Here is a 106,554-nt window from a genome sequence, read left to right on the forward strand (position 1 = left end):
CCCCCCTCTCCCTGGCCTCCGCAGCCCTGACACAGACACACCCCCCCTCTCTCCCTCCCTCCGCCAGCCCAGCCCCCCAGACACCCGGACGCAGACCTCACCGGGCAGATGGCCGACGCGCCGGAGACCCGGGGGGCCGGGCGGACCCACCCAGTCGGGTCCCCGGAGCGGCGCGGCGGTGGCCGTGGGAGGCTGCGGCCGGGTGGCGGTGGCGGCGGCGGTCGTGGCTGCTGGGAGCCGGAGCCGGAGCGGGAGGGACTGGCACACTCGCTCTGCTCTCGCTCACTCGCTCACTGGGATGCGATTAACATTCAGTGCCCGTCCGCCCTGCGGGGAGACCCACAGCCCCCCTCCCGGCCTCCTCAGGGACCCCTCCTCCTGCCGGACTGGGGGAGGGGGCCGGGGGCCGCCCCACCCCTCCCCGCCCCTGCCTCCTTCCTGGGACAGGGGAGCGAGGGGCTCCCAATAAAAAAGGAGAGAGGAAAGGTTGGGGGTGGGGGGGCACAGGGGCAACCTGGGACTCAGAGCTCCCCAAGAGCTATCAGCTTGGGACAGACTCTTGGGGCTCCCTGGTAATTATCCTCCGCCCCTTCCCCACTCGGAGCCCCAAGAGATTGATTCCCATTGCATGTCGCCATCCCAGGGCCCCGCCTGGATTTTCTGTTGCCCCAGAAGGCTAGGCCTGTATCCTAGGTCTCCAGCTGGAGTACAGACCCTCTGTCTCCTCCTCCCTGCTGGCCCCAGGAGGGTGGGCCCCTCCTCTCACACATCCAAAGTCCAGGCGCCCAGACCCCTTTTCTCTCAGGCCCAGGAGTCCAGGTCCCTAGGTTCCTCCTCCCTCAGACCCAGGGGCCCAAGTCCCAGGTCCCTCCTGTTGTCGACCAGGAGTCCAGAGTCCCCATGTCCTCCTCCAGGACCCAGGAATCCAGCCCCCCACCCCCAACAACATGACCCATCGAATCTGCTTTAGAAAGCACCAGCTCAAACCACTCTCGGACCCAGATTTTAAGAGTCCCGGGTGACCGTGCTCAGGACCCAAGTCCACTCAGCCCCAATGTCTCTGCACCTCTTCTTTTTCCTAGGGCTGGCCCCCATCACCCATGGTGTTCAGAAAACCAGGAGGCCTGTAGTGTCTTCCGGCACAGACACAGACACTGCCTGTCAGGCTAGACAACGCCAGCCCCTTCTGCCTTAACCGTGGGGACCAGCCCTTCTCCAGACCCTCCACATATTGAGGTGAAGTGCGACCTTGAGCCCTGGACTCCCCTGAGGGTGGAGAGAGAGAAGAGGGTGCATGTGTGTGTGTGTGTGTGTGTGTGTGTGTGTATAAGGAAAATTCTGGAGTCTGGGATGTGGGGCGCAGGAGTCTGGAATGTGGGGGCTTCTTGGGGTAGCTTGGGTCTGAGTTTACCCTTGGGTCGGCTGGGTGGGACCCAGTTTCCTTCAACCCCAAGATTTAGGTGGACAAGGGTGAAGCTTCATATTTCTGAGGAAGAAGAGTTGGGTGCTGACTATGTGGGTCCTAGTGAGGAAGGGCCTGTAGACCGTTGGTTGAGGCTGGGAGCCACTGGTCCTGAGAAAAGGGGATGGGGATAAAGGGGGCCAGAAGCCCAAGGCCTGGGATTTGGGAGAGGAGGGGGCTGAAGGCCTGAATTCTTGGGCCTGAGGGAGGCAAGACTGGGAGCTTGGACTGCTCAGTTTGGGGTCCCAATTTCTTGGGGGTGCAGGGTAAATTGGAACAGGCAGCCCAGGGTCCCTGTCCAGGATCTTAAGGCTCTGAGGCCAGCCGGGGGTCCCAGTCCCAGGCCGAGGCAGACCACCTCGCCTTACAGAAGCACAGACTTATAAAAGCCAGAGCTTCCTGTCCCAGGGACCCCGTGGGGGTGAACTCCGGATCCACTCTGCGCCCATAGGCAATGGTTAAACACCCGGCCCTCCGCGATCCGCTCCCTTCCAGATGACAGCCCAGGAAAATCCCTCTGGGGCAGTTCCTCCTCCGTCCGCTAGGAGTCGGAGTCGCCTTGAACGGCACCCGACATCGCCGACAGGGGGCGCCCGAGAGCCGGCCCGCCCTGGGGGCGGAGCCTCCGCGCCGGGGCCCCTCCCCGCCCCCCGCCTCCCTCTTCCCAGCTCCGGCTCGGCCACCAGCTCCGGCCTCGGCTCCCCCTTCCCGGGTCCCCCTCCCCGGTGCCGAGCCCACCGAGGGCCCCTGTCCCGCCCGGGCCCAGCCGCCGGCCAGCACCGCAGCCCGGGGGGCCGCCCCCCGCCTGCCTGCCTCCTTCCAGCGCCGCCCTGCCCGAGCGCCCCCGACCATGAACCTCTTCCGATTCTTGGGGGACCTCTCCCACCTCCTGGCCATCATCCTGCTCCTGCTCAAAATCTGGAAGTCCCGCTCCTGTGCCGGTGAGACCCCCCGGGCCCCGGGCCCCCGAAAGAGGGGAAGGAAGAGTTGGAAGGAGGCGTCCCGCCGCTCGGAGAGGGGAACTGACCCTCCCCCCACCGCTTCCAAGTCAGGGGGGCCGGGCGGGGAGACCGTTCCGGGAGCGCCCCGGGGCCCCGATGCCCCCCCCGGGTCCCGTCCGGGGTTCCGGAACAGGGAGCCGGCCGCGGCGTGGCGGGCGGGCGGGGAGGCGACGGGGAACTGATGACGTGGACGCTGGCGGCCCGACGGGCGCGGGAGGGAGGCGGCCGGTTCCGGGGGGCGGGGGGCCCCGAGGGCAGGCGGGGGGGTCCTCCGTGCGCCCCGCCCCGGCTCCGGACGGGGGGGACTTCTGAAGCGGGTCCCGGCGGCCGTGAGGCCTAGTCCGGGCCAGAGCCTCGGGCTGGAGTAGCTGCGGGGCCCGGGCCGCCCCCTGGCTGTGAGCCGCGGGGAGCGGGCCCTTCTGGGGGGCGGGCGGGGCGGCCTCCGGGGACAGCTGCACCCCAGGGCCGGCCCGGGCGGCACCCTGCATGGATTCCTCGTGCAGCCCACCCCGTCCTCCCCTCTGGACCACAGGGATTTCGGGGAAGAGCCAGGTCCTGTTTGCGGTGGTGTTCACTGCCCGCTACTTGGACCTCTTCACCAACTACATCTCCCTCTACAACACGTGCATGAAGGTACGGCCCTGCCCACCTCCTGGGAAAAGCTGGGGCGTCAAGACTCCTGGGGCTGAGGGAGGAGGGGGCGAAAAATTCCAACTCCTGGGTCCCAAGAAAGTAGGGGGCCCTGACTACTGGATCTGAAGGAGGAGGGCCTGGGGACCCCACTCCTGTGTTAGAGGGAGGAGGGACAGGGGACCCCGACTCCTGAGTCTGAGGGAGGAGGGCAGGGGACCCCGACTCCTGTGTTAGAGGGAGGAGGGCAGGGGACCCCGACTCCTGTGTTAGAGGGAGGAGGGCAGGGGATCCGGACTCCTGAGTCTGAGGGAGGAGGGCAGGGGACCCCGACTCCTGTGTTAGAGGGAGGAGGGCAGGGGATCCAGACTCCTGAGTCTGAGAGAGGAGGGCAGGGGACCCCGACTCCTGAGTCTGAGGGAGGAGGGCAGGGGATCCAGACTCCTGAGTCTGAGGGAGGAGGGACAGGGGACCCAGACTCCTGTGTTAGAGGGAGGCGGGCAGGGGACCCCGACTCCTGAGTCTGAGGGAGGAGGGCAGGGGACCCCGACTCCTGAGTCTGAGGGAGGAGGGCAGGGGATCCCGACTCCTGAGTCTGAGGGAGGAGGGCAGAGGACCCCGACTCCTGAGTCTGAGGGAGGAGGAACTAAGGGGGCCCCATCTTGCTTAGACTCCTGGGCCAAGCCTTTAGGGGGCTGAGGCGTCTGTCCCCTCCACCCCCGGACAGGTGGTCTATATCGCCTGCTCCTTCACCACGGTCTGGATGATCTACAGCAAGTTCAAAGCCACGTACGACGGGAACCACGACACATTCCGGGTGGAGTTTCTCATTGTCCCCACGGCCATCCTGGCGTTCCTGGTCAACCACGACTTCACCCCTCTGGAGGTAGGCTGCCCGCACACTCCCCGTGCTGGTGGGTGGCATGGCTGCTGAAGCGGACTCGCTGCCCAGCTCCCAAAGGTCCCCATTGCGGGGGACATCGACATTCAGTGCCTGGAGTGAGCTGACAGGAACCCAGCCGTAGCACTTGCTGGGGCCAGACGGGTCCTGCAAGCCTTTCACCCATGCCCATTCACTTCGATGGCAGCCCCATGGTCCGGTTGAACCAATTGGGGCTTCCGGAGTCCAGAGGAGTCGTCCAGGGCCACTAGCCCAGTGAGTGCCAGGCCGTTTGCTCAAGGGCGGGGAGCTGCAGCCCTGGGACCAGAGTGCTTGAATCGGAGCCCCAGCTCTGACCTTTCCTCGTGTGCCTTGACAGCCCGGTGCCTCAGTTGTCTGTTGGTCAAGTGAGCCTCAGGCTACCGTGAGACTTTATGTCCCGTGGGCTCCAAAACCAGAGAATGGGGACCTGAAACACACCTCGGCTACCTAGCAAGGAGCCGTAGTGGTGCTGTGAGGGAAGCTAGCATTGGACGGCTGGCTGCCAGGTTGGTGGTTTGAACCCGCCAGCCGCTCCTTGGGAGAAAGATGAGGCTGGCTGTTCCAACCCAGACCTGCAGCCCCAGAACCCGTCTGTAGGACCTCTGGGACTCAGAACGGCCTTGGTAGCAGTAGGTGGTCTTCCACTTAGCAGTTGTGGGGCCTTAGGCCAGTCCTCTCACTTTGCAGCCCCTCAGTCTCCTCATCCATAACATGGGTTTCATCTATGCCTTGGGGGGCTCGCCGCAAGGTCAGCGGTTCAAACCCACTGGCCACTTCATGGGGGAAAGCTAAGGCTGTCTCCTCCTGTACAGCATTACAGCCTCGGAAACCCACAGGGGCAGTTCTACTCTGTCCTGCAAGGTCGCTGCGAGTGAGTTGGGATCAACTCGATGGCCATGGGCGAGTCTATCTAGGGTCACAAGTACAGGATCAGATGTGTGTCCTTGGGCTGAAGTGCGTACCGCAGTGCCCGGTACTTCCTCACTACCATGAGGGTGGCTGCCGTCACGTGGTGCCTCTTCTGTGATGTTTTGGCGGGACCTGTACGGCTTGCCCGTGAAGTGTCTGCTGCCCACTGAGAGGCTGGCGGTTCAAGGGTCCAGCCAGCGGGGCCTGGGAGGAAAGGCTTGGCAGCCGACATCCTCAAAGCCAGCCCCTGCGAACACTGGAGCCCAGTTCTACTCTGACCCACGGGGGACCACCAGCAGTTGGCAGTCCACCGGGCAGGACCGGGCTGTTGTGGCTTGGCGTGAAAGTGTGAGCTGCTCATGCCTCTTCGGTCAGTTACCAGGGGGTAGGGTGGGTGGGGGGTCACTCCTGGCTCACTCTGGCCCACAGCAACCCCGTGCTGGCAAGGAGGGCCGAGTGCCAGGGTTTGTAAGACTGTGCACTTTTGAGAGCAGTCCACCAGGCCTGTGCCCAGGTGCCTCTGAGTGGGTTTGAACCCATGCCCAACTGGACCACCCATCAGGCTTGTAGTTGTTGTTGATCCCGACTCATGGCACCCATGCTAGGGGACAGAGTTGAGCTGCCCCAGAGACAAGACTGTGGTGGGGTCTTCATGGGGGCAGATCGCCAGGCCCTTTCTCCCACAGTCGCGTGTGTCGCCACTGAGCCCCCACCTCCAACTCTCCACGCCCAGCGCCATCGAGTGGAGGCCGGCGCACCGCGACCCTGCAGCCCAGGGCAGAACTGCCCCTGTGGGTTTCCGAGACCGGAACTCTTCACAGGAGTAGAAAGCCCCATCTTGCTCCCTTGGAGCAGCTGGTCAGCAGTCCCCCAGCTCATTTACATACCTCCTGGTGGCCTAGCTGGTGCACATGGGGCTGCTAACCACAAGGTCAGCGGATGGAAACCATCAGCTGCTCGGAGGGGGGACGTCAACGCCTCTCTGCTCCCTTAAAGAGCTGCCGTCTCCAAAACCCACAGGGGCAGTTCTACCCTGCCCTGCAGGGGCACGGGGAGTCGGCCTCCCCTCCACGGCAGCGAGTTTTGGTTTTCTTCTCTGGGGGCCCTTCAGAGAAAGGATGTCCCCATGCCAAATATTGGCCCCGGCTGGGTGCTCCTCGGAGGCCCCCTGGGAGGCTCAGAGGGGACCGTTGCCAGGATCGGGACCCAGGCCCACTTACTTCCCACCCTGCAGGTCTTGCCCCGGTGGAGCGGCTGGTGGTTTCAAACCACTGACTTAGCAGTGCTTAGGCATCTCTCCACCAGGCCTCCTCTCCCCGAAACCTCTGCTGTGCACTGTCACACCCTGAAGGTGGCATTTGTTTCCCCCAAAGAAGGTAAATACACTTCCTGAAGAAGTCAGGTGTCACAGAAATTGTGAAGTAAAACATGACAGGCCCTTCCCTCGTCCACTTCCTTCAGGGCCACCTTTGGGTGTGTGGCATTTCTCAAATGGGTGTGTTTCTACAGCCACTGAGGATTCTGGGTGATCTTGGGAGCCAGCCCTGGACGCCAGCTGCCTGGGTGGGAACCCGGGTCCTTAAGTTGCTCGAACCTGTGATGCTGTCCTCCTGGGCCTCAGTCTCCCCATCTGTACAACGGGGATAACAATAGAACTTAACCTCAGAGGGTTCGGGGAGGCCCGTGAACACCTGAAACACAAACTAGAAGGGAGTAAAGGGAAAAAAAAGGGCCACCCCCACTCCCACCACCCAGAACCTCCCTGCTGGAACCACGCCCATCACCTGTTCTGTGCCCAGATTTGGGGGTGAGGAGGTGCTCTGAAGGTCAAGGCCAGGTTAGGTGGTGACTTTCTGGGAGCCCGAGACCAAGAAGGGGCTATCCGGCACCTGCGTCCCTTCTCCCCACTTGTAGGGTACCCTCACTGTTCCCCTAGACCCAGCGGCTGTCTCAGTCAGCTAAGGCTCAACCCGAAAGACAGATTCTCCCGCAGTGGAGGCTGCAGGTCCCCGCTCCGGGAAGGTCCGGTTCTTTGAGATGCTGCTCCCGGGCTTCCCCAAGGAGACCTCGCATTGCTCTTACTCCATCCCTGCCCTCGCGGGGATCTAGCACCTGCCTTCCACACGGAAGGAGCCCCTGCTGGCTTCGTGGTTTTGAGTTGGGCTACTAACCACCAGGCCAGCGGTTTGACACCACCGGCCGCACCTTGTGAGATGGGCGAGGCTTTTTACTCCCATAAAGAATTATGGCCCTGAGATTCGGTCAGACGGAGCCTTGATGGGGTGACTGTTAGTCTTTTGTCACCCCTCTTTTCCCATCGCTGCATATGCTGAATGAGATTTTTATTTCTCCTCAACGTGAAAGCGTTAAGCCTCAGAAACCCACAGGGGCAGTTTACCCTGTCCCACAGGGACTCGGCGGCAGGCAGCTCGGCTTGGGTTTTCCCTGTGAGCACAGGAGCCCTGCTAGCGCTGCGGGTGAGGTGTTAGATAACTAACTGCAAGGCGGCCAGTTCAAACCCACCAGCCCCTTTGAAGGAGACGGATGAGGCTGTCTGCTCCCGTAAAGTCTCACGAAGCTCGGGGTCCCTGCAAGCCAGCACCACTCCATGGGGGTGCTTGGGGCTTTAGCCCCATGAATGAAGAGCATTGCATTGCCTTATTAACGCAACCGGAAACCTACTCCCAGCTGGGAACCGAAGCACAGGCCCCATACACCTGCCAGCCAGCTCCATTGGTTGGTTAGAACTGGGTGCTGGTAAGGCCAAGGTCGAGGGTTCAGTCTCCGTTAAGGGCCATACACACGATTTTTTAAGGGGGCCCTGGTGGTGCGGGTTTAGCCTGCTAACTGCAGGGTCAAGGGTTCAAACCCACCAGCCGCTCTTCAGGAGTGAGAGGAGACCGCCTGCTCCCGGAAAGAGTTGTAATCTTTGAAACTCAGAGGGGCGGTTCAGTTCCTCCTAGAGGCCCCCTGTGACTTGGCATCGACTCAGGGGCAGTGCGTTCCAGTTTTCTGGGTCACCTCGGCACCCCCAGAGGGCCGCAGCACTCGCTGTGGGGAAGACAGCCCTATGCGTCACTGAGCTGAGCGCGAGAAAGGACTTGGTGGGCATGGGGGTCAGGGCACACACAAGGAGTGACCGTGTGGTGTTGCCAGCTGACCACAGAAGTGGGCGACCTGCTTGGTTGTGGCATTCACCACAACCCACATCTGTTAAATTGGGGCCCCTTTTTCTGATGGTAAATATATATATATGTACACGCACATATATATATGTATATTTGTATATGTGCACGTGTATGTCTTTGTATACCATACATGCTCGAGTGTAAGCCAACCCAAATATCAACCGAGGTACCTAGTTTTACTAGAAAAACTGCCTTTAAAATGTGCTGGAAAACTAGGCTTCTGCACGAGTCTGTACGGGATATGCTTTTTAAATTTCTATTTTTCAACTTTTTTGTTGTGATTGTTGAAACTCTGGGAGGGAAATAAATCAATAAACCCACTGCCACCAAGTCCCTTCGACCTCTGGGTTTCCGAGGTTGTAAAGGTTTGGTTTTTAAATCATTTTACAGCTTTTTTTTTAAATCATTTTATTAGGGGCGCATACAACTCTTATCACAATCCATCCATCCATCCATGTGTCAAGCACATTTGTACATTCGCTGCCCTCATCATTCTCAAAACATTTGCTCTCCACATAAGTCCTTGGCATCAGCTCCTCATTCCCCCCTCCCTCACTACTCCCCCCTCTTTCATGAGCCCTTGATAATTTATAAATTATTATTTTGTCATATCTTGCCCTGTCCAACGTCTCCCTTCACCTACTTTTCTGTTGTCCGTCCCCCAGGGAGGAGGTCACATCCTTGTAATCGGTTCCCTCTTTCCAACCCACCCTCCCTCCGCCTCTCACAGCTCTTTTCACCACCCACCCATCCATCCATCCATCCACTGCATCAAGCACACTGGTACACATGTGGCCGTCATCCTTTTCAAAACATTTTCTTTCTACGTGAGCCCTTGGTAGCAGCTTCTTTTATTTTTCCTTCCCCCCCCCCCCCCGTGAACCCTTGATCAATTATAAATTATTTTTTCTCATCCTACGCCATCTCCCTTCACCCAGGTTTCTGTTGTCACCCTGAGTGTGGGGGGTGGCGGTAAATCTTTACGGGAACATCCAGCCTCATCATTCTCCTGTGGAGCACCTGGGGGGTTGAACCACCGGCCTTGTGGTAAGCAGCTCAGTGCTTAGCTGACCGAGCTACCAAGTGGGGTTGGAAAGGTTCTCCAGGAAAACTCAATTACTATCTTCTCAGGACGCTTTCCCACCAGTGTTTATACAGTATCCACCACAGGTTACACACCTAATCAGCCGGGTCGGGGGACCGCGGGCGCTGGGCTGGCCCCCCTGAGTCCGTCCCGGCCTCCCCACAGATCCTCTGGACCTTCTCCATCTACCTGGAGTCGGTGGCCATCCTGCCGCAGCTGTTCATGGTGAGCAAGACGGGCGAGGCGGAGACCATCACCAGCCACTACCTGTTCGCCCTCGGCGTCTACCGCACGCTCTATCTCTTCAACTGGATCTGGCGCTACCACTTTGAGGGCTTCTTCGACCTCATCGCCATCGTGGCCGGCCTGGTTCAGACGGTCCTTTACTGCGATTTCTTCTACCTCTACATCACCAAAGGTAGCGGAGCGGAAGTGGGGTGGCGGGAAGGCCGGCAAGGGCTCCCCAGCTCTCTGACCCCTAGTAGAGCAGCAGGGTATCTGCTCTCCAGCAGGGCTTCGGAGCTCGGGCTCCTACAAAGATCTCCCCGTGGACCCTGGGCCTCTTGAGGTGCCATCAGGGAGGGAAGGTCACGGTGTCCTAGGCACCAACGTCTGAACAGTCCATGCCATTTCCTACCTAGAAGCCCAGGGCAGTGATTAAGGACTCAGCTGCCAACCACAGGGTCGGTGGTTCGAACCCACCAGCCGCTCCTGGGGAGAAAGACGAGGCTTTCTACTCCCATAAAGATTCACAGCCTCGGAAACCCACAGGGGCAGTTCTGACCTGTCCTGTCGGGATCCAGTGAGTTGAATCAACTCGGCGGCAATGAGTGTGGTGTTCTTGGTTTGGGAGAAAGGGAAGGAGCCCTAGTGTCGCGGTGGCGGAGGCGACTGCTCGGCTGCTAACTGCAGGCTCGGCGGTTTAAACCCAGCAGCGGCTATGCTGGAGAAAGATGAGGCAGGCAGAAGGCATCCATACAGGTGCAGCCGGGGAACCCTTGGGCAGTTGGACTCTAGCTATGGGGTCACTGGGCATCGGAATCAATGACTCATCTGCCAGCTGAAAGGAGGTGACATGAGAGACAAAGACCTGGCCATCGCATCCCAGAGCTGGCAACCAGGAACACCCCATGGTTCCACGCTACCACCTTGGGGCTACCCCGGCGGGAGGGGGAGCTACTGGATGGCCAGCAGCAGCTCTGTTTTTGCCACCTGGGGCGATGGGGCCCTCTCCCCCAAGCTCATCCCGTGTCTGGCCCCAGCTTTCCTCTGCCAAGTCCTTCCTAAGCCCCTGGCATCCTGCCCGTGGGTGTCCACGCCCACAGCCCTCCCTCTCACACCTTTAATACTGCTCCGCCCCTTCCGGCCTCACTCATTCCCTCCTCCATTCAACAAGGTCCTTTTCTCTTTCAACTTGTTCTCCTGAAGTGGGCGAAGGTGGAAGTTCACAGCGCCCATCAGGTTTCCACCCAGCGACTCAAACAAGGTCTGTTTCAGGTCCTGGGTGGCCAACCCCCACCATACACACGCACTAACCTCGCCTCCTCCCTGGGCTGCCCGTGCCTTGGACTCCCCTCTCCCAACCCTTCCGGCTCCTGGACTTTGTCCCAGGCAAGCTGCTGCCCTTTTGAACTTGGAAGGCCGATGGTTCTAGAAATGTCGAACTCTCTGGAGCCCTGCTGCTCCAAGGGAGAAAGACGAGGCTTTGAGTTCCCATAAAGACGAAGCCACAGGGGCAGTGAAAGGAAAGGACGGAGTGGGAGTTGACTCCTTGGCCGTGAGGTTTGTCTTTTTGGTGGATCCCGCCCCTGCCTTCCCCCAGGGAGTGAGCAGACACCTAGCAGGGGATGTCTTTGTGAACCTGGCACCTTGGCTGGTGACGGCACGGAGCAGTGGGTCTTTTTTGCAAGGTCAGGGAGGAGCGGGTGACTATGTCAGAGGACACCAGCCTCCAACATCCGAAGGGCCAGTCGGCCCAATTATACGGCGATGATACATAAAGAGGCTGGAAAGATAGGAGGGAGGGTGAAATAAAGGAGGCAGACACGTGACATGGTAGCATGCTCACCTCGGCTCCTCTTGAGGGACCATGCGGAACTGGGAGAAGTGAGGGAGAACCTTTACTGTCTTGGGACATTTGTAGGTACCCGTCAGACACGCATCTTCAGTGGTTACATGCGTCACAGGGTGGGTGGCATCTACAGTAAGGTCCCTGAGCTCACAGGTGAGGAAACCTCACACCTTCATTGGGGCATGGGGGTGGGGGTGGGGGTAACATGGTGGGAGGAGATAGCAAAAGGATGTCTGCTTCTGTAGGGAGATAGGATCAACCATGTGCTCCCTTTAAGGCAGCATGGCTGTTCAGGGGAGAATCTGTGGGAAGGATATTTAAAGCAGGATCATGTACTTGGACTTGACCTCTATCTTACCAAAGTGGAGGCTTTCCTACCGTGGAAGACCAGCTTTCCAGATTCCCTCTGGGATAGGTTAGGGAATAGAGTCCCCATCCTGTTTCCCTCCGTGTTGGTTTCCCACAGGTGACGCGTCTTCCCGTCCAGGGTAGAGATAAAGGGAGGCCATGCCGCTTTCTGCCCCTTGTGCTAGAGTCACGGTGGGCCACGCCAAAGGGAGCAGAGACATCGTTTGCATATTTACACAGACACCTTGGTGGCACTGTGGATCAAGCCCTGGGCTGCTAACCAGAAGGCAGGTGGTTCAAACCCACCAGCCGCCCGGTGGGAGAGAGACGAGGCTGTCTGCTCCCATCCAGATTGATTGACAGTGTCAGTTCTCCCGTCCAGTAGGGTCACCAGGAGGCAGGGTGGACTCGTTGGCCATGGGGTTGGTTCTGTTTCTCCATCTCCTCTTGGAAATGGCCTCACTCACTTTCCTGCGTGTGATGTGTCAGCTTTCTGGTGAATTACGGCTCCTGTTCCGGAGCCTCGCGGAAGTTCATGCATTTCTATTTCTAAATGCGTACTACCAACAGAAAAAAAGGGACGGGGGGCGGGGAGGCAAAAACCCACTGCCATTGAGTTGGTTCTGACTCAGATGCCACCCTTACAGGGTGTCCGAGTCTGTGAGTCTGTCTGAGAGCACCCACGGGTTGTAAATGCTGACCTTGACCTTGTGGAAAGCCTGAGCCGATGGTCTTCAGCTACCCTGCAGCTGCACTCACCCCAGGACTCCGCTCTCAGACCCCAGTGAGGCGTGCCCTCCATGGACGAGGCCCTTGTTCCCAGCCAAAGGACCGCCTTGACCCCAGGACACAGTTCACAGGCTTAGGAAAGTGGGGGGGGGGGCGACAGGAGACGCAGGGTGGAGGTGGGCTAGCAAAGGCTCATGGAGAGGGTTTGCCAGGAACCAGAGGAAACCAAATGTGCATGGATTGTGGCATCGGAAGCCTGTAAAGCTTCACTCAACGCAGGATAAAAAGTTAAAAAAAGAAAAAGCTTAAAAGAGGCACCTGACTCGTGAAGCCCGTTGTTCTGTTTTTTAGAAGGCTTGGGGAGAGATTTCTTTGGTTTATGTTTTTAAAGATTATATCAGACCCTTGTCTCCAGAATGCCTGGAGCCCATGAGAATTTGGCTTTCTGTTCCACCCCCCTCCGCCCCTTTCTGATCAAGTCAATTATGGCATTGTGGATCAGAATATTCTGTGGTGGCCGTGCACGGCCTGGTTTGGTTTTGTGTAATCTTGGGTCGCCGCTTTTCCGTTTTGAAGGTCCCAGGCACGGCAGGTGAACTAGGAAGTGAAAGAAAAGAGCCGTGGTCTTCCCGGGAGCAGAAGGCTGACCTTTCTCAACCTTTCCCTTAGCGGCCGAGGATCGGCCCTCCTGCCACCAGGGATCCTTGTTAAGTCGATTCCAGCGCCTAGCGAACCATGTGACCCAGCCAAACTGCCCTAAAGGGTTTCCAAGCTGGTCATCTTTCCAGGAGCAGCCAGCCACGTCCGGTCAGCAGCCTGACACTTAACAGGCTGCTAGGAAAGATGACCGCTAGGGGTTGGGGGTGAAGGGCTTCGATTTATGTTGACTTTCCCTGGAACTTACAATTCTCAGCGTCCAGGCCCTGCCCAGTGCCCCAGCGGGGCGTGGTTGGGATGTGGGGGGCTGCAGGGCAGGACATCTCGGTGACCCCCCTTCCTTTCTCTCCGCAGTCCTGAAGGGGAAGAAGCTGAGCTTGCCCGCATAGCCATGGCCACCGCCCCTCTCCCGGACCGGACAGCGGCCTTGGCCTGGAGAAGGCGAGGGCAGCCGCCCGCTCGCCCACCCACCCACCCACCGAGGTGACTTTTTAAAGAACCAGCCTTTCCCCGCTCCCCACCCCCTCCTGCCGGGCTTCCCGGGACAGGGCAGGTGAAGGACCCGCCTCTTAGAGCCGCCGTTTGTAGTTCTTTGCCTTTTGAGAAGAAAACGACAAGAACCACCACACAATCTTTTCGCGATTTAGGTTTTTATTTTTATTCCGACGACTCCTCTGGCGACTGCCTGGGCTCCGGATTTTTTAATAAACGTTTCCCGCAGGATTCCATGAGCCGGCGCCCGGGCCACAGGGCATCTTTTTTCCTTGGCTGTCTTCCAGACTCCTTCCCTCCCCCCGCCCCCAATGGGTGCCAAACACTAAATCCACCCGCGGCAACGTGGCCTCGCTGGCCCTGTGAGCACAGCCCTGGCCCAGGCCGCCCTCCTGGGCTGGGGACCTGGAAGGGGCCCCTGGCTTTTTTCATAGTGATTTCTTTCAGAGTGTGGGCGTGTGGGCCTCATCCTGATTTTTTTTCCTTTGGCATCTTGGTGGGAGGGGAAGGCGCCAGCCCAAGATCACCACCACTCTGACACCAGGTTTTTGTACAAAGTTGACAATTGATTCTTTGTTCTCTTGAAATAAAATGAGGAAAACAACCCTCTCTCTTTCACTACACCTAGTCTGATCTGCTGGTGTTTTGAGGGTGGTGGTGCTGGTGTGTGTGTGTTAAGGATTGATCTGTGTGTCCCGTTCTCCCCCCCCCCTTCTCAAGTCGCCCTGCCATTGAGTTGGTTCTGACTCGTAGTGAGTGTACAGGACAGTGCTGTGGGTTTCTGAGGCTGCACGTCTTTCCCGGGGCAGACAGCCTCATCTGTCTCCGTCAGAGCAGCTGGTGGGTTCAGACTGCCGACCTTGGGACTAGCAGCCCAACACGCAAACCACTACGTCACCAGGGTCCCTTGTCCCCTGCAAAAATCAGGCGCCGTAAGTCCTCACCTTTGGGCCTATGGTTCCGGCCGCATTAGGAATGTGGGTTAGGAATGTGTTAGGCTGGGTTGTCTAGAGGAACAAACCGGTGTCAGGGTGTCCCGGTCCAGTCCAACTCAAGTCCAGGGCTGGCTGAGCCTCTTAGACTCCAGTAGCTGTAGACCGATGATGCAGAAAGCAAGGGGACCACAGGCCGCTGGGTGCAGAGTCCCGTGGGCCTTAGGTCATCGTGTGGGCAGTGTCGGGCGCTGACAGTGCCGTCAACTCCCAGGTTGGCACCCAGGATCTGGGGCCCCTGTGGGGCCACCCCTGGAAGCAGACAGAATCCCAGCAAGGAGGGATGGCAGTGCCAGAGCTGGAGAAGTTCCTAGAGTCTCATAAGCCCCCCACCCCCAAACATCACCAGGTGATCACCTGCCTGCCCGATAGATTGAACCCCCGCCCCCAATCCACCTCCACACAGTTGTCATCAAGTAGCGTACAGTCTAAGCACCACAGTTGTCTGTGTCGTGTTAATGGGGCAGGGTTTGGAAGGGGGTGTCCAAAGCCAGTCTCTGACCTGCTATCCCAGCAGCAGGGGCCCTGATAGCAGAGTGGGGCTGCTAACCACAAGGTCATCAGTTCAAAGTCGCCATCCCTTCCTCAGGAGAGAGATGAGGCTCTTCCCTGTAAAGAGTTACCTAGTCTGGGGAAACCCACGGGGGCAGTTCTACCCTGTTCCATACAGGTGGCTGCCAGTGGGCATCAGGTCGATGGCAGTGAGTTTGGTTTGGTTTGAAAAGGAGCTGAGATGGGGGACGAGACACCAGGCCCCGTGGAGATCCTCAGGGAAACCAGGAACCGGAGCTTAAGAGATACAGAGCCAACAAAGAGAGAGAAAGCCTTCACCCAGCACAGGGGACTTGAATTCACACTTCCAGCCTCCTTAACAAGGAGCCTGGTCGCGTAGTGGGTTGTGCCTCAGGCTGCCAGTCTCAGGGCCAGCAGTTTGAAGCCACTAGCAGTTTCTTGGGACGAAGATGAGGCTTTCTACTCTGGATGTTGCCAGCCTTGGAGAAACGCACAGGGGCAGTTCAACTCTGCCCTCTAGGGTCACCATGAGTCCACTGGATGGCAGTGGGTTTTTTTGAGAGCCTTCTCAACCGTGAGAGATGAGTTTGTTATCAGCTTGCGGTGGTTCTATTAGAGCAGGACTGAGGAGCCAGGGGTTCTCCCCCAGCCCCTCTTCTTTGCTTCCACTTTCTCCCCATCAATCATCCTCGGGCAATTGGAATTAGGGGAGACACAGGGATATGAGAGATTTGAGTCCTCTTAAGATGCTCAGCTGCTCCCTGGGGAGGAGAGTTTGCAGAGACCCTCACAGAACTTTCCAGATTCTCGGGTGGCGGAGGTCCTTGAAGAGCAGTGCTCTTGCTCTTGTGTGCGTGCCAGGGCTTGCTAACTGGCAGGCCCGCCCGCCCTCCCTCCCTTCCCTTGGCTGGTGGGGCATTTTATGGAGCCCCCATGCTGCTTTCCTGACAGAAAGGACCCTGGGCTGCCAGCCTTTAAAAGCCAGCTTTCCCCATCAGAAGCTGGGCTGCTGGCTGCCCCCGAGAATCAGTCAGCCTGGCCCTGCTGGGTCCTCATTTCTGAGCGGCAACAGATGGCTGGCGCTGAATAGATGGGACGTGAGATTGTCACTAGAGTCCCTGGGACTTGGCTCGGTGGCCGATTCCGTTTGTTGTGGGCTGGCGCCGGTGTTTCCTGGGGCAGGGGGGTGGTTTGGGAAGAAAGGCCAAGGAACTGAAATGTTCCCAGTCTCCTCCGCGGTCCCTACACGCCAAGCTCATGTCCTTCACGTGTGTTAAAAAGTGCCTGGCTCTTGGCACGTCTTTGGAAATTGTGACCTTTGATCGAGTCAAGGAGCTCTCGTGGCTTAATGGGCAACGTGCTGGGCTGCTGACCACAAGGTCGGCAGTTTGAAACCATCATCAAGCTGCTTGGGGGAAAGATGGGGCTGTCTGCTCCTGTAAAGAGTTACAGGGGTGGGGGGGTGATGAGGAGCTGATATCAAGGGCTCAGGTAGAAAGAAAATGTTCTGGGGAGGGAGGAGGGAAAAAATGAGTAGCCGATGCCAGGGGCTTAATTGGAGAGCCAATGTTTTGAGAACGATGAGGGCAATGAATGTACAAATGTGCTTGACACAATCGATGTGTGTATGGATGGTGATAAGAGTTGTATGAGCCCCTAATAAAAGGATTAAACAAGAAAAGAAACCAATCGGTTGTCATCCATTAAAAAAAAAAGAGAAAGAAAATGTTTTGAGAATGATGATGGCAACATATGGACAAATGTACTTGATACAACGGATGGTTGGACGGGTTGGGATGAGAGTGGTAGGAGCCCCCGATAAAATGATTTTAAAAAGAAAAAAAAAGAGTCAGCGTCTGGGAAACCTATAGGGGCAGTTCTACCCTGTGCTATAGGGTCGCTATGACTCGGAATGAACCTGATGACAGCGGATGTGGGTTGGGTTTGATACTTGTCAGTATGACCCTGTTTGGAGGTAGGGAGGTTTTGGGTTTTCCCCCCTATGCTCCTGAGGGTAGACCAGAGTTGGGTGGGACCTAACCCTAATCACTTCCAAGTTATGAGAAAGAACAGGATGGACACAGAGGTTTGGCGTAGGGGGTGATGCCAAGACATCAGTGTGAACCCACAGTCCACGGGGCAGAAAGATGAAGCTGTCAGCTCCGGTTAAGAGTTCTAGTCTTGCAAACCCACAGGAGCTGTTCTACTGTCCTGTAGGGTCGCTGTGAGTCAGAATCAACTCCATGGCAGTGAGTTTGGTTTGGAGAAGAGTCAAGCTCCTAAGAGGTCCCTGCTCCCTGCTGCTGTGGCTTCGTCCCCTACGTCTCTGGAGGGCAACTCTGCTCCTGAGCCGGGTGCAGTTGCCACCAGGAGACTCCTGACTCACGTGGGAGACCCCTGTGTGCCCAGGTGGAGTGGCACCCCACTGGGTTTTCTTCTGAATGGACAGACACATTTTCCACAAGGACACCCCAGGCTTTTCGTCTGATTCTCTCTGGGAGGGGCTCGAACCCCTAGTTTTCAATTTTGGGGTGACAGCAGAGCGTTTGCACCACCCAGAGGCCTCACTCGGGAGGCAGGTAGCTGAGCATTTAACATGTGCCCATGGGGCCTGGGTGGTGGTGGGGGTGGTGTGTGTGTGTGTGTGTGTGTGTTTCCATGTTGGCTAATGGCAACTGTGATTTTGTGCTGGGTGCTGAGCTCACCTGGCTGGGCGGCCTCTGCGCACCTGGTTCCCTAGAGAGGGACTTTTCTCAGAAGAGGAAATTGAGGGTTAGCAGAGAGAGTGGGATTTGCAGGGCATGGGGGTGAGATGGGGGCTCCTTCACTTCAGTCTCTATTTTAGCAGAGGCTGTGTGATTCCTGAGCCCTGCGGGGCGGGGGGTAGTGGGTTTCCCACTGAGCCCTTGAACACAAGGTCACGAGTTAGAACCCGCCGCTCCGAGGGAGAGAGATGAGGCTTGCTTCCTTCTCAAGCAGTCTCGGTCAGGGAAACCCGCAGGGGTAGTTATATGCTGTCCTAGAGGGCCGCTACGAGTTGGACTGGACTCGCTGGCAGGGAGCATGGCATGGTTTCTTGCACACTTTGCTGGCTGGCTGGCTTTCGACCCAAGGTCCCCTGTGTTCACAGGATTTTGCCCCACCAGCTGAGGCAGGAAGGAGGGCACTTGGACTGGGGGGAGGGTGGGGGCGCTCTGTCCTTTGGCCCCGTCCCGGTGTGCACCCATCTGAAAACCAGCCATGGACACACAGCGTGGCCGGAGCTACGCTGTCACAGCCGGAGGAAAAAGGGACATGTGGGGTGGAACCGCATCCCTTGCCAACAACCCCCAGCCCACCCTACTCCACTCCCCACCAGCGAGTAAGTGGATGGGACCCGGGCTGGAAACAGGAGGTTTTGCCCGGTTCTTGAGGCCATCTTGGGGCAGGGTGCACCTTACAACTCTCCCAAGATGTAACCAGAGCAGAGGGGACAGAGAGGAGCTAACGAGAGGGGGTGCAGTAGGTACCCCCTGGACATCGGTATGGAAGACCTACTTCTGGAACGGACGGAGAAATCCCCTTTCTGGTCCTCAGTCGAAACCCTGACATCCGAGGTCTAGCTTCCTGAACTGCAAGAAAACAAATGTCTGTTTGTCAGACCCACCCTTTGTGGTCGGCAGCTCCTGTCTGAGTGGCACCAGCGAGCGGAGAAGACCCAGGGGCGGTGCCAATGATAAGGTTGGTGGTTCGAACCCACCCAGTCCGGTATGTGGAGCGGAAGAAAGGCCTGGGGAGGGACATCTCAACCAAGAAAATCCTTGAGTGCAAGGTTCTACTCCATAGCCTGCAGGGGTCACAGCAGTGGACTTTCAAGTAGCAAATGAAGGCACGTGTCTGAAGTCATCCCGCTAGAAAGAGGACAAGAACATGAACTCGGGACCTCCACGTCCCCATCTTTGTTCATTAGACACCTCAAAGGCTGGGCACAGGGGCGCCAATGCGGGGGCAGTGGGGGGTGGGGAGCAGGGGAAACGGCTGCCTCCCATGACTTCATCCGCTTGTAAGCCAGGGGTCTGCAGACCCCAGTGGCGCCTGTGAAGACATGGTGTGCTTGGCCTGTGCACTGAAGATGTATTCCTTGCCAATTGATTTCATGTCTCCAAGGGCTCACACACACACACACACGCACACAGAGCCTAGAAGTTTCCAACAAGCTAGTCATCTGGATGTGCGGGGAGTCCGCACCAACGGTGCCTCAGCCTCCGGGTAAAATGTACAACGGATTTCAAAAACTCACTCCCATTGGGTCGATTCCAACTCCTAGTGACTCGTGTGGGTTTCTGAGACTCTAACTCTTCAGGAGAACAGAGAGCCTCGTCTTTCTCCCGCAGAACGGGCTGGTGGTTTTGAACTGCCGACCTTGTGGTTAGCTGCCCAGCACATAAACACCACCGCCCCCGGGGCTCCTATTTCTAAAGCTTAGGTTGGGACAAAGAGCTGAAGGGATCACGTCAATAGTGTTTACATTGGTCATAGGTGGAAACGGTAGTGTTGGATTAAGTAAAAAAAAAATCCGAAAATTGATTTTGGTTGTTCTGAGTTTATGTCCTGTTTTTTTGAAATGTGGCTCCTAAAAACAAAAACCAAACCCACTGTCATCGCTTGGGCTTACTCTGAGCCCGTGGACGACTGTAAGGGATTTCCAAGTCTGGCAATCTTTACAGGAGTCGACTGCCTCATCTTCCCTCCTCAGAGCAGCTAGGGGCTTTGAACCACCAACTTGGTGGTTAATAGCCCAAGGCTTACTCTACTGCACTAGACAGTTCTCAACCACCCTGCCCCCCAACCAGGGAGTCCTTGAGGGATGGGAAGTTAGTGGAGTCCATTGCAAAGAGGTTGGTGGTTCAAAGCCACTCAGTGGCTCCTCGGAGGAAAGAGCTGGCCAGCTGTTCAGAAACCCACCTAGGGCTCAAATAGAAAGAAAATGTTTTGAAAATGATGGCAACCTTTGTACAAATGTGCTTGACACGATGGATGGTGATAAGAGCTGTAGGAGGCCCCAATAAAATGATTAAACAACAAAAAATAAACCCACCGTCGGACCCCTGTGGAGCCTGATTGTACTTGGACAGAGGGGATCACGAGTGGGCACTGACTCACCGGCGACCACTTGGGTCTTGTTTTCTCTTCTTGGTGGTTGCCGGCGCTGCAGTGGTTCAAACCCTCCCCTCGCCTGTTAAGCAAAAGGTCAGCGGTTCCAACCCACCGACCGACCCCTCAGAGGTCGACTGTGGCAGTCTGAGCCCGTGAAGGGGCCAGCCTTGGAAACCCCTCAGGGCTGCCCTGCCCAGCGACAGGGCCGCTGTGAGTGGGAATGGACTCGCCGACACTGAGGCTGTTTAGGAGTTTTATTGTAGGATGGTGGTCTTGGTGGGTGGCACTGCAGAGTGCCCACGGAACCCTGGTGGCGCAGCAGTTAAGCACCGAGCTGCTCACAGAGAGGTGGGCACCGAAGAAGAGAGACGCTACAGTGGGCTTCTGTAAGACCCTGCTGCGGCCTTCTTGTTGGTCCTACAGGTCGCTGTGAGTCGGGACCAGGTTTGCTTTGGGTGGGTGTCGAGGCGCAAGGTGACCATGGAGGGACAGAGCGTAACACAGAGCATGACAGGGCTGCATCAGACCCCCTGTCGGGAGCTGTCTCTTTACTGAGGGACTCAGTTGTCGGGCATCATGGCGAGGCGGGGGGCCTTGGGCGTGCTCAGGTACGGGGACAGGGCGGAGCTGGTGTAGGTCAGGCTGCTGGAGATGCCGATGCCGGTGGAGGAGTTGGCGATGTTGGTGGGGCTGCCAGCTGAGGGCGGGGACAGGGTGGTCAGCACCACGGCCCCCTCATCCAGGGAGCGCTTGTAGGGGACCGGGACATCCTCTCGGAGCTCCTGGAAGGCCACACAGGCCTGGAATAACTGTGGGCAGAGAGGACAGGGACGGGGCTGGGCAGGGGCCTGGGAAGGGGGCTCTGCCTCCGTTGCCCTCCAGAAGGCACCTGGCAGTGGAGGGGTTCAAAGCAAAGCTGCTGTTCTAGAGAGAGGCTGCAGGTTCGAACCCATCAGCTTCTCCTTCGATGTAGGGCTGGGGGTGGGGTGAGGGTGCAGAGATGCCAGGTGGGAGCTCCTCATGCAGGACAAAGGGGCACTTTCTTGCTGAGATGCCCAATGTCCCCAGAAGGACTGCATAGAGCTGGGGACCCCACCCTGGGGTGCCAAGAGGGGTCCTGGGTCAGGTCAGGGGGGTGTGTGTGTGTTGGGGAAATGGTCCTCACCCAGATGAAGGCGGAGAAGAAAGAGAAGGCGATGGCTGCCTTGGCGCTGCCGCTCCCCAGCAGGAGGTCTGGGCGCTGCGAGTGCTGCCACTGATTGGCCAGGAAGCAGAAGCCCACAGACCAGACGCCGACCCAGAGGGCTGTGGGGTGGGCGGAGGGCAAGGAGAGAAGACAGGTTAGGGAGGGCCGCTGAGGGGACTGGCTGGGAGTCTAGCCCCCAGGCCTCCCAGGATGACCGGCAGACACTGTCCAGTAGAGTTCCCCGTCACCTGGGCGGCCCCCATCTGTCGGCCTGTGGTAGCCTGCATGGGAGTACGATGTGGGACGCCATGGCCACCAGTTCAGGTACCAGCAGGGTCATTCATGGGGCCGGGTTTCAGCAGGGCTTCCAGGCTGACATTTGCCCATGATGGGGACCCAGTGTGTGGAATCTGGCAGGTGGGTGTGGCTATGACTCGGGAGAGGGGGCGGAATGAGGTGGCATTCGGGGAAGTGAATCATGGAAAGAAACCCTGAGCACATTTTCGTGTCGGATGCTATGGGCCAGTGGTGGCCTGTTGGACAAAGGACTTGCTGCTGTGGTCCATCTCCGCCCAGAAACATCCCCTGCGGGTCCAAGGGAGGCAGGGAGGAGAAGCCGCCTGTTGATCCACCATGGAGCGGCCTTGGTGGCGCAGTGATTAAGTGCTGGGCCGCTAACCAGAAGGCCCGAGATTGGAACTTTTGTCCGCTCTCTCCCCAAACTAAACGAACAAGTAAACAAATGCACTGCCATCCTGGCTCATAGCGACCCTGCCGGATATCACGGAACTGCCCCCATGAGTTACCCAGGCCACGGTCATTAAGGGAGCAGCCCCCAGGCCTTTCCCAGGCCGTTGGTTGGTTTCGACCACCAGGGCTCCCTCCCTTCCTGGTACCAGGGACAGTTCCAGAGCTGCTCTGAGAAGCAGAGAAGCAATGGTGTGAAGGCCTAGCTGGGCCAGCAAACACTCTGCGGTTCCGACTCACAGCGACCCTGTAGGACAGGGTAGAACTGCCCCTGCAGGCTGTCTGAGACAAACTCTTTATGGGAGCGGGCGGCTCTGTGCTCCTCCTGAGGAGCAGCTAGCTGGGGGTTTGGAACTGGGTCATCAGCCTGACACTTAACCCCACCTCCACCCCACCCCCACCTGGGCTCCTAAGACCTGAGCAAACCAAGGGGGGGGGGGAACTTCCCTGCCACAGAGCTGATTGTGGCTCAGAGTGTGCCTACTGATAGGACAGAAGTGCCCCTGTGGATTTCTGAGATGAACTCATATGGGAACAGAAAGCCTCATCTTTCACCTGAGGAGTGGCTGGTGGGTTGGAACTGCTGACCTTGGAACTGTAACCTGTTTGGGCCAAGTCCAGACTAGACCGTCCCCATCTCCTCTCTGGCTCCTCAGGAAGATGAAACCTCAAAGCCCCCCTTGCCTCTCGGGAGGATGGATGACCTATTGAACTATGCAACTACTCCTGCCCCAACACTCCAAAGAGCTTATCTCTCCAGGTTGGGTTTGTGTGGCCCCTTCCCCAGCACCCCAGAGAGCAGGTTTGCAAACAACACTGCAGCTGCAAGTAATAAAAAATCCCCCTTCCTGCTGTCAACAGCGCACTTCCTTAGCTTGAGTCCCCTATATATCTCCCACCGCCTCACCAACAAGCTGTGCCTTCCCTGGCCTAACTGGTTGGGTCTCAGAACCTGCCCAGGAGCTCAAGATGCTCCTGTCCCTTTCTCTGCTCTCCCTTCCCTCCTGGGAGCCCCTTCCCTACCCTAATAAAGCTGCTCTTAACCTCACATTCTTTGTCTCAATCCTATTTCTGTTCAGTGGTTCATTGTCTGTGTTGACCTCTCATAACCTCCTCTGCCTGAGTCAGCTCTGGCTCCTGGCTACACGTGCAGCCTCCACCTGTCCCACAGGGCTTTCCAGGCTGGGGCTTTTGAGAAGCCCACAGCCAGGTCTCTGGGTGGGTTCAAGATACCAACCTTTCAGGCAGGACTCGGCACGGAACCATTAGAACCACCCGGGGACCCGGGGCTGGGAAGCAGAGGCTTCTAGAAATAGCCCTTCTAGAAATAGCCTGAGTCCCTGGCGCAGAAGGTGACCCTTCCATTGAGTCTGATGGGTGAGTGAGAATCTTCAGGGGGAAGGAAGCAGCAGTAAGAAGAGAGGTGGGGGTGAGGGGGCGCCCTGAGGAGTCGCCTCAAGCCTAGAGGCCTGGCGCCTGGCCCGGGGTGGGGGTGGGGGATTCTCACCAGCCAGGATGAAGTCCAGGAGCTGGAAGGCCGTCTTGAAGCGGGAGCTGGCGATGCGGTCCTCATGGGCGTCCAGGAGCAGGAAGCCCAGGCAGCTGAGGAAGGCCAGCAGGCCGGCGCCCACAGCGAAGTTGCAGGCCACGGGGTTGTGGTTGAAGACGCAGTGCAGCTGCGAGGAGTTTGTCTTGTTCTGGAAGCCGTCGGTCAGCAGGGAGGAGAAAACCACCAGGGAGAAGATCTGGGGGTGGGGGTGTTCCCAGGACTCAGGGTGTTGCAGGTTCCCCACCATGTCACCCCTCGGAGCCCTATCATACCCTGATGTCTTCTCTTCCCCCAGCTTCCTGTCTGCCCTGAGGTTCATACCCCACTGCCCCCCGTGTCCCCAGAGTGGTCCTTCTTAGCCAAAGCAAGAAAGCCAGAAAAAGGGAATAAATCAGAGGCACGGGTGGCAGGGCATTGAACAGAACTGCCTCTCCAGACCAAGGAATGGAAAGTACCCATTCCTGGTGGCGCTGTGGGCTAACCGTTGGGCTGCTCACAGCAAAGTGTCAGCAGTTCAAACCCACCAGCTGCTCTGAGGGAGAAAGCTGAGGCTGTTTGCTCTCTAAATTATTTACAGCCTCCGCTGCCCTAGACAGCATCATCTCTTACTTTAGGGCACTAAAGGGATTTGAAAAGGGAAGGGCTTGGGGCAGACTTGCAGGGGAGGGAGAAATTCTTGGGTGGAGGGGGTGTCACATGGCTGGGGGCTCAGCGAGAGGCCAGGTCAGGCAGGAGTCGCTAAGAGGACTTAGGCAGGGAAGGCTGATACCTCTGCCTGTGAGGAGCCCAGGGGAAGGAAGACAAGATGGAACATCAGGCGTGGTGATTGATTGGACGCGCAAGGTTGGGATGAAGGTCAAGGAATGCTGAAAACTTGACCTTCACTAGGATCTTTACTCCTTGGGACAAAGCTCAGAGGGGCTGCTTCTCTTGGGCCAGCACCTGACTGTCAGACAATGACCGGCTTTGACCCCTTTCCCCTTGCTCTTGTCCTACCCGTCAGAGTGGGGACAGAGGAGGGAAGGGACTCTAAACGCTCAGTGTCCTCAAGTTCCTCTGTCAACATTAATGTCAAATATGTCAACACCAATCAAAGGGAGGAGTCCTCCGGGGTCGGGGAAACAAGTGGTTAGGCACTGGACTACTAGTGGGAAGGCTGGTGGTTCCAACCCACCCAGAAGCACTGTGGAGGAAAGGCCTGGCAATCCAGTTCCAACTATCACATACATTTGGTTTTGAGAACCCTAAAGTATAGGGGGGTCACCATGAGGTAAAATTAACTCCATAGCAACCAACATGGAATTGCTATGTTGTTTGGGGTTCAACACACACACACACACACGCACACACACACACACACCTTTTCGAACTACTCAGAAGAAATCTTAATGAAAATATTAGTGTTGTAGCAGAGTGGAACTGCCCTGAGGGGTTTTTCAGCCTGTCACCGACGCTGAAAGGGTACTGCTGGCCCAGTGATTAAGTGGCCGGCCTCTTACTAACCAAAAGGCTAGAAGCAGGGGTCCTCAAACTTTTTAAACAGGGGGCCAGTTCACTGTCCCTCAGACGTGTTGGAGGGCCGGGCTAGTTAAAAACAAACAAAAAACTGAACAAATTCCTATGCACACTGCACACAACTTATTTTCAAGTCAAAAAACAAATGGGGCAAAAACACCCGGCAGGCCGGATAAATGTCCTCAGTGGGCCGCATGTGGCCTGCAGGCCATAGTTTGAGGACGCCTGGCTAGAGGTTCAAACTCATTTACCACAGAGCTGTAACAGCTGTAGCCACGGGCTCCAGTAAGCACGATAGCCTTAGAACCCCAAAGGAGCTGTTCTACTATGTCCTATGGGGTCCCTCTGAGTCAGGATGGACCTTCTGGCATCGACTTGCCAGCAATGGGTTCAATTTGGGTTTCTTCATCATCGTGGGAGCAGGTGGCCAGGAAGCAGATGCCACTGGGCCGGTGTGACTCACCACGCTATGGGTTAGCCACTGAGCACTCAACCGCTGAGCTACTATGGCTTCCTGATTAAAAACAAAAAAAGTCAAAAGAATGAAAGAAAAAATCCATCCTGAAGAGAGCGTTTTCAAATGGGTGGGGCTTGCCTTAGCCAAAGGAGCAGTCATCTGAGATCTCTCTGGATCCGGGGTGGGTGGCGGGACTGAGAACCCATTCCGTGGAAGGGCTGAAAGCTTGCCAACTTTTGGAAGTGGCACCGAGTGAAGGGATAGCAAGCCCATCTATCTCCTGCGACCTCACATCCATTTTACCAGCACCGCCTCACTGGCACCTGGCGCCAGCCCCACATGGCGGCTGGCTGATGCTAATTCCTCTCTGCTTCACGGGTGATAAATCGAAGCCATTATTGGGCAGGGGACGGAGCCAGGTGCGCCTGGCTGACGTAGGCCACACTCTGGTTATGTGGCCTCAGGCCAAGCCTGTGCTCCCTGCTGCCTCAGTTTCCCAGACTGTCCCTGTGCTCTGGGGAGAGGTGGCACATGACCTTTGGGGGCTCAGCACTAGTAGGTGCTGATGAAAATGGCACCTAGGAACCCTAGTAGTGCATTGTTTAAGCTCTTAGCTGCTACTCAAAAGGTCAGTGGTTGGATCCTGCCAGCAGTCGGTGCTGGTAGAACATTTGTAGGCTCATGATGAAAATCGGAAGACATTTGGAAACAATTGGTCCCATGAACGAGTCAAAAACCAAACTTACTTCCATCAGGTCGATCCAGACTCAGAGAGTGACCCTGTAGGACAAAGTAGACCTGCCCCTGTGGGTTTCCAAGGCTGCCAACTTCCCTGAGAGCAGAAAAGAAATGCCCAAGCTCATCTTTCTCATGTGGGGTAGCTGGTGGCTTCGAACTGCCAATCTTGTGGTTAGCGGCCCAGTGGGTAAACCACTACATCCCCAGACTGTGTAGACCGTGCAAACGTCTACAGGACAGTCTCCACAATCCTGAGACCAGAAGAACTAGATGCTTCCTGACCACCTCCATCAACTGCTCTGGAAAGGATCCCATGAGATCCTGGAGAGAGTGGGAGAAACATGTGGAACTGATCTCAAAATCATAAGAGAGCAGGCTGCCTCGTCTGACACAGACTGGGAGGACCTCTGATACGATGGCCCTTAGTCATCCTTCAGGTCTAGAACTGAACTCACCTCCACGTTAGAATCATCATGCATTTGAGATCAAAAGGGCAGCATTCCGCGCAAGGACAAAGTTCAGAGGGTTAGGGAGGGAGGGATGGAGAGACAGGACACGCTGGCAGTGGGATACGTGAGGGTCCACTGAGAGAACCTAAATGGACAAGCTGAAGCAGAACCTGGATGAACTACTGAATGCAAAACTGATGCTCTGTTCTGTAAACCTTCCCCTAGTTCACAACCACGGGGCTGACCTACTCCACCTGAGAGTCCCTGTGACAGGGCCTTGCCTAGAGAGGCAACGTGTCCTCTCAAGGTCAGTGGTGCCAGAGGGGGGACCCTCCTGACTGCCAGGTCATGGACAGTTCTGCCCATCTGCCCCAGAGACCTTGGGCTGCCAAACTGGGCACCTGGCATACAGACAGAGGGCTCAGCTGGGCCACAGGGACCTGGCAATGCTTCCCCCCAACCCCCACCCCACCAGCCTCCATTCTCCCTCCCTCCCTCCTCCTCCAGGACAGCCTCCTTTCACGCCCTCCATGGCCCATCCCCAGGGAGGGAGCAAAGATTCATCAGTTATGGTACCAGCTGGCGGGCGGCAAGGAGGAGGACAAGAGCGCCAGCTGCCCAGAGGCTCCCTGGCGAGGGCCGGGCCAGGGGGGAGGCGGTGGGGGTGGGGGAGGGGAGGACGGAGGTGACGGGCAGAGTCCGTGACCAAAACGTCTGGCACAATCCCTTGGCCCTGCCCCTGCCCCCACCCCTGCAAAAACAAACCAACCCCAAACACACAGTCCACACCAGCTGGGCTTCATTCTTCCTTTCCATCCTAGGAGGCTGCGACACAGCAGTGCGGATCCAAGTTAGACCTGCTTGCGAGCCCGGTGATGTCCTTGGACAAGTCACTCTACCTCTGTCCCCTCTCTACCCCGCACCATCAACTCCATTCCGACTCCAAAGGACCCTATAGCACAGAGTGGAGCTGCCCTGTTGGGTTCCATCTTTTGGGGAGCCGATCACCTTAACTTTCTCCCTGGGCGTGGCTGGTCGTTTCCAAAGCCTGTTGACCTTCAGGTTAGCAGCCCAACTTCGAACCCCTTTCACAGGCTTCAGTTTCCCCCTCCAGTCAAAACTCAGACCAAATCTGCTGCCACCGGGTCAATTCTGAATCAGAGGCAGCCTCTGTGGGTTTCCGAGGCTGTACCTCTTGACAGGAGCAGCCAGCCTTGTCTTTCCGGTGAGCGGCTGGTGGCTTAGGCCGGCTGGCCTTTCCTTTAGTCGTCCAGCACGTAACCACTTCACGATCAGGAAGTCTTCCTTGGGTTAAACCCAGGAGTGGAGATGAAGTCAGGAAGGAGCCCGGAACGGGAAGATGGTATTCAGGCCCTCTTCTTCCTTTGGGTGGGGATGGCACTGGCTGCAAGTCCCCATCACCCTGTGTCATTTTTTTTTTTGGTGTGGCAGAGTTTGACTCATATCGTCTCCGTGTGTGACAGGGTAGAACTGCCCCACAGGGTTTTCCAAGCTATCGTGGTTAGGAAGAGATCACCAGGTCATTCTTCCATAGAAGCACCTCTGGGTGGGTAGGAACTGCTGACCTGTAGGTGCTTGCTCCTTGTACCACCAGGGCTCCTCAGGAGTGCGATACTCATTTATAAGTTAAGGAATGACAAGCTCTTGGGTCCGGGCCTGGACACGATGACCCAAGTGTTATGTCAGGTGTTCCTGTCAATTGCACTTCTCTGGGAAACTGGGCTTTTTCCATGTGATTCATTGAAATCTATATGTCTGAAGGGAAGTCCCGAAAAATGTTGCTCCAAAGTTACAGGAACTTTTGTTACGCAGAAATATTCAAATGGGTTCTAGTTTGATTATTTTGTTATGTTTTCCATTGCAGCTTTCCCCTTTTATTTGGTTATAGCTGTTGGATTTGTTTGTTTGTTTTTGTAAGTTTTCCTTCATATGAAATCCAGGATAGGTAAATCTATAGAGACAGTAACTGGATTAATAGTTTGTGGGGGTTATGGCAGGGGAGGTTGGGGGGAAATGGGGAGCTGAGTACAAGAAAAAATATTTCTAAAATTGATTGTGGTGATGAATGCACAACTCTTTTAAATGTTTAAACTATAAAACTGTAAGAACAAAAAAATCATACCAATGTGTGCTCACTTTCCTGATATGATCACTGAAGACAAATGGGTGCATAAACCAATGTGGTGAAGAAAGCTGATGGTTCCTGGCTATCAAAAGATATAGCATCTGTGGTCTTAAAGGCTTGAAGGTAAACAAGCAGTCATCTAGCTCGGAAGCAACAAAGCCCACATAGAAGAAGCACACCAGCCTGTGTGATCATGAGGTGTCAAAGGGATGAGGTATCAGGTATTATCAGAACAAAAAAAAACAGCATTGTGAATGAGGGGGTGTAGATTGGGGACCCAAGCCCATCTGTAGGCAACTGGACATCCCTTACAGAAGGGTCACGGGGAGGAGAGGAGCCAGGAAGGGTGCAGTGTATCAATGATGAAACATACAACTTTCCTCTAGTTCCCAAATGCTTTCTCCTCACCCCAAACCCACTATCATGATCCCAATTCTACCTTACAAATCTGGCTAGACCAGAGGATGTACACTGGTACAGATAGGAACTGGAAACACAGGGAATCCAGGACAGATGATCCATCCCTTCAGGACCAGAGGTGAGTGGGTTTACTAGGGAGGGTGGAGGGAGGGTGGGGTAGAGAGGGGGAACCGATTACAAGGATCTATATATAACCTTCTCCCTGGGGGATGGACAACAGAAAAGTGGGTGAAGGGAGACATCGGCCAGTGTTAAGATATGACAGAATAATAATTTATAAATTACCAAGGGTTCATGAGGGAGGGGGGAGCCGGGAGGTTGGGGGATAAAAATGAGGAGCTGATGCCAGGGGCTTAAGTGAAGAGCAAATGCTTTGAAAATGATGAGGGTAATGAATGTACAAATGTGCTTTATACAATTGATCTATGTATGGATTGTGATAAGAGTTGTATGAGCTCCCAATAAAATGATTTTTTAAAAGTATCAAATTGTGTGATATGTGAATTATGTCAATAACCACAGTTCAAATTTGTAAAAAACAAAAACCAAAAAAAATTAAAGAAATGGGGCTCCTAACACTGAATTGGAGGGTTCTTTGGGAGGATTCGAGTTCATGACAAGAGCTTGGAATATCGAAGAATCCTTAGGTGACTCAAGTGATTAAGTACCCCTCTACTTGCTGAAAGTTTGACAGTCCAAATCCACCCAAGGGACCCTGGAAGACAGGTCTGGCAATCTATTTCCAAAAGACCACATTATTGAAAACTCCCAGGCATTCTACTCAACAGAATCCACAGGGTGACTGTGAATCGGTGTCAACTCCAGGGCAACGGACAACAGCCAGGGTCGCTCAGGGCCCAGGGAGGTAACAGTGAAAAGTAGCTCTCTTATTACATTTCCCTGTCTGATCCATCCCTTTCTCTCACTCTTCCCTGTACTGTATCTGACACTGGAGAACTCTGGTTTCCCGACCCAGTGGGCAGCCAGACCCCAGGAGGCCCTCACCCCTGCGCAGATCCTCCCCATGATCTTTGGCCTCTTCAGAAACTGCACTGCCTCACTGTCAGCCAGGTCCTGGAGGCTCTCGGGGACATGCATGCTGGCTGCTCTCCTCTTGGAACCCCGGGAAGCAGGGGCAGGGGGGCAGGGGGCTGCCTGTGAGGCCAGGCCGTCCAGATGTTCCAGGAACCCTGGCCCACAATACCTGCAAGACAGAGAGAATGATGGGATGTTAGAGCCAGGGGCAGAGGTTGCTAGAGTCCCCAGAAATGGAAGATATGGGAAGGTGGCTGCTAGAGCCCCGAGGAGGGGGAAACCTGGGAGATGGGGCTGCTGGGGGCCCAGAAGTGGGGGTTACAGGGTGCTGCTATGGTTCTTAGTGGGGGTATAGGGAGGGGGCTTCTGGAGCCCCTGTGAATAAGCTTTGGGAGCGAAGGGCTGCCAGAAGTTTGGGGTTTGGTGTGGGGCAAGGAAGCTGTTGTGGGGGTCTCATGAGTGGGGTAAGAGTTACCGAGGCTTCCAGAGATGAGCGTGCAGGGGGAGGAGAAAGGGGGCTATGGGAGCCCCAGAAATGGGGTGTGTGGCATTAAGGGGGTGCCAAGGGTTTTACAGTCAGGGTCTAAGGTGTGAAGGTTGCTGAGGGTGGAGGTGCAGGCTGAGGGGAACCAGGGAGAGGACGTAGGGGAGAGGCTGGGATATTTGAGGCTCCTGCCCCTTGAGACAGCAGCCGGAGGGTCCAGGTGGGATTTGAGGGGAGTAGAAGGTGCTAGAATGGAGGTCAGGAATCCTAGGAAGTCTGAACCGGAGAAATCCTTTCAGCGTTTGGAGTGACGGTATCCACAGCCAGGCATCTTCACGGGTATTTTAGGGGGTGTCCTTGTGACTTGGGGTTATTTCCTCACGACCAGGGCCTCCCTAATGATTCAGCTCCGTCTTCATAAAAGTGCGCTCCCTCAGGTTAGCGGAGGGGGGGTTCTGAGTTCTGCGGGGCCCATGTCCCCTCAGAATTAGGAAGACGGGCCCTCAGCACAAGGCTACCTTCTTAGAACCGGGGTTCTCCTCCTTAGGGACGAGGAATGGGGGAGAGGGGGCTGAGGTGACACTCGTACTCCGAGAAAAATCGGCCTGCGTCACCCGGAAGTCAGACTTTCTCCTCTCAGTCCTGCCCCGCTCCTGGTCCCTGGCGCCGCCTCAATCTTCTTTTGGTTCCGCCTTTTCCCGCCTTTTCGTTCCTGCAGAGCGGATTGGCTGTGCTCAAGCCCCGCCCCTTCGAGATTCCCGCCCACTCCGGCGCTGACAGGGAGGGGGCGTGGCCTCAGTAGACGTTGGGCCGCTCGCCGTTGGCGGGCCGCTCGCCCTTCCTCGGCGTCTCGCGCCGGTCCCGCCCCGTTCTTTTTGAAGCGTGCGGACACGAAGACCCTGCGGCGGCGCATGCGCTCCTCCCCAAAGCGCCCCCTGTTGGGCAAAGCCCAATAGATGACGCATGCGTAGTAACAGGATGGTAGTCAGGGCCGGCTAACAATGACCCAGAGAGAGCGCATGCGTTTTACTGCCGTCTGAAGCCGGACCCCGGGGCGCTGGGAGGCCCTTGTGCGCATGCGCAGGAGGCTCAATGACAGTCGAGCGTTGGCTGAGGTGAGGGGGAGGGCGTGGGGCTGCATGGCCGGGGGAGGGCGGCCCTGCACCCCTAACCTAGCCTTTCCGATCGTCAGCTGTGTTCCCCAAATTCTCCTTACTGCCTAGACCCGACAGAAACCAGTTGTACCCCTTACCGGGCCTTTGGGCCCGCCAAACGCCCCGGAACCCAATGACCTCTGACCCCAGCCTGACTTCAGGAGGAAGCTGTACGGGAGGGGACAGGTTAGAGGGGCTTCAAAGTGCGTGTATGCGCTCTGAGTCCTCCGAGGTGCGGACGTGGAAGCGAGAGGTCGCGTTTGCTCCAGATGACCCTGCCCATTCGTCTCCTTTAGGCTCCCGGGAAAGGGTCTGGCCATGCTGCGGGTGGCCCGGGGGGCCTGGGGGGCCAGGGTCCGGGACTGGCCCACGCTCCTCGGGCCCCCCCGGGCCCTGTCATCACTGGCGGCCAAAATGGGGGAGTACCGCAAGATGTGGAACCCCACGGAGCCCCGCAACTGGGCCCAGCAATACCGCGAACGCTTCATCCCCTTCTCCAGGGAGCAGCTAATCCGCCTCCTAATCCAGGTACCGCCCCTCCTGGGTCCCAGAGCCTGGAGACTACGACTCCCGCCAGGCATCGGGGCACCAGGACCCTCCACGGTACTACGGCAGGCTGCCCCTGTGTCTCCTGGGAGTTGTAGTCCCAGATGCCCACCATCGTCCTGGGCGGACCCACGTGCCCTGCAACGCTGGGAGATGCTGGATGGAAGTTTGTTCAGGGAGGCCGGACAGGTCAACATTTGGGGCCACGGCTTTACCTTCTTCAGAATGGGCATCATGAATCATTGCTACGGTTTAGCGATGCATATTATTATACTCACAGAGTCACCAAGCGACAATCCATCAGCTCCATTCACGCTGTTTGGGCATATGGTTTTAGCTTGTATCATTGAAGCATCAGGACGACCCAGTGAGAGAGAGCAGGCCATCCTTCTTTCACAGCTGAGGTATCAGGAGCTTGCCCAAGGTCACAGGGCTGGCCGATGTGAACTGACATGGCCTCCCTCCAGCCTAGGGCCAGGACTAGGGTGAGCTGAATCAGACACTTGTACAATCCTAAGAGCCGATTGCACAAGAGCCCTGGTCTCACAGTGGGTACGTGCTTGCCTGGTAACCAAACGGCACTTTGAACCCACTGAGGCGGCTCTGCTTCCTTAAGGACAACCCAGCAAACTCTGATGCCTCTTCTCCTCCGTCCCATGGGGTCAGACTCGACTGACGTCGCCAGCCACAAGAGTGGTTGTACCTGAGGCACCTCATCCATCTCCCTGGTCCCCTGGCAGAGCTTGAGCGTTTGACTCCACCATTGTCATCGCACCTGACACTGCTGAGCAATGTCGCTCAATGATTTAACCATTATTCATTGAACACTTGCTGCTGGGTGTATTAAGTCCCCTGCTAGGCTTTATGCCTCCATAGGTGCAGGCAAAGGAGCCCTGATGGCATAGTGGCTTACACATTGGGCTGCTAACCCCAAGTCCAGCAGTTTGAACCCACCGGCTGCTCCTTGGGAGAAAGATGAGGCTCTCTACTCCCGTAAAGATTCATAGCCTCGGTAAACCAAAGGGAGGTTCTATCCTATCCTAGAGGGTCGCTAGGTAACAGAATTGACTCCATCCTAGTGAGACTGGTTTCCGGTTTTGTGTGTAGATACACACAATTTGTTGCTAGCTGCTGTCCATCTATTCTGATTCATAGTGAGGGCCACGTGAGCCCACCACCCTCCCCCCACCCCATGTATGCAGGATACAACCACTCTATCTTCCAAAGAACCTCTGGGTGAGTTTGAACTACCAACCTTATGGCTAGTAGCCTAGAGCTTAACAGTTTGGGATGCACGTGTGTCACAATGCTGACTCATAGGGACCCCGTGTGACAGTACAACCACCTAATAGTTTCCTAGGCTGTTAGCATCTTTCCCGGGATCAGACAGGCAGGGCTTTCCTCCCCCAGAACAGCCTGGCAGGTTCGAACTGCTGACCTTGCCATTAGCCGTTGACTGCTTAATCACCATTCCTCCTCACACACAAAGACATGCCTTTTTTTAAAAAAGAAAATATTCCCATCAAGTTGATTCTGATTTATAGCAACCCTACCAGTCAGCGTAGAATTTTCCCTAGAGGCTTTCCAAAGCTGGAATGTTTACAGAAGCAGACTGCTGCTTTTTTTTTTCTCTATGGAGTGACTGGTGGGTGTAACCCAGGGTTCCTTCACACACACATGCATACACAGAAAGGTACACACACACACACACACACACTGAATACGGGCACAGAATCTCATCCAATTCCCACCTCAGCCCACTGAGAAAGAAGGCTCTCATGCATCAACACGAGCTTTAAGGATGCATAAAACAGTGGACCCATTATCTGTGCTCTGGAGTCCCGTCAGACCCTGGCCAGTGACTTCCCTGGGGCCTCGGTTTTGCCATCTGGAAAATGGGCGCCATGGTGCCATCAACCATAGGATTCGAGGGTGGCAAACGGGGCCTGCCCCACAGCACCGGGTGAACGTGGGCAATAGGTTCGTTTCCCAGGGCTGCTCTCGCAAAGCGTCCCACACTGGGCGGCCCACGAGATGTATTCGCTTTCGGCTCTAGACGCGGGAAGTCCGGAACCAGGACGTTGGTCTTGTGGATCCCTTGTGCGGGCGAATCTGCCCCACGCCTCTCCCAGCTTCTGGTGGCGGTTGTCACTCCTGTTTTCCTCTCTGCGGTGGGCGGACACATCGCTACCATCTCTGCCTCTGTCTTCCCTGAGAGAGGGAAGCCCCTTCTGTGGCTCCTCCGTTCAAAGGACACCACTCATAGTCCATTAGGACTCCCCCTCCCCACTCCCAGGAGGACCTCCTGGTAAACCAATACCATCTCCAGAGATGCGACTTCCAAACCAGGTCACGGTCACGGGTACCTAGGTTAGAACTGACTTCAGCAGTATCTTTTTGGGGGGCTGGGGAGGTGGTAGGGGTAGCACAATTCAATCCATCACAGTGCATGAGAGTCAACACCGAAACCGAAACCACTGGCTCTTTAAGCCAGCTGGTTTGGGGTTTGGGGTTCTGTTTCGTTTCGTAATACCAGGCTGCCTCCATTTCTCGGTGAGCAAAATGGGTACACCCTATTCCCTCAACCCAAAACCAAACCACCAGACAAATCCAGGAGCTGGGAGTGAATGTAGGTTTCAAAGGAAAGGAACCCGGCATTCTTTCTCCCCGACCCCTAGCTCTGGGACAGGGGAGGGGGTTGGGGGGCAGTGGAAAGAGGCCCAAAGGAATGTCTTGCTAACTGCATCACAGGAATTCCACTCCAGTCCGGTGGAGAAAGCCGCTCTGGAGGACTTCTCGGCCCATGTCGACTTCTGCACACTGTTCCACTACCACCAAGTCCTGAGCCGGCTGCAGGTGAGGATGGGGCCGCGCTGTACTTCTCCCCTGGGTCTTTACTGCTGCCATGCTTAGCACCTGCCCAGAGCCCGGCCCAGCCCTAAGAATTCTCCGAAGTCAGGAGGGTAGGATGAAGCCACACCTTCATGGATCCCCGCATCACCTCTCACCCCACCCAGTTGGGAGTGACCAAATCCCATTCCAACTCCTAGCCACCCTGCTGCAGGGTTTCCAAGGTCAGAAATCTTAGCTGGAGCACACCTTCATCTTTATCCCACGAAGCGACCGGTGGGCTTAAACGGCACCAGGACCCCTGGCCCCTGGTTGGAGCAGCTGGATTGTACTCATGGGATCATGGCGCAGCGATTTACCCGCCCATGCCCCCCATCCCCAAATTTGTGCTTGCTGAGATTCTTAATCTGCTCCTCCGTACCTCAAAAACAGACAGACTTCGGAGACGCCCTATAGCCCCCACCGGGTTTCCCAGGCGGTCAGTCGTCTTTCTGCCCCCAGTCGCCGGTGGGTTTGCACCCTGCCCTTGCCGTTAGCAAGCTGTGCAGTGCCGCGCCACCAGGCTCCTGTTCGATTCTCAGCCAAGCGCAGACTGGCCAGCCCCGCCCAGGGACGCGTCTTCTCCTGCTCGCTCTCAATCAGGTGGCCTCCACTGAGGAGAAAAAGAAAGAGAGAAAGCCAGTAAGCAAATGAGCAGGACATAGTAATGTTTTTTATTTGGGGGGCCTTTAAGTAGGACCCTCCGGTGGTGGATTGGGCAAGGTCAGCAGTTCGAAACCACTGGCTGCCTGGAGGGACAAAGGCTTTCTACTCCCATAAAGAATCAGTCTTGGAAATTCAACAGGGGCAGTTCGACTCTAGCCTACCAGGGTCACGACGAGCCAAAGAGGTGAAGGTGCCTGGGCCCTGGGGGAGGCAGGCCTGCACCTGGGAGATGGAGCAACGGTGAGGGGGCCAGTGCAGCAGGAGCTGGTGCAGGAGTGGAGCAGGAGGCCCAGCAGGACCCTTTGTGCGGGGCGGGGCCGGGCTGGGGAAGGTGCGGTGGTGGATGGCGGCTCCGTGTCGGCGCCCGCCCCCCGGCGGCCGTGCGGGGAACTGCGAGAGGTTGCTGCGGGCCAGGCAGGAGCATCCTGCATCTGTTTTGAAGGTGGAGTCGTTTGCGTTTGTTGGTGGGCTGGATGTGTGAGCAAAAGGGAAGTCTGGGCTGACCCCAAGCTTGAGGGTCCCCAGATGGATGGACCACTTGGCATCTGCTGAGACGGAGAAGATGAAAGCGGACCCACTGAGGGCAGCGTGTCCAGCCCCCTGTTGGAAAAGAAGGGGCTGGCGGTGCTGAAGGCCGCTCGCTCCTATGGAGGTATTGAGTGAGCAGGTGATGATTGACTCTGGACTCTAGCTGAAAGGAGCCCCCAGGTGAGCGCTGGGCTGCTGACGGAACGTTCAAGGCCACTCAGAGGGACAAAGAGGAGGCTGTCTGCTCCAGGGTAACCCAGCTAGTGTACTGGTTACACATCGGACCTGTGATCCACAGGGTCGGCAGTTCAAAACCACCAGCCACTCTGCGAAGAAAGGCAGGGCTTTCTACTCTGGTCCAGAGATACAGTCTTGGAAACTCATGGGGGCAGTTCTGCCCTGGGAAGGAGAGAGGCCGGTGACATGGCCCTTGTCTTGGAAGTGCACTCCGTGGGATGTGAGATTTATTGTGCCGGGGAGGCCCCTGGGTGGCACAAAGTTTGCGTTGGACTACTCACATACAGGTTGGTGGTTTGGATCCACCCAGCTGCGGCATTGCAGAAAGGCTTGGCAGTCCTCTGCTGTAAAGATTGACAGCCTTTGGAAACCCTGTGGGGGTAGCTGGTCTCTTCCCTACAGGGTTGCTCTGGGCTGGGATTTGCTGGAGGGCAGTGGTATTCACCTGTTTATTCTGTTTGGGGTTTTAAACTAAGCAGCTAGAGGTTGAACCTGCCCCGCAGTGCCACAGAAGAAAGGTTGGGCTCTGTGCTTCGGTGAAGCCGAGCGCCAGGGAAATCCTGTGGAGTAGGTGGACTCTGCAACACGATGGCGCGGCACGAGTCTGAACCCTTGGTGCATTTGTGGGTTTGGTTTTTCACTGTGGGAGGGAGGGCACTTTGAACCAAGAGCCCTGAGCCCTGACCATTTTCCCCTTTGAATGCCTGCCTCTCCACTCCCCCTAGTCCCCACCCCCTGACACCCCCCTCCCTGAGCCCCTAATAAGGGTCCCTAAGTTCCAGGAAGCAGAATTAGAAAAGGGTATCTCCCCCCTCCGCTCTGAGATCCCTTCCCGATAGAGGCACTGCTCAGCTAGGAAGTGACATTTCTCAAGGTCACTCTGTGAGTCTGAGAATGTGACCCAATGGACAGTGTGACCCGAGCTGGCCTGGCCTGAAGGACTTGGGTCCTGACCTTCCCTCTGGCTCCCATCCTGCCCTGTGTGCAGCACCAACCCTGGGAACTGGCTCAGGGGCCGCTTGGCCTGCCCTGCCTCTCCCCTGCCCTGCCTCTCCCCTGCCCTGCCTCTCCCCCGCTCTCCAACTGTTCCCTCATTTGCTAGTTGCCTTCTGTGAGTTTTTCAAGTTCCCCCTTCCCTTCTTCAGAAAGTCATTCTTTAAGGCTACCCACCTCCCCCAAAGCCACCCAGAGGGCTGGGTTGCTGCTGCGCTTGCCCCTTGGAGGAGGTTGGCCACCCTCTAAGTCTTAGAGTCGAAGACATGCTGTATCCTCATGTCGTGGAGGGCAAGTCCGCTGTCACCTTGAGCCTCCGTCTTCCCACCAGCGAACATGGGTCAGGCCATTGGAAGCCCCAGCCGGCCTGTTCATGCCACAGCTTCTGTTGTTGGTTGTTTGGGGCGTGGAGAGTAGTGTGTAAGATGAACCGAGCAAGGCAGAGCGCAGCCCAGGGGGGGCCTTGAAGGTGGTGGAGGGATTCTGGATTTTATTCCAGAGGCAGTGGGGCGCCGCTGGCGGCAGGGTGTTGGTGGGAGGGTTTGGGGACTGCTCCAGAGATGGCCTTTGGGCCAGAACTTGGGGGAGATAGCTGAGCTGGAGGTCCGGGCCAGGGAGACGGTGCTTAAAAGGTACCGAGAGGTGGGGCTCCTTGGATGAGCTTGAAGAGAAAGAAGCCAAGAGGGTCGGGGGGCTAAGCCCAGGGGCCCCATCGTCTATGAGCCTCTCTCTCCACGATCCTGCCTGCTCTAACCACGCTTATCTTCTTCCTTAGACTTTGTATGACCCCATCAACCCCGACAGGGAGACCCTTGACCAGCCCTCGCTCACTGACCCCCAGCGCCTGGCCAATGAGCAGGAGGTGCTCCGGGCCCTGGAGCCCCTGCTAATGCAGGCCAACTTCTCCACGCTCTCCGAGGACGCCCTGGCCTACGCGCTGGTGGTTCACCACCCTCAAGATGAGGTCCAGGTAGCAGGGCTCAGATTCCCATCAGGCCTTGGGTTGGGGTGGGGAGGGAGGGCGTTCAGAGAAGCAGAGGCTCCTGGGAATTGTAGTCCTTATATCCGGGCACTAGGACAAGGGTCAGCTCTGGTGAGCCATAAAAAGGTGCCCCTATCTTAAGGTGACTCCGCTTCCCCCTATACTGCGGTTTCCATCCCCGAACCGCAGCAGCAAAGCCATTATCGCCATCAAGCGAGTCACACTGAATATTTTACTTTCCCTGTGCCAAGGACAGGGATGTTGACACCAGGCTAGACAGTCTGTGACCTGTGCAATGGCATGACGGGAAAAGTTTAAAATCTTGGGTGGGAATGACCAGAAAGGGACAGGGAGGCAGGCAGGGAGCATGCGCTGTTGGGAGGGGGACAAACACGGCCCCGGTAGACTTGCTCGAGGCAGGACTGCCACAGACCTTCAGTCTGCGGCAATTTTAAAACAGCACAATACCAGAAAGCGCCGTCCATCGAGGTGTGCCTGGCTGTGTCCTAGGAGCGGGGCTTTCTTGGTCTGGGGAGGTTGTTAGTGCTATCTGCCAGATGATTACAACAACAACACACAATGCCCATCCTTGAAGTCTGACAGCACGGTGGGCGTAATTAATGTCACCGAGGGGCCCATGGAAAGAGAGCTGAAAGGGCAGCCGTTGTGTCATGCTTTCCCGCCATAAAATTTGGAAAAAGAAGCCACAAAATAGAAATACGGCACAAAGGATGGCTTGGTGCTGTCCGTGGCACTGCCTTGCGCCTTGTACAACCTGGGCAGCTGTGCGTGGCTGCCCTGCCCTAGCATTAGGCGCTGAGACGCCCGGGGAAGGGAGGGGCACCGAGGGAGGGCCTGCTCGCGGCCACACCCTGTCCTCCCCTCACAGCCCGTGTTCAGTTGGCTGCCCCCTTTACCCCACCCCACCCCTCCTTGGCAGGTGACGATCAATTTGGACCAGTACGTCTACATGCAGTTCTGGGCCCTGGGCCAGCGAGTCGGGCAGATGCCCCGGATGTCCAGCGTGGGATCCAAGCGCGGATTCTTCACCAGGTCGCCCCCGGTCGAGAGGTGAGGCAGCCCTCGTTGCCCAGCAGCAGCGGGAGGGAGCAAGGTTAGGACGCAGAGGGACAGGCTGGTCCGTATCTGGATGTGGGCGCCCGGGGTCCGGTGGAGAAGGGGCAGGGCGAACTGTCAAAACACCTCCTTTCTCCCTACCCCCCTAACAATAAAAATAAAGTGCAAACTATTATTTCTTCAGGAAGCAAGAGGGGGAGGGCTAGTCTCCCATTTTCCAGATGAGGAAAACTGAGGCTGAGAGAGGGCCGGCCACAAGAAAGGGGGCAGGCGGGCCCTGCTGCATAGCTGGGTTTTAACTGTGGCTAATCAGGTACGTGGGTGCCCTCAGCAGGGCCCCCATCGAGTCTCCCAGGCGCTCCTCTCCACCGGAGCACATCCAGGTCTTTGATTCCTCGCCCTCCTGGGCCAGGGTGTTTGCACTGCGGACCTTTGGGTTTGCAACTGAGCACTTTATCCCTGTTCCAGCACTCAAAAACCCACTACCATCGAGTCGATGCCAACGCATAGGGCCCTGGTGGTGTAGTGGTTCAGTGTGGGGTTCCACCAGCAAGGGCAGCTGTTCAAAACCAGCAGCAGCCCCAGGAGAGAAGGCCGAGGTTTTCAAACCGCGACGCTCAGGGGGCGGGGGCGGGACGGGGTTAGTTTCTACCTGTCTCACTACGGAGTCTCGCCCCCCCCCCAGGAGGTACTTTAAGCGGGTGGTGCTGGCGGCCCGGACCAAGCGAGGGCACCTGGTGCTAAAGTGCTTCAAGGACACGCCGCTGGAGGGCCTGGAGCAGCTGCTGCCCGAGCTGAAGGTGCGCACGCCCACGCTGCAGCGCGCGCTGCTCAACCTGACGCTGTTCGTGTCCGGCATGGCCCTCTTCGTCAACGTGGGCATGGTGGTGCTCACAGACCTCAAGGTCGGCACCTCGCTGCTGCTGCTGTTCTTCGCCGCCCTGATGGGTCTGCGCGCCTCCAAGGTGAGCTGACGCCGCGCCCCCTTAGGTGCCCCTTCCCGTGCCCGGTCCACCACCCAACGGGCTTCTTCTGCGTGCTGATCCTGCCTGGGCTTCTGCCCTTCTTTCATCTCTTTCTAGCTTTCCTTCTCCCCTCCTCTCCCTCTCTAACTCCCTCCTCCTTCCCTCCCTGGCGTCCTAGCCGGCCTGCACCACCTCGTTTGCTCTGCACCACCTTAAACCCTCGGGTCTGGGTTTCCACATCCACAGTGGGGCCAGCCCGCAGGAGGGAATCCTGGCAGGGCGGGGCCCAGTGGCTGGCAGGAGTGAGAGCCTGCAGAGGCAGCTGAGTCACAGGGCCCAGGATGTCGGGTTTGGAGGCAGACTGCCTGGGTTTGCAGGGGACAGACACTCCCATCTTCCGACAGGTGTGGCCTGGAATGAGTTGCTTGCCCTCTCTGTGCCTCCGCGCACACATCTGGAAAGCCAGGGATGAGAGAGGCCCTATCCCCTCCCTCCTCGGGATGTGGGAGAAGTGAAACCCGGCACTCGGGGAAACTATTACTGTGACTTGACTGCAGACCCTTATCCCTGCCACTGCCATTGAGACAACTCGGCTCACAGCCGCCCTACAGGGGGGAAGAGATCTGCCCTGGGGGGTCCCGAGCCTGTCAGTCTTTATGGGACTGGGCAGCGGCATCTTTCTCCCAACGGACAAGAGGCTGATGGGATGGAAACGCCGCTCTGGCTATTAGTAGCCGGACCCATTACTCACTGTGCCACCCGAGCTTCCTAGGCATTTCTGTCCCCGAGGGAGGGCCTGGCCTGACTGTCCATGCAGCTTCCCGCATCCCTGCCCAAACAGATGGAGTGGGAACTCGAGCAGTGAGCGAGGCTGAGCAAGCGGCATCTCTAACAAGCGCCTCGCTGCCCGCTCCCGCCACGTGTGCTTGCAGGCCTGCCCGCAGGCAGTTCACCATCCAAGACTGCTTACCAGGCCCGGGGAGCGAGGAGAGGCTGAGGCCTGCCTTGGGCTCTGCTGGCCAGGGCAGGTGCCCGGTCTGAAGGCTGAGGGGCTGCCCTTTCCTGCCTCTCCCAAGGTCTTGTTGGCACAGGTGCCCAGAGTCTGTTGGAGGCTATTGTTCTTTTGCTGGTTTGCCCAAGGCCAGTGACAAATCCCACCAAGAACTGACAGCCTGCGCTGTTGAGAGGCCCAGGAGGGCCCCCGTGGAAACGAGGCACCTTAGCAGGGCTTCTGCAGTGGGCCTGAGTGATGCCGACTCACGGCGACCCTGAGACAGGGGAGCACTGCCTGCTGAGGGCAGTAAGTCTTTACGGCAGCCAAGTCTTTCTCCCCCTGAGCAGCATGCACTTAGGGTTCACAGGCTGCCCTTCCGGCTAGCAGCCACTCGCCTCGCCACCAAGCCTCAGGCCTGGAGGGGAGGTTCCAGGGTGGGTGAACCACAGCCCAGAAGGGAGCAGCTGAGCCCAGCTCAATGCAGGGCAGAGAGGTGGGGCCTCAGAGGGTGGCAAAGGCCTTGAATGCCAAGGTGAGGACCTGGACCCTGGCCTTGGGCAATGGAACCCGGGAAGGGCTGTAAGCCTGAGCACACACACAGTGGCCAGGGGCAGGGGGTAGGAGGGTGTCCAGGGGAAAGACCTGGGGCCCATTGTGGGGGGATGCACTGGGTCTCTCACAACGGCCCTGATGGCTGGGAGCCTTGGAGGGGCCAGGTTCTTGTCATCCTGTTGGGAAACATTTTTCGCCCTGGTCCCGCCCCACTTGTCCCTCTGTCCCTTCCTGGATCTGCCTTGGCTGCAGGGCTGCTGTCCTCTCACCGTCTCTCTGGACTCTTCTTTCCCACATTCACTTCCCCCGAGCCCTTTCAAGTCAGAGAGCGACCCAGAACCAAACCCACTTTTTCAACTCACATCTGACCCACAGCCACCCTGCAGGACAGAGGAGACCTGCCCAGGGGGTGGGGGTAGGGGGTAGGTGTGTGTGTGTGTGTGTGCTCTGAGAATGTAAGTTTTTTTCTTTTTAATTAAAAAAAATCATCGTACTAGGGGCTCTTACAGCTCATATAACATTCCATGTACAGTTGTATCTGCATATTTGTACAAAGGTTGCCATCATTTTCTAAACATTTACTTTGTTTGAACCCTTGGTATCAACTGTTTCTTTATTCCCTCCCTCCCCCTCCTTCCACCCTCCTGACCCCTTGATAAATTATACATTCTTATTGTTTTCATATCTTACACCGACCCATGTTTCTGTTGTTCATCCTTTCTTGTGACCCTTCTGTGAGGGGATGGGTTTGGGGTCTCTGCTCCGACTCCCCTTGTTCTCAACAGTAAAGTGTGTGAATCTTTATGGGAGTAGACAACCACGTCTTTCAACTCAGAGCACCAAGTGGTTCAAACTGCTGGCTTTGTGCTTAGCAGCCTAAAGTGGAGCCTACTTAGCGTCCAGGGCTCCTTCAGAGAGCCCTCAGGGTGCCTGATTTCCCTACTGGGCACCTCTCCTTCCAGGCCTCATCCACTTGCGGTTTCCCACAGCCCCTCTTTATACTCTCTCTTCAATCATACACCTGCTCCACCCCCCACTCCCAGCCCCACCCCTCCCGGAGCAGCCACCCTGGAGCCGGCCTCTGTCCCACCGGGCCCCATGCCCAGCATCGCCAAGCTGAGCGCAGTGCCTGCCCCAGGTTCCCTCTCCTTGGACGACCCCTGCCCGTTTCCCACCTTTTCATGGCCCAGACCCCAGAAACTGCCCTCTCCATACCCCATAATGTGCCTGCCCCCATGTCAGCCCTCCCTCCACCTCTTTGCTGCCCCCTGGTCTCCATGGCCACACCCCAGGGACTCCCAGGAGGCCCCTCAAGCTTCCTCTCTGATCTAGACTCCTGCCCATCCTCCACACAGCCCCAGGGGTGGGGACAAGGACACTGCCCATTGGTCTGGCCTGGGGCTGGGTAGACAGTGGGGCTGCCTCCCCACCTCCATGGGGAGGCAAGTGTGAGGGAGAGTCAGTGTGAGTGTGGTGGGTGGGGAAGTGCTATGCTTAGTGAGTGTTTGTGGCAGGTTATCAGGAGGGAGAAGGGCATCATGGGTGGTAAAGTCGAAGGTCCCTGAAAAAGAGGAAGGCCCCCCACCTTTCCTGCATCTGAAACACACGGTATTTCCTTTGCTCTTTGAGAACAACTGCCCCTTGGTCTGTGTACTAGGAGTGTGCACACGCGCCCAGGAAGTGTTCTAGAATTCGTCTTCTGTGCAATATTGCTCTTAAGTTGATGAGCCACACGGTCAAGAAAACACAGGTCCGCGCCTCTCCACGATGCTCTGCTTTCAGCCACGAGCCCTCTAATGTCAGCAATGATAACTAACCTCCGTCCATGTCCTCCTCGGGGTCTGCCTTGAATTTCTGGCAGCTTCCGTTACTGAGTGATCTTCAGCAACAGTTTACTTGCATGTGATGTTTGATGTTAATGATCTTGTTCAATGATTTCCACGTTCTGGTGAGTCACCTTTCTTTGGAATGCTCGGGAGCATGATGAATAGCTTCCAGCCAGTTGGGCAGGTAGCTGCCTGGCACATTTCTTGGCACAGATGGATGGGTGCTTCCAGCATTTCATCCATGTGTTGAAAGATCCTGACTGGTATTCCGGCAATTCCTGGAGCGTGTGGTACTCCCATGCCTTCCCTGCAGGTTGGACTTCTTCCTTCATTGCCACCAGGTCTTGATCATGCGTGACCTCCCCAAATGGTCTGGGACAGTGACTGAATTCCCCTTCCCCCTTTGTTTTAAATATGATTTCTATGTTGTTCAATATTTTCTCCCTAAAATCCTTCAGTATTCCAACTCGAAGCTTGATCTATCCCCACTTCTCCCCTGGCCTTAGTCCTTTTACATTTAGAAACAGAAAATGTGTGTCTCCTTTTTGGTTTTCTCATTCCAGGTCTGTGTGCCGTTCCCTGTAATGCTCCGTGGGATCTTCTGTTCAGCTCTGTAACATCACCCTGTCTTCCAGTTGCTGTAGCTGGTCCGCGTTCAAGGGCGAGTTTCAGAGTCTCCTCTGACCTCCATCCAGGGTCTTGTCTTTCCAGTGACCCTTTGCTTTCTTCACATTGAATGTCTTCCCTTGATGTCTTCCCACAATGCCTCTGGTCGTGTGGTCATTCGTGCTCAGTGCACTCAAGTCTCTTCTTGAGATGGTCTTGAAGTTCCGATGCCATATGTCCAAGGTCAAGGGGCCCTCGTGGCGCCACGGTTGGGAAGGTTGGAGCCCATCTCTACTGGTCCTGGGGAGCACGAGGAGGCAGTCTGCTCCAGTGAAGATTTGCAGTCTGGGACACCCTACGGTGCCCGTCTGCACCGTCCTGTAGGGTCGTAGAACAGCAGTGGGTGTTCTATTTTTATTGTTTTTAAATCATTTTATTAGGGGCTCATATAACTCTTATCACAATCCATACGTACATCAACTGTATAAAGCACATTTGTACATTCATTACCCTCATCATTCTCAAAACATTTGCTCTCCACGTAAGCCCCTGGCATCAGCTCCTCATTTTTCCCCCTCCCTCCCCGCTCTTCCCTCCCTCATGAACCCTTGATAATTTATAAATTATTATTTTGTCATATCTTACTCTGTCTGACATCCCCCTTCACTCACTTTTCTGTTGTCCATCCCCCTAGGGAGGAGGATATATATAGATCCCTGTAATCGGTTTCCCCTCTCTAGCACCCCCCCTCCCCCCGCCCTGCCTTCCACCCTCCCGGTATCACCACTCTCACCTGATCCTGAATGGATGGATCATCCGTCCTGGATTCCCTGTGTTTCTAGTTCCTGTCTGTACCAGTGTACATCCTCTGGTCTAGCCAGATTTGTAAGGTAGAATTGAGATTATGATATTGGGTGGGGGAAGAAGCATTTAGGAACTAGAGGAAAGTTGTATGTTTCATTGTTGCTACACTGCACCCTGCCTGGTTCGTCTACTCCCCCCCGGGATCCTTCTGTAAGGGGATGTCCAGTTTCCTATATATGGGTTTTTGGTCCCCACTCCTCACTCCCCCTCATTCACAATGATATGATTTCTTGTTCTTTGATGCCTGAAACCTGATCCCTTCGACACCTCATATTCGCACAGGCTGGTGTGCTTCTTCCATGTGGACTTTGTTGCTTCTGAGCTAGATGGCCGCTTGTTTACCTTCAAGCCTTTAAGACCCCAGATGCTATATCTTTTGATAGCCGGGCACTATCAGCTTTCTTCACCTCATTTGCTTATGTACCTGTTTGTCTTCAGCAGTCATATCTGGGAGGTGAGCACACAATGATATGTCTTTTTGTTCTTTGATGCCTGACAACTGATCCCTTTGGCCCCTCGTGATCACACAAGCTGGTGTGCTTCTTTCATGTGGGCTTTGTTGCTGCAGTGGGTGTTCTTATACTCAAGGCCACCCTTTGCCACCGCTCCTGCTCCCAGTCCCTCCATCCATACCCAGAGCACCCATCCATGTGCCATTCTGATGTCTAAAATCTATAGGGTGGGGTTGGCCTGGGAGTCAGTGGGGGTGTGAACCTGCATATCACTCTATCAATCCAAGTCCTGTTTTCCGTGAGTTTGTGGGAGAAATCCAGCCAGCTGGGGCGATGGTTGGGGATGCGCACGCATGGGTTGTCGCGGGCGGCTGGGGGCTGAGTATCGGCGGCCCCCTGTCTTGCTGCAGATGTTCGGCCAGCGACGCAGCATGCAGGCTCTGGAGCTGGCGCACATGCTCTACTACCGGAGCACGTCCAACAACTCGGAGCTGCTCAGCGCCCTGACTCTGCGCGCCCAGGAGGAGCACGCCAAGGAGGCGTTGCTGGCGCACAGCTTCCTAGCCAGGCACCCAGAGGCCATGAGCGGCCCACCACAAGGTAAGCCCCCAGCCCATCTGGGACGTGCCCCTCTGTTGTTGCCAGGGAACCACGCCTTGTTACAGAGAGGCCCCGCCTCAGCTATTTGAGGTCCCTACCCCCCCCCCCCCCCCCCCCGCCACTTGTGGTACAGCCCCGCCCACAATATGCGGGCTCTGTCAATCGCTACCTCTTCCCCCAGGAGATCCCGCCTCCCCAGATGAAATGAGTCCTGTCCCAAGGGGTCTGATGCTCTCCCACTGAGAGCCCTCAGTGACAAGCCAGGGCTATGCTGCCTACCCCCTGTCACTTCCCTCTCCCCCACCCTCCCAACAGCTGCTGGGGAACCTGACTGATTCCCCAGGCGACCTCAAGCCCCTCTACCTGGTTCCTCCTTGCCCGGACATCCCTCTCCTGACCCCAACCTCCATGGGGGCCCCCCAGTGGAACCCCGGTCATATAATTTCCCTTCTCCTTCCCATGTGTGAGGCCGCACCCTTCCCTCCCTATGTGGACCCCTGACACCAGCACCCCCCCCCAACAAAACCACACACCAGCCCTGTCCCTCCTGGATCCCAGACTGCCTCTCAGCCCGAGGCCTCTTCCCAGAGGAAAACCTCCCGGAAGGTGAGCCTCCTGCCCCCACACCCCACCCCTTAACCCATTCCCAGCTCTCCTGAATTGTCTGGCTTCCCCCAGACCCCGCACCCCTCCCATTTGAACCCACTCACACCTACCTGCCTTCCACCCCACATCCCCGCCCCACAGAGACCTCTCAGTGGCTCCAGTCGGAGGTGGAGAGCTGGCTCCTGGTCCAGTCAGGCTGCAAAGTGGCCTTCAACGGGGCGCGGGCCCTGGCCCACCTGCAAGCCCTGACCCCCAGCATCGGAATCTACCCGCCCCCTGGCTTCCCTAAACTGGACCCCCTGGCTACGGTCCTTCCTGAACCCCCCCAGGCTACACCACCACGCAGTGACAACTTATAACTGCAGTCGCCCTGGATGCCGGGACCTGCAAACCCACCTGGCTAGACACGAAACCCCGCCCCTTTTATAAGCTGTCCATCACAGCCGCTGTGCTTAGCCACGCCCCAACTCTCACCTGAGGGTCAGGCAGAGCGGCCAATCAGGGCAGCCCCCAGTTGCCAGGCTAGCTATTGCTTAGCCCCACCCCCGCCTTGAAGTGCCCCGTTGGGCAGAAGGGGGTGAGAGGAGGGCGGTGCCAGCCTGTGCAGCTGCGCAGCAGCGTCTGGTCTAAACTGCCTGGGACATTTCAACGGTGCCCTCCGGGGGCTACGCAAAACTGTTGTCTTAGCCGGCAAAGCGGGCCCCAGCCAGCAGCCAATGAAAGCCCTTTTCCCCTGACAAACTGCCGGCGGCGACAGCTGCTGGGCACCATCCACTTGGGCAAGCCAGTTGTGGCTGCCCTGAAACCACCAATCCGAAACCACCAATCTGAGATGGCGAAAGAAACCGGATCTTCGTATCAGTTGCTGCTGTGTCGCCCGCAGGCCATCTGGTCAGCTGCTCCTCAGCTGGTCCAGGCTGAAGGGGGTCGGGAGCCCGGGGGGGGGGGGGGGGGGCCAGGCAGAAGGCTGTGAGTCGGAGAGAACTCGAGACCACCTTCACCCCAAGACTCATTCCTACTCAGGCTCCGGGCAGCCTCTGGTGCCTTTCCTGACCCGGGTCCCTCACCCTGTCACCAGAAACTACCTCGGTCCGAGCGTCCCACTGCCAGCGAATGGCCTGCCTAATATTTATGAGAGCCCACCAAGCCCTTAACCCCACCCAAAGGAATAAATCATGTTGAATGAGCCTTGGATGAGTGGGGTGAGGCCAATGGGAGTGGAGGAGTCTGCCGGACACGAAAGGATGCCAGGGCTCTCTGGGAGTCCTGGATGGAAAGGAACTCGGAGTCTTGGGTGGGGTGGGTGGGGTGGGGTGGTGGCTAATACACGCGATGTGTGCCTGGAAGCGTAAGCCACAGAGCCAGAGGCCGGCTGGGTTCTTGGTGCGAAAAGACACACCGTGGATCCGAGAAACCAGAGACCAAGCAGGTGACACACCAGGCCGCTAGTCGCCAGGTCAGCAGGTTGAAACCACCAGGTGCTGCGTGGGGAGAAAGAGGAGGTTTCTCGCTGCTAGAAAGATTTACAGCCTTGGACACCCGCAGCGGAGGTTCTGCTCTGCCCCATAGGATCGCCGTGAGTTGGCATCCACTCGATGGCAGGGCGCTAAGTGGGTCAGAGAAGAGTCTTAAGAGAGGAGGTCCCAGTGTTCTGAGAGGAGCCCCGGGCGGGTCTCCCTGAGCTGGACAGTTAGGGTGGTTGTGTACAGTTCAGGCTGGTCACTGCACGAAGGCACAGCGCCCGCGGAGGTGGTTGCTTAGGTGCAACTCACAGAGACACCCCCTGTGACAGCGGACCCCTAGTTTCCCAGGCGGGTCACCGCTGGGAGAGCCAATGGTCGGATCTTTTCTCCCGTGGTGTGGGTTCAAACCTCAGACCTTTTGGTCTGCAGCTGGGTGCTGACCCGTTGCACCACAAAGGCACAGATAAAACCCAAACCCTTCTGCCACCCAACGAGTCACGTTCTCCTCCTAGCGACCTCATCGAGTGACCGAGTGGCCCTGCTCCTCAGAGTTTGAATCTGTAAATCTTCACAGGAACAAACTGCCTCATCTTTCTCCCACGGAACAGAGGGGGCCTATGGTGGGAATAAAATTCAGCCGGTGCCCCTTGCTCTCACGGGTTCCGGTCTGGATGGGGGTCTGCCAGGAGGCGGGATCTACCTTGCTTTCAGGTGTCCTGTGGGCCAGCGGTGGCCTTTGGGGGGAAGGGAGAAGAGTGGTGGGGGCCCAGGGAGGGAGGGAAACTGGGTTCCCAAGAAGGAAAAGGTACCATTCTAGTTCTAGCGAGGGTCAGAAAGTCAGCGCGGAAAAAGAACTGGAGACCAACCGTGTTATAACACGCCCAGGTTCCCAAGAAGAGAAACGGCACGGAGTCTGTGCCAGCGAAGGAAATCCAGGCAGCCCTGGATCCGGACGGGCTCAGCTGAGTCAGATTCTCAGGGCTTGATTCTTTGTCCGAAGCATGTGGAGGTCCGGGGTCAGGTGAAGGCGGGCTGGGGGGGCTATGAAAGAGGCTTGGGGGCTGTGCGGGAAGGACGGCTGCAGGAATCCTGCCGCGCGCCCCCCCCCCCCCGCCCCCGACCCCCACCTTAGCGGCCAGGTGCAAGCAGCCCGGGCTGCTGGGGAAAGGAAGGAAGGAGGCGAAGGCAGGGTCCGCGGTGGGATGGTTTTATTTTCTGGAAGACTTTGGGGAGTGGGGGCTTTGGGGTGAAGCAGAGGGGCTGGGAGCGGCGAAGAACCGCAAGGCGCTCTCACTCTCGCTTCCGCAAGTGGATGTAGATGACGCCGCTGATCAAGGCGAGGGGGAAGGCCACCCAGGCCAGGGCGAAGCAGTAGCCGAAGTTGCCCCCCTGGGCTTCCTTTCCCAGGATTTCCCGGGCATGGAGGCTGTAGATCAAGGCTGCGGTGAACACCGCCACGCCTGCAGGGCGAAGGAAACAGCGCGTCACGCAGGACCCGCAAGAAGACTACATTTCCCACAAGTCCCCCGGGGCAACAAAGCCGCCGAAGGATGAATGGGAGCCTCTGCTACCTGCTGGGAGTTGTAGTTCATTCCCCCAGCGCCATGCGCAGAGGCTAGTTAGAGAGGTTCTGGACAGTTTCATCTCCGTGGGTCCCTGGCTACCCATTCGAACAATAGGACGACTGCATAGATTTATTTCGGCCCTCCAAGCAAATCGTGAATTATTCAAACCAAAGGAGGATACTGGTCCACAAACTGGGGACTATGGTGAACGGAAAGGCAGACTGGTAGCGCAGCAGTTGAGCGCCCCGCCGCGCCACGGAAAGGTCTGCGGTTCGATCCTCCCAGCGGGACAAAGTGGCAACCGGCTTCTATCAAGATGAAAACCTTGAAGGCAGGTCTAGTCTGTCCTGTAAGATCTCAGCTGATCGGAATCAACCCTGAACCGCAGTTTCTCATTTTGGGGGGTGAAGGGGGGGGGTGTTGGAAACCCACCCAGAGGCGGCTGAGGAAGAAAAGCCTGGCCAATAGCTTCTGAAGGGGCTCCGCCTTGAAAGCGAGGGAGCACATAGTTTGACTCCATCCGCATGGTGCCACCAAGAGTCAGAGGGCACTTCGTGGGAAATGTTTGGCGTTGGTATAGTTCAAAGTTCTCTTGGCCCCACCCCATCCTTGGGACCTAAATTACTTGTCCCGCCCTCCTTTCCCAGTCCTGGCTCCTTGAGTCTCATATGCCAATTTCCCCCGGATTCAGGGACCCACACTTGGGCCATCAATTAGTCACCCAAAACTCTAACTCCCATCAGTCCCTCATGGGTGGCAACCGAGGGGCACCTCAGGTGGTCCTTAAGCTGTTGGAGGCTCTTTCCATTGCAGGACCCCAGCGTTTTGTCTCATGCCCTCCCGACCCAACCCACCGTCCCCTAAGTCCCCGGGGGTGGGGGTGGGGGACTAGTGCTCACTGGTGCAAAGCTGGCAGAAGCCGGTGGCATAGAAGAGCCCTCCTCGCCGCATGGTATAGAGCTGGAACATGAACAGGATGAAGGAGAGGCAGCAGAGGATGAGGGACAGTACCATGAGGACCTGCACCGCCTTCAGCCAACCTGCAGGAGGAGGAAGAGCAAGACATAGTGGGGTAGGGGTGGGGAGATCCAGAGGCCATCAAATATGCACATCATTTGCCTTCTCCATTTCCATGTCTACCTCCCCGCCCCCCCCCACCAAATTCTGAAGTTCCCAGTACCCCCTCCTTGGATACCAATGGCATCTTGAGACCTTGCTCAATTCTCTTATTGGTTCTGGCAGCCGCCGAGAGGCAACTTCTCGTAAGATGCTCTACGTGATCAGACACCCTCTTTGGGATGATGGCGGGCAGAGACCATTTGCTTCCTTTCCAATCTTTATGCTTATTTCCTTTTCTTGCCCTGTGGCATTGGCTGCCTCCACAACGTCCAGACGAAGTCATGGGAACCAATATCCTTTTTTTTTTTTTTTAATCCTTAGGGGAAAGCACTTCTGCATCTTGTTTCATTTAGAATCAGAGATAGGATGTGGGCTCATGGCTTCCCAACTCAGAAGCATCGGCTTCTAACCCTACAGGGGTCCTCAAACTTTTTAAACAGGGGGCCAGTTCACTGTCCCTCAGACCCGTTGGAGGGCCGGACTATAGTTTAAAAAAAACTATGAACAAATTCCTATGCACACTGCACATATCTTATTTTGAAGTAAAAAAAAAACAAACGGGGCAAAAACACCCACCCGGGCGGGCCGATAAACGTCCTCCGCGGCCCGCACGTGGCCCGCGGGCCGTAGTTTGAGGACGCCTGCTTAGAACCTTGGCAGGATTCAGCCCCTTCCATTTAGAGACTGGGGAGGACACAACCCTGTGGCTTTAGCTTAGCACCTTGATGCGGCTCTAGCCCCAACCCTTTAGAACTTTACCATCATTCTAGCCCCACCTTCTTGGAACTTTGAGAACCTGAGCTCCCCCACCGACCCTCTTGCATCTGTAATGCCAGCCTCATTTCCTTAGAACACTGGAAACATAACATCTCCTCAGAAACCTGGGGGCTACCTCTCAGTCCTTAGAGATCTCTACCTTGTGGCCTACACCCTTTTTTTGAATCATTAGGTGGGTGGGTGGGTGCCTTTTAGTCTAGTGTATTAACCCACCACTATCTGCAGCAAGGTCAGCAGTTTGCAACCACCAGCCGCTCCAAGGCAGAAAGATGAGGCTTTCGACTTCCAAAGAGTTATCGTCTTGAAAACTCCCAGCGGGCAGTTCTATCCTGGTCTAAAAGGTGTGGAATTGGCACGCACTTGATGACTAGGTTTGGTTTGGTTTATCTCGATAGAGCGGAGTTCTGGTGGCAGAGTGTGTTACACATTGAGCCACTACCCTGAAGGCCAGCAGTTCAAGCCCACCAGCTGCGTGTCAGGAAAAAAGCGAGGCCTTCTGCTCCCATCAACAGTTACAGTGCTGGGAAGCGCCCAGGGGCAGTTCGACCCTGTCCTGCAGGGTTTGGATGCGTTAGAACCATGAGTAGGATCCTGGATGGATGGATGGATGGATGGATGGATGGATGGATGGATGGATGGATGGATGCATGGATGCATGCATGGATGGATCCTGAACTGGTCCTACTCACTCCGCCTTGGGACCTCCCTCCACCCTCAAATCCAGGAGTCCCGGCCCCCTGGGGTGACGGGGGTTCCCAATCCTGGGTTCCCCCAGACCCGGAGACCCGCCCTCCTTCCACGCCCCGCTCACCATTCTCACTGACGTTACCGCAGCTCCAGATTTCCGCGCTGCTGTTCCACTTGCAGTCGTACCAGAGGTTCAGGGGCTCCCTCCCGGGGAAGGCCCACCAGGACTGCGGAGGACAGGGAAGAGAGGGCGGGCTTAGGAGAGGGAAGTGGGCGGGGCGGGGCGCCCGTGGGCGGGGCTAGGAAAAGGTGAAGCTATGGGGCAAGGTGGGGCGGGGGGCGGGGAGGGGAAGTAGGGATTTCCGAAGGGAAGGGGGGCAGGGCCAGAGTCCGTTTACCTTGTCCAACGTGGCCACGAAAAGCAGGACGAGGATGAGGACGTGAAGGGCCGAGACCACCAGCAGGAGGAGAGACATAGCTGCGGGGAGCCCTGGGTGGGGGAATCAGGAGAAGATGGGGTTCCGCTGGCGGAAAAGGGCAGGTCAGACACCCCACTTGTGGTGGTGGAGGTGACTGGATTCCTGGGCCTTAGGGAGGGTGGGGCTGGGGCCAGGACTCCTGGGCTTGAGAAGAAGGGGGTTGGGACCCCTGTGTCTGAGGGAGGAGGGGGGAAGGGGACCCCTGGGTCGGAAGGAGGAGGGAATAGGGATCCCTGGATCTGAGGGAGGAGGGGATGAGGACCCGTGGGTCTGAGGGAGGAGGGAATAGGGATCCCTGGGTCTCAGGGAGGAGGGGATGGGGACCCCTGGGTCATGGGGACCCCTGGGTCTGAGGGAGGAGGGAATGGGGACCCCTGAGTCTGAGGGAGGAGGGAATAGGGATCCCTGGGTCTCAGGGAGGAGGGGATGGGGACCCCTGGGTCATGGGGACCCCTGTGTCTGAGGGAGGAGGGAATAGGGATCCCTGGGTCTCACGGAGGAGGGGATGGGGAACCCTGTGTCTGAGGGAGGAGGGAATAGGGATTCCTGGGGGATGGGGACCCCTGGGTCATGGGGACCCCTGGGTCTGAGGGAGGAGGGAATGGGGACCCCTGTGTCTGAGGGAGGAGGGAATAGGGATCCCTGGGTCTCAGGGAGGGGGGGATGGGGACCCCGAGGAAGGAAGGCCGGCACTGGGAGTACAAACCCCTTTGGGTCTGAGGGCTGGGTCTGGGCACTCCTGGGCCTGGGGCAGGAGTGGGATGGGGTCTCCCAGATCTGAGAGAGGGGAATCCTAAAGGGTGGAACCCCTCCATTCCCCAGGGCTTGGGGCTGCTGGAAAGGGGACTGACTCTGGGGTCTCAAGTGGCATTGGACTAGGCATGTGACCCCTGTCTCTTTAGGGACTCATTCATGGGCACAGGGGGGTGGGTGGGGCACACTATACAATCGCAAGTTGACAGCCTGGAGTCACCAGGCGTTTGGGGCTCCCCAGGGACCTGCCTCTTTGACTAACCTCACTCATCTCCCGGGAAGTGGAAGGGGGCCGGACGAGGTGGAGGGGGACCCGGTGACTCATCTGGTGACTCAAACGCATCCCTGCCCACTCCGTAGCACCAGGGAAACCCCCGCCCCGGGCTGAGCCCACGAGGTCCCCACCCGATCTGGCTGCCAGTACGGAGCGGGCTGGACATCTGGGTGCTTGTGGGGAAAGTGAGCCTAGGAAAGCCTTTGGTGGTTGGGGGGGGGGGGGCGCAGGAAATCCCAAAAGGGGTCCCTGTCTCTGGACTCCTCATTGTCCAGAAATGGGGACTTGGGGTGCTCTCAGTCAGAGCCCTCCTGGGGGAGGGCGGGAGAGTGGCGGACCCACAGCCAGGAGGCTCTCTGCAGGGAGATGACGGGTGAGGGGCTCTTCTGGGACCCTCAAAAACCTACCAGGCCCCTCCACTTTGCCTTCCCAATTCAGCGCCCCAAGTGTTAAGAGATCACTTCTGAGATTCCAAGGATCATTCCCCACCCCCCACCCCCACCCCACCCCACCCCACCCCTGCTCACTCACCCAGCCGCCGGAGGGGTGCCCTTCCCCAAACTGTTACAAACTCCTCAAGGCACCAAAAGAAATCCCAGCAGAGAGAACCGCTTGCAAACTCACCAGGAGCCTCGGAAAAAAGTCAGCGCTGGAGCCTGGTTCCTTGCTTGGGCCTTGGTGCCCCGCCCTTCGCCACCCTCCTTTCACCCCCCAGGCCCCCGCCCTCCTCGCAGCCCGCCTCCCTCCTCCCTGCTGGCTGGCTCCCCCCTCAGGCTCGCCCTCTCCTTCTCCCTGCAGCCAGGAACCTTACTTTGTGCTCTGCTTCTCTCTCTCTCTCTCTCTCTCTCTCTCTCTCTCTCTCTCTCTCTCTCTCTCTCTCTCTCTCTCTCTCTCTCTCTCTCTTTCTCTCTCTCTCTCTCTCTTTCTCTCTCTCTCTCTCTCTCTCTTTCTCTCTCCCAGGCCTCCTGGCTGGCTGTCTCTCTCCCCTTCTCCCTCTGCCTCTCAAAATATACTAACTCTTTTATATACCCTCTCCGGCCCCACCCAACTGAGGTCTACAGCCAGGGGGAGGGCCTAGACTCTCAGGTTCCTCCTCCTGGGTCAGAGAGGGGAGTGGGGTGCACTCCTTCCCCTGGGAAATGTTGGGGTGACTCTGGTGGGAGTGGGAGGGGGTGATGCCCAGATCACTAGCCCCTGCTGTTGGATGGGGGCTTGGGGACTGGATGAGGGGTCCTGGTGACATCATGGTTAGGTCTGCCATTCAAAACCACCTGCAGCTCCTCAGAAATTAAAAAAGGCTTTTGTACTCCCGTAAACACTTACAGTTTCAGAAACTCACAGTGTACTGTGTGTGTGTGTGTGTGTGTGTGTGTGCGTGTGTGTATTTAGTTCTATTCCCACCCACAAACCGACTGGTGGTAGTGAGTTTGGGTTTGGCGATGGGTACTCCCAATGCAGGGGCTTGTAGGGATGGACACCACCTGCTAGAGGCTCAGAGTGGGCTGGGGGGGCTGGTGAAATTGGTACCATGATGGGGGTGGGGGAACCTGGTGTCAAACACAAAACCACTTGGTTTCCTGTTGAATCCGCTGGGACTGAAGGTGACTCCCTTCAGTCCCAGAAGGTTCTCTCGTTAGGAAGGCGCCCTGGTGGCACAGCTAACCGGAAGGTTGGCACTTCAAATCCACCAGCCACCCTGCGGGAGAAATCAATATGTGGCCACCTCGTGGTAGTTCCGTAATCCGGTGTCCATTTGAGAATTAGGAGTAAAGGACTGGAGTCTGGCCTGTCAATCAGGATACAGCCAATAAGGCCTCTGTGTGGGCCTCGCCTTCTCCTGAGGATTCTGGGAACTCCCGTATTTCCTCCCTGGAGGCGGGAGACACAGTCTCGTGGCTCATTCCCTGGGGGACACGCTCTACTGACAAGGCACTTGGTGCTACGCTGATAGAGGCCATGCCCCAGGAGCTGGAGAAGCCCTATGGAGCCACTCTGAAGCAGCCAGTTTCAGAGCTGAAGGACCGACAAGGAGACCCCTGCCAGCACTGAGATGCTTACAACGCCACTGGATCCACAAGACTTCCCACCCACTGGCCTGTGATCTTCCTGCATTCAGCATCACTGCATGTGTTTCATGAGTGTGAAGAGGACTTGATAGGTTGGTATCGGACATATGGGCTCACATCTGACTTATGGACTTGATCTGGACTGGGCTGGGCTGTTTTCTCAATGTCCAACTGCTCTTGTATAGAAAGCTCTTTCCTGTACACAGATGCGTGTCTGAATTTGTTTCTCTAGTCTACCCGGACTAACACACACCTGCTTCCGCCAAGATTTGCTGTCCTTGTCAGGTGCTGCGGAGACCGTTCCAACTCAACTTGACCTCGTGTGTGTACAACGGAAAAAAACACGCCCGGGTCCTGCGTGAGCTCACAACGGCTCTCTTGTATGAGCCCACTGGGGCAGCCATTGGGCCGGCCCATTTCGTCGAGGGCCTTGCTCTGTTTCGCTGCCCTTCTCCTTTTGCAAGCATGGCATCTTTCTCCAGGGACTGGCTTGTCTTCATCTCATGCCCAAAGGACGGGAGACAAAGTCTCGCCATCCTTGCCTTGGAGGAGCATTTTGGCTGTACTTCTTCGGAGACAGATTTCCTTGTTCCTTTTGGCATTTTGATTATTCGTCTCCAGCACCATCACCCAAATGCATCGGTCCTTCTCTGGGCTTCATCATTCGAGGTCCAACTTTTACATGCGTAGGTGGCAATTGAAAACACCATGGCCTTGGGTCGGGCGCACCCTCATTTCAAAGCAACATCCCTGCTTTCCAATTCTTGAATGAAGTCTTGTGCGGCAGATTTACCCAAAGCAATGTGTCAAGGTGTACAGCCTGGCCCTATCTCAAAAACTAAAGCAAAACCCCAAACTCAGCCATCGAGTAGATTCTGACCCACAGTGACCCTCTGGACAGGGTGGAACTACCCGTGTGGGTTCCTAAGGCTGTAAATCTTTACGGGAGCAGAGAGCCCCATTTTGTCTCATGTGGTAAGGCCTGGGGGTTTGAACTGCTGACCTGGTGGTTAGTAGCTCAATGGGTAACCCACTAGGGCTCCTTATTCTGTCCTAGAGGGTTGCTAACTGACTAAAAGACAATTAAATGTTCCTTCTTTTTGGAAATATCTTGCCAGGCCATTCTTCCTGGGTCTAGCTAAGGAGGGTTGAACCACTAAGCACACATGATTTGAGCCACTCAGGGATCGTTGGTGGAAAGGGTGGGCGAGGGGATGGGAAATGGGCACATGTGAGACTTTGGAGTGTGTGTGTGGGGGGGGGGAAGCATTGGGAGTAAAAAAAAACCCCGTTCCATTATCTCCTGGCTGAGTGACCTCAACCCAACTTCTCCAAGAGCCTCATTTCCCTCATCTGTGGTCATAGCGCGAACACCGCCATTTATAAGTATCCTGATAACCATTCTGCCACCCTTCTGCAGAGTGAAATGTCATAGTGGTCCATTATCACAGAATATTAAATAGACCACGGATCTCTAGAAGAATGAATGAACAGGCCTGGCTGAGAAGAAGTACAGCCAGAAGTCAGGATGTGAGATTTCCGGGGTTGCACGCTGGGCTGCTCACCTCAGGGTGAGCAGTTCAATACCACCTGCTGCTCCTTGAGAGAAAGATGAGGTTCTCTAGTCCTGTCAAGCGTGACAGTCTCAGAAGCTCACACGCTGGCAGGGAGTGGGGTTTGAGTTTTTACTTTGTGTTATCAGGGGCCACCCCGTTCCTGGAGGAGAAGGGCATCACATTTGGTTAAAGAAGTGTGTTAGTCTGTGTACATTAGAGAAATAAATCCACAGAAACTCTTGTGTATGAGAGTTTTATATAAAGGGTAAGTACGCATTAAGAAAACATTCCTTAAAAGAAAAAGAAAACATCCCAACCCAGTGCTGCCCAAGCCCACAAGTCCAACATTAGCCCATATGTCTGACACCAATCCACAAAGTCCCCCTCCAGCTCACAAAACACACACATTGACACCGACTGCAGGAGGAAAGCTGAGTCAGTGAATGTGTAAGCATCTCAGCACTGGCAGGGGTCTCCACATGGCTGCTCCAGCACCCAGGGTTGCATTGGGTTAGGTCCATGTGGCTTCTCCTCAGGGATGTCTTGCAGGAAGGGAGCCTTGCCAACTGAAGCAGGGAACTGGCTAAGGAAGCTGCACTGTGGCCGGACCATCATGAAGCAAGAGACCCGAGAACTAGAAAGGCGAGGGTCACCGAGCCATTTATCTCTCCGCCCTTCAATTAACCCCACATGTGTTTATCAGCCAGGTTGGCACAATAAACTTTATCTCAAGGAGACTCTTGTCAACCAAAAAAAAAAGAGGAAGATTTTCAAAGAGATGGATGGACACAGTGGCCGTAGCACGGGCCTCAGGCATAGCAACGTCAGCGAGGATGGAGAAAGAGCACGGACAGCCTTTCCTTTTGTTGTGCAGTGAGTCAGACCCGATGTGATGTGAGAGCACCTAGCAACCCGACAACCACATCTACCCCACGTCTTCCTTCCTCTATTGAGCTGCTAGCTCCAGGGAGGCCGGAGTTGGAAATTAAAAGAGCTGACATCACTCTATGGAGGGTGTGTGTGTGTGTGTGTGTGTGTATGTGTGTGTTCTGGTAGAGGGGAGACAGAGCATAAGCTGACAACACCTTCTGATGGTGACAACGGTGGGACACAAGGAGAAGTGAGAGTGATGACGATTGTGATGGAGAGAAGCCCCCCCCCAATAGTGTGTGCCTGGGAGGCTTCCCTGAGGAGGTGGCTTTCAGTTTGAGCTAAGCCCCCCCCCCCCACACACACCCCAACCAAGTCATTGGAATATTTGGAAGGGAAAGAGCACACTTGTTCTCTCAGGCAAAGGCTCCCAGAGCACAAGTTGGGGTTGTTGGAGAGCGAGGGACAGGCAGGCCAGGGTGGCAGGACCCTGGGGAACCAGAGGGAAGAGAAATCCAAGAGACCCCTTGAAGGCCAGGAAAGGAGTTTGGATTTTAATCTCAGTGCCGTGGGACACCGTTGGAGGACTTTAAACCAAAGAATTCTATGTAGTGCCAGGGACTGCATGTTCGCTTGCTTGTTTGTCTTTGACTAGATCATTTTATTGGGGGCTCTGACAGCTCTCATAACAATCCACGCATCAATTGTATCAAGTGCATTTGTGCCTATGTTACCCTCATCATTTTCAAAACGGTGTCTTTCCACTTGAGACCTTGGTATCAGGGAACTTCATGCTAACCATTATAAGCTACTCTTTGGCTATTAATTGAAGACGGTGGAGGGCGATGACTGGGTTCTCAGGTCTCTTAGAAGGTTGGTTGCCGGGGACACATCTACTGTGAAATGTGAGTGGCAGGGGGCCAACGGGTCTGGGATCCTGATGGGGAATTGTGAGCCAGGGAACTTGACTCCTGGGTCCAGGACTTGCATGATTGCATGTGTGGGAGTCTGATGTGGCCTGGAGCTGAGAGAGAGAGAGAGATAGAGAGGTGTTCCTGAGCTTCCTGAGGGTTGAAGGTAAAGAACAGAGGGTGGGGGGCGGTTCATAGGCCTGAATGTGGAGCTAAGAGACTCAAAATCAGCATCAGTTTATCCAGACTGGAAGTATGTGTGACTTTTGGACAGGTTTGCAAGAAACTCTGTGCCTCCTTGTCTTCATCTGTCAGGTAGGGATAAAGGTCGTATCTATGTGGTAGGGTAGTTCTTAGAATAAGGTAGGGTCTGGCATGCAGAAAGTTTTGTATGTGTTAGCTGGGGCCTGGCATCAGAGGTCCTGAGTGGATTTGGTACTGGAAGACCCTAGGCCAGCAGCTCTCAACCTGTGGGTTGCGATCCCTTTGGGGGTCAAACGACCCTCTCACAGGGGTCGCCTAAGACCATTGGAAAACATATTTCCGATGGTTATAGGAACCGAGACACCGCTCCTCTATCCGTCTCCAGGCGGGTCTACCCACATACAGATATGCCCACCTACGAGTACCTGGCATGAAGACTGTTACCCATGCTATATTATGCTTCAAGACAAAATTTCATTGATTTGTCATTAGAAATAAATATTTCACAATCTATAATGACATATTGTTTTGTGATTCATCACTATGATTTAATTATGTTCAATTTGAAATGAAATGAAAGTACATCCTGCCTATCAGATATTTACATGGCAATTCATAACAGTAGCAAAATGACAGTGATGAAGTAGCAAGGGAAATAATTTTATGGTTGGGGTCACCTCCACATGCAGAACTGCATTAAAGGGTTGTGGCATTAGGAAGGTTGAAAACCACTGCCCTAGGCCAGGGCTTCTAAGATTTGAGGAAGGAGTATTTCTTGGGCATATAGGGGTACAAAATGAGGAGGTCCCTGGAGCGGTGGGGTGGGAGATAAAAGTTCTCTGCCATTGAGTCCAGGCAGACTCATGAGACCCTAAAGGACAGGTTAGAACTGTCTGGATGGGAGTAAAAAGTCTTGCCGTTCTTCTGAAGTGGCTGGTGGTTTTGAACTGCTGACCTTAAAGTTAGCAGTCCCAAGGACAACCACTACACCCCCAGGGCTCCATGGGGGGATTGGGGAGAGAAAGAGAGAGAGAAACAGAGTGCTCCCAAAGAAGCCTTTGATGAGGACAGAGACTGCTGGTTTGAACTTGATCCTTAAGGAGGTTAGAAGGACACTGGGGAAAATTAAGGGTTAGCTGATCGTGTGCTCCCCAAGAAGAGCAGGGAAGGGGGATTGGAACTGGATCCTGGGAACAGTAGGGAATCAGGGATTAGGGTGATGGACACTTAAGCGAGGGGGCGGGGGTGTTGGAGGACTGCAGGCTGAGGGCCAGTCGAGTTCTCTGAGTGCAATGGGCGCCTGGCGCGTCAGTGAAACTGGAGGACTAGGGGGGCCCGGAGGGCAGTGACGAGAGATCTCCCTCTCCGAGCCTCTGAGCGGAGCTGGGCGCTCGTGGGCTGCTTCCTCCCACAGGAAACCGCAGGCGTCGGGCACACCCAGCCTGCAGGGAGCGGCGCCCACTGGTAGCCCGACCCAGGAAAGCCCACGTGGGCAATGGGCAGCGGCCGGGCGCGCGACTGGGTGGGGCTAGGGGCGTGGCCAGACGGGGCGTGGCCAGAAAGAGGGCGGCACGGAGCGCGCGAGGCCCCGCCCACTTCCGGGGCTGCGCGAACTCCTGTTGGCTCAGGGTTTTTGGCGGGGTTCGCTGGAGGCCGTTGAGCGCGCATGCGTGGTGAGGACCTGAGGCTCTGAGGCTCTGAGGCTCTCCCTTCCTCACTGGCTGGCCTCAGGATAACTTCCCTCCCTGCGAATGATTCCTCAGGATAAGTTCTCCGACCCCGTCTCGAATGACCAAGTTCCACAGCGCTCCCAGTGATTCCAGAAGTTCGCCTCTCAGAGGATTTGTCTCTCCTTTCTGGAAACCCCCCTCACATCCCTCCCGGGGCCTGAGGGGCGCCTTCAAGTCCCGCCCCGCCCCGCCCCGCCCTTCAAGTCCCTCTCGTCCCGCCCTTCAAGTCCCTCCCCGCTCCGCCCCTCAGTGTCCTCCAAGCCACGCCCCTCACATACCTCCCGCCCCTCAGTGTCCTCCAAACCCCGCCCCCAAGACACGCCCCGCCCATTAGGACCCGCCCCGCCCCTCAGTGCCCTCCAAACCACGCCCCTCAGGACCCGCCCCGCCCCACAAGTGCCTCCCCGCTAAGTGCCCACCCGGCCACGCCCCTCAGGGCATTCGCAAACCCCGCCCACGTTCCGCCCCTCAAAGCTTCCCCAGCTCCGCCCCCCACTTAAACTCCCAGTCCCGCCCCTCAAGCTCTTTCTAGCCCCGCCCCTCATTGCACTAAGCCCCACCCTCCAAGCATCCCCAGCCCCACCCCTCAATACCTACCCTCATCCTCACAGCCCCGCCCCTCAATGCACCAAGCCCCCACCCTCAAGGGGGTTCCTAGCCCCACTCCTCCAAACCTCCTAGTGCTGCCCCGCAAGGCTTTCCCAGCCCCGCCCCTCAAGAACCTTCCAACCCTAATCCCACTTCTCACTAAGCCTCCCAGCCCAGTTCCTCCAGAGGATCTCTGCCCATCTTTTCCGAGGGGCTCCCCCGCCCCCCAGCCTTGCAGGCATTGTCTTCTCAGCGCCCCACTGCACCCGCCCTCAACCCTGCCCCCAGGCCTTGGTCCCTCCCTGGCCGCTGTCCCCAGGTCTCATTGGTCCCTCATCTCCCCAGTAACCAGACCACAACAGTGAGCTTGAAGCACAAAGGATTAATCAGACACCCCAGCAGGTAGGACCCGGGCCTGAACCCCCGCCCCCCCGCCCCGCAAACTGGCCTGTGGTCCCCTCATCTGCGACCCCCCGCTTCCTTAAACACCTCACCGGGAGCGTCCTGTGCACCCCCCCCCGCCCCCTCCAGTCTCGGGACAGAGACTGCGGCGGCGAGGGGGAGGGGTGCGGGGACGCCCGAGCTCTCCCTCCCAGTCCTTCGCCCTCCCCTCCTCCAGCCCAGCCAGCCAGCTGTCTGCAGTGGTGTAGTGTCCGCCCCTGCAGGGGCCCGAGTGGACAAGATGGACAAGATATCTTTGGGACACTCTGTGATGAGCGCCCGCTCCGAGGAAAGCGAGCCCTTCATGGAGGGAATGGGTAATGCAGGCACTCTTCCCTCCTTCCCCCCCCCCCACCCCTTCCCCAGCAACAGGCTCCCACATAGGGGCGCCCTCTGGTGTAGGGCGGACCAGCTCCCTTTGCAGGGAGCCCATCCATGCAGAGTGGGGAGCCCCAGGAAATGTTCTTGCTGGAGAAATTTGCAGGGGCCCAGAACTCCGCGCAGGAATGCCTAGGGGGAGAAGGAAAGATGTTTTAGCAGAAAGGACCCCCCTGAACCACAGCAGGGTCCATAAGTAAGGTAGCGGTTAGGCGTTGGGCTGCCAACTGCAAGGTTGGCAGTTGGAAACCACCAGCCACTCTGAGGGAGAGAAAGGCAGGACTTTCTACTCCCGCCAAGAGCCACAGCCTCCGGAAACCAACAGGGGCCATTCTACTCTGTCTGTAGGGTCACGGTCACTAGATGGCGGTGAGTTTGGTTGTTGTGTTTGCTTGGATTTGTAGTTTGGTCCCTGTGCTTGGCAGGACCCTTAGCACCATCACTGATGGACTCTAGGGCCCGTCTCTTCTGTCCTCAGAAAAGGGGGAAGAGTTGGGGGGGGGCGGGCAGAAGTGGCCCTGGCTGAGAATCACTGGGTCTTGGACTTGTAGATGTGGGTCATTAGGGTGTGGGGAACCTTGAACATGGAGCTAGGTGGGTCTTTGTGACTAGGGGTGGTGGCATTGTCTGCCCTGGGTGGAGAGAGACCCTCTGGGAACCCCCGAAGGGAGGCCTGGAGGTTGGAGTGCTTGCCCAGGCCCATCCCATGGGGAGATGAGAGCGCTAGCCGGGCAGTGAGCACACGGGACAGGGAGCTGGTTTTGCCCTTGGCAGTATGCAGGACCCTAATAGGTAGAGAATTCCTGGGGCCTGGAGAACCCAGATTCCCATGGAGTCCCTCGCCTGCACCCCCACCCTCTCCCCGCAGTGGAGTGGGAGCTGAGCCGGCTGCACAGGCAATGCAAAGTCATGGAGGGCGAACGGCGGGCCTACAGCAAGGAAGTCCGCCAGCGCATCAGCAAACAGCTGTGAGCCCCTACCACACACGCCCCCCCCCCCCCCCCGGCGTGGGGTGGGTGGGGGGCGTGAGGGGAGCCCCAAGGGAGGATTCCGGATCCCAGCCGCCCAGCGCCCTTGCAGGGAGGAGATCCGGCGCCTGGAGGAGAGGCGGGCCAGCCTGCAGGTGCAGATCAGCGTGGCGCAGAACCAGGTGAAGAGGCTGCGGGACAGCCAACGCGTGGAGCACATGGGCCGCTTACTCCGGTGCAGGGATCAGGCGCAGGCCGAGGTGGAGGAACTGCAGGAGCAGAACAGAGCCCTGGAGCAGCAGGTGGGTGCGCGCCCAGGCAGCTGGAACCCTGATCAGAAATCAGTGGCCTCCCTTTCCTCACCTGCAAACTGGGGCATCCAATGAGTTGGCTGCTAACGACCCCTATAGGGACACAGCAGGGAAGAGTTCCGGCTACTGGAAATGGAAAAGTGGGCGGTCCCCGCCAGCGGTGCAGAGGAAGAAAGATGCGGCTGTCTACTCCTGGGCAAATGAGAACCCACGACCATAGACAGAGTTGATTCCAACTCACAGCGACCCTGTATAAGGTTTCTAAGACAGCAAGTCTTCATGAGAGCAGACAGCCGCACCTGTCTCCTATGGAGCAGGTGTGGGGTTGAACTTTGACTTAGTGGTTAGCATCCCACATGCCTAACCCACAGTGCTACCAAAGCCCCTTTCCAGAAAGATGGTGGTTGTTGGGTGCTGGGGAGTTGGTCCCGACTCATAGCCCCCTCAGGGGCATCAGAAGGGAACACTGCCCAGCCTCAGACCATCTTCACCGTTGTTAGGTTTGAGCCCATTGTTGCAGCCACTGTGTCAATCAATCCATCTCCTGGAGGGTCTTCCTCTTTTTCGCTGCCCCTCTTCCTTAGTAAACACGATGTCCTTCCGCAGGGATTGGTCTCTTGATCACATGTCCAAAGCATGCGTGTGAGAAGTCTCGAGGCTCTCTGTTCTTCTGCATACAGAGCACTCTGGCTGTACTTCTGCCAAGACTGCTGTGTTTGTTCTTTTGGCCATCCACTAGGTGCTGTGACTAGTGTATACACAATTCAAATGCATCTATCCGCCTTCCTTGGTCCTTATTGAAAGTCTGGAAAGGCCACAGCCTTGGGCATCCTATTATGGGACTGGCTGGTTTGAAAGGTTTTGGTGGTGTGTTGGTCTGCTACCTGGATGTGAGGTGCCTTAAAGAGAGGGGTGGTGGCGGTGGTGGTGGCGACGGGCATGACTTGGAATGAAATGTAAAGGAGCTTAGAAAAAAATGTTTATTTACAGTGATCCCAAAGGAACCTGGTAGCACTGTGGGTCAGGCATACCTAAGCGCCAGATTGGTGGTTCAAACCCACTAGCCACTTCTTGGGAGAAAGCTGAGGCTGTCGGCCCCTACAAAGATTTAAAGATACGGAAACCCCAAGAGCCAGTTCTGTCTGACCCTGTAGGGTCACTATGGGTTGGAGACCACTCAATGGCAGTGGATTTGAGTCAGGATCCCCTGAAAGTGTCTTTTTTTTTTTTTTTTGAGTAAAGGGAGGGGCAGAGGTCCCTGATGGGGCCAACGGTTGGTACTTGAAGATGAATGCAAAGACTGGTAGTTCCAATCCACCCAGTGGAGGAGCCTCAGAAGCAAAGTATGGAGATCAGCTTCCAGTCAGGGTCACGGCCAAGAAAAGCCCAGGGCACAGTTCCATTCCGTTTTCATGGGGCTGCTGTGAGTGTCAGATTCCGCTTCAGGGCAGCAGGTTCCTTTAATTTAGTGGTTATGTTTTTTTTTTTTGCCTCTGGAAGCGTGGGTGGGGGCCTGGCAGCAGCGCCGCCTTTGAGAAAGAAGAGTCTAGACAGGTCTCTAATCCCATCTCCCCCGCGGCCTGGCTGCCCGACCTGGGAAGTAAGTGGGCTTTTCTAGGGCAGGGACCTTTGAAGCTTTATTTTTCTTTTTTGATGATGACTCACTGTGACCCAGTTTGCGCGTACAGAGACACATGAAGATGTAGATACACATCATATAGAGACACACATATAATATATACATATGCAATATGGATGGTGTACAATAATATATATTAATGTCTAACAATATAGACACACATCGACATATCTCATATGTGTCTGTACTCACAAAACTCGCTGTCATCAAGTGGATTCTGACTCACACGCCCCTTATGGATTTCTGAGACTGTAACTTTTGTTGTTTTTTCTTGAGACTGTAACTCATTATGGGAATAGGAAGCCTCATCTCTGTCCCTTGGACAGGCTGGTGGCCGCGCCGTTAGCAGCCTGACGTGTAATCACTCGGCCACCAGGGCTCCTTGACAGCCTGGAAAACTGTCTCTAGAGCATTGGTTCTCAACCTTCCTAACGCTGTGACCCCGCTCCCCCATAACATTATTTTCATCGCTACTTCATCACCGTCATGTTGCCACGGTGATGAATCGCCATGGAAAGATCTGATAGGCAGGATGTATTTTCCTTGTTATAAATGGAACATCATTAAACATAATCAAAACATAGCAATCAATCACAAAACAATATGCAATTGTGAAATTCTTATGTGTTTTCCAATAGGGTCTTTTGACCCCCCAAAGGGGACGCGACCCACAGGTTGAGAACCACTGCTCTATAGGGTCACTATGAATTTGAATTGCCAACTGATCTGATGGCAGCGGTTTTTGATTTTTTGTACACGAAAGCGCCTCTGTAGCACAATGGTTGAACACAAGCTCTTGGACGCCAACCAAAAGGTTGGGCGTTCATACCTTCCCAGCAGCTCAGCCGAAGGAAGACCTGGTGATGCCTGGGTGACTGGGTCCTGGAAGGATTTCCACCTGGGAAACCATAGAGGGCAGCTGGGAACAATGTTGTGGTCATCCCCCCTACCCCCTACTTATGGTCCATTAAAGTGAAAGGCAGGACTATGCTGTGATTGGGGCTGCATCCACTTGGTCCACTGACAAGCCGTGGCTTTAGGCTCAGCTGGACAGTCACACCCACAGGGCATAAATAGGCTGTAACTCAGTACCCGGTCGATGGAAACCGATCGACGATCTCAGGACAGGAAACAGGGTCGGCTGGCACCACCACATCAGAGTCAGCTAACCCAGGTCCTTGATAATCCAGAGGCTGCTTCTGGGACCGCACCCCCTCCCTCCCAAGAGCACCTCCAGTTGTAAGGGGTGATCCCCAGGGCTGGAGGCTGCCTCCGCTCACTAGGAAGTTCCCCATACAGCAGAGACCTTCTTTTTGTTGGTTTGTCTATTTATCTGCTCTGGGGAATGCGCACGCGGGCACACACACACACGCACGCACACGCACGCACACACACACTCCACACCAACAGTTTCTGCACGCACAACACAGTGATACCGGGTGACATTTGTCTTCAGGTGGTGCCACTTTTCTTGACCACCTTTCCCAGCACTTCCACTGTCACTGTCCAGTGAAGAGAACAGACCCTCAGGAGATGGACGCAGTGGCTGCAGCCCGGGGCTCAAACAGAACAACTGTAAGGGCGGACGGTGCGGGACTGGACGGTGTCTTGTTCTGGGGAAAGTGGCGGTTGCTGTGTGTTGACACTGACTTGACACCCTCTGACCCAAATTCATCTGCACCTGAGTTTCTCATCTAGCCTTTCAAATGCTGTCTCCCATCTGATCGCAAACACAGACAGCCCCCAGCCTCGTTACCAACATCCAACTCTTAAGCACCACCTACTGACTAACCAGCCCCCATAAACCTGATATTAAAAACCAGAGGCACATACAACTGGGTTAGTAATAACAAAGGAGCAATTCATGGTAAGGTGCCTGGAAGTATTAATATGGTTACTCCTGTGTTACTGTGTTAAACATGTTTCTGTGTATCTGGAAACTAGAACTTTTTTGGTTTTGGTTATCTTTTTTTAAAAAAAACATTTTATTGGGGGCTCGTACAGCTCTTATCACAATCCATCCACCCATTTATCCATTTGTTGCCATCATCATCTTCAAAACATTTTCTTTCTACTTGAGCCCTTGGTATCGGTTCCTCATCCCCCCTCCCTCATGAACCCTTGATAATTTAGAAATTGTTATTATTATTTCATGTCTCACACTGACCAGGTTTCCCCCTTCACCCACTTTTCTGTTGTCCGTCCCCCAGGGAGGGGGTTATAGGTAGATCATTGTGACCGGTTCCCGGGACATTTCTTTAATGTTCAGAATAGACAGCTGCATTACACACTAAAGCAAACATATGGCTCGTGGACATTGGATATGCTGCCTATGTAAGGATTCCTATTGACATCAGAATTAGATTTTAAGGCAGATTTAGGAACGGGACTCGTTCATAATCCTGAGCCTGCAGACGGGCCACTCTTTAGAAGTGTATAAAACTTAATGCAGACGTTCTAAGTCGGCAAACAGTTCTTTTAGGTAGTTCGTAATTTATAACTCGTTTTTGTCCCAACTCTGTTGTAAGTCAGTTCTTGTGTAAGTTGAATGCATCCCCTCCCCCCTTACATTCTTTTCTTTTTAAATCAATCAATTAATTAATTTATTTATTCTCCCCCCCCTTTACATTCTTATTTACTTTTATTATTGATCTCTTATGAAATCTCATCTATGGTTTTCTTTGGAAGCTGGCACAGGAATGATAACAACACCAAATGACACACGGCCACACCGTATGAGTTGACTTATTACTCACGATTACAAGTACTTAAGAACAGTCACAGCACGGTTCCTTTTAAAGGGAATGTCGTCGGGTGTGACCTGTGTTTGGCTGAAAGATGATTTCAGGGCCTCGTTTGGATTCAAGCTTTGAGAGTTCCTCAGGAGGTCATCAGCCTCCCTGGCTCCAGAGGTCTGGATTCAACGAGAGAATTTTGAAATTCTGTTCCACACCTCCCCTCTTTTGATTGGGATGGGCCTAGAGACACCCAGATTGAAATGCTCCGTAGACTCCAGTTCTTCTGGTCTTGTGGACAAGGAGGCAGTCAGAATCCAGAGCTTGTAATTGCTCATGAGACTTGCTTTAAAAAATTTTTTAAATCATTTTTATTGGAGGCGCATACAACTTTTATCACAGTCCATACATACATCCATTGTATGTCCAGCACATTTGTATATTTGTTGCCTTCTACATTCTCAAAACATATGCTTTCTACTTGAACCCTTGGTATCAGCTCCTCATTTATCCCCTCTTTCCCCGCCCCCGCCCTCTCTCATGAACCCTTGATGATTTATAAATTATCATTTTGTCATATCTTACACTGTCCGATGTATCCCTTCACCCACTTCCCTGTTGTCCATCCCCCAGGGAGGAGGTTATATGTAGATCCTTATAATTGGTTTCCCCTTACCACCCCACTTCCCTCCACCCTCCGATATTGCCACTCTCACCACTGGTCCTGAAGGGACCATCTGTCCTGGTTTCCCTGTATTTCTGGTTCACATCTGTACCAGTGTACGTCCTCTGGTCTAGCCAGATTTGTAAGGTAGAATTGGGATCATGCTAGTGGGTGCGGGAGGAAGCATTTAGGAACTAGAGGAAAGTTGTATGCTTCATCATTGCTGCATCGCACCCTGACTGGCTCGTCTCCTCCCCATGACCCTTCTGTAAGGGGATGTCCCATTACCTACAGATGGGCTTTGATTCCTCAATCTGCCCTCCCCCTCATTCACAATGATATGATTTTTCGTTCTTTGATGCCTGATACCTGATCCCCTTGACATCTCATGGTCACAGGCTGGTGTGCTTCTTCCTTGTGGGCTTTGTTGCTTCTGAGGAGAGTCGCTTCTAAACTCCCATAGAAGACATATGCAAATGATCCGAAACACCAGATGGTCTGGGGCCCTGGCGGCATGGTGGTTATGCCTTGGGCAGCTCACCACAAGGACAGTGGTGTGAAACCACCAGCCACTCCGAGGGAGGAAGATGGACGGGGCTTTCCCTTCTACCTACGTCAAAGAGTTCCAGCCTCGGAAAAACCTCAGGGACAGTCCGCCCTGTCGCTGAATTGGAATCCACTGGATGGCAGTGAGCTTTTAGCACATGGTCTTGATCAGAGTCTCCAGGGGTCTTTGAGTTCCCTTGAAATCTCATTAATCAATAATCATTTAAAAATATTTATAATTATTTAAAAATAATTTTATTGGGGGGCTCTTACAGCTCTTATCACAATCCATACATGCATCCATTGTGTCAAGCACATTTGCACATAGGTTGCCATCATCATTTAAAAAACATTTTCTTTCTACTTGAGCCCTTGGTATCAGCTCATTTCTACCCCTTCCCAACCCCTCCCTCATGAACCCTTGATAATTCATAAAATATTATTGTTTTTCATGTCTTACACTGACCACTTCCTTCCCTTCATTCGATTTCCTGTTGTCTGTCCCCCTGGGAGGGGGTTATATGTAGATTGTGATCGGTTTCTCTTTCTCTCCCCACCTTCCCTTTCTTCTCCTGTTACCACTACTCTTGTGATTGGTCCTGAGGGGTTTATCTGTCCTGGATTCCCTATGTTTCTAGCTCTTATCTGTACCCATGTACATGCTCTCATCTAGCCGGATTTGTAAGGTAGAGCAATGGTCATTTTAAAAGTCCACTCCATCACCTGGGAACACATCTGGTCTTCCATCTTTCCCTAACCCTAGGGTGTTTCCAAAGAAAATCCGGTGCCTGAAGGTCAATCCAAATTCCCTTTCCACAGAAGATGGAATCTGATTTGTGGTTAGTACCCCCGCCCCCCGGCAGTTTCTCTTCTGGGCCTGTGCCCCAGAAAGCAGGACCCATGCAAAACAGTTAATAGAAGCGTTATTCACTCATGCGAGTCCCAAACGAAACAACCCAGGCGCCCATGAATATTTGATTACAGTAATTGTAGGGGATTTGTACAATGAAAGAGTATGCCATCCAGAGGAGTCCCTGAGGACACTGCAGTGTGGGCTTTGGCCTGCTAATCATGAGGTCCAAGGTTCAAATCCACCAGTCTCTCTGTGGGAGCAAAATGAGGCTTCCGGTTCCCAGAAAGATTTAGAAAGTCTCAGAAGCCTTAGGCATGGTCTCTGGGAGTCGGAATCCACTCGGTGACAGTGGGTTCGGTTTTTGAGGGATTGGGGTGTTGGAAAAGGGTTAAGCACTTTACCATTGGCAGGTCAGACCCAGCCTGCGGATCAGCCTGTGCACGGGCACGTGAGGTCGCCAGCACGTGGGGTCAGCCAGGAGTCAGATCCGCTTTGACAACAACTAATGGAAGAAGTCCTGGTGGTGCAGTGGTTAAAGCGCTTCACCGCTAAAGGAAAGATCCGTGGTTCAACACCCGCCCCTACCTCCACCCCCACTAAACCCATTAACCCAAATCCATTGTGGCGGGGTCAATGCCACCCCACAGCGACCCGTGTGACTGAGTAGAACTGCCCAGAGGGCTTCCAAGGCGGCCGTCCTTACGGGAGCCGGCAGCCAAGTCTTTCTTCCGTGGAACAGTCGGTGGGTTTCAACCGCTTGTATTTTATTGATAAAACCCACAGTCACTTCAACGTCAGGTGCAGGTGCCAACTGGGCCCCGCGCAACGTTTTGAAGCCTTGGAAGCTGAGTGGACATAGCCACCCACCTTTGCTGCCCCACCTTGACTTTTGGTCAAACTCCCAACCACACCCACTCCCAGGGAGCCCGATTCTGAAGTGAGATTCTGAGGTCGTCAGTCTCTGGGGGAGCAAGCAGCCTCCTTTTTCTTCCGCAGAGCGGCTGCTGGGTTCGAACTGGGGATTTTGAGGTTCGCAGCCCAACCATACCCAATTATGCCTTGGGGTTTTCGACTCGCTCCTCAAACCAAATTCACGACCCTATAGGACAGCGGTTCTCAATCTGTGTTTCGCGACCCCTTTGTGGGTCGAATACCTTTTCAGAGGGGTCACCCGATTCATCACAGTAGCAAAATTACAGTGCTGAAGTAGCAACGAAAATGATTTTATGGTCGAGCAAGGAGCTGTATTAAAGGGTCTTGGCATTAGGAAGGTTGAGAACCGCTGCTTAGAGGACAAGGTAGAACTGCCCCTGTGAATTTGCCTGAGACTAACTCTTTAAGGGAGTAGAAAGCCCTGTCTAGGTTTCGAACTATTGACCTTGAGTTTAGCTGTCCAATGTGTAACCCTTAACCACCAGTTTTTTTAATGCTTTAATCACTTTATTGGGGGCTCTTACAACTCTTATCACAATCCACACATCCATCCATTGTATCAAGCACATTTGTAACTTTGTTGCCATCATCATTCTCAAAACATTTACTTTCTGCTTGAGCCCTTGGTATCAGCTCCTCATTTTTTCTCCTAGCCACCAGTTTCAGACAGCACGTGCTTACCATTTTTTTCCATTGAAAACTGTCTTGAGATAATTGTAGGTTCGCATGCAGTTGTGAGAAATAATACAGAGAAGGTACTTGTACAAATCGGCACAGTTCCACCCCCACCCTCACCCTCCCGCTCACATTTTGGGGTATTTGCTTTTTATCACAATGGTTGAAAAACGTTACGATGCGCTGTGGTAGCTGAGAAAAACATGCTTGAAAGTTATGTACTGCCATCCAGTGTCGAACGTGTGCATTACCTCCAGCCGCCTGCCAACGTAAAACATCCCCTCTTAGTTAATTAGTGCTGCTGGCGTAGTGGTTACGCGCGGAGCTGTTAAGTAACCTCCGGGCTGCCAGTTCGAAACCACCAGCGACTCTGCAGAAGACAGACGGGGCTTTCTACTCCTGTGAAGAATTACCCTCTCCGAAACCCATAGGTGCAGCTGGGTCCCTGTCCTGTGGGTCACTGTGAGGCCAAGTGGGCTGGATGGTTAGTTGGTTTGTGGGAGGGTCATTCTCAGCCACTGGATTGCAATGAGCTTTTAGTTGTGGTTACAGAGGCACCATTTTCGGTGGTGGTTTTAAAGAAGAGCATTCGTTGCCTCACCAGTGAGGGGGGCCTTCCTCATGCCCCGAGTTGATTCAGACTCAGAAGGCCCCTATAGGACAGGGTGGAACTGCCTCTGTGGGTTTCCGAGACTGGAACTCTTTCCAGGAACAAACAGCCTGATTGTTCTCCCTTGGAGCTGCTGGTGGTTTTGAACGGCTGACCTTGAAGTTAGAAGCCCAACGTGTAACCCACGATTGGCATCAGGAGTAAACTGTATGAGGCAGTTCTCTTCCGTCATAGGGGCTGCTCCCACCCGGAATTGAACAGAGGGCAGAAGAAGTGGGCTTGTTTATGGTTACACGTATGATATGGTTCCCTGAACAGGATGACGTTAGAATCGAAACGTTGCTGTTTGCTGGTTGTAAGATCCAGACCCACGTCTGGATAGGTCCGAAGGGATGGTTGTGTCGTTAAAGGGAAGAAATGAAGACACTGACAAAAGTTTGGGGGTGCATACCTGCGTTATGGCTTCAGGAACCAGGTCCAAGCAGAGAGAGAGATTGTATTCTCATAACACCTTATATACTCTGGGGGCATGCAAGCCCCCCTAATTACAGGTCACCACATACATAACAAAGTGGGCTGTACCCTAGCCTTAGGGGTCCCTGAGCTCATTGGAGGAGTACCCTAACACCAGTGCTGGGAGCAGGTAAGGGGGAGTGACTGTCCCCTGAGCAGGGAGAATAATAGCAACCTGTCTGCTCCTACAGATAAGCTGTCCCCGGGATAGCAATCAGCCATGTGCTTGTAAGCGATCACTTTAAGGCAGCACTGTGATGGGGGGATATTGTGGGGATCAATCTTGGTTACAAGAATGTGATTGGGACTCATCTCTAACTCACAAGTGTGAAGGCCTCCCTCCACCCAGGACCCTGGCCTGCCAGGCTTCTTAATTATGAGAATAAAGAATTTGTCTCATACACTCTCACAGCTAGTGAGACAGTTTTAGCTCATAGCAATCCTACTGGACAGAATAGACCTTCCCCATGGGGTTTCCCAGGTTGTCATGTTTAGGGCAGCAGATTGCCAGGAGTTTTTTCTGGAGGAGTTCCTGGGTGGACTCGAACTGCCGGCCTTCTGGTTAGCAGCTAGTCGAGCAATTAAACCATTATACTACCCCAGGGCTCCTTTATCTACAGGAATGGGGGGTTAGGATTGCCTACTCTTTTTAGGGGTCATAACTCAACCCATAACACCCCTTTGAACAGTGATGCAGGTTACACTTTGGGCGGCTAACTGCAAGGTCAGCAGTTCGAAACCACCATCCGCTCCTCGGGAGAAAGATGAGGCTTTCTACTCCTGTAAAGAGTTACAGTCTTGGAAACCCTTAGGGGCAATTCTACCCAGTCCTACAGGGTCCCTATAAGGTGCCTTGGCACATACGTTGGGAACACACACACACACACACACACACACACACTGAGAACAAACCCCACTACCACCGAGTCAATTCTGACTCATAACCACTCTCCGTGTAGTTCCTGAGACCACGTTTCTATGGGAGCAGACAGTCTTCTCGCTCTCTGGCAGAGTGGCGTGTGGGTTTTGAATCTCCAACCTGGTGGTTAGCAGCCTGATGCCCAACCCACAGCGCCACCAGGGCTTGGTGGAAGCACCCTGTTGAGTGATTCCCTCATTCAGCAGACCCCACCCCGTTCCCACGTGTCAGGGCACCATTTCACATGCTCACAGCAGGGGCCAGAAGTGACAAGACCTCAGTCCTCGAGACACTCCCGGTTGGCGTGGGACAACAGAGTAAGGGTGACGATGTTGATGAGAGGGACTGGTGGGCAGCTGGCTCTCTCCAGCATCACCAGACCCAGGGACTGGGGTGGCAGCAAAGCTCACTCCTGTGGATTGGCCTCAATCTCTCGGGATCCTGCAGGTGTGGAGACTACGAGAGAGGCAGTTATGGCATGTCCTCCTCCTAGCCAACGTGGTTTCCCCTCAGACCCCGGGAAAGGATCCCATTGGCCCCTGCATTTCCCCCTAAAAACACTAGGAGAGGATTCCGTTGGCACATGCATTTTCCTGGAAATACCAGGAAAGATCACATTTGCCCATTTCCCCTCTCTATTTGGAAATAATTCAGTTGGCCCATGCATGCCCCCTATCCCTCACTCCCCCTGCAAACAAACACACCCAATACCAGGCAGGAATTCAATTTGCCTTTGGGTTTTCTTCCAAAATATTGGGAAAGGATTTCACTGGCCTCTGCTTTCTGCCCCTGTCCCCCTCCAACCTCCCCCAAAAGCCATCAGAATACTCCATTGGCCCATGCATTTACCCCGAAAGAACAGGAAAGGATTCCATTGGTCCATGCATTTCCACACCCCACCCCACCCCGCCAAAAACAAACAGGCAGGGATTCTATTGGGCCACGTGTTTCCTTCCAAAATCCAAAATCTCAGGAAAGGATTTGATTGGCTCAGCCGGAGACACATGCCCATTTCTAGGCCTATCTCTGTGATTTCTGGAATCGGGCTACGGCTGCCAGGGCCAAATGCTATGGTTGAATCGCTGCCACAATGAGGCAGGCGTCAGCCTCCCTTGGCCACTCCCCCTCCTCTTCATCCCCCCTCCGCCCCACGAAAAAACCCAAACAAACCCGGGTCATTCAACCTCCCCTGATCAAGGCCAACCAACAGGCTCTCCTGCCTGCCTTGCAGATCCGGGAGTGGGAGAAACGGCTCGGGACCCGTCAGAAGAGTGCCAAGGCCCCTGCCCTCATCATGGTCCAGAAGGTCAAGGTCCGGAGGCGTATCAAGATCCTGGAAGACCAGCTGGACAGGGTGAGGGCCAGGCGCCCAGCTCTTTCCAGGATCTCATGGGTCTGGATGGGCCCTCTGAAGAGAAGACTGATGGGCCCGTGTGTTTGTGTGTGTGTGTGTGTGTGTGTGTGTGTGTGTGTGTGTGTGTGCTGCTGCTCAGGGGACCGCCCCCCTCTCCCCACAATTCCTGCTGAACCCGGAGGAGCCAGGCCTCAAGTGGACTGCTGCCTTCTCAGGTCACCTGCCGCTTTGACATCCAGCTGGCGCGGAACGCGACGCTGCGGGAGGAGCTGGACCTGCTTCGGATTGAGAGGAACCGCTATCTGAACGTGGATCGCAAGCTGCACAAGGTCGGCCGAGCACCCTGGGAACCATCCCACCCTCCCCGCTTCACTTCCATACTCTGCCTCCCAGAGTCCAGAAGGCCCCGAGCCAAACGCTTCTGGGGTAGAGACTCCGAAAACGTGCCTGGACTCCTTTGATCATCTGATCTCTACTGGGATTTGCAGAGAACAAGAGGGCCCTTGGACTATTGTCAACCAAGGTCAACAGCTAGCCAGCAAGACCGTGTCCCTGCGAGGGCCACCTCAGTCACCTGTGGTGTGCATGGAAGAAGCCCATTTCTGCCCTTTCTACCTCTTTCCCTTTCTCTTTGTCTCCTGTCTCCCCTTTCTCTGTGCCTCTCTCCCAGTTTGCTGCTTCTGTTTTGAATAATTCCGGAGCACAGAAAAGCTGTTGGTGGCATTAGGTGCCTCTGTGTGGTTCTCACTCCTAGCGAGTCCACCCCAACCACAGAACGAAACACTGCCCCGTCCTGTGCCTCCCTCCCCATGGGGGCTATGTCGGAGCCACCATTTCCATAGAAGGTCTTCCTCTTTGTCACCAACCCTCTACTTCACAAGCAAGGCGTCCTTTCCCAGGGACCGCTCTCTCCTGATAACCTGGCCCAAGGATGTGAGACGAAGGCTCGCCACCCTCACCTCTCAGGGGCGTCCTCGCTCTGCTTCTCCCAGCAGAGATCCGTTGGCTCTCCCGCCAGTCCGCACCTCTGTCCATCTTCTTCACCAGTGTCGTAATTCAAAGACATCGGTTCTTCTGCAGTCCTCCTTATTCATGGTTTAACTTCAAAATTAAATCATTTTAATGGGGGCTCTCACAGCTCTAGAACAATCTAAAAAGAAGAACCAGCTATACATCCATTGTATCAAGCACATTTGTACATAGGTTGCTATCCTTGCTTTCAAAGCATTTTCTTTCTACTTGAGCCCTTGCTATCAGTTCCCCTTTTAACCCCTCCCTCCCCCACCCACATTGTCTAACTTTCACAAGCATGCGAAGCCATCGAAAATCCCATGGTTGGGTTCAGGTGCACCTTAGTCCCCAGGGTGACAACCTTGCTCTCAAACCCTTGGAAGAGGTCTTGTGCAACTGACCTGCCAATATGACCGGTCCAGCATGTCATTTGACTTGTCTCTATCACCCTTCCCATGATGCCCCGGCACCTCCAAGGTGCAGTGGTGGGCTAGGGTGGTGGTGGGGATGAATTGGAATGGGGTGGTGGTGTTGCAGTGTTGGTGGTGATAGGTGTTAGGGGGCTGTTGGTGTTGGGTTATTGGTGAGGTGGTGGTCGTGGGTGGTGGGTTGTTGATGAGGTAGTGGTACTGGGGTGGTGGTGGTGATGGGTTGAAAGTACGGTGTTGGTGGGGTGCTGGTGTTGGAGTGGTGTTGGTGGGATGTTGATGAGGTAGTGGTGGTGATGGTGAGTTGTTGGTGAGGTGGTGGTAGTGGGGTGTTGAAGTGGTGGTAGTGGGGTATTGGTGAGGTAGTGGTAGTTGGGTATTGGTGTGTTGGTGAGGTAGTGGTAGTGGGGTGTTGGGGTGTTAATAGTGGGGTAGTGGTGGCAGGTGGTGCACATTTTGGAGGCACTGGAATGCCATTTCTTTGGGGGGAGGTGCAGGGTGGGGAGAGGAGACTGATAGGAGCCAGCCATTAGAAGTGAGGCCTGTTTTGGGATCCTTCTCCCACCCCCAGGAGATTCAGCACCTGCGGCAGACTGTCAACACCCTCATGGTCTCCTCCACCTCGGCCTACACAGTCAGGTAGGTAGGGCCCCAGGGGGCGGGGCCCAGGTGACTCCAGATGACCTGAGGCTTCTTAACTCACTCACAACCTTCCCGTGGGTTTCAGCTCATAGCAAGCCTTGTAGGACAGAGTGGAGCTGCCCCTGTGGGTTTTCGGGGTTGTCCATCTTCTAGGAGCAGACAGCCTCATCTTCCTCTGGTGAGGCAGCTGGCAGATTTGAACTGCTGACCTTGCAGACTCTAGGAGCCCCCCACTTTACCCACTATGCCCACCAGGGGTCCTGCTCTTCCTAATGGGCCTGGATGTTTTGGGGACGGACCATGGGAACGGATTCTGATCCAGTCATACAGCTTCCCCATTGCCTCCCTCCCCCACTGATCACCCAGCTCCTTGGGACCAAGTCCCATTGCTGGTTCCTCTCGGTTGGCCTGTCCTGCCCACCTGGGACGCCCAGGGCATGTTGAATGCTGTTACAAGGAATTGTCACAAGCCTCTCCTGCCTCTGTTCATTGGGGCCTTCAGTTTCCTCCCTGACTACCCTAGTCTCATTTGGGGGTCTCCCACCAGCCTGACCCCCTGCCCCCAGCAGCGGCAGCAATGGATGGGGTGAATTAGGGTGGGAAATATCCACCTCCATCCTACACCTTCTTAGGGGCTTCCCTTCCTGCCCCGGGCTGCGTGTGTCTGGTGGCCCTCCCCTAGCCCCAGCGTCACCCCCAACTGAACCCCCAATGCCCTCGATGGACCTTGGGCTGATTCCTCCTGCGCCCCCTGCTCCGCTGCCCCCCAGGGAGGAAGCGAAGAGCAAGATGGGCCTGCTGCGGGAGCGGGCGGAGAAGGAGGTGGCGCAGAGCCAGACGGAGGTGCAGGGCCTGCAGCGGCAGATCGCGCACCTGGAGCAGCTGCACAACTTCCTGACACTCAAGAACAACGAGCGGCAGCCGGACCCCGCGATCCTGGAGAAGCGGGCGCAGCGGGGTACAGCCGGGCTGAGGGGCGGAGGGAGGGCAGGTGGTAGTGCATAGTTCAGGTCTCCTGGCTTCGGGCAGGCCAGGTTGGCAGGGGGTGCAGCACGCGGGGCGGGGCTCGGGAGGAGGAGCCTCCAAGGGCAGGATCTTGGGAGTGTGTGCCCCTAAAGATGCGGGGTGGGGGGCGGGGTCTGGGGAAGGGCGGGGCCCAATGAGGGTAGGATTTCAGTGGGCGGGGCTTCAGAAAGACGGAGATTAGGGAGGGTGGGGCCGCAGAAGGGTGGGTTATGTGGAAGATTTTAGCCGGACAAGGCCTTGGGAGGGCAGTCCCCAGATGGGCCTGGCAGCCGAGGGGTGGGCCTTGGATAGGGGGAGGGCGGGGCTTCAGTAGGCAGGGTCTCAGAAGGATGGGACGTGCCTGAAGGGCAGGGCTTTGGGCTCTCAGAGTTGGGATGGGCAACTGGAGGGGACAGGGCATCAGGAGGGTGGGGCATAAGAGGGGGGGGCTTTGAAGGGCGGGGCCTGTGTAGAAGGAAGTGGGTTGTAGCGCTGCTCTCTGGCCTGCTGGGCCCTCACTCTTCCAAGTCTCTTGGGTCAGATCGCGAAGTGGCCCAAGGCCTCCGCAAGACCTCGCAGGAGAAGCTGGTACTGCGCTACGAGGACGCCCTGAAGAAGCTGTCCCAGATGACCGGGGAGAGCGACCCGGACACGCTGGTGGAGAAGTACTTGGAGGGTGAGTGGGGCCTGCAGATGGGGGTCTCCGAGGGAGGGAGCCAAGGGCTGCGTCCCAGCACCTCCCGACTAAGTGTCCACTCCACCCGGACCCTGGTCTCTGGTCTCCACCTGGGGGCTGCAGTACAGGCGGGAATTGGGTGGGAGGCACCCAAGTTGCCTTCCCCCCCCCCCCGCTCCCCTTCTCACCGGCTTCCCTCCTCTGCCCGCCTCCGATCCTGTGTGGCCTCCCCGCTCTCCATCCCTTCCCCTGGTTGCTCTGCCCCTGTCCTCTTTTCTCCTCTCCCCATTCCTGTGCCACGGGACCCCCCGACACCCCGTTCCGTTTCTCTCCTCGATCTGCTTCTTGGGGTTTGTACCCGGGTCGCTCCAAGTCGCTCGGGTGTTTCTGTTCTCTCTCTGCGTCCCCTGCCTCTTTATCGACATCTCGTCTTGGTCCACCTGACCTTGGTCTCTCCATTTCTCTTGTCTTTCTGTCCAAATACCTCTTTCTTGTCCCTCCGCGTCTCCCTGGACCCCGTCTTACCTGGCTCTGCACTAGTTGAGGAACGAAACTTCGCTGAGTTCAACTTCATTAACGAGCAGAACTCGGAGCTGGAGCGCTTGAGGGAGGAGATCACGGAGGTGAGGGAGGCCCAAGTCCCCTCGCTGTTCCTCTCTGGCACCTAATTATACCCTTGGGTTCCCTCCCCTCTCCCTGTCCCTACCCTTCCTCGCCAAATCAGCCTTCCTCCTCCTCAGGCCCCGCCCCTCCTCCTCCAGTCCACCCCTCCTCGTCCAGGCCCGGTGCCCCAGCCCCTGGCCAGTGCCCCTCCCACCTTTGTCCCACAGATGCAGGAGGCCATGCAGAGTGGCCGGGCCGGGGCGGAGGCGCAGAGCTCCCTGCGCAGGCAGCAGCGGGCAGACTTGGAGCAGCGATTGGACGAGGTGACCGCAGAGTCCTCGGCCCTTGAAGCCCGCTCCCAGGAGATCCGGCAGCTGCTGACGAAGATTAAGGATGGTGAGCACCCGTGGCGCCCTCTCCCCCAGCTGGGGTTTCCTTATTTGGGAGCATGAGGTGAGTGTGCAGGCCCATGTTCTGGGTTGGCCGTGTGGGTTCCACGTACGACTGCACCCTCTTTTATCTGTCCATTTTATATCCACCCATCCATCCAGTGTCTATCCATCCTATTTGTTCCATCCATTCTATATCCATCTATCCTATACCTCTATCCATCCTATAGCTACTCATTCCTCCAGTGTCTATCAATCCAGCCTATCTATTTACCCTATAGCGCTATCCAATCTCTGTCTATCCTGTATCGATCTGTCCTATCCATTCTATATCTACCCGTCCACCCAGTGGCCGCACCGTCTGTATCCATCTCTCTGGTATTTTTTCACCTGTTTCTCTAGTATCCATCCATCTATCCTACAGCCACCCATCCTTAACCTAACCATCTTAAAAAAATCATTTTATTAGGAGCTCATACAACTCTTATCACAATCCATACACACATCAATTGTATAAAGCACATTTGTACATTTGTTACCCTCATCATTCTCAAAACATTTGCTCTCCATGTAAGCCCCTGGAATCAGCTCCTCATTTCCCCCCTCGCTCCCTGCTCCCCCTTCCCTCATGAACTCTTGATAACTTATAAATTATTATTTTGTCATATCTTGCACTGTCCGACGTCTCCCTTCGCCCCCTTTTCTGTTGTCTGTCCCCTAGGAAGAGGTTATATGTAGATCCTTGTAATCGGTTCCCCCTTCTAACCCACCCTCCCTAGACCCTCCTGGGATCGCCACTCTCACCACTGGTTCTGAAGGGATCAATTGTCCTGGATTCCCTGTGTTTTCAGTTCCTATCTGTACCAGTGTACATGCTCTGGTCTAGCCAGATTTGTAAGATAGAATTGGGATCATGATAGTGGGGGGCGGAGGGAGGAGGAAGCATTTAGGAACTAGAGGAAAGCTGTATGTTTCATAGTTCCTACACTGCACCCTGACTGGCTCATCTCCTCCCCGAGACCCTTTTGTAAGGGGCTGTCCAGTTGCCTACAGATGGGCTTTGGGTTTCCACTCTCCACTCCCTCTCATTCACAATGATGTGATTTTTTGTTCTCTGATGCCTGGTACTTCATCCGTTCGACAACCCGTTATCACACAGGCTGATGTGCTTCTGTCATGTGGGCTTTGTTGCTTCTGAGCTAGATGGCCGCCTGTTTACCTTCAAGCCTTTAAGACCCCAGATGCTATACTTTTGATAGCCGGGCACCATCAGCTTTCTTTATCAACCTAACCATCTTATAGCTATATCCATCCATATCAGTCCTGTATCCACCCATCCGTCCATCATCCTAGATCTATTCATTTATCCATCCAGTGTCTATCCAGCCTACACCCATCTATGCATTTTATATCCACCTGTCTGTCTGTCCATCCTCCCTATATCTATCTGTCATTCTACATCTACTATCCATACATCTGTCCGGGCTACATACATATCCATCTCTCCATCCACCTATTTAGTGTCAATTCAATTATCCTGTGCCCATCCACCCATCCATTCATTTATCCATCAATCTTCATCTATCTATCTATCTATCTATCTATCTATCTATCTATCCATTGTCCATTCATTCATCCTACACTCATCCATCCATATTTCATCCATAGGCTTATCCAATTCCCACCCATCCATCGGTCTCCATATTGGTCCACATATCCATTTTGTACTCAGTGCCCATGTATACATCCACCTTCCATCTTAGGTTCATTTATATCCCTTCTATCTATCCTACATCCATCCTTCTGTCTTTCTCAGATATATCTTTCTATCCATCCATCTATCCAGTATTCATCCCATCATCCCCTTCTTACCTGCGCTGTTTATTGGTATGGGGTGCAGGAGGAAGTAGCCTGGCCGTGTACTCCAGAGGCAGGCTTGAGCTTGAATTCCAGCTCCATCCTTTGTGAACCTTTGCCTGGCATTTCCTCCTCCTTAGCTCATTTCCTCCTTTGAAAGCGGGGAGGCCAGGGTCCCTGGTGAGGGCGGTCGGAGAATGAGACTGGATATGGACAGCCAGTGTACCATGGAGAGAAACAGTGCTTATGGAGGGCAGCAGGCAGGAGCCCCACCTGGCGGTATAGAGTGGGAACTGGCTTCTTGGCACCTGTGCTAGCCATTGGCGCCTGTGTGAAGAGTGAGTGGCCCCTGGGCATCTGCAGAGAGGACATCCCAGATACTGTAGGTGGACGCATACCTGAGGTATGGCATGTGCCTAATCCCCACAGCTGTGCGTGAGAGAGCATGCAGCAAGTTAAATGAATACATTGCTGTTGGAGAGTGGAGAGTGGAGTGTGTGTGTGTGTGTGTGTGTGTGTGTGTGTGTCCTGGTGGCATAGTGGTAATGCGCTGAGATCTGCAAAGTTAGCAGTTCGAAACCACCATTCTCTCCACGGGAGAAAGATGGGGCTTTCTCCTCTTGTAAGGAGTTGACAGTCTCAGAAACTCACAGGGACGCTCCTACCTACGGCATCACTGTGAGCCGGCATCCAGTCGATCGAGGACGGGGAGTTTTGCTTTTGATTTAGAGCAGTCCAGGGAGGAGCCATGGTGGCTCAGCGAGTTAAGTGCCTGGAGGCTTACCAAGAGGGCGGTGCCCGGAGAAAGATTGAGCTTTCTGCTCCAGCAAAGATTTGCAACCTGGGAAAGCCAAAGGGGGAACAGTTCTCTGTCCCACCTGTCCCATCAGCTTGCGACGTGTCATAATCGACTTCGAAACATTATTTCTTTTTGTTTGGGTCAACTGGGTGGTCACGCTCTGCAGAGTACAGAGAGAGATGAGACAGAAAGAAAACAAACAAACAACAAAAAAACACCCCCAAACAAGGCTGAGCCCATCAGAGACTAACAAGGAAGTGACCATTGCCATGTTCACAGAGGGCCCCCGTGTGTGGCATGAGAGATGAGCGAGTGGGCATGGTGGGAAAGCCATCTAAGAGATGGGGTGGGACGCGTGCACAGGGGGACACGTCTTCTGCAGGTCCAGCTCTGATCTCAGGACAGTGGTTCTCAACCTTCCTGATGCCTCGACCCTTTCATACAGTTCCTCATGGGGTGGTGACCCCCCAATCATAAAATGATTTTTGTTTCTCCTTCATTACGGTCATTTTGCTACTGTGATGAATCGTCATGTAAATATCTGACCTACAGGATGTATTTTCCTTGTTAATAATTGAACATAATTAAACCTAATTAAAGCATAGTGATTCACCACAAAACAATATGTGATTATATATTGTAAAATATTTATGTGTTTTCCGATGGTCATAGACAACCCCTGTGAAAGGGTCATTCGACTTCCAAAAGGGTTGTGACCCACAGGTTGAGAACCACTGCCTTAGCAACGAAACTAAAGGAAAGTTGTGTGTTTTGTCAGTACTATACTGCACCCTGGCTGACTCATCCCTTCCTTGTGACCCTTCTGTGAGGGGATATCCAATTGTCTTCAGATGGGCTTTGGGTCTCCTCTCCGACTGCCCTTGTTCACATCAGTATGGTTGTTTGCTTTGGGTCTTCTGATACCTGATCCCATTGACACCTCATGATCACACAGGTTGGTGTGTTTCTTCCATGTTGCCCGTCTTGCTTTCCTGTTAGATGGTCACTTGTTTAACTTCAAGCCTTTAAGACTCCAGACACTGTATCTTGCAATGGCCGGGCACCATCAGCTTTCTTCACCATATTTGTGTATGCACCTGCTTTGTCTACAGTGATTGTTTTGGGAAGGTGAGCATCATAGAATTCCAGGTTATTAGGACAAAGTATTCTTGTGTTGAGAGAGTACTTGAGTAGAGGCCCAATGTCCATCTGCTACCTTAATACTTAACATGCAAATATATGTACATAGACCCATATCCCTGTCATTATATATTAATATATTTACATATGTATATGTCTATATTTATACCTCTACTAATGTCTTTTGCTTCCTAGTTCTTTCCTCTATTTCCTTTTATTTTCCTCCTGCCCCACTATCATGTTCAACCTTTATTCCTAGCCACCTCTCTTACAGGACCCTGGGCAGAATGAAAACGCAGGTCCCCCTTGCTAAAAAATGGTCACAATTTCAAGATAGTGGCAAACCCAAAGTAGGGCTCGCCTGTGGGAACTGGGAGGGCTTCCTGGAAGCAGTGGTGCTGGACGGTGGGCTTGCAGATTGAGTATTTAACTGACCAATCAGGAGATAGGTAGTCTCTCAGCAAAGTAAATACACGAAGATGGAACAAGCAAGGTGCATTCTGTGAGTGGAACTTGTTCAACACTCTGGTAAGCAGTAGTCAAGAAATCCAGTGAAGGATTCCACTGGGCATATCTGTGGCTCAAGACCTCTGTGCTGGGCAGGGTTCGCTAGAGAAGCAAAACCAGGACACTTAAGATTATCTACATATATATGGATAGGTGTATACAGCGAGAAGGCATATAACAGCCAAGTAGTGCACAGAGGGCTCAGTTCAGCTCACTTCCATGGAGCAGTTAACAGACTGGAAAGTTTTCAACTCACTGGGCTGCCTGGTCCAAGGTCAAGGAAGCAGACAGTGGAGCCTTCCTTCAGGCTGAAGGCAGCAGACAACAGGGTGGGTCAGCAACAGTCAGTGACACTGGAGCTTAGCAAAGCAGGCCAGATGCAGTCTCCAACTCAAGAGCTGCATGGTGACAGAATCCACCAGCCTCAAGCTCAAGCGATAAACACACCAGCAGCGTGGCTGAAGCAGGTCTCGAAGGAGCTTCATGCTCTAGCTACGTGATCCAGGGTTGGCTTGGCCCACAGATAGTGCAGCACACTGGTGGAGGTAGAGAACAAGCTAAAGCAGCAGCACACTGGTCCAATCCACCAGGGAACAAGAGAGAGATGGGTATGCCAGCCGTCTTCATTTATCTGGGTTGCCCTCCAATCAAGCTGCGACCTGATGAAGCTCCGCCCACGTGTTCCTATTGGCCTGGTTGGCACCATAAACCTAACTATCACAACTCAACACTTAAAGTGTTAAGGGTTAACACTGAAGGGTTAAAAGAGCAAAGGACCCACTTGGAGGACTAGGGTTAAGGTTAGGGTCAGGGTTAAGCTGGGCACTAAAGAAGGAAAACTGGAAAAGAATGGACATTGGAATTCTGACTATTCTTCCAAGAGAGATCCGTTGGTTCTTTTCGTAGTACCCGGTACTTTCAACACCAACAGGCCCAGCGAAAGGGAAGTGGACCACTTTGGTAATCTCCACCCCCAAGAGGGAAAACAGTCCAATTTCCCCCCCACCTCCCAAACCGCCTCTGTTTTTCTAGCTCATCTCTTCCCAAGTCCTGGCCTCAGGTCACCACTTTGTGTCAAGGCAGATAGATTCGATTCTGTTTTCTTCCAGAGTTTCCAAGAAATGGAGTCAGCCAGCCTGCTTGCCGGCTGCCTCCAGACAATTTCCCAGGTCCCCAGGGCTCCGTGTGGAATTCCCACCAACGGGGTGGCTTACAAACCCAGAGCCAGCCTCAAGTGGCCCACAAGGCCAGCAGCTGGAGCTCATCCATAGTTCAGCTGGGAAAAGATGAGCCTGTGAAATAGTGGTTCTGCGTTGGGCTGCAGCAATCCACAAGGTCAGCAGTTCAAAACCAGCAGTAGGAGAAAGATGGAGCTTTCTACTCCCATGATATTACAGTCTCAGAAACCCCTGGGGGGCAGTTTTACCTTTGTCCTATAGGGTCCCCATGAGTTGGCATCGAATCGATGGCAGCGAGTTTGCTTTTTTGGTATAGTCTGTGAAATTCACAGGCCCAGACAACCCATGGAGCAGTTCAAGTCCTCTCTATGAGTCAGAACCAAGTGGGTTTGGGTCATATTTACACCAAACTGGAACTGTCTTGAAACTGTTTCTCCTTCCCTGAGGAGCCATGGTGGTGCAGTGGGTTACACATTGGGCTGCTAACTGCAAGGTCAGCTGTTCTAAACCACCAGCTGCCCCTACAGAGAATGAAGAGGCCTTTTACCCCCTTAAAGAGTCTTGAAACTCACAGGGGCAGTTCCACCCTGTCCTATAGGGTCGTCATGAGCCGGAATCGACTTAATGGCAGTGAGTTTTTTTGTGTGGAAGCTGATCCTTTATCAATGTGCTGGGCTCATCTCTACAGGACAATTCCTCTGGATCCACACACGACACTCATTGAAAATGTCTTATAATTCAAGAAAACATTTGTTTTATATAAAAAGCCCCCCCTTTTTGTAGAGGGTTTAACAGGCTATTGTTGTTGATTCATTTCTTGAGATGGGCTACATATATATTGTGTGTTTCTTTTGAAACAAAACAATCCCTCCAGCCTCCTTACCCCTCAAACCTAAATAATAGTTTGAGTGACCTTAAAAAAACAAACAAAAGAGGTGTGAGGGCCCAGCCCTAATCCCAATGACGTGGACAGTCCCCCAAGCCCCCAGAAGCATTCACTTCAGAGGACAGCACTAAAGCTGCAGCTTAGGGAGAGGGACATGTCTGGTCAGAGCACATGGGAGCAAGTGAAGGGGGAGGAAGAGAGAGTGGAGCACATCCTGGCCCACCAAGCCCTAAGGACAATATCCTTGCTCAGAGCATTCAATGCACAGAGAGGACCATAGGGCCCCACTACTAGACACGACATCCCTTGATGCTGAGGAGGTCGTTGATGGCAGTGAGTGAGAGGGACGCTAAGACAGGAGTCCTGGTGGCTTTATGGGTTTAAGTGGTGAGCTGGTAGCCTGCAAGGTGGGCGGTTTAAACCCACCAGCCGTGCCGAGGAAGAACGTTGAGGCTGTCTGTTCCCGTGAAGATTCAGTCTTGGAAAACCTGTGTCAAGTCGCTGTGGATTGGAATGAGAGAGTTGGAAGGAGCCCTGGAAGTTCGGTGGGTTAGTTCAAACCCACCAGCCACGCTGAGGAAGGAAACGGAAGGCTGCCTGCTCCCATGAGGATCCCCAGCTTCAGGAGCCCCACGGAGGGTAGCTAAGAGCCCCCACGCTATGGCAGTGGGTTTTCACGCAGCCGGTTTCCACTTGGCCGCTCCATCTGGCATTCCCGGCATCCCTGTCTGCTGCCCCGCGTGGTCCCTAACCTCAGAGACCAAGGCACTGGGGGCTTCAGCGGGAGAGGGCTGGTACTCAGTGCCCCCGCCCCCCCATCACTTCTTCAGGTCTCCAGCTCCTGTTCACGCAGGCTCATTGCGACAGCTCCGTCATCAACGACCTCCTCGGCATCAAACCCCAGATGCGGGACCGTGACATAGGCCTCTTCCTGGCCCTCATCGAGAAGCGGATGGTGCAGCTCTTGAGCGCGCAGGCCTACCAGGACGTCAAGGTGGGCGGGCCGGTGGGCCCGGCCACGAGGCAGGGGGCGTGGACTTGGAGGGCGTGGGCGGAGCTGTGGCGGCCAGCCGCGGGGTGGGGAGGGGCGTGGAACCGAAGGCTGTGCTCTGATTGGGTGCGCGGCGCAGGGGATGCCAGTGGGCGGGGCCCGTGACAGCCAGTGGGCGGGGCTGTGGAGGTTGAGCTGAAGCCTGGGAGCCTGGGGGAGTGGGCGGGGCTGTGGAGGCCAGTGGGCGGGGCCCGTGAAAGCCAGTGGGCGGGGCCGTGGAGGCTGAGCTGAAGCCTGGGGAGTGGGCGGGGCTGTGGAGGCAAGTGGGCGGGGCCCGTGAAAGCCAGTGGGCGGGGCCGTGGAGGCTGAGCTGAAGCCTGGGGAGTGGGCAGGGCTCTGGAGGCCCAGGGGGCACCCGGGGAGGTGTGACCCAGGGGCGCCTTCTCTCCGCAGAGCCAAAGCTCCACCTCCTTGGGCAGCGCTGCCCTGGTGGCACTGGGCCAGAGCCCCGAGGAGGTGCGGAAGAAGGTGACTGTGCTTCAGATCCCGGAAAACCTGTGAGGATCGGAAGAGGCCACGAGAGAGAGTGGGAGGGGCTGGAGAGTCGGCGGGGCAGTGGGCATGGTGGCGCGACTGGGGGGTGGGTGGAAGACTGGGGCTCCAGAAAGTGGGGGGGCATGGCTGAGGGGACACTGAGAGATCGCCGGTGTGCGTGTTTTGGGGGCAAGGAGAAAGATGTCCATCGTGGAGAGGATTGTCCCGTGTGGGTGCTTGCTGGTGAAATGCTCAAAAAACAAGACAAAACCGAACACAGACAGCCTTGACATCCGGTCGAATTCGGCTGGTGGTTTCGAACCGCTGACCTTGTGGCCCAACATGTAAACACGATGGCACCAGGGCTCCTGGCATCACGTACACCACCCCCTATGTTACATTATAGACAACCCATTCCTCTCCACTGGCATCACCTTGCGCACCTCACGTGACATGAGTATGAGCTGGAACAACACGCAGCCGAGTGCCAAAGCATGCTTGGTTTGAGACCATGGGGCTCTGGGGGGACCAGGTTGGGCGGCTCAGTTCAGTCTTCCTCTGTCTCCCCGACCCAGGGAAGACCCCCCAGGATTTGACGGGAAAGATGACTACCCTATGAGCAAGGAGGAGCTGCGGAACCAGGTGGTGAAGTCGGTGAGTGTGGGCACAGGCAGGCGGGCAGTGAGGGACCCCTGCCTCGGTCCCCCTGGAGGCTGACTCCCCCCACTCCCACCCCACCCCGCCCCCACCCCCAGCTGGAGGCCCGGGAGCTGGCCCGGGAGCAGGCTCGCGAGCAGCATCAGAAGGAGCTGGCCGAGGCCGTGCGGAAGGCAGAGGCGAGCTCCAGCGGCGCAATGAGCGCGCACAGCACCAGCCACGTCCCGGGATCCATCCTCAGTCACCGGACCAATGGCATCCTGACCGTCAGCGGGGGCCGCGCCACCACCTCCAACGTGGGCCACGTCACCTTTGGTCTGCCCAGCACCAGCGGGGTCAGCGAGGCCAGCCACACCAAGGCGGGGAACCCCAGCTCCTCCAGCTTGGGCCCCACCGTCCAGCCCAGCAGCATCTCTGGGAGCTCGGCGGTCTCCACCGAGTACCCGGCCTCCAGCATGGGCCCGAGCGGCCATGGGGGCGCCAGCTCCGAGGCCAGTGGAAGCCACAGCTCCAGCAGCCGGCCAGCCTCCAGCACAGTCTCGGGCTCCACCGCCAGTAAGGACTCGCAGGGCCCCTTGTAGGTAGGGGTTCCCTCCCTGCCCAGGGGCCTCTGCGCCCCTCCTTGTCGGAGGAAACCAGTCGCCAACAACCGAAGAACCGAAAAAGCGCAATTGTACAGGGATAATAGAGAATGATTTTAAAGTAAAGTAGTCGAGAGTAGGAAAGATAGGCGAGAGAATAATAAAATAAAGGAGTCAGACACGTTTTATGGTAGCATGCTCACCTCAGTCCCTCTTGGTGGTCCACGTGGAGGTCACGAGGAGGTGGGAGGAGAGAGGTCTTCACGGTCTTGGGGTATTTATAGGTAGCCATAAGGCATGCATCTTCAGTAGTTGCATGCGTCACAAGGTGGGTGGAATCTACAGGAAGGTGCCTGAGCGCACAGGTGAGGAAACCTAATACCTGCATTGGGGGAAGGTAGGAGGGAGGTTGGGTGCCACAGCGGGAGGTGATGGCGACAGGATGTCTGCTTCTGCAGGGAGATAGAATCCACCACGCGCTCACTGTAAGGCAGCATAGCTGTTAGGGGGAGAATCTGTGGGAACGCTATTTAAAGCAGGATCATGTACTTGGACTTCATCGTTAACTGACCAAATTGGAGGCTTTCCCACCTTGGAATACCAGCTTTGCAGATTCCCTCTAAGTGTAGGCACTTTAGCCCTCGTCCTACTTCCCTCCATGTTAGTTTCCCATACCTCCTCAGTCTCCTGCTTCAGAGCCTCCTACCTTTCCTGCTGCTCTCTGTTCACACCCCTCCACGCCCATCCCCCAGCATCTCCGGCCCCTTGGTCTTTGTGTTAGACAGGGTTCTCTAGAGAGACAAAATCAGAATGCTAATAATTATATATATATTTCTACAGATAGATATATAACATAAGAAAGAAACAGTTCATTAAATTACACAGCAGTATAAATGGCTCAGTGCAGCTCACTCCCCTGAGACAGTTGTGAGACACTGGCAGTCCTTCATGTCTTGAGGGCCGCCGGGTAGTCCTCTGTAGAGCAAGTCAGGCTATCCGGGCACAGGCAGTAGACAGCAAGGCAGTTCACCAACAGTCAGCCAGATGACAGGGCCTGACAGTCTCCAGCTCAAGAGATGTCAATTCCAATGGTGTGGCAAAGCAGGTCTTGAAGGAACCTCAAATTACAGTGACACAGTCCACAGGTTAGGTGTCCCACAGGTAGTGTACCTTGCAAATGGAGGCACAGAACAAGCAAGGCAGCCGCACACTGCTCTGATGACCAAAGAGCAAGAGACAAGAAAGGGGAGGCTCACTGAGCCATGTATCTCTCCACCCTTCAAGGAATCCCACATGTGTTTAATCAACCAGGTTGGCACAATAAACGAACTACCTCAGTCTTCATAACTCTCACCCCACTTTGCTGTCTCCCTAACCCTTCTATCCCTCCTCTGCTCCTTGGCCCCATCTACCCCACCCTCCTGGATTCTCACTCCACCTCTCTGGCTCGGTGACTCCTCATTCCTCAGACGTCTTCCACTCCAAGTTCCCCTAGACCTGACCAGGGTCGGGGTGGGCAACCTGGACCATGATGTCAGGTGCCACCGAGTCGGAACCCAGGATTAAAGGGTGGACCCTGTCTTTTCTCCCAGCTTGTTTGTAAGAGAGTAGGAAGAAGAGAACTCCCCAGGCACCTCAATTTCTCTACTTCTAGGGAAGTGATGTGGGTGGGCAATAAACACCCCCGCCCCATTTACAGAGGGTAAATGAATAGGATATTGTTGTGAATGCCATTTCTTGGGATGGGAGATATATATGTGTTTTGTTATATATATATATGTTTTGTTAAAGACCAAAGCTGAGCCCTGGTGGTGTAATGATTACACACGGGGCTGTGATCTGCAAGGTCAGCAGTTTGAAACCACCAGCCGATCTGTGGGTTTCCACTTCGGGAAGAGTCCCAGTCTGGGAGACTCACAGGGCCAGTTCTCGTCTCCTCCATAGGATCACTGTGAGTTGGCATCGACTCAATGGCAGTGAGTTTTTTTTAAAAACCCTCCCTTGGACCGGGGTGGGGTGGGATTCTTCCAGGTTTTTTAACCCTTAAACCTAAATAGTACTCTGTGTGGGGAGAGAGAGAGAGAGAGAGAGAGAGAGAGAGAGAGAGAGAGAGAGAGAGAGAAGTAAAATTGAAATGGAATGGACTTGGACAAGCCTTTTTCAACAAACAAGTTCATCTCAAAAAGAAAAGAAAAAGCTCTACCTGTAGCCTAACCCCAAGCCCAAACCCCCTGCCTGTGAGTCGATTCCAATGCACAGCGACCCTGTAGGATGCAGTAGAACTGCTCCTTACGTTTGGGCACGTGTAAATACCCCCAGAAGCCGACAGCCTCATCTTTCTCTAGGAGAGCAGGCATGGGGATTCGAACCACCGACCTTGTGATTAGGAGCCCGGTGCTTAATCCACAGCGCCACCACATCTAGTTTATTTCCTGCTAGCCATTCATTCATAAAGCTCCTGGGTGGCTCAGTGCCACTCAGAAGCACCTCCATAGAAAGTCCTGATTCTACTTGGGGCAGGCATGGGGTGAGGGAGCCAACCACTGAGACCCCTACCTGGTACCCTGGTGTTGCCTGGACTCCGAAAGCGTCTGTCTGGAAGACACATGTCTCTTACACGTGGACCCCCTTGACATGTCCCCTTGACCACAGTGGCAGGGCGCAGGTGGGGGTGGGGGAAGCGGTGGGGCGCCCAGTACTCCTAGGGGTCTGGATGGAGAAGCAGGGTTGTTTGTGGACCGTCCCCATGTCTAAGAGCACAGGGTCTCAGAGGTCAAGCAGAGCCTGTCCCTGGGCTGGAGTCCCTGGTCCCTAAGGGCTCAGGAAGCACTTGCCTACTAACTGGAAGGTTGGCGGGTTGAACCCAAATTGCGGAGGAAAGGCCTGGTGAACTGCTACCCGGAAGCTTGAAAACCCTGTTCTACTCTGCAACGCACGCGGGTGCCATGGGTCCGAAGAGATTCCAGGGCAGCTGGTTTTTTATTTTATTTTTCCCAGCAGATTTATTGGCACATAATTGACATACCATACAATTCAATAGTTCACTCATATCAGGGAGAACTGTATAATCATCGCCACATCAATTTTAGAGGGTCGTTCCCCCCACCCCCGCACATACCCCATGTTTAAATTGACTTTAAAATGAGTTGTGAAATCACTATCCGTTCTAGCGCTCCCTCCCGCCACCATTATTGATTCCCGGAATCCCCTTTCCCTCCCTATCACCCCGCCCCCTTCTTGTTTTTTTCCCCTTGCTAATCTTTTTATTTTTCATTAAAAAGTTATTTTATTGGAGGCTCTCACAGCTCTTATCACAACCCATACATCGATTGAATCAAGCCTATTTGTACCTAGGTCACCAGCATTCTTTTCTAAACATTTACTTTCTATTTGAGTCCTTGGTATCAGCTCCTATTTCCCCGCTCCCTCTCCCCTTCTGTTTTTTTTTTTTTAAATAGAATAAAATTTAAAAACAGCCCCCGCTGCTAACCCAGAGATTGGGGGGTTCAACTCACCCAGCAGTTACCAGCAGGTGACCTGCTCCCATAAAGATGAACCCAACCCAACAAAACTTGGAGTCTATTCGAACCCTTGGTGACCTTGAAGCACGAGGTAGAACAGCTCGGGTGGATTTCTGAGACTTAAATCTCTACGGGAGTCGAAAAGGAAGCCCCCTCTTTCTCCCGCGGGGCGCTGGCGCTTTCCACCCGCTGACCTTGCGGTTAGTAGCCCAAGGCATAACCCACTATGACCCGGACTTCTGACTTCAAGATGACAAGCCTAGAAAGATGGAAGGAAGGGGGTCTTGTCACGCGGGGTCGCTGAGAGTCAGAAAGGACCGGAGGTCACTAAAGGACAACGTAGATCGGCTCACTGATTTCTCACTGCGTGTCCAGGTCAGCCGCGTCTGAAAGCTCCCGTTAGACCATCCTCAACGCCGGACCTTGACCTTCAAACAACTGGTCCTTAGCAGTTGGACAGAGCCCCCCTTGCAGATGCAGAATGCCACCTGGGCTCCATCAAACGTTTCTGGGACCTCATGCCCCCCACGCAGACGCACAATGTCCCCTGTGCCCCATCAAACGTTTCTGGGACCTCTCCATAACGGTGTCTTGGCAGGACTTGGCTTCCAGATGGTGCGCGTGGCATTGTCGGTGCGTTTGGCTCCGTCTCAGTGCCAGCGGGGCTGGTGCCCTCTGAGAGGTGGCACCAAGTGGGCTCCTTACCCATAGTGACCCCGATGCACAACAGAACAAGACATGGCCAGGTGAGGCACCCTTCCCGTAAAGACTTAACAGTCCCACAGGAGCAGGTGCCTGCTTTAGAAGGTCCGTCCCCATGAGGCCGGACAGACGAGATGGAAGTGATTTTTTTTAAATGCCCATAGTTGGGTGAATCAATTCCTTAATCAAAACTTAATCTTTTTTAGTCGAAATGAATAACGTCAATTACTCAGTTTATTTACAGTTAAGATGAAAAAAACCCCAATCTTTAAACAAATCTTATTTTTTAAAACCTAATCTTAACATGTTAAAAGTTTTATTGCCATGCAATTCACATGTCCTACAAGTCAACGGTTTAATCACATTAAAAAAGAATTGTACAACTGTCACCGCAACCTATTTGAGAGAATTTTCTTCTTTCTTGTATTCATTACAAGAAAGCTCTCCATCCCTCCCCCCACCCCAAATTTCCCCTGCCGTGATTCTAGGGAACTATGACTCCAGTCACTGTCTCAATAGCTTTACTTCCCCTGGATTTCAGATACAGAAAAAAAAACAACATACAAAGGAAAACCAACCTACCAACCAAACAAACAAAAAAACCCAACAACGACAAACAAGAGAAAAACCTCCACCAAAAGAAAGGAGGGAATATTAAAAACTAGAACCGTTTCAAAATGCGTCAAAAGGGAGAACCAGTGATAAGATGTTCAATTTTAACCTTGCCACACCGGCAGTGGTCCCCTTTCCAAGGCACTCTGTCTGTCAGCAAGCCCATTCACATCCCTGGTCTGTGGTCAGAGGACAATCGCTGGAGGCTCCAATCCACACGAGGTTTGGGAGAGGTCGTCCTGCAAACGGGTTAGGGGGTTTCACCGTCATCCTCAGCCTTCTGAAAATGGAACACCCCCCTTTATCTCTCCACTCCCCCTAGTGGGTCTGTGACCGAAGAACCATGACTCTACAGAGGGTCAATTTCTTGTTGGCAGCTGCTATTGAGTTGGTCTCGATCTAATGGCGACCGTTCCCAAGGGAGCTTCAAAAAATCCGTGGAGAAATTCCATTATCTTAGAATTCTATCTATCTTTCTTCATAAAAAATAATTTATTGGGAGCTCTTACATCTCTTATCACCACCCATCCATCCATCCATCCATCGTGTCAAGCACATTGGTACACAGGTTGCCATCATCAAAGCATGTTCTTTCTACTTGAGCCCAGAATTCCATGTTTCCAGCACATTTGGAAACCCTCTTGGGGGTGACAGAATGGAATGTCCCATCCTGGGCCACCTTCATGGCCATTAGGGGTATGTTCGGGTCCATTGTGGCAGCTGCGGCATGTGGGATGCAAACAGACTTTTCCCCAACTTTGTCTCCCCCAAAGATATGCCACACCTAAGAGGCTGTTTGCCAGCACATGGTGGGAGGGCAGATGCTTAGAGAGAGTCTCCCCTGTAGGCATTCAGCCACCCAGAGCAATCAGACACCACTGTTTATCCCACCACAGGTGGTCTCACTCCCTGCTGTTAAGAGCAGTGGATTCCTTTCCATAGAAAGAATAAGTCAAGTCTCCACCTCAAGGACAGTCAAGGTATGGTCCATCTTGAATCTAGGATCCACCCATCTTGTCACATATGTACCCCTGATCCCTCCCCTTGTCACATATGTACCCCTGATTCCTATTGCATATGCACCCCTAGATCGTTCCCCTCCCATTACTGTATGACCTTTGTTACGCTTTCTGAGACATAGGTCATTACCTGTAATCAGGGGGCTTGCACCTCTCCAGGTATATATAAGCCTTGGTTAGCAATAAATCTCTCTCTCTCTCCTGCCCTCTCTGCCTGCGCTGTGCATGGACCTGGCTGCTGAGATCATGGCCGTCCAGGAAGTGAGCATGCTACCATGAAATGTGTCTGACTCCTTTATTTTACCTCTGCTTCTATCTTTCTTATTCTTGATGACTTTACTATAATCTTTATATATCATAACTGTACAATTGTGCTTACTGAACCTGCAATTAGTTGTGGGGAACTGGCTCCTCCAAAATGGCGTCCATCCCTATCACTGAGGGGGTTCCTGGCTCTCACTGACCCACTGCGTGGGTATAAATCATTTTATTGGTGGCTCTTATAGTTCTTATCACAATCCATACATCAATTGTATCAAGCACATTTGGACCTATGGTACGTTGCCACCATCATTTTCAAAACATGTTCTTCCTACTTGAGCCCTTGGGCTCAGTTCCTCTTTTTTCCCTCTCCCTCCCCCAACCTTCCACCCTCAGGAACCCTTGATCAATTGTAAATTAGTATTGTTTCCATGTCTTACACCATCTGCTGTCTCCCTTCACCCACATTTCTGTTGTTCGTCCCCCGGGGTGGGGTGTGTGTGTGTGTATGTGTGTTATATGTCGGTCATTGCAATTGGTTCCCCCTTTCTCTTCTTTCTCTTCCCACCTTCCCCCTACCCTCATGGCATCGCTGCTCCCATTACTGTCCCTGAGGGGCTTATGTCCCAGTGCACATGCTCTGGTCTAGCTGGATTTGTAAGGTAGAATTGGGCTCATGATAGTGGGAGGGGTGGGGGGAGAGGAAGCATTAAAGAACTAGAGGAATGTGTATTTCCTCAGTGCTGTGCTGCAGCCTGGATGATTCATCCCTTCCTTGTGACCCTTCTGTGAGGAGATGTCCAGTTGTCTACAGATGGGCTTTGTGTCTCCACTCTGATCCCCCCTCATTCACATCAATATGATGCTTTGTTTTGGGTCTTCTGAAACCTGATCCCATTGACACCCCATGATTGCCCAGGCTGGTGTGCTCCTTCCATGTGGGCTTTGTTGCTTCCCTGCTAGATGGCCCCTTGTTTAACTTCAAGCCTTTAAGACCCCAGACACTACATCTTGGAACAGCCGGGCACCATCAGCTTTCTTCACCTCATTTGCTTGTGCACCCACTTTGTCTTCAGTGATCGTGTCACTGACTCGCTTTCAAGACTGGCCAAAGCAGGAACAAATCCAGGAAGGAGCGCAGCCAGAAGGTCCCGTAGGAGTGCAGAGACGGACACTTTGTCCTCCTGTACTCTGACAATGTTATTAGGAAAGATCAGTCCCCAAGAAAGGACATCAAACGCAGTGAAGGAGAAGGTCAGTGGAGGAGAAGAAGGCTGGACTGACACAGCGCCAACAACAACGGGCTCCAACATCCTTGCAATGATGAGGATGCACGGGAGAAGGCAGCATCTCATGAACTTGGCATAAGTCGGAGCTGGCTTTGTCAGAGATCATGCCCTTGCTAGTCACGCAGGGGCCCTGGTGGGGCAGTGGTTACACGTTGGGCTGCTAACGGCAAGCTCAGCAGTTCGAAACCAGCAGCCGCTCCTCGGGAGAAGGTTGGGGCTATCTGCTCCGGTGCAGAGTTACCGTCTTGGAAACCCACAGTTGTGGAAATCTACCCTGTCCTATAGGGTTACTATGAGCTGGCGTCGCGACTCGGTGACAGTGAGTTTGGGGGTTTTTTTAGTTTATTTTTTTCTAGTGACTGGTCTCTTCTGATGACACATCCAGAGTGATGGAATTGGAGTTTCACATCCTTGATTCTGAGAGACATTCTGGCTGTATTCCTTCCAAGGCTGACTTTGATCTTTCCTGCAGCAGTGGGCAGCAGTTATTACTTGGTGGCTAGGGGGCTAACGTAACTGAGCTGCTAATCATAAGGTCAGTGCTTGAGCTATACCTGTTCTTCAGGAGATGAGGCTGTCTGCCCCACCCCCGTCCCCGAAAGATGAAAATCTAGGAAACACACAGTGTGGTGGTGGGGGGGGGGGGGAGGGCAGTTCTACTCCGCCCTAAGGGTCACTCAGTGCCAGTGGGGTTTGCTTGTCTGTTCCGCAGACTTTGAAATACTGACTCAAAATGTGCACGGAAGAGGCCTGTCCTGGGGAGGGAGACCCCACAGAGCCGCTCCTGACCCAGGATGTGGACGGCAGGCCAGCTACAGGACAAGGGGTGGGGCAGGAGATCAGGGGTCATGGAGGTGACCAGGCACCGACAGGGGCCGGGCTCGGTCAGTGCCTTGTGGTGTCCTGAAGTAAACTTGGACTTTCTAGTTCTAAGTTACAAAAGCCACCCGGCCACGGGAGAACAAGCACACGGGGAAGTGAAATTTGGTTAAAGATCAAAAGGGGCTGACCTCTTCTCTGTGTGTCTTGAGTTATTGCCTTCTGTTTCCTTCCACAGTTGTGCAATAAATTCAGCGAGGTTCTTCTTCAGCGGGGCCCCAAGGAAGCCAAGGGCTGGGTCCATGGAGGGCAGACTGAGCGTACCCACTTGGGGAGTGGAGGTGGGGAATGGGGCACATGGAGCATACTGAGTCAGCCTGTCCTGGGAGTGGGGTGATGTCTCCCCCAGGCCAGGGGAAGAGAGACTGGGTTTGCCGCAGGCTGAAGGGGGAGACAGACTATGTCAGGTCCCTGGTTGGCAAAAACAGTTGAGTGCTTGGCTTTTCCTGGAAAGGTGGGGGGAACAAAGGACTAGCAACCTGCTTTCAAACTCTCACAGCCATGGAAAACCCTCTAGAAGTAGAAGCATTCTGATTAAAGGGAGGAGGAATGTGTGTGAATCCTGGGTGACTAGAGAAACACATTCATAGACACTCATATGTGTATAAGAAAGAGCTTTATATACAAGAGCAATTGAACACTGAGGAAACATCCCAGCCCAGTCCAGATCAAGTCCATAAGTACCAATCTACAAAGTTCTCTTCAGACTCATGAAACACATACAATGACGCTGAATGCAGGAAGATCACAGGCCAGTGGGTGGAAAGTCTTGTGGATCCAGTGGAGGTGGAAGCATCTCAGCGCCGGCAGGGGTCTCCATGTGGCTTCTCCAGCTTCAGGGCTCCAGCGTAACTCCATGTGTCTTCTCAACGGGAATGTCATGCAGGGAATGTGCGTGTCTGCTTCCAGTGAGCTATTTATCTCCAGCATGCCTCCAAATGAGGTTGTCAAGCTGACACCTGATTGACAGGCTAAACGACACTCTTTCACTCTTAAGTCTAAAACTGACGACAGATTATGTAACTACCACGGAATGTAGAAGACATGTTCAAATTCTCATGGAATCCAGACATTCTGAACTCATGGAGGCTGGATGAGTGTCTGCGTTAGTCTGGGTGGACTAGAGAAACAAATCTATAGACACTCACATGTGTATGAGAGAGAGTTTTATATCAGAGAGTAATTGAATATTGAGGAAAACATCCCAGCCCAGTCCAGATCAAGTCCATTAGTCCTATATTAGCCTATATGTCTGATACCAATCTATAAGGTCCTCTTCAGCCTCATGAAACACAGACAATGATACTGAATGCGGGAAGATCACAGATCAGTGGGTGGGCAGTCTTGTGGATCCAGTGGCATTGTAAGCATCTCAGCGCTGGCAGGGGTCTTCACGTGGCTCCTCTAGTTCTCAGGGCACGGGGTCTGTCAGGGTAGTGCCATGTGTCTTGTCAGTAGAGCATTTTTCAGGGAGTGAGCACAGAGAGAGTGCCTCCTGCCACCAAGGAGGAAAAAATTCCCAGAATCCTCAGGGGAAGGGCATGCCCACACAGAGACCTCATTCGCTACCACCTGACTGACAGGCTAGACTCCACCCCTTCACTCATAATCCTCTTAAATTGACAAACGATTATAGAGCTACCACAGCGCCTGAAAACTATTATCCTGAAATCGTCTTTAAACCTTAAATTAAAAAAAATATCCCCACACGATTGATAATGTTCTCGAGCATAAAATAACAATGATGGTTCTAAAATGAACCAAAGACATAGATACACAAATGAGTTTGCACTTAATTCCAGCCCCAATCTAAGTACAGTGAGTTCTTGTGACATGGCCCTGCTTGGTGCTGGCTCTCACGAAGAGATCTTTGAAGATCTGGGTGCTGTAGCACAGTGTGATGAAGAAACTAGATGGTGCCCGGCTATCAGAAGAAATAGCGTCTGGGGTCTTAAAGGCTTGTCTTAAAATAAGAAACCATCTAAGTGAGGGGTCAACTTCGTCCATGTGGAAGAAGCAAAGCAGTCTGTGTGATCCAAGGATTGTAAATAATAACATCCAAATTTGAAGGGTGGAGGGGGTTGGTATCTGAGTTAGTCTGGGTACTTTAGAGAAACAAATCCACAGAAACTCGTATGTATAAGACAGAGTTTTATATAAAGGTTAAATTTGCATCAAGAAAACATCCCAACCCAGTGCTGCCCAAGTCCACAAGTTCAACATTAACCTATTAACCCATATGTCCAACACCAATCCACAAAGTCCTCCTCCAACTTACAAAACAGATGCAATGATGCCAACTGTGGGAGGAAAGTGGAGTCAGTGAACATGTAAGCATCTCAGTGCTGGCGGGGGTCTCCACATGGCTGCTCCAGCACCCAGCGCTGCATCGGGGTAGGTCCATGCGGCTTCTTCTAGGGAATTTCTTGCAGGAAGTGAGCCTTGCCAGCTGAAGCAGGGAACTGGCTAAGGCAGCTGCACCCTGGTCTGACCACCAGAAAGCAAGAGAGCCGAGAACTAGAAAGGTGAGACTCACTGAGCCATGTATCCCTCCACCCTTCAATTAACTCCACTTGTGTTTCTCGACCAGGTTGGCACAGTAAACTAACAACCTCAGTAGCACAGCTTAAATTGTGAACACCTGGTTTGCAGAAGGCTGTGGGTGACAGTGGAAGCCCACAATCCATGTGCAGGGTCCCCACGTGGATTAAACGTCCGCTGAACGTCCTCTGATCACTGCTGGGGGATGTGAACGGCCCTGTTATCAGACCGAGAGCATCGTGAAGGCGTCCGTGGCAGGTGTAGTGAGGTTAAAGCGTAGCATCTTATCGTTTGATCTCCTTTTGGACCCGTTTCAAGGCGGTTTCAACTTTGAAAAATATCATGAAGGAGGAATACATGTGATTAAGGCCCTGATGAATCCCCTCCGATCACAGACTCCGGATGTGAATAGCCTGGCTAACACGCAGGATGTGTTGGAGAGCGGCTTGTTGCAGATGCAGTTAAGTTAAAACTTAGCACCCTGTCATTTGATCTTTCTTAGGAGAGATCAACTTTAACGTGGGTCTCCCATTTAAATTTTAATATTTTAAATTAAATTTCAATATTTTTATATTGAACTATTTTAAACATTAAATTATATATTTTATATTTAAATTTATTTATCTATTTTAAACATTAAATTTTATATTTTAAATATTGCGTTTCAATATTCTTCATTTTAATATTTTCTGCTTTCTTTTCGGGTGTTTTATTTGCTGTACTCTGTTATTGTTATTCATTTTTAAGCTATTTTTTCTGTATATGCAATCCTGGATAGGTAAATCTATACAGACAGCGATGGTTCCTTGGGGGCACAGCAGGGGGTCTGGGGGGAAGTGGGGGAGATAATAATGAGTGCAAGAATGAGGAAAGTATTCTAAAACTGATGGTGGTGATGATTGTACGACCTCTCGATGTGATTGAACTTTTTTTTTTTTGCATGGTTAAATTGCTTCTATTTATTACCTCTTAAAGTGATTGAACTATGGAATCGTATGCTATGTGGCTCATGTGTCAATAAAACCGTTGGGAAAAAATCCAGGCCGTTCATTGTCTTAGTCACATTTCAAATGCTCAAGACCACGTTTGGCTAATGGATATCCTATTAGACAGTGCGGAACGAAACGCTTCCATAATCAAAGGAAGTTCAGTCACACAGAGCTGGTCTCAACAATTAGTAACGAAATGGCCTGCGTAATAAGAGATGGGTTAACCAACTATAAGAGTGCTTCTGGAGCTGACTGCATCTCAGCTTGACTCTCTCTTCTCCTATTTTTATTAATCCTTTTATTAGGTGTTCATACAACTCTTATCACAATCCATCCGTCCATCCATTGTGTAAAGCACATTTGTACATTCATTGCCCTCAGCATTCTCAAAACATTTGCTCTCCACTTAAGCCCTTGGCATCAGCTCCTCATTTTTCCCCTTGTCTCCCTGCTCTCCCCTCCCTCATGAGCCCTTGACAATTTATAAATTATTATTTCGTCACATCTTGTCCTGTCTGGCATCTCCCTTCACCCACTTTTCAGTTGTCTGTCCCCCAGGGAGGAGGTCACATGTAGATCCTTGTAATCAGTTTCCCCTTTCCACCCCACCCTCCCTCCACCCTCCCAGTATCATCACTCACACCACTTGTCTTGAAGGGATCATCTGTCCTGGATTCCCTGTGTTTCCATTTCCTATCTGTACCAGTGTACATCCTCTGGTCTAGCCAGATTTGTAAGGTAGAATTGGGATCATGATGGGGGGGCAGGGGGAAGCATTTAGGAACTAGAGGAAAGTTGTTTGTTTCATCATTGCTACACTGCACCCTGACTGGCTTACCTCCTCCCTGAGACCTTTCTGTAAGGGGATAACCAGTGACCTACAAATGGGCTTTGGGTCTCCACTCTGCACTCCCCCCCCTCATTCACTATGATACGATTTTTTTGTTCTTTGGTGCCTGATACCTGATCCTATCCACACCTCATGATCACACAGGCTGGTGTGCTTCTTCCATGTGGGCTTTGTTGCTTCTGAGCTAGATGGCTGCTTGTTTACCTTCAAGCCTTTAGGACCCCAGACTATATCTTTTGATAGCTAGGCACCATCAGCTTTCTTGGCCACATTTGCTTATGCACCCGCTTTGTCTTCAGCGATCATATCTGGGAGGTGAGCACACAATGATTTGATTTTTTGTTCTGATGATGCCTGATACCTGATCCCTTCGGCACCTCATGATCACACAGGCTGGTGTGCTTCTCCCATGTGAGCTTTTTTGCTTCTGAGCTCGACGGCTGCTTGTTTACCTTTCTCCTTCGAGTATACCAGTGTCCAGAGCGCTCATAGCTGCTCCCACTAAGAACAGTGAGGTTTTCTGCTCCTGTAAAGATTTACAGACTCAAAGGCAGCGGGTGTGACTGGCTTTGTTTATCCCTGTGGATAAGGAGCCAGTGTGTGCACAGCGGTGAAACGTACCGCTGCCAGCAGGTTGGTGGGTCAAACCCAAGCCCACCAGCTCCTCTGAGGGAGAGAGATGCTGGTGGTCCACGTCCGTGGAGATGGACGGCCTTAGCACATAGAGTTCGAAGAAACGGAAACGGAATTATCTTCTCAGCTGATGGCCCTTTTGACCCATTTTAAAGTGGTTTCAGGTTTTTAAAAACGAAAACGTGAAGGGGAAGTACACGTGGATGAAGCCCCAGGTGAATCCCCTCTGACCACCGACCAGGGATGTGAATGGCCTTACGTCCACGATGACCCACGGAGGGCTCAGTTGAAATCTGTTCTAGTTTCTAATGTTTTCTGCTTTCTTTTTTGATGGAAGCTTTTATTTTTATTATCTTTTGAGGTTTTTTTAAAAAAAGAAAATCTGTTTTACTTTGCTATTTTTGGGGGGTGTGGTGGTGTATGTTTTTCTGTATATGAAATCCAGGCTAGGTAAATCTAAAGAGACAATGACTGCATGCATGGTTTCTTGGGAGGATGGTGTGGGAAATTGTGGGGAAATGGGGAGCTAATACTAATGAGCACAAGGAAGGAGAAACTGATCTAAAAATGGGTTGTGGTGATGATTGTACAACCATTTTTTAAAAAAATTAAAAGATCATTGTTAAAAAAAGATCATTCTATTGGGGGCTCATATAACTCTTATCTCAATCCATCCATCCATCCATCCATCCATCCATCCATCCATCCATCCATCCATCCATCCATCCATCGTGTCAAGCACATTGGTACATTTGTTGCCATCATCATTCTCAAAACATTTGCTTTCTGCTTGAGCCCTTGGGATCAGCTCCTCATTTTCCCCCTCCTTCCCCACTTCCCCCTCCCTCATGGACCCTTGATAATTTATAAATTATTATTATTTTGTCATATCTTTAAAATTATATAGCAATCAGCCAAGTGCTTGTTAGGGGTAACTTTAAGAAAGCACTGTGAGGGGCGGCTATAGTGGGGAACAATATCAATGATGAGAATGTGATTGGGACTCACCTCCAACTCACAAGGGTGAAGGCTTCCCTCCACCCCAGAAATCCAGCCTGCCAGGCTCCTTAATAAATGAGCATCAAGGATTCACTCGTATATACGCTCTCTTCCCGTTCTCTGCTTCCCACGCGTTGCTTCCAGGAGCACTGATTGGGGATCCAATTAGAATGAAATCAATGACCATTTCACTCTTTTCTCCATTTTTCACGATGCTGCTTGTTGGTCCAGCTGTTTTCTTGACGGTGAAGAAGGGCTGTAGTCCTTGGTCTCCCTCAGCCAGCGCGTCCAGTCCTCTTGGCTTTCAGCAAGCAGGGCGGCGTCCTCAGCATCTCACAGGTTGTCCGCGAGCCTTCCACCTCTCAGGGTGCTGTGCTCTTCTCCAGAGCAGCCGGCGTCTCGGGCCATTTTCTCAGCATGTGGCGACTGGAGTGACTCGCCTTATGTGGGTGAGTAAAAAGGCATTGCTAGGAAATCATAGGCACCTTTATTAGACAAAAACATGTAAAGGTGAAACGATGGTTTCTCAACCCATCCCCGATCTGGGTCTAAAACATATCTGATGTCAGGGTTTCCATCCCTCTAGCCCTTTCCTGAAAAATTGTGTGTGCTTCAATTTGTACCACATCCACGGGCTGCTTTGCCATCCTCGGGAGCATCTCATTTCATGTTCCTCTGGAACGTTCTCGGAATTTGGGAACAAAAAAGTCTATTAGGTACCAATCACCGCAAGCTGGAGACAGCCGACAAAGACAATAGAAAGGACCACTAGCTGCTAAAAGGACAGGCTGATCTGTCTCGGAAGAAGCATGGTTGGCAGTGACAGCATCTCCTGTCAACTTGAGTGCAGGGGTGGAGTCTAGCCGGTCAATCAGGTGGCAGCTCGATGACCTCTTTTGGAGGCACGAAGGAGATAAATAGCTCACTGGAGGCCATTCTCTCTCCCTGCAAGACATTCCAGTTGACAAGCCACATGGAGACAGGCTGATGGCAGCCAGAGCCCTGGAGCTCAAGGGGTCACGTGGAGACCCACACCAGTGCTGAGATGCTTCCACCACCACTGGATCCACAAGACTTTCCACCCACTGCCCTGTGATCTTCCTGCACTCGGAATTATTGCAGGGCTGGGTGAGTCTTAAGAGGAATTTATAGACTCGGATTGGACATACGGGCTAATATTGGACTTGTGGACTTGATCTGGACTGGGCTGCGATGTTTCTCAGTAGACAATTGTTCTTGGATATAAAGCTCTTTCTTGGACATAGATGAGTGTCTATGAATTTGTTTCTCTAGTCCACCCGGACTGACACACAATGGCCAGACTTCTCCTTGGAGGCAAGGATGGCCAAACTCTGTCTTACCTGCTTTGGACATATAGTTAGGAGAGCCAGGGAGTCCTTGGAGAAGGACATCGTGCTTGGTAAAGTGGAGGGGCAGCGGACAAGAGGAAGGCCCTGGGGGAGATGTCTGATACCGAGGCCGTGACAAGGCTCCGGTATGGGGACAATTGTGAGGATGGTGTTCTGTTCTGCTGTGCACAGGGTCGCTGTGGGTTGGAGCTGACTGATGGCATGTAACAACCACCATCACATAGGGATGCGGTGGAGGACTATAGGGCGGGGCAAATAAAGCGTCTCAGTGACATTCTGGTTGGACATCTTTGCTGACCTTGAAGAAGGAGCAGGTGGATCGTCATGATGGGGAGAAAAAGCCAAAACCCAAGCGGCTCCTTTTTCCTGGTTAGATTTTCTTTGTCCTCATGGGTCCCTGTGATTGTGCTGTTGTGTTAGGCCAGATTGACTAGAGAAACACACCCCACAGTGCTCATCTGTCTGTAAGAAGGAGCTTTATATCGAAGAGGAACTGCATATTTAGAAAACATCCCAGCCCAGTCCAGAGCAAGTGCATAAGTCCAATCTCAGCCCATAAATTCAATACGAGTCCACAACTCCCTCTCCAGACTCACGCAGCCGCATGCAATGATGCTGTGCCCCTTCCCCTCTCACACACCAATCGTCTCCAGCTCATTTGTACACAGTCTTTTCTAGACATTGACTTTTTATTGATCCCTTGATATCAGCTCCTCTTTTATTGCCCCCAAGACCCCTCGCTAAATGATAAATTGTTATTTTCCTATCTCACGCCGACCGCTGTCTCCTTCCCCCCCGCGGTTTCTGTTGTTCATTCCCCTGGAGGAGTGTGTGGTTATGTGTCGATCGTTGCGATCCGTTTCCCCTTGCTCCCCCCCTCTCCCCACCCTTCTCTCTCTCTGTTTAAGGCAGCCAAACGAGACTACATGGAGCCCCTCTGGTGGTAGAGTGGTTCCGCGTTGGGCTGCGATCCTCATGGTCAGCAGTTCAAAACCACCAGTCGCTCCGTGGAAGAAACAGTGGGCTT

General features: G+C 54.2%; 5 protein-coding genes across 6 annotated transcripts; 3 read left to right on the forward strand and 2 right to left on the reverse strand.

The window, feature by feature from the left end:
- The first annotated feature begins 2,110 nt into the window (after positions 1-2,110).
- Positions 2,111-14,116, forward strand: KDELR1 (KDEL endoplasmic reticulum protein retention receptor 1). The gene is made up of 5 exons (XM_075537548.1): positions 2,111-2,403; positions 2,996-3,096; positions 3,821-3,979; positions 9,362-9,614; positions 13,356-14,116. Exons 1-5 carry the CDS (start codon positions 2,313-2,315, stop codon positions 13,388-13,390), a joined length of 639 nt encoding a protein of 212 aa, XP_075393663.1. The 5' UTR covers positions 2,111-2,312; the 3' UTR covers positions 13,391-14,116.
- A 6,260-nt stretch (positions 14,117-20,376) lies between these two features.
- Positions 20,377-31,563, reverse strand: SYNGR4 (synaptogyrin 4). The gene is made up of 5 exons (XM_075536423.1): positions 31,379-31,563; positions 30,347-30,545; positions 23,575-23,812; positions 21,300-21,439; positions 20,377-20,943 (listed from the first exon to the last, which is right to left on the reverse strand). Exons 2-5 carry the CDS (start codon positions 30,437-30,439, stop codon positions 20,695-20,697), a joined length of 720 nt encoding a protein of 239 aa, XP_075392538.1. The 5' UTR covers positions 30,440-30,545; positions 31,379-31,563; the 3' UTR covers positions 20,377-20,694.
- Positions 31,564-31,844: 281 nt separating this feature from the next.
- TMEM143 (transmembrane protein 143) lies at positions 31,845-48,695 on the forward strand. Its single transcript, XM_075536272.1, has 8 exons — positions 31,845-31,975; positions 32,311-32,542; positions 35,312-35,416; positions 38,649-38,843; positions 39,796-39,926; positions 40,618-40,897; positions 46,602-46,791; positions 47,539-48,695. The coding sequence occupies exons 1-8, from the start codon at positions 31,953-31,955 to the stop codon at positions 47,754-47,756; spliced, it is 1,374 nt and encodes a 457-aa protein (XP_075392387.1). The 5' UTR covers positions 31,845-31,952; the 3' UTR covers positions 47,757-48,695.
- A 1,356-nt stretch (positions 48,696-50,051) lies between these two features.
- EMP3 (epithelial membrane protein 3 (MAM blood group)) lies at positions 50,052-55,273 on the reverse strand. Of its 2 annotated transcripts, none has more exons than XM_075537239.1 (5): positions 55,139-55,273; positions 53,407-53,498; positions 53,133-53,235; positions 51,325-51,465; positions 50,052-50,320 (listed from the first exon to the last, which is right to left on the reverse strand). In XM_075537239.1, the coding sequence occupies exons 2-5, from the start codon at positions 53,482-53,484 to the stop codon at positions 50,151-50,153; spliced, it is 492 nt and encodes a 163-aa protein (XP_075393354.1). In that variant the 5' UTR covers positions 53,485-53,498; positions 55,139-55,273; the 3' UTR covers positions 50,052-50,150. The 2 variants fall into 2 exon arrangements, with proteins under 2 accessions (XP_075393354.1, XP_075393355.1); XM_075537240.1 differs by having other exon boundaries at positions 55,046-55,201.
- Positions 55,274-63,076: 7,803 nt separating this feature from the next.
- On the forward strand, positions 63,077-92,508 carry ODAD1 (outer dynein arm docking complex subunit 1). The gene is made up of 14 exons (XM_075536913.1): positions 63,077-63,197; positions 64,127-64,226; positions 64,339-64,528; positions 75,856-75,978; positions 76,194-76,307; positions 77,989-78,056; positions 78,830-79,017; positions 79,606-79,740; positions 80,281-80,363; positions 80,571-80,739; positions 87,930-88,093; positions 88,544-88,647; positions 89,200-89,278; positions 89,380-92,508. The coding sequence occupies exons 1-14, from the start codon at positions 63,122-63,124 to the stop codon at positions 89,860-89,862; spliced, it is 2,076 nt and encodes a 691-aa protein (XP_075393028.1). The 5' UTR covers positions 63,077-63,121; the 3' UTR covers positions 89,863-92,508.
- The last annotated feature ends 14,046 nt before the right edge of the window (positions 92,509-106,554 follow it).

Source organism: Tenrec ecaudatus, chromosome 18 (assembly GCF_050624435.1).
Source record: "Tenrec ecaudatus isolate mTenEca1 chromosome 18, mTenEca1.hap1, whole genome shotgun sequence".
In the NCBI taxonomy this organism is placed as follows: Eukaryota; Metazoa; Chordata; class Mammalia; order Afrosoricida; family Tenrecidae; genus Tenrec; species Tenrec ecaudatus.

Coding starts and splice junctions, on each gene's coding strand:
- KDELR1 (XM_075537548.1), top strand. CDS start 2,313: ATGAACCTCTTCCGATTCTTGGGGGACCTCTCCCACCTCCTGGCCATC. Junction 3,097..3,820: donor TCTACAACACGTGCATGAAG/GTACGGCCCTGC, acceptor ACCCCCGGACAG/GTGGTCTATATCGCCTGCTC. Junction 9,615..13,355: donor CTACCTCTACATCACCAAAG/GTAGCGGAGCGG, acceptor TTCTCTCCGCAG/TCCTGAAGGGGAAGAAGCTG.
- SYNGR4 (XM_075536423.1), bottom strand. CDS start 30,439: ATGCATGTCCCCGAGAGCCTCCAGGACCTGGCTGACAGTGAGGCAGTG. Junction 23,813..30,346: donor TGGGGAGGATCTGCGCAGGG/GTGAGGGCCTCC, acceptor CCCCACCCCCAG/ATCTTCTCCCTGGTGGTTTT. Junction 20,944..21,299: donor TCTTCTCCGCCTTCATCTGG/GTGAGGACCATT, acceptor CTCTGCCCACAG/TTATTCCAGGCCTGTGTGGC.
- TMEM143 (XM_075536272.1), top strand. CDS start 31,953: ATGACAGTCGAGCGTTGGCTGAG. Junction 32,543..35,311: donor TAATCCGCCTCCTAATCCAG/GTACCGCCCCTC, acceptor ACTGCATCACAG/GAATTCCACTCCAGTCCGGT. Junction 35,417..38,648: donor AAGTCCTGAGCCGGCTGCAG/GTGAGGATGGGG, acceptor CTTCTTCCTTAG/ACTTTGTATGACCCCATCAA.
- EMP3 (XM_075537239.1), bottom strand. CDS start 53,484: ATGTCTCTCCTCCTGCTGGTGGTCTCGGCCCTTCACGTCCTCATCCTC. Junction 51,466..53,132: donor CGGTAACGTCAGTGAGAATG/GTGAGCGGGGCG, acceptor CTCCTCCTGCAG/GTTGGCTGAAGGCGGTGCAG. Junction 50,321..51,324: donor CTTCTGCCAGCTTTGCACCA/GTGAGCACTAGT, acceptor TTCGCCCTGCAG/GCGTGGCGGTGTTCACCGCA.
- ODAD1 (XM_075536913.1), top strand. CDS start 63,122: ATGGACAAGATATCTTTGGGACACTCTGTGATGAGCGCCCGCTCCGAG. Junction 64,227..64,338: donor CAGCGCATCAGCAAACAGCT/GTGAGCCCCTAC, acceptor GCGCCCTTGCAG/GGAGGAGATCCGGCGCCTGG. Junction 88,094..88,543: donor AGGCCTACCAGGACGTCAAG/GTGGGCGGGCCG, acceptor TTCTCTCCGCAG/AGCCAAAGCTCCACCTCCTT.